Raw genomic sequence first — 144,179 nt, 5'->3', positions numbered from 1 at the left:
AGGATTTATCTAAAATTTTAAATTTAAAACCAATGGGAATTATCATACAGATATTATAATTTGTCTAAAAGTATTAGATCGAGCATGCAGAAATAGATAAAGCACTTCGAATTAAGAATAATGACTGTATGTTCAAATTATAAGAAAAAATCTTTGCCATTCAAAAATGTTTATTTACTTATTTGTTTGATTTTTAAAATTTCCTTTACTTGAATTAATAACTTTGTAAAAACATTCAAGTAATACTCAAAACCAAGAAAAATTATTTTCCTTGAATTATTATACTGATATAACTCACGTGCTTATTGAGCTCATCCATAATGAATACATGTTGAAAGTAGTTGAAATAAAATGACCGGTTAATATTAGAAGTAAATGGGTTGGAGGAGTACCTTTCACCTCTCTCTCTCTGTATTTTTTGTTTTATCACGTCTAGCTGCTGCACACTTAATTTGTCTCATTTCTGTTAAAATGCATGAAAAAGTAACTTTCTCCGTTCGTAAAAAATTCCATGATTCAGAAAAGTTAACGAGTTTGCACTTGTTTAATATTGTTGATATGTAGTAATTAAGATGGAAGATGACATGTCTGTCTAAATAGTACGTAGTCATAACCAATGGCTACACACGCTTAACTGCAGTTAACACTGTGGGGTCTATAGAAGGTCACCGAATAGACCAAAAAGAGAGAGAGAGAAGAAGAAGCTTAGTCTGAGAGTTAAGGGCAAAAGGAATGAGCGAGACTTGAACTTGATAGAGAGGAAGAGACGTGTGAGTGATGAGGCATTGATGAAGATGTATCTCAACTGTGACAGTGTATGTGTAGCAATTAGTAAATAAATGGCTCCCTCGCTAGCGCAAGCCTCTCTGATCACTCATCAGTGACAGTGATCACTGCACGTGGAAGTCAGTGCCATGCATGAGAGACCCCCCAAAACGTATAAATGCTTGCCCTCCTCCAAAATAGTACTTTGTCCTTAACATAAGAAAGCAGAAACTGTTGAACATCAAAGAGAGTGAGGAGGGTCGAGGCATGAGAGAGAGTGCCTCTTCGACACGTGTACGGTTTGATGAGGTGAATGGTACGGTTGCTAGCCGTTTTCAGGTGGAAAGGTTAGGCATGCACTGTGTACGTGTTGGAGGTTCAGAGCAGAGTGAGGACTCAGAATGCAGTAGTGAGTGAGTGAAGGAGTGGACTCATCTCATCTCTCTCTCTCTCTCCATTTCAGCTTCTTCTTCTTATTATTATTATTATTATAGCCTTTGCTCGAAAGGTCAGTTCAAATGTCTGCATCGCATCCTTCACATGCACTCACTCATTGTCTTGTCAAATCATTTGGAATCATTAAACATCATCATCTCATACTTTTAACTGGTTACCTCCTACCACCATTAACAATTACGGCCCCCTCTTCTGTCTTTCACTTTCCATTTTACCTTTCTTTCTTTCTTTCACTATTTGCTATTCACATCTATTTTATACCTCACCTCAATTAATTCGGCTTCTTCATTCAATTCGTCCTTAGTTTTTAGGTTTTAATGAATCCTACAATCTACCAAATTTGTTAAAACTCACTATATTTACGATAATATAAGTTTTCAATTCTTATTAATGTAAATAAAATGTGAAGATAGAATAACATGTATTTCATCATTATTTATATGTACATATATAATGTAATGATTATTTATAATCTAAAAAAAAATTACTTCAGTATGAAAAATACAAACATAAAAATTAATTGATATCATCTTCGCTGTGGTTTTGATTAAATTGATTTTTTTTTATATAAATTTCAATACGAAGGATTTGTAAATATGTTTTCAAACATTCTATCACATTTATGAATTTTTTAAAATACTACTTTTGTGAATCTCATTAAAGGCGGTCTATAACTATGATTGAGCCATTTTGTATGTTATATGCAATGAAACTCTAATTGTGTGGTTGTCTATAACTATAGGTGGATCCCTACATTATCAAGCTTTTTCATGTCTTATTTATGATTCATCAATTTTTTTCAAGCAAACTTATAATTTATGTTATAATAATTGTTAAATATGTATATATTTAAGAATAATATTAGATAATTATCAAATATATCTTGTACTTTTGAATCATGATTTTATTTAAAATAAACAATAAAATGAGTTTACATTATTTTACATGCATTTTTATCTTTTATTATATGTTCTATTGTTGTTGTTAGATATAAGAAGAATACGAGAAGAAAAAGATTAGTCAAAAGGGTCAAGCTTCGGGGACATTGAAGCAATTATCCCATGGATTCTTGATCAAGTGAGTTACTTTGGTCACTTGAGTAAGGCCTGATCAAGAACACTGGAAGATTGACATATGAGATTTGCTTAAGCAAACCATCTTGATTGCTTAAGCGAATAAAGGCTCAACAAGTCTAAACCAAATAATGAAAAGACATAAATGGACCAATAGAGGAATTATGACTCATCTCACATTTTAACAATATCTTTATAATAAAAAAAAAAGTCGAATATAAAGGACCTATGGTCTCCACACCCATCTTCTACATATCTTCACCAATTTTACTTTTCGATATGTTCATGAGTAGTTAAATTCACCCTTTATTTGGAACTAATGAAGCTCTGTACAACAAAATCTCACTACAAGAAATATCACATATATTGACATATAAAATGTGTCACTGAATATAGATACAATATATGTAAGGATAAATTTGTTTGGCACATACCAATACACAATTGTAATGTTAATTTTGGATGATATTCGACATATATATTCGGTGTTAATATATATATAACCTATGCCTATACTTTTTAAAAATTATGAGAATATATTTATCAACATGTAGTGTATGTATGTATGTATAAAGTAGTTTTTAGTGACAGTACATATTGATACTATAGGATGTGTTGCTACAAAGAAATTTTTTGTAATGTCCATATGTATTTTTTTTAATAGTTATTTCTTTTTACTTTTTAATGTTTTTTGTGAATTGATCACTCATAATCAGATTTCTTGGTATTGAATGTTATTGAGAATAACTTTTTGAAATCATGAAATGGAAGAGCAACCTAATAAAATTTATTACTAGGAATTGTGTAAGTTTTATTAGTCATCTTAATGCAAATCACTAAATTGAAATTTTAATTAAAGGATTTAGATTTCGTTGCCTAAGAAATTAGGATTAAAATATATTTTTTTGTCATTGGATTAATTAACAATAATCGATTAAAACTTAATTCAATTAATTGGTATATGTAAAAAAATAAGTGAAATTAAACTCCAACGTTTTTATTCATTAAAATTATTTGTAATTTTATTCAATTGAAAAACTCTAAAAACATTTCTTTATTGTTTTTCTTTGCATTGAAGATTTTACTTTAATTTTTTCACACCAAAATATTCTTTTTAAACCTGAAAAGGATAGAATTGAGTTTGAATTTGTATTGCACAAGACACTGTGAATACATTACTTGCAATTTTATCCATTTACTACTTGCAACAAAACAACTTATATGTTTACCAAAATTCTGATATGTTTGCCAAAACAAGTGTGGATACAACTCAAGATAAAAGTCTTTGTAAAAGTTTTCTAAATTACTTATACTCTGAAGCTAGAGTCAAAAGAATTTGTAGGTGAGTGTTCTTTTCAACTATGCAAAGTGAATTATTAATTTTTATGTACAATATGGCGAAAACCGTTAAAATAGGTGACTTATTCAAAAGAAAAGTGAATTGAATCTTTCTTGAAAAACTTTGTCCTATGGTTCTTTAAAAATGTTGTTTTCCAATACCCACAACTATCAAGGAGCCAAGTTATTGATCATCCTATGTAAAATAATAATTAAAGATCTATTCTTTGAATTATTTTAATAATGCAAATGCAATGATAATTTCAAAGCAATAGAATTTACAAAGGTTTAGAAAGGAAGACACCAAAATTTATATCGGTTCACTCTTAACCTTATTAGATAATTAACTACACCCACTATTCACCAACCCATAATTGACATTTTCACTAGAATCAACACCATTCTTGCAATCAATTTTATCACAAAACTTATAATCAAGATTTTTCTAAAACCTTATGGTGCAAAAGCATCACTGCAGGGGACTAACATATAAGTTAAGTAGACACCCCTAAACCTATCAATCATCTACCAATCCCACCATAAGATTGTAAATAAAAACAAAACTCAGCTTACAATTTAAAACCCTATTCATTTCAAATAAGAGCCTTCTGAGAAATCTTTTATAAAATATCACTTATATTGGATGTATCTAAACCCTAACAATTGAAATACACTACCCTCAACCAAAGAGTATATATTAGGAAAAATATCACTTTTTGGATGTATAAATTTTATATAAGATAAATTCTTCTACCTTTTCTTTTTAGAAAAACATGGAGTATTAGTTCGAAGGTAAACGAGGACTAGTTTGTTAATCACGAATTTGCTCCCTGATCTCTCGGACCTTGAAAATGAAAGTTATAAAATGCTTGACTTGTTTTCAAAGAGAATGAAAAATTCTATTTACAATATATAAAAAATAATAAAAAACCATATTATAATAACCAACTAAAATAATCATTTAGAAACTTCCAGACTTGTTTCATAATTGATATCAATCAATTAAATAAGAAGATATATTTTATTTGAAAGTCATATTAATCAATCGACTAAACTCAAACTGTAATCGATTATGTTGTTCTTCAAGAAAATAATTTGAGAACCCTCACTGACCTCAGTGACCTTAATGTCAACAATTTATTGCCTTAGAATCTCTATAGTGACCTTAATGTCAATAATTTATTGCCTTAGAGTCTCCCACATCTCACTGATGTCTTATTGTTCCTTTAGTACTAGGCTCCCTCAAAATTAGTCTTAAGAGATTATAGAACTAGAGTGCATAGAGAGTCAAGAGAGCAAAGGAAGTAACAATAATCATAGAAAATGTCACAATTAATGTACATATATAGAAACAAAATAAATACAATAGTAACAGCCACAACATTATCACCGTGTTTCTTTTTCATATATCAAATTCTTCATGTTGTATTTAGCAGAGAGCAAAAAAATAAAGTAAAAAAAAATAAAGTAAGAGAAAAATAAATTAAATAAGAATAGAGTTAAAATTGAAGTTTAGTAAAAAAGAAGTGAAAAGATAATTTTGATTAATTTATATTAAATTCAATGAAAAAAATCCAATATATTAAATATTTTAATATTATTATTATATTTATTGTTATTATAACAATGATTTATTTTATACTTTTAATTTATAATATATATATATATATATATATATATATATATATATATATTCACACACATAAATATAACCGATTATTTTCGTAAACATAATCGATTATTTAATTATATCATATCAATCATACATTAAAAAATATTATTTAAGTTTAAATTAGTAATAATAACGTACTTTGTTGAGTTTGTTTTCAATAATTAAATAATATAAAATATTTTTTATTTCAAAATCACCTAACAATATTAAATATTATTTGCCAACGAAAAAGTACATGTTATTTTTTATATACTATTTTCTTCACGTATAAGGTATTATATGTTTTTCATTACTTAAGTATACTTTAAAAAAAATTGAGATAGTAACATATATTTTATAGTAACATAATATTTACCATTAATTTTTTATATTTATATTATAAATATTATATATGTTGGTATATTGTTAAAAAAATTATAGATATAAATTATATATAATGATATATAATATATATTTTTAAATACTATTTAAAATTAACATAAAATTTTAGGTAATTATATATCAAATTAATTTATATCTATATATAATACATCTATAATAACACTCTTTATATATTATTACGTGTAAATTTTTTTATAGAGTATAGTTCTATTAAGTTGTAATTAATTTTAATTGACTTTGAACTTCTTTCAAAGTTTAAAATCATTAAACAATGTGCCCCCCTCCCCCCCCCCCCCCCCTCCCATTCCACATCTTTAAAAGTTGTGTAGGTGAATAATACATCAATATGCTATTATAAAACTTTAATTGTCTCTATTTCTGGATCAAAATATATAGTATTGTACATTAAGAAGTTGTCTATTTCAGCATTACTTTTTATTACAAAAAGAAGAAGAAGGCTTGGTTAGAATTATAAGCAACTACTTTCTACATTAATTCCAGCTAGAGCGGATTTACAAATTGTTCCGGCCACGGGGTCTAACGTTCTTGTCCTAGGTTGAGCTTCCCAAGCGAGTATTCAAGAGTGTAATTTGTCTGCCTAATTCTAGAGTTTTTAGTCTTATACTTTTTTGTTCATAAGCTTCATGGGTTTCATGAATGCGAAAATTTTTACGTCGATTTTTATTTAGAAATATTTGGTCATTAAAGATAGGATTCTATCCCTGATATCACATCAATATGTATGCAAGGAGAGGTGGTCAGATCGAATTCTGATTGAGAAAGTACCTATGTAAAAGGGTCGGATTGGATCGTGACTAACATGGTACACCTATGTCTCAGTCAAATCGAATTCTGACCGAAACGGTACACTTGCCTTCTAGCCTAAGCCTATAAAGCGAAAGGGCTCAACTGTACATGATATCGGATCAATGCCTATGCCGAAGGTCAAATCGGAATCTGATTGAGACGGTACACAAATTAAAACGGAAATTTTTAAATTAATTTTAGTTGCAACTATCTAAAAAGTGAGTAATGTTAGTTGATTTTACATTTACATTCACTACACCAAAATTAGTTTTTTTGGCAATTAATTTATTATTTAACAGCCATATAAATGATAATTATTTTTTTTACCAGCATTTAACTAATGACTGGTGTATCCAGTGTCGTTAATACTATTATCGACATTTATATAAAATGCTGGTAAAGATCTATTAAATTGTCGGAAAAACTTATTTTTTTAGTGACAATTCTAGTAGCCATTTTAAAGGCTATTAAAAGTTGTTTTTTTTCAATTGTCTCCTTTACTTTAAATAATTTATTCCTATAATTTCCTTTTCTAAATTCATAACTTATATATTTTTTTATCTCTACTCGATGTGAAATTTGTAAGATGAGAGTTATCTTTTATTTATATATTTTTTAATTTATTTTTTTAATTGTCTTGTCTCTTAAGAGATGTGAGATTTATAAGGTGAAAGTTGCTCTCTAATTGTTTTATAGCACTATTGAACTTGGTAACAATGGGTGATTTAATACCAATTTAGAATAGTGAATTAGGAGTCAACCCTGTAAAATGAACCTGTAAGGTGATAGTAATTACTCACTTATATACTATTTAATTATCTTATTTCTAATCGATGTGTGACTTAAGTTTTTTTTAATAAATAATTGTCGCTAATAGTAAACTTTAGTGTAATATAAATACATTTTTAATGGCTATTATATATTAGTCATTAATATTTTTATATATGGCGGCAATTAAATTATTACCATTAAATAATTGTCATTAATAACAAATTTTGTTGTAGTGATTAGAAGTGATCTAAAACATTAAAAGATTCGTTTTTAAAATGTTTTTTTTTACTAGTAGGTAGACATTTTAGTAATATTTTAAAAAAAATAATAATAAAAACATGCAAATCTTTTTTCACAATATTAATAGATACGAAATATCAATTAATTTTATTAATGAATAAAATCTATTAAAAAATTGATGAAATTTAGTAAAATCTCTTTTTTCTCAATTATGGATATTACACTTATACATATTAAACTTAAGAGTTAAGAGAAGAAGAAAAAATATTTGAGAGAAAATATTTACTTTGATGGAGATTAGTCTCTATTTTCAGTAGTTAATATTTTGTATTTATAAAAAAAATGAGTTAAGACCTCGTTCAGTTCTATTGTAAAACTGTTAGACTAACATATTAATATATAATATACATTTTTTTAATATACATAAACACACGCTTAATCCATCTATTATTATAATAAATTAAATGAAGATCCCAGTTCAAGTTTATTTTTAAAATTAATTGTAACAGATAATCATTATGAGTAATTAGTCAGTTTATTATTGCAACTATAGATTAGTTTAAAGAGTTTCATGTATATATACAAATATCTCTATCAAATTGTCTATTAATGCAAAAGTTTGTTGTAGGTGTCTATCAATAAGATTATGCTTTTCATGAGAGTTAAGAGATATTGTCTTCTGATTGAGTAAATGCCAAAAGTGTTTAGCTTAAAGGTTAAGCATTCGCAAAGTTTTGTTGGTAAATTAATTTTTTTTAGTCAATATTATTAATTACCAAAATTGATGCTATGATGTATGCATCTAATGGTGTCATGGTGATTACTTTTTTTTATCCATCTAATGGTGATTACTTTTTAAGTTTTAAGTGTTTCCTCTACAACTTTCAAAAAGAGGAAACAAATTAAAAGTAATATAAAAAATCATAATTAAAAATAAAAAAAATACAAGTAAACGCCCTTTAGCTCTCCATGGATAACTAGATAACCTTTCTTCTTTTTTTTTATTTAGGAAACTCTCCAAATATGACCTTGGTTAAATACAAAGTGAAAAAAAATAGAAAATAGCAAAAGCAAATTGGCCACTAGAGTTCAAGTTTACTTTGGAACAAAGTATAAGTACATGATGCTATTATTGTGGTTCCTTGTCAGCTCTGACTCACACGGTAGGTAGAAAACTCGAATGAATCCAAATATATTACCACTGTCAATAATTAATGGACGCATGCAAAAAATTATGTTATTGAGAAGACTAAATTACTAAATATACCTCTCAACTATCGGAAAAGATTAATATAACAAGGAATATGGAAAATATTTTAATTTAAATGCACTAATAATATAAAAAAGATTCTAACTAGTGCCACTTAATTAATTATAGATTGTCATATAAACTAAATGTATTTTTTTTTCTTTCATGAAAACTATTTAAAAAGTTATCTTAAGAATATTTATTGATTAATTAACTACGTATTTTTTTAACACTAACAATGAATTACGATTAAACTCGTGAAAAGAATTGTTGACGTAAAATTTGGTATTACTGCACAAATCTTTCTTGTAATGAATTGACTGGCTGGCTAGTGGCTACGCCCACAGTCCTCGTAATTAGAATAAACGCTGAGTGTTGACTAATTGGAACGAAACATTTTAAAAAGGAACAAGATCATTTAATTTAATCATATTAATTATTATTTTGTCATTTAATCACTTTAATTTTAATTTTAAATATATTTAATTAATTTTTTTGAATAATCAAAATATTAGTAAAAAGTATTTATCATAAAAAATAGAGACTAATCTTCTGTCCAAAAAAAGATAGAGACTAATCTCCATGATAAAATTATTTTTTACTTTCAGCCGAATAATATTTTGAATTTAAAAAAATGAAATTATTATTATGAAGAAATAATTGGTTTACGTATTATATGTCTCTTTTTATTATTTTTTTGGTATATAGTATATATATGTCTCTTTTTAAAGAAGCATCTACATTAATATTTTAATTATATTTAATATATTTTTAGTCTTAGAATTTTTTATTTTTATTCTTTGACTATATTTTATTTAGTTTTAACCCTTAAAATATTTTTCTGTAAATAAAAAATTGAATACTAGGGACCAAGAATATTAATGGAAAGAAAACTTTATAATTAAAAGCAAAAATTGGTAAAAGTTAATTCAATGATTAAAATTAATAAAAAAATTGTTCTAAGACTAAAAATGAATTAAAATTGATAAGAATCTAATGACTAAAACTATATTTAATCCTATTTTAATTTAAACTAAATTCTCTAGAAAGAATTTTTTTAACGGAAAGTTAAGATTAGGATAAGATACGATTTTATATAATGTCATAATCAATTACCAACTTCTTTTGAAATTTTTTAGTGGGATTATAAGTCACCTACTCTATCTTTAACACAAATTTACATGAAAAGATATAAAACACATTAAGTTGTAATTGGTAGAGGTACATACGAACATGAATAATCTGCGAACTTGAACTAAACCAAACCAATCAAGTGAGGTTAAATCAAATTTTTTTAGTGTTCGAGTTATATCCAACTCAGCTAATCAAACTTGACATTGTACGAGTCGAGTAACAATGTGAATTTTTTGACCTAACTTGATTCAGTCATATATATATATATATATATATATATATATATATATATATATATATATATATATAATAATAATAATAATAATAATAATAATAATAATAATAAGTTAGTATTTGAATGATCATTTGTTCAAGATAATTCTTTTTAACACTCTTGGTTAGTAACATATTTTGTATTAGCATTGTAACAATATAACATGTTTATTTTTAATTTTATTTGTATTAATGTTAGTTATTTGAATTGATAACAATATAATAAATCAACAAATTTATTTTAAAATTTAATTTATATCATTATTTATTTTATAAGTTGATAACATACATTTGTAATAAAATATCAAATAATCATCTATTATAAAATATTTAATTTTAAAAAATTTTAATTATATTTAACCTAATTAATTCAACTCATTTATAATGAGGTTGAATTGGCTTGAATTTCAAAAAAAAAAAAAAAACAAACACAAATTTAATTCAACCCAATCAATTATATTTTTATCAGGTCGGATAGCAAATTTATATAAATCTACTCCAACTTCACTGGCTTACAACTTTGATAACAAGTAGAAGGAAAAAAGACTTCACTAACTTTAGCTCCCTTTTGGATTCACTCATATATAGAGAGTTAGTTTTACACTACCGTACAGATCGCCTAATTTGAAGAAAACTTACAGGTTTTTTTGTAACACACAAAAGAAACACGGGGAGGATTACTCCAAAGCTTAAAATGATGTTATGAGTTGGTTTTTCAATCAATAAATTTTAATTTAAAATGAAAAAATCTATATAATAAAGAAAACATGACCGATAAAAAAAATAATGGATTTCAAACACTAGTACAAAAGAGAGGTGTACTACGTCGGATATTTTTAGCTTTTTATGTCAGAAAACATACCGACGTAAAAGTGGGAGACACAAATTTTACGTCAAACCTGCAAAATCGAAGTAAATTTACGTCGGACATTACGAAATCTGACGTAAAAAAATAGTAAAAAAAATATAAAAAAACATAAGAATGCATGCAGAACGGCCCGTTCTACAAGCAGAACAAGCCATTCTGCTTCGTAGAACAACCCAAAAGAAAACGCCCACTACCTATACAAATAGAACAACAAAAAAATCGAATAAAACAGATAGCCACAGTAGCAATGCGAAGTAGAAAAGTGCTAACGAAACCTTGATTCATACCTGAGGAGCAGCAACAATGTGCGAATGAGTAACAAAGAGTTCATCCCTCTGCAAAAGACAAAAAAACGATTCAGTAACAAAGGAGAGGGAGAGGGTTTACAGAGAAAAAAATGAAAAGTGATGAAGAGTAAATGCGCGCGATGTGCCTCGCGCTCTCTTATTCAAATTTGCGTCCTTTTTTACGTCGGACCTGGTAGGGTCCGACGTAAAAGTTCAAATCTACGTCGAACACAACATACCTTCGACATAGATTTGACTTTTTACGTCAGACCCTACCAGGTCCGACGTAAAAAAGTTCGTAAAAATTACAAAAATGTCACCGCATTTTTTTTACGTCAAATTTTCGTATTTTCGACGTAAAAGGGGTGATGTAATATGCTGATTTTCCACTAGTGAAACTAACATAAAAATATTAGAACAATAAAACGCGATTTAAATAATTAAGGGTAAATTAAATAATTTAATATAATAAATTCATAATATATATATATATATATATATATATATATATATATATATATATATATTAGGGTTTTTTTAAGCGATTTTATGAATTTTCAAATACTATCAATATAAAAAAATTTTGTACAATAAAAAATAAAAATGGTCATAAATATGGCTTTTAAATAAATTATTAAAAAATATATAAAAACTTATCATATATTTATAAAAGTAATTTTTTAAAATATTATTAATACATTTTAATTAAATCCTTCAGGAAAAAGGTATTCTAATTAGATTACAATTTTATTAAAAAAATTCATGCATATATGTACATAATAGATTAATTTATTTTAATTAAATTCCTTCATAAAAAAAGGTATTCTCATAGTATTATAATTATATTAAAAAAATGGCATGTACATATGTAATAATTAGTTTAATTTTAATTAATTTAGATTAATTTCAAAACAAAATCTGAAAAACAATGAAATTTAACTTTAAAAAATCATATATTTCATTTTATTCAGTTTTTCTTTTTCGGTTCAAATTTTACTATTTATATTAGGTTAAAACATGTTTTTGGATATATATACTCCTAATAAATGTTATTCATCTTTTGTCTAGCTGATTAATCACTAAGCATTTCCGGTTGTCATCAAATTATTAGCATGTTATCCAAAATTATAAATTATAGTTCAATTAGTTTGTTAAAATCAGTCTTAAAGATCGATGTTAAGTTTAAAAAGTTACAAAGTTATTTGAATTAAATAAATTAATTAATTAAAATCATTGATTTTTGTCATATTAAATAAACAATAAATCTTACAATAAAAGAGCTCCTAAGATCAGTATTTCAAAATATTTGCAATTTTGGTACTCAAGAGTCTTTAGAGAAATTATATTGTATTTCCGAAGTTCTTAAAATCGAACATTTTTTTAAACAAATTCAAAATCTAAACTATAAATATTTTATTTTAATACAATTAAGTAATAAGCTAAATGAAATACTTATAACTATTAATTGAAGTGATTATTCTCAAACATACTTTAAGTAGGGTCAGCAGAAAAAACGGATGAGTGAATTCTTGCTTTTCTCTCTCACTCCTCAAGTTTCCTATCTTTTTGTCCTTTCAACTTATTTCTAAGCTTCGTTGGTAATGATATATCTTATTAAATTAATTTAGCAGAAGAGTTTACTTTTCTGTGATGTAATAAACTAATAAGGTTTGAATATTCGTTAATAAAGATGCCAACATTTTTTACCTAGCTAATTAAATCTTGAACAGAATTATCTCTAAGAAAAAAAATTGTTACATGTAAGATACTAAAGATAATTTTCTTTCGCAAAGTTCCACAAAAGTAACTCCTCTCTTTAATTAATTGTCTTCTTTAATTTTTAAATTAGGAATGACATATCAATTAAATATTTTCCTCTCTTCAATTTGAATTCTTTTTTCCATCTTTTATTTTAAGCATTTTATTTTTTTTAGTTGTGTTTATTAATAATTAAGGTCTATAACCTCATTATGTCAAAACAAAAAAGCTCTATAACATCATGAACAAGTATTGGTCCATAATTTATATACTAGGTCATTACAGATTTGAAAGAAAAAAGAAGAAAAAAGAAAGAAAGAAGAAAGTATGTGATATTTGAAGAAAAATGAAATGAAATGCTATCCTCTGCACCCTTTTAGTAGAAGTAAGATATTTCACGATTTAAACTTTATGTTTTATTCTATTTTTTAGAATATATTATATGAAAATAAAGTCACATACGATCATATTCCATCCATTTTATTCCCTCATACGATACCTAATTATATTCTTTACAACTTTCCCAACACAAATCATTTCAAAATATTCAGTACAGTCTAGGACAAATAGAAGTGGTGTCCAAATTTGGCCCATTGAGGCTAAAACTTCACCAATGCGTGGCTTCCCAATAAAATAACCACTTCACAACCATCACATGTCTATATATATATATATGATGCTTATATGCCTTTTTTCATATCATTATTATATAATTCATGTATTGATCATCTTCAACATAAAGATTCTTTCTAATTCTTCATTAAAAACCAAGATTAATGTATTCATGTACATTCACACACGTTTATTCATACATGCACATAAAGCTGGCTAACAACTTTACGTTTCACTCACCGGTGAGAAAAAAAGGTAACTTGTATGTGCTGACTTTAATCATGCGAAATTCCTTGATGCGAAAGATCTATTCTTTCATGCTAACTGTAATTCACTGTAGTTAATGAGAGCATGATACAAAACTCTATTTATGAATTTGTGCTGGTTTAATTTGAAATATATGATTAATTATTACAGTGTAAACACATATTAAACTTTGAACTAATGTTTGAATAGATTCAACAATCATTTTGATTTGATTTTTTTTTTACTAGTTACCTAGTCCTTCTACATAGACGGTCTTTCGGAAGGAAAAATTAATAGGAGATTTGATTCACGTGGTTAGGCAAATGTTATTTGTAGTTTTAGGAGTTGAATTAATAATGGCATGCATGGAATTGGGATCCCTAAGAAAGAAACAGTGGTGTAAGCATATGATTTGGTTTGGATAGGGCAGAAATGGGGAAAAGTCAGAGGAGGTCATGTGTTGTGTGGGACCCATTTGGGTTGCACCTTAAACTGAAAGCCATCTCATATGATGTTTAGTGTTCTCCTGCTGTGGCCAATGGTTCTGATCGTGCTGCTGATTCTAATTGAGAAAAGTCCCAAAACAAAGGCCATGAATTGCAGATCTGCTAGCTTTCTAACATTATAACATCAAATGTGGTGAATCTAGGAAGGGAACCCATCAATCTAGAAATTCAAGTGGGGCCCACATAAATATATTGTGGTCATGTGATATGGAGAAAGAGGGCAGGACACCTGCAATCCCACCCAAGCAAGTGTTTATTGTGTTGTGGCCATTTATTGTAATCATGCCTTCGGTGCCCTAATTGGTGGAGGTCAAAGGCCTCGGAGATTTCTTGTAAATTTTATCTTCATTTTTAAAGTATTCTTCTGTTTGGTATCCACCCTGAAAGTTAAAAAAAGGGGTGGGAATAAGTAAGAAGAGAAGAGAAAAGAAGTAAATGAAAAATAAAGTATAATTATTTAATTGGAGGAAAGTAAAAGAGAATTGAAAGAAAGATTAAATTTTTTTATTGGTTTATATTGAAATAGATAAAAAAAAAAAAGTTAAAATAATGTTATAAATTTATTTACAAATCAATCCCTTAACACTAACAACACAAGGAGTATAATAAGAACAAAATGGTAACAACTCAACTTCTCTTCAAATCTACTCTTTAGGTGCTTAAAATATGTGGGACCCACTGTTCATTCCCTCTCTTCTATTTTTTTCTTATACACCAAACATAACTAATAAGTTAACTTCTGCTCTCTTCCTTGCTGGCCCCCCTGCCTCCTTCCTCCTCCCTCCCCCTTTCCTCTCAAATTCATTGCCCCAAACTAGTTGAATGGTGTATTTAGATGAACAATTTTACAAATTCAAGGAATTTTAAATTCTTGGTATTTGAAATATTTTGATTTCAATTTCTATCATTTTTAAAAATATTTTATTTGGAAAATTCAAATTTTTCAAATTTTAAATTGTTAAGTTGGATATGATAATTTGATTCCACCATGATAAAATTAATTTTAAAAATATATTTATATGTTAAGATTTTTAAATTAAATTTTATAAAAATAAATATTAGCTAATTTTTAAATATTTAATAATTTTAAAAATTAATATTAGATAATATTTAATAATTTTAAATATATTTTTGAATATTCAATAATTAAAAACATGAAGAGATAAGAGATAAGATCAAATATATAAGTGAAATAAGAAGAAAAAAATATGAGAAATTTCAAATTCTTACTCTTTTAGGAGAATTTAAAATTCTACTATTTCAAGGAATTTCACAAATGCTTGAATTTCAAATTTCTTATAAATTCCTCGTCTAAACAAGGTATTTCACCTCAAAAAATTTGAAAATTTTCAAATAAATGAATTACTTCATTTAAATTCCCCATCCAAACACACTATAAGAGAAATTTGTTCTGAAATGTATGCATTAATGGTGTAAAAGGTTTAAATTACAAATTTTGGTTGATTTTATAATTGTATTTTTTAAAAGTCATCTTAATAATAAATTTTTGATTGATTAATAATATAAAAATATGATTCATTAATTATATATATTTAAACTCATTTTTATTAATTTGATGAATTCATGATTAGAGACTTTATATTCACACATAATAAAAATGATTTATTTAATATGAAATTCGTATTTGATCCTCGTTGAATATAAAAACTTGTTGAACTTTGTAAGAATTGATGAATACTCATGAAAAAAAATAAATAATAAGATATATATATATATATATATATATTAAGTAAGAGATAAAAAGGAAAAGGAAATTTCAAGAATAATTAAAAAAATGGTTAAAAATTGAAAGTCGTATAATCTTATATATATGATTGTGTGATTAAAATTTATTCTATTCATCTTTCATTTTCTCAATATGTAAAATAATTCCTTTTTTATTTCCTCTCCATCACCTTTCATAGGTGGACTGTGATCTCCTGAAGTGCTGCAAGATCACTCAAGCTAATAATTACTTTACATTCGTCATGCACTTTTCACCATACCTTCTGCACTGTGCTAAGTAATTATATTATATAGGGCTAATTCAAGATACTTTGCCCCTTCTACGATATCTTTAATTAAATCCTTTATTCATGATTGTTGACCCCATCTTTCCATTCTCTAAAGGAAATATTTTAATTGAATAATAGGTTTACACAGGTTTCATTCAAGTTTTAAAACTCATTTATACCTCAGCTCAAAAACAATATGGTCATTTATTATGAATTATTAATTAGTTTTGTTATCATATTCTTCAGAGTTATTAAAATGAATATTTTTTTTTGTAAAATGGAAGATAGAAAATAAATAACTTTAATGTTTTGATATAATAATTGTTTTTCTTTATTTTTATATCTTACTTAATTGATGTTATCATTCCTCATTTGATTGCTGCTTTGTTCAACATCTTAATCGAGATTGGATTATATTCTCAAGGAAGGATTTTTTTCTCACTGATTTTCTAACTAAAATGGGTGCCTCTTAGAATTCATAGTGGGTTTATTAGTCAAACCCACATTCCAGATATTCTCCTTTATCTTTAAGCTAATGTACGTATAGAGAATTCATTTCTTGCGTGTTTAGTATGTTTCTTCTTTTTGATATATTTTATTTCTTTCCTTGTGTAAAAAGAAAAAAAAAATCATGTTTCTCACTATTGAGTGGTCCACTACTACTAAGTGTTACATTTATTCTTAAAAATACAGCAATATTGCTATGTTATTGAAAAAGACAAACAGAATATTGAAGAGAAATGGAGACTAGGCGAAAATTAATCGTTCAAGCATTTTCTTCATTAGAATTTAGAGACTTTTGCAATGTCAATAAAAAGCAAAGGAAATTTTCGAGATTGATCATTTAATATATAAAAATTTAAAAATTAACTAAAACGTAAATAAAATAGTTGTAGATAAGATAAAAATAAACATACTTTTAAAGAAAAAATCTTCACTTCAAGTATCCCCTATTAACGATATCAATAAATTAGACAAACAGGATTATTGGAGGTGGACCCAAAAACGGATTGGGGTTTGATTGCAAAATAAAAGGTCTTATGACTTTAGGTATATGAAAGCATTTTCCATGCGACCCCCCAATTGAGCTAGGTGGGTCCTGAGTGACTCGGCTATCACATTACTTAATTCTTTCAAAAACTCGAAAGATAATTATTAGCATTTGACATAGCCAGTGAGCATAAATAATATACTATAGCAGGTTCAAGTGCTTTGTTTAATGATTTTATCTCCTTTAGTAGCAGCAATTAGATATCTTTTTCTTCATAATTATGTTTAGAGGTTGTCTCAGTCTTGTACCTAGCTCTTAGACTGGTGTCAAGTACCCCGTTTCGGCCTTACCCTACCCTTATGGTGAAAAGTGAACACGCTTTACCCAAGAAGGAAAATTAATGAATATCGTTATAGTAAATTAATCACCCTTTAATTTCCATTTGTAGAACTCAACCAAAAGCTAATTAACATCATTTTTTTATGTTTAAGTATCTTATTCCGCTCACGTTTATATATCACTCGCAATCACACTCAAAGCTGTAACGCATTATTAATTAATTAAAGAATTGGACTCCAAACGAACCTTGAGCTATAATTAGTCACTTTCATTCAACCTAAGTTTAACATTAATTAATTTATGCTAATTTTGAATAATAGCTAGTTTGTTCCAGATTTGATGTTTGTTTATTTCTTGGGTCACTTTCAAGGGATCTTAGGTAAATTGGCTTGCTGCATAAACCAACCGCATAGGACACGAATCCAAGTAATTAAATTCAAGGTTGATAATTATCAAATTCGTACGTATTTGCAAAATCAATGAGTTGATGAGAAACATTTATTCTTTTTATATATATATATATATATATATATATATATATATATATATATATATATATATATATATAAAACAATTACCATTGATTAAGTCACAATTATTTTAATTCTCTTTTCTTCCATGAATTAAGGTCGTAGATTGATGGGTTGATTTTTAATTCAATCCAGAAAGACAAAGAATAAAGGAAAAAGAAGATTAAAGTTCACACCAAACATATATATACTACGAGCGACATACACCGAATCATCGATCGATAAGCTCATTGTAAATTATTCTTATGATTTTAAATTTTAATTATACTGGTAGTGTATTAACACATAAATATTATATGATTATCCCAAATGACAACTCAAAAACAAGATTTGTCATTTTCACGTACTTAACAACTTAAAGTTACAAAGCTACAAAGAATGTGTTGGATGCTATGGAAATCCTTTCCCTGCGAAGTGATAAAACAAACACAAATTTCTTGAATAAAGAAACTTGTAAATGAATTAAATTATTCCGATTAATCCAGGATATTCTCCAATAGGTTCAGGATTCAGCTTTTAGCCACTTCTTTTATAATCATTGGATCTTGTACTCGAGAATATTGTTAGGTCCAGAGTAGGCTTAATAGTTACTCACAGCTAAAATAAGAGATGAGTAAAAAAGAGACAAGGGAGAAAATAACCACAGTAAAAATATTATTTACTGAAAGGGAGGAAATTACAACACTTCTCTCTCTATAACTTACTCCTTTGAATTAGGAGACTACTACTACCGAGAACAGATCTCAAGGTGTATAAGAGAGGAAGAGAGAAGAGAAGAAGATTTGGGATGAAAATTATGGTTTTCAGCTTCCCTATTTATAGGAAAGTCCCAATGGCATTTTCGTAATTTCTCCTAAACTTTTAATATTATTTTATTATTATGTGGGACCCGCTTCTAATATAAAATTAGAAAACCACCGAAAGGTGGTGGCAGCTGTACGCAGCTGTACCTAACATTTCTCCCACTTGAAGATTATGATTAAGTTAATCATATCTTCACACCATTTCTTCTTTATTGATACTTCATGTTGCTTATGTTTCCAATAGGCCAAATAAGGATCGACACCATGTAAACTTGTCAGTGTTGACAGGCTTTGTCATTACGTCTGCTATGTTGTCTTTTGTATGGATCTTCTGCATATCCACTTTTCCTTCTTCTACTACTTCACGAACAAAGTGATATTGAATTCCTATGTGCTTTGTCCTGGAATGAAAGGCTGGATTCCTTGCAATGTGCAAGGCACTCTGACTGTCACAATACACAGTAATTTTCTCCTGCTTGTGCCCGAGTTCTTCCAATAACCTTTGAATCCAAATTGCTTCCTTGCATGCTTGCGTAGCTGCCATGTATTCAGCTTCTGTAGTAGATAGAGCTACAACAGTCTGTAACTTAGACAACCAGCTCACTGCTCCTCCAGCAAGTGTAAACACATAACCAGTAGTAGATTTTCGTTTATCCAGATCTCCTGCAAAATCTGAATCAACATAGCCTCTGACAACAAACTTCGATCCTTCAAAACATAATGCAACATCTGAGGTTCCTTTGATATATCTAAGGATCCTCTTTACAATACTCCAATGCTCTCTACCAGGATCTGCCATAAACCTACTGACCGCTCCCACTGCTTGTGCAATGTCTGGTCTCGTACAAATCATGGCATACATAAGGCTTCCCACCGCTGATGCATATGGCACTCGAGACATTTCCATCCTCTCTGCTTCATTGCTAGGACTCATACTTGAGGATAATTTGTAATTGACAGGAAGTGGGGTAGAAATTGGCTTACAGTCTTGCATGTTGAAGCGCCGCAAGACTTTCAGTAAATAATTCCTCTGAGAAAGCCAAATCTTCCTATCCTTTTTATCTCGGTGAATTTGCATCCCTAAAATCTTGTTTGCCGGTCCCAAGTCCTTCATATCAAACTCCCTAGCCAATTGTGCCTTCAATTCTTGGATCTGATCTTTGTTGGGGCCTACCACCAACATGTCATCCACATACAACAGCAAGATGATGAAATCATTGTCATCAAACCTATTGTAGTACGTACAATGGTCTGAACTCAGTCTGTTGTAACCAAGGCTAATAATGAAGGAATCAAATCTCTTATACCAACACCTTGGCGCCTGCTTTAAACCGTACAGAGATTTGGTCAACCTACAAACCAAGTTTTCTTTTCCTTGTTCTTTAAAGCCTTCTGGTTGGAGCATATATATTTCTTCTTGGAGTTCCCCATGAAGAAAAGCAGTCTTTACATCAAGTTGCTCAAGATGTAAATTAAATGCAGCACACATAGCCAGAACAACTCTGATTGTGGTTAATCGGACAACTGGCGAGAATATCTCGTTAAAATCAATGCCCGCTTTCTGAGCATATCCCTTAACCACCAATCTTGCACGATATCTCTCCACTTGATCATTGCCATCACGTTTGATCTTATAGATCCATTTGCAACCAATGGCTTTTCGATCTTTTGGAAGATCAACAAGTTCCCATGTTTTATTTCTATGAAAGGCCTCTATTTCTTCATGCATTGCTGCCATCCACTGAGAAACATCAGAACTCCTCAACGCCTCTTGAAAGGTTGATGGTTCTCCTTCTTCAGTTAAGAGACAGTACGCATCATGACTTGCCATAACATAGTCTGAATGCCAAGATGGTCTCCTTCTCTCACGTCTTATTTGTTGAACTTCTTCATCATTGGCTTCATCTGGTTCTTGTTCCTCATGCTCTTGTTCTGCTTCAGAGGTGTCATCCTTTTTAGACTTTCCTCCTATCTCCACTATACTAGTGTCTTTGATAGTGCTGTCATTCTCCTGCTCCTTTTGCAGTTCAGTTTCTGCAAAGACTACATCCCTGCTGACAACAACCTTGCGGGCAGTGGGATCCCACAAGCGATACCCCTTAACATTGTCAGCATAACCCAAGAATATACATTTCCTGGATTTTGGGTCCAGCTTTGTTCTTTCTTGGGAGTTGTACATCACGTACACAGGACAACCAAATACATGTAATGAAGAATAATTTGATGGTTTTCCACTCCACATCTCCATTGGTGTCTTCAAACCAATTGCTGTTGATGGTGAGCGATTGATCAAATAACAAGCAGTTTTGACTGCTTCTGCCCAGAAAGACTTGGCTAATCCTGCAGTTCTCAACATAGCTCTTGTCCTTTCTAGAAGAGTTCGATTCATCCGCTCTGCTACCCCATTCTGCTGAGGTGTATGAGCAACTGTAAATTGCCTCTTGATACCCTCTTGCTTGCAGAATGCCAGAAAATCACCATCTATATATTCTCCTCCATTATCTGTCCTCAAGCACTTAATCCTTTTTCCAGTATCAAGTTCTACTTGTGCTTTAAATTCCTTGAATACTGGGAACACATCTGACTTCTTTTTGATTGGGTACACCCACAATCTCCGGGAATAATCATCAATGAATGATACAAAATATTTTGCTCCTCCCATGGAAATTTCTGGTGATTCCCAGACATCAGAATGGATCAAGTCAAGTATGTGTTTGCTCCTTGTAGTTACTTTGGCAAATTGTAATCTATGTTGCTTGCTTGTCACACAGTGCTCACAAAATGGTAAGGTTACCATTTTAAGCCCTGACAAGAGATTACGTTCCGCAAGAATTCTCAGGCCTCGCTCTGACATATGTCCTAGTCTACGATGCCACATCATCGTTGCCTCTTCTTGACTTATTGCTGCAACTGATGCATCTGCTTCTTGCAACGTTTCTCCCAAGAGCAAGTATAGATTTGATGTGATCTTCTCAGCTTTCATCACCACCAAATTGCCTTTAACTACCTTCAAGATTCCACCTTCAACGTGGATCTTGCACTTGAGATCATCTAGTTGCCCAATGGACAATAGATTCTTTTTCAAGCCCTTCACATGTCGTACCCCTTGAATTGTACGAATAGTACCATCATACATTTTTAATTTGATAGTACCAACTCCAGCAATTTCCAAAGCATGATCATTTCCCATAAATACGGATCCTCCTGAGATTGATTCATAAGTACAAAACCAATCTCTATTTGGAGTCATGTGCCAGGTTGCACCTGAATCCAATATCCAACATTCATGGAGTTGTTTTTCGCCTCTAGAACTTATTGCTTCACTGTACAATATTTCTCCATCTTCTTGGGTACTAGCAACACAACCTTGAGAGGTTGACGCTTCAGAATTCTTCCCTCCTCCACTCTTCTTGTGCCAACAATCTTTCTTCATGTGCCCTCTCATGCCACAATTATAGCATTTGAGGTTCTTCCTTCCTCGAGATTTTGATCTACCATGATTTTGACTCCCACTGGAGCCACGTTCCATTGATCTTCCTCTCATCATCGTCAAAGCTTCTGCTTGCTTTGAACTTTCCAGTCTGTCTTCCTTATTCTTTCGCCTGGACTCTTCTTCAAGAATAGCTCCGGCAACATCCTCAAAGGATAGACGACCAACAACATTATTGTTTGTTATGTTGATGATGAGTTGATCATATGAATCTGGTAAACTCTGAAGTAGAAGCTCCGCACGTTCATTTTCCACTATGTTGAAATCAGCTGTTGAAAGCTGAGCAAATAGCGTATTCAGATTGTTGATGTGGTCCGTCACTGCTGTGGACTCACTCATTCGAAGAGTGTAGAGTTTCCTCTTTAAGAATATTCTGGTGTGAAGTGACTTGACCTCGTATAATTTTACGAGCGTGTCCCAAATCTCCTTTGCAGTTGTCTTCTCTGCTATGCTCGACAAAACTGAATCAGCCATTGCTAAGTGCAAATTGGCAACAGCATTGTCATCCATTTCTCTCCACTTTTCATCAGTAATATCTGATGGCCTGCCTTCAATTGCTTTAAGACAGTTGTCTTTTCTCAAAATTGCTCTTATCTTCAATTTCCACAGGGAAAAATTGTTCCCGTTGAACTTCTCTATCTCAAACTTTGCTGCCATAATTTCTTCTATTAAACCGACTTAAGTAACTTCCACTAGAATAGTACCGCCTACTGGAACAATGATAAAATCCAGTAACAAGAATAATTCTTTTCTGATGTGACTGATCAGACAATACTGCAGCCACAGAGCATACTAAGAATTTTCTCCGATACTATACCAATGTACACCACAGCGGAATAATAAACAACCTAGTGGCTCTGATACCACTGTTAGGTCCAGAGTAGGCTTAATAGGTACTCACAGCTAAAATAAGAGATGAGTAAAAAAGAGACAAGGGAGAAAATAACCACAGTAAAAATATTATTTACTGAAAGGGAGGAAATTACAACACTTCTCTCTCTATAACTTACTCCTTTGAATTAGGAGACTACTACTACCGAGAACAGATCTCAAGGTGTATAAGAGAGGAAGAGAGAAGAGAAGAAGATTTGGGATGAAAATTATGGTTTTCAGCTTCCCTATTTATAGGAAAGTCCCAATGGCATTTTCGTAATTTCTCCTAAACTTTTAATATTATTTTATTATTATGTGGGACCCGCTTCTAATATAAAATTAGAAAACCACCGAAAGGTGGTGGCAGCTGTACGCAGCTGTACCTAACAAATATTTCAACATGGTCATTAATCAGCATGTTTGCTTATTATACCAATAAGGGGAATTGATCATACATGTCACTTTAGGATTTTATTTTATATAATTTATTAACATTAAACTTAATATGTTATACTTTTAAAACAGAAAATAGGTTATCAATAGATCGTGTAAAATAATTTTCTATTGTTTTTCTAATATAAGAAAATGACTTATACTTATAGATATTTTATTCTTAAAAATATGATGACTCTAAGTAAGATAAAAAATTAGCTATTTTTATTCATAAATATTTAGTATATGTAAAATTTAAATAGTTGTATTTATAATTATTTATTGTTGATAAAACATAAAAAAAGTTGTAGTATCAAATTGTTGGTTTAAGTAATTCCTTAAGAAAAATCTTGAGTCTAATTCTTGTGAATGAAAAAAAATATATAATTAGAAATGAGATCTCACTAAAAGTGTTTAATTAAGTTTTTTTTAACAAAAATTAGTTATTAGCAAAGTTAATAGATATTTTACACTAATAATATGATTATAAAAATTTTCTAAAAAGTCGTTATATAATTCAAATAATAGACAAATAGATTATTCACGAGTTAATGTAAAATAAATATTTTACCTATAAAATTTTAACTTTTAGTGACAACTTTTAGCTATCACTATAAATCAATTTTCTTATAATATCAAATCACAAACAATCATTATTTATGATAAAATTGTTGACTTTTATAATAACTATTATAAGAATTATAGTAATAATAATTTCTTATTGATTAACAATATAAAACTATTTTATACTCGTAGTATATGACCATTAATTCATTTTCATAAAATATAAGAATATGGATAATTTATAAATTAAATTTATATTATTATAGCACTTTTTGAATAAATTTCACTAAAATTGCTTACAAGAAAATAAAATTAGTTTTTTTTATTGTTTAAAATTAGTTTATTTATAAATTGAAAAAATAGATAAAATAATGAGAGTTTTAACACATTAGTTTTTTTTAATAAATATTTGTAAATAAATTTATTCAAACATGGTCGCAATAATGTAAATTGTGAGCATGTGTAATGAAAGTTTGTCGTGTGTGTCAATGAGCAATAATATTTATGAAGACCGATGAAGAAATCGATGGCCAAGAATGGAAGTGGCGAAGGCAAAAAACGTTGTCCCATTTTGTGACGTTGGCATGTTGAATATTTAGGTCGATCATATATCACCAAATAAGTCAGAAACTCGCCGACCCTCCGTTGAAAAAATGTAACACTTAAAATGTCCTCCCAATAGACCCATAAGGAAGGTGTTGTGTTGTTGTGGGAAAAGGGATTCATAGCAAATGCTTCACATGAATTGACCTCGATAGTATTCCACCACCACATAGCAAATTTCATTGTGAAAATTTTGACCTCATACCCTCCACACAAAAACCTCACTCAGTATATATGGATTTCCCGTCGTTTCCCAATAACATGATATCTAATCACTATCTTACCCAACACGCACGCACAAAAAAGTCTCACATCCTTTTCATTATTTGTCAACTTAAACCTAGTTGTGTGACAGAAATATAGATGATTAAGTACAATTAGTGTTAATTGGAAGCTAAAAGGTTGTCCATAATTAGGGTAGGATAAAAAGACAAAAGAATTGTAATGGGCACCACCTGTGAGAGTCAGAGTCAAGGGTCAACTAGATGCTGTCATTGTTAACCATTCAAATGCACATATAGTCAGACAATCTACCTGTATTACCAATTCCCTTTGTCCCTTAACTTAGAGGAGAAAGTACTAGAAGGAAGATAATCAATCAATTGGTTTTGCGATATGACTTTCCTCAATTGCATGGAGTTGAGTTGGTACTCAAAAACGATCTTGAATTTCAGTCTACTTGATTAGGCAGTTGCCAGCTTACATGCCAAATCAAATCCATTTCCATTCAACAACGACAATGATAGCTCACTGTTTTCATGCTGCCTTGACTTGTACAGTTCCACCCCTCCAATGCTACACACCTACGAATTTCATCAATCACTTATTACCTATGCAATCATGTCTTGGACTTATATCATTCCCTAGCTTAACATGATTTCATTTTAACATCAATCGCATGAACCTTCGATTCAAATTAACTCAACTGTCCTTGTCACGTTTTCTTAACAAGTAATTCCTGAGGTTAATATATCTTATACTGCTAATCAAATATTTAACGCTCTTTGCAACAAGTGATGCGTTACATCATTTGCGAAAAAAGGTTCCATTGGCACAAACAGTGTTTCAGGTAAAGAAAAATGATAAAGTACGTTTGAAGGGACTACTCAATAGACAAAAAGGTTGAAGGGCCATCTCCTTTATGGGATGCCTGCGATGATTTTTCCCATGTTATCTCAAACACCTACATATCTAGATAATAGCCTAATGCTTTCAAAGTCATAGAGGGTAATTAATAATTTTGTCAGTCTATTCAACCCAGTTATTCATGAGGGAGAGTAACCACTGCCAAATTAAATTGCCAATGCCATACGCTATGGAAAAGCTTATAGTTCAAAGGAAAGCACATGAAAATGAAATGAATTAGGCAATGTCGAACCTAAGTTGGTTTAGGTTCTCATGTCGTACACTCAACCTTAAAATTAGAATTAGAGCGTGCAATGCATCGTTTCGTTTGTCACAGTCAGTGCAAAATTTTCCAAGACTTGACCATCCACCCCCTTCGCCCTTCACCTGTTTCCTGGTTGTTATCTATCTATCTATCTCCATCAAGTGGAAAATTAGGCTTCTAAATTCTAACAAATCACTAAAACGTTCGTGCAAGAAACTCGTTTACAACAATTCAACAATCATTGGTTCTTTGAAGATATCGCCACTGCGTCCAACATTACACATTAGTTCATACCGTTAGGATAATACTTATATCAACTGATAAATAAATTCAAATATTTTAAATTTAATAAAATTTCCCCATAAATATTTACTGTTCTTTGTTAGACCACATGCAACCACTGTATATGGATGGATACTCATTTCATAGAAATGGAATTAAACCAAATCAATTCTATATCTATTGATTTATTCACCCGGTAGCAAAAGAAATGAATTTATAAATAACCAGAAAAATGCTCAAATTATAAAAATTATAAATTTGAGGGGTTTTAATATAAAAATACTGTATTATATTATTCTTTTACTCTAAAAACATTTTTTTATGCAAAAATAAACAATGGATTACACGAGCTAAATCAAGCATCTTAATCTAATAATAATTGTAAAGTTTGTTTTGAATCATGAGAGTCGATCTAATGTTTTTAAGTTTGATTTTTATATATTAAAATATTATTTAATTAATAGAAATCATGTTCCACAAATATAATTAGACTTTAGTTGTTAATTTTGAGATAAAAAATATATATTCTTTAAAAAAAGTATACGAGATAGAACATAACATAACATGTAAAAGAAAACTTGATTTTATACATAATATAACTCTCTTTCAAAAAAAAAAAATTTAACTATCATTGGTTAAAGTGATCAGTTGATGAATAAAATATGTTAACTTGACATTTTTAGAATAATATATCGGTTGACACAAAGTACATGATAAAATCAGAGAACATTTATATATAAGACATGATAATTATAATTATATTATTATTATGTAAACATAATATAATTGGTAATACTATTCTTTTATACAGCACAGATAGTTTTATTATTTGGTATTAAATAAGTAATGTCTAATTTAGAGTCACATACGGGTATTTCTTTAAGAAAATAGGCACACAGTACTCTTATTTTTGTCCGTTATATGGTGTAAAATTAAAGAGGATGATAAATAAAAAAAAAAAGGGAGCTTAGTTATAAATAAAGAAGGATTTTCCCATAGAAAAGTGGAAATGATTTTGCATAATGTGGTGAATTAAAAAAGAATGTTGAGGAAAATAATGTAGGGATGGAAAAGCAAAAGCTGGTAAAAATTGAAACGTAGTGTGCAACCGTGTATTGAGTTTGCAGACACAGAGAGAAAGAGTGAAAAGACAAGTCAAATGTCAAATCGGGGGTCTTTGAAATCATAAGACCGTCAGTGGGTTGTGCTGTCAATCCATGGGATATTTTTCTTATAAATTTAAATTCATAAGAGAGGACTGAGGAGGCAAAACAACAGCATCCCATTTTTATAAAGCTTAACCAAGCGATAGTTATAGTTATAGTTATAGTTATATATAATTTGATAACAAAAACTAGGGAATAATAGCATCACTCATGTCACGTGCTCTGCTTCTTGTCTACCTTCACTAGTATAAAAACAAATATTATAATGAAAAGGAAGAATTAGTTAATAAACAGTTACAGTTAGATGTAAATGTGTGTCGGTATTAGGAACGATTCCCAATGCCTGAAACATCTCCGAACCGCTTAATTAAACCCGCCCCACACGCTTTCAACTTCCGCTTCATTATTATATTATAAACCACTTTTTATTTTTAACACATATAAATCAACTATATTTATTTCTAATTTACATTTGTATCTTAATTGCCTATAATACTTTACTACAAATAAGAGAAAAGAAAAAAAATCAATTTAAGTATTCACCAATTGGTTTAACTTAGATTTAGAGCAAAAAAAAATTTATAAAATTTATAAAATATTTAATTTAATCAAAATATATATATTATTAATTAACAAAGTGATAATATATTTAAAAATGACAAAAATATTAGAAAAGTATAAATTGTGAAGTCTAAAATATAAATGTAAAATTTAAAAATAAACTAAAAAATTAATCAAATTATCATATTAATTTATATTAAAAAATAAAAAAAATGCAATAATCATCTTAATTAAAACACTACAATGATTTTTCAAGAATCAATCTAATTATCATATTTATATAAATTTTTGTACTAGCAACTTTAAACCAATTCAACTGATATTCTACAAGTGTTTGATTAATCTAATTCAATAAATATCATAATTAAATAATACAAAGTAAAGGAAAAAAAAATATATATATAATAAAGTATTGTAAGAATTTGTTATATATAAAGAACTCAATTTCTTAAATTAAAGTATATTGTACTTTAATGAATTAACCTTTTTAAAATTACATATCTTCAACAATAATAATATATAAGTTGGTAAAATCTATATATATGATCATATTTAATTCGAATATTAATGTATTTTAAAAATATTTATTAAAAGAAGTCAATTTTTTAAAATAAATTTTTATATTTTAAAAATAATTTCTAACTCTTAACTAGAAAAATATGAAATTCATCTGAAAAAAATATTTATATAGTATAATAGAGGTAATGATCTCATTGGAAACACAGTAGATTATTATATCTTTGACACCTATAAACACACTAGTTAGTAATATGATTGTATTAACTATTAATTCTACTAGCATATAAAAATAACATCTGTTATAAATACATCATATATCAGTATAAAATATTATATTATTAATGTACACTTGTAAAATTTTATATAATGGTTATTTTTTTCATAAAATGAAAATTATACGGGGCCACTTTAATGCTTTGTAGTGTAAGCTCTATATTTATGATATTTTATTTTATTTTACTTTTAATTAATTTACCTTCATTTTGATTTCAACTGTATAATTTCATTTTTTTTTTTCTAAACAATTCAAGCTGATATCTAAAATTTATGGTTATGTTCGGCAGTAAAAACAATTTTAAGAATTTGTTTTTTTTACGTAGTAAAGTTGACGTTGAAAGAATTTACATTAATTTTTTTATTTTTAGTTTAAAATTAGAGTACAGACATATTGAAAATATAAATTAACTTTTTTTTTTATAAATCTTACAGCTTAAAATATTTTTTTTTATAAATAAATTAGAATGCACTAAAAATATTTTTTTTATAATGTCATTCATTACATTATTATTTAATTTTTTTTATATAATTCATACAACTATTATATGGTTATACTTAAAGTTTCCTTGTTACTAATAACCCACTCACTCACTTAATAGAACATAATACGTATATATTATGAAGTGTACCAAAAAGTTTGAATTTTATAGAAAAAATAATAATAATTCACCTAACTTTGCCTGAACTGTGAGTTAAAGTCTACACACAAACTTGCTTTAAGGGATTTTTACAGGCCACACCGATCCTTTTTTAGGACTTATGCTTCTTATATGCTCGGTCAATCAAACAAACTTAAACGGACTTGACCTAACGAATGACGAAATTCAAATGGGCTTAATTTTTAATGAATACGTTTTTCTGGTTTCAATTTTATTTTTTTTAAATAATATATAAATGAACATGTAAATTTTTTTATTAAAACTATTACGTTATCTATTTCATTATATAAAAAGAGATATACTCTTTAGTGACCGTTTTGGTAGTTTAGAGTTTATAAAAAAACTAAATTGCTTATATTTTTAAGTACCTAAAATTCACTAATTGCATAATAATTTCTTTCAATTGATTTTCTTTTTCATTTTGTTCCTCATAATGAGCAACTGCGGATCATCACTTTTCTAAATTGCTTTTAGATAATGAGACTCGACTCCACTAATTTTAGATAATAAGAAAGTTTTTATTTATTAAAATTTTAATAAATATTTTTTTTACTATCAATTAATTCAAAATAATTATTCATATAATTAATATAAAAATTAACAAATTTATAATTTATATACTTTTTTATCTATAAAGAAAAATTATAAAGATACGAGAAAAATTGAACTTAGGTCTTCTTTATTTTTATTTCCACTGTTTCCTCTTAATTACTTGACTAATCTTATTAGTCTTTATATATAGTAATTACAAAATTATATATGTTGGTTTGTAATTACATGATGATGTTAAAAAGTTATACACATTTGATACATATATTATTTATTTTAAGTCAACTATTATAAGCTTAAAATTAATTAATATAGGATTTGATTATTTTCCGGCGTAGAAAAATCACATTATTTATCATTTATAAATTTTAACAAACTTTTTATTCAAGGTTCTAACTTTCGAGTAGGTCACTTACCGATCTTGTTTTAAATCCATTTTTTAGACTCTACGATAAATCGAAGAAATCAAAACACTTTTGTTGACTACAAATAGAAAAGGTTAATCATATCAAGTTATTCTTTAGTTGTAAATCCACATTGGATTTACTTTTCTGTTGTTTGTGTGAGTACGTGTATAACTGTTTTTTTTTTTTCTTTTTTTTTCTTTTCTAATTTGTAGTGTCCTACATCATTTTTAGTTTTTTTTTTTCTTTCACAAATAATATAGACTTAAGCATGAATTCTCTTCAAAAAGAAAGAAAAGAAGGCTTAAGCATGAATGACATTTATTTATTTGAGCTAATGATAGGCTGAGACACACATGGGTGTTAGTTTACGTTATTTATAAATAATAATGGATAGGATACTTTACCAAAGAGAAAAATATATTATAAATCTTAATTATGTCGTGGCCCGAAAATCAAAATTATACAACTTGAATCCATATTATTTTCAATTGATTTCAACATAATTCTTTTTAATATTGCGAGCGCTTTACAATGATACACGAGAAGAATATTTTTATCATCAAGAACCAAAAGTTGCGAATAAAACAGAATAACAATGATGTTAATTTTTAATTATTTTAAAAATTGAAACCTATTATATAGTTTTCATATTTTTCTTATCGTAAGATACAAGACACCCAAAACCCTATGAAAGTGTTCACAAGTATTATGCGATGAGAAAAACATAATGCTAAGGAATTTTTTTAAAATTAAAATTATACCGATTTCGAAATAATTGAGTCTCGTCAATGGGAAATGCGACTTAATTTGTTGATACCAGTAACTATGAACAATTGAACATGCCGCCATTTTATGTGATAGCACAGTAAGCACACTACTAACTAATAACTCTTTTTTTTTTTTTTTTGAACTACTAGTATTATTATTCTATTTCAAGACAATCATGTTCGAATTTATAAATGAAATAATCACTCGTTTAAATAATTTGTTTAAATAAAAGCAATATATAAGCAAATATGAAAGAAATATATTTTTATTTTACACACTTCTTTATATAATCAAAAGATATAACTTTTTTTTAATCAGATGAACTTATTTTAAAAGTAAAATAGTATTGAATCAGAATTATGGAGGAATTATTTATATTCATGACTTTTGATTATTTTATGTCATTTTTTATTATATATTTTCTGTTTATCTTTTTCATTATATGGCTCATCTTATTTAATTTAATTTTTTTTCTTCTTCTCTGTTTTAATCTTTTTCTTAGTATATTTTATTAATAATTAGACGTGAATACTTTGTGAACCCATCTACTAATAGTGTGTGGATGTTTTTATTTGTTGGAAAATATAAATAGAAAGAGAAAAAATGCGGACAGGACGTACAAGAGCAACAGTGAAGAGAATAGGCCCCAAGGAGTTGTATTAATTAAATATTTATAGAGAGTTGAGTTGCTTATATGATTATGCATAGTATATAATCAAAGTCTAAGGTGTCGTATTTTTTTTATCCAGATATCGTTTTCAGTCCTTCTCCAACATGCTTCTACTTCCATCCCTCGCTAACACTATACTCTACTCTCTCAGTATATGTAGACCACGAAGCATACAAAAAGGAAAAAAAAAGTATTTTTAATTAATATTTTTCTCCTTTTTTAACCCCCGAGCCGCCCAGAATAGCCACCCAAATTGCAATCTTTCTTTCTCTCTCTTCCCAGGCACTCTATCTCTCACACCAAAAATATCTATGAAAAATATATTTGCAATCCCAAACCATAGAGCATCGAGCGAGCGAGCGAATCCCATAAAAACAAGCACAGTAGCATCATCATCATCATCAACAACAAAGGGATGAACATGAAGCAACCTCTTTCTTGGTGTTCTTGTTCTTGTTCTTCTCACTATTCCATCTCTCTCACTTTTCCCTTAAACACCCCCAAGAACCCTAGGACAGCACAGTAAATCTATCAGAACAGGTAAGAAACAGTAACAGTGGTAGCAGTAGCATCAGCATCAGCATCACCATCACCATGTCCCTTGAAGAGTCGCTAAGATCTCTATCGCTGGATTACCTGAACCTCCTCATCAACGGGCAGGCCTTCAGCGACGTCACTTTCAGCGTGGAGGGACGTCTGGTTCACGCGCACCGCTGCATACTGGCCGCGCGGAGCCTCTTCTTCAGGAAATTCTTCTGTGGGCCGGACCCACCCTCTGGCCTGGACCCCACCGGCCCAAGGATCAACTCGCGCTCCGGAGTCATACCCGTCAACTCCGTCGGCTACGAGGTCTTCCTCCTCATGCTCCAGTTTCTCTACAGTGGCCAGGTCTCTATCGTTCCCCAGAAGCACGAGGCCCGCCCCAATTGCGGCGAGCGTGGCTGCTGGCACACGCATTGCACCTCCGCCGTTGATCTCGCCCTCGACACCCTCGCTGCCGCTAGATACTTCGGCGTCGAACAGCTCGCATTGCTCACTCAGGTTTTCTTCTTTCCTATGTTTCATGCCTCTTCAGAATTCGTACCCCCTCTGCTCCAGTTTTTGGGAACTGGGAACTCCGAACAACCCCCCTTTTCTTCTTTTTTTTTTTTTTTTTTTTTTTTTTAATTCGGGGATGAGAATTTTGGGTCTGTTCGTTCTATTCTATGATCTTGTGTCACCGCTCTTGTCAGCGACTGAATAGCTGATTTCTTTTCTTTTCTTTTTCTCTCTCCCTCTCTCTTTCATTAATTTCACTCTTCTTAGTTCCTTCACTTTCACTTGTTTCTTCGATTCTAATTTCTATCCGCAAGTAATTGAACCTATATATTACTGTTCTTATTTATTATATATTTTAGTGCTGGACGTAGCTGATTTCATGTAGAGTTTTTCTCGAATTGCCGTTCTTCCAGCACTTCGACGCACACTCAGGAATTTCTAAATTTAGCTCTTGATATGCAGTCTTGTCTTGCACACAGTAAGCGCACGAAACTTTTCCCAAACATCCACTTTCCTCATTTGGGGTTTGGACTCGAAAAGAGAACAAACCTCCGCAAAAGAAAATTAAAAAAAGGGTCCTTTAATTCTCCTGCACAACCATCCCATCCCGTCCCATTTATTATTGCCTTACATGGAAGTGCTATCTATATATATATATATATAAAAACATGTTTTTCAATGCACGATATAGCAAACTCTCTTTCATGCTCTCACGCGTGCTTTGTGTGTTACTAGAAACAATTGGCGAGCATGGTAGAGAAGGCTTCGATCGAGGATGTAATGAAGGTGCTGTTGGCATCTCGGAAGCAAGACATGCAGCAACTATGGGCCACTTGTTCTCACCTGGTGGCAAAATCAGGTCTTCCTCCGGAGGTTCTCGCCAAGCACCTCCCCATAGACATCGTGGCAAAGATCGAAGAGCTTCGGCTGAAATCCTCCCTGGCGCGCCGCTCCTTAGTGCCGCACCACCACCACCACCACCATCACGCCGCTCTCGACCTCGAGGACCAGAAAATCCGCCGCATGAGGCGGGCCCTCGACTCCTCCGACGTTGAACTGGTGAAGCTCATGGTAATGGGAGAAGGCCTCAACCTGGACGAAGCACTGGCCTTACCCTACGCGGTTGAGAATTGCAGCAGGGAAGTGGTGAAGGCCTTGCTTGAACTCGGCGCAGCCGACGTGAACTACCCCTCCGGCCCCGCCGGGAAGACGCCGCTCCACATTGCGGCGGAGATGGTGTCGCCGGACATGGTGGCGGTGCTGCTGGACCACCACGCGGACCCCAATGTGAGAACCGTGGATGGGGTCACACCTTTGGACATCCTCAGAACCCTAACCTCGGATTTCCTCTTCAAGGGGGCTGTCCCGGGTTTGTCCCACATCGAGCCCAACAAGCTGAGGCTGTGCTTGGAGCTTGTTCAATCCGCGGCTCTTGTCATGTCGCGAGAAGAAGGCAATGCCAACAACAACAACAATGCTCCTTCTTCCGCGGCACCCATCTACCCTCCACCTATGAACGAGGACCACAACAGCAGTAGCAGCAGCGGCAACAACAACAACATTGGTAACCTCAACTTGGATTCAAGGTTGGTGTATCTCAACCTCGGCGCCACCGCTCCAATGAGTTCCAGGTTGGACAGTGGTGAGGACGAGAGAGAAGCCATGAACACAACCATGTACCACCACCACCACCATCACCACTCTCATGACTTCTAGTAACTTTTCATATACATTACTGATATATGATTTAAAGCTAAGCTAAGGTATTTGAAATGCTGCCACGGACGATGGAGAATTGTGGAGGGATGGATGGAGCATGAAAGAGTCTTCTTTGGTCACTTGAAATAGACTGGTATTCACTGCACTTGTGATTTTTATGTCTTGGATGGCTCTATGGTATTTTGTTGGTTGGGTTTTCCTCTTTTTAGTTTTTGGGTTTAGGCTTTTCAAATGGTCACCATTTGAAGTGCGGTTTCATGGGATAAGGGACAGGGAGAATCTAATAGCTTCCATTTTTTTTTTTCTTTTTTCTTTTTCTATTTTTCCTGTGAAATGAAACGAAAGGGTGCATGGAGGAGACGCAGGTCAATCTTTTCAAATCCTCCTTCACCTGTCAACTCCTTAATTTGTATTTACTGATCCGTAGCTAATATCACGGCCTATTTATTGTGATCGCTTTACAATTTCAGATTATCTTGCCCCACCTCGCACTTTCTCGTAACCCCTCAATTATTTCTTTACATTATGTTTTGCTTCTTCTTCCTGTGCTGTGGGGGTTATTCCCTTTTTCGAATTTATTTTCCAAAGTGTTTGAATTTCTCTTTCCTTCATATATTTTTCTAGTTAGTTAAGAGATGGATCATACAGGGCTGTCTCTTCTCTTCTGCTCCCACCTAATATATTATGTTTTTTTCCTTCTAGCATTTTGTAGTCCTTTGGAGCCATCCATTGGCTAGTGTTTTGGGGTTAATTATTCTAATAAAAATCATGTGGCTGTGGACAAATTGATTTGTTGTCTTGCATGAATGCAACAATGAGTGTGACCACACATGTCAAGTTAAAAAATTGGCACTATCACCTTCCATGTAATCCTCTTCTTGTCTCCCTTGCCTTTTTTAGGTCTCTTTAGACAAAACAAAAATAAATAACTTACAGCTAAAACCCTATTATATTACTAATCATTTCTTTAATTATTACTATATATATGTTCTGTCTAAATTCATCGGATGTTGGTTTCGGAAGATTCTTGCAGATTAGTCTATAATTTTCTGCTTCAATTGTATGTTATATATGCAGGGTCTTAACTGTATTTTACTTTAAAATCATTGTCCCAAATCAAACCTATTAACATTTGAAATTATAATGCCAACCGATCTCTAATATTAACGTGTTTTTTAAACTATAGTGATCTTACGGAATATATACATAAAGTTTATGTTTAGGCAAGATGTATCCACATTAGATGTATGTCTCGAGAGTACACCAAAAACAACCTTTTACGAATGACTAATTTTAGCACCCTAACAGTTAGATTTAAAAAATTTATACAATTCAAAAGTTATTTTATATTTTTTCGCACTACTTTATTAGCTTATTGTATATTAGTTTAAATATCCGTAAAAAAAAATTTGGATCAAATTATGGGTACATATAGATAGATAGTTTCATGCATATTTAAAAATCATTAAATGTTAGAAATTATTTGCACATATTATAAAATGTTCCTTTAGAAAGTTGTAAAAAAAACAATGATTTTTTTTTTTCAAAATAAGATGAACTAAATATGTATTTAATGAAATAACTTTATTAAACATTTATTTAATAAATGTTTATCCCACAAGCACGCATGTATAAGTTTACTAAAATAAAATAAAAATTGTTTCTATATCAAAAATATAATATCTAGATGTTTATACAAGTATTTTATGTCATAAGATATATTCAAAAATTCTAAATGAATTGTTTAAGAGCCTTCATTAGTTAAGTACTTACTTAATATGCTCTTATTACATTAAAGTTTAGATTTTATAAATCTACTCATAGAATTTATGCAAAGAATATAAAAGTCTTATTTAAGACCATAAACTTATGAAAATAAACTAAAACAAACTTATAAGACTCATAAGAAACTCTTCCAAGTAACTCCTATATTTAGGAATCTCTAAATTATATATGATTTCATGCATATATTCATTAAGATAATATCACATCATTTAATGATTAAATCAATAACATTCAATCTTATGAGGTGAGATGAGAAGTGAAAGGAAAAGAAATTACTACATAATCATATATAGATAATCAACACTAAATTTTGAATAAAATCAATCTTGACTATTAATTCTTATATAATTTAATTATACAAATAAGAATATTTCTTCTCATTTCTCACATGCCACTAATAAGACATTCGTGTCTAGTAAGATCCAATTATATTTGTTATATACCCGGACGTTCTTGAATGCCTAGTCTAAATTTGATTAGTGAGCAAGAATGCATCATATATGATTTATATTTTCCCATAAATTGTGATATTAACATGATTGTTTTTAAGTTTTAAATAAAAAGTTTTACTATGCACTTAGCATTAGATGGTAGGAATGATTTCAAAATATGCATCTCGCCAAGGAAATCGTGGGAAGAATATGAACAATTAAGAAATCAATTACATACTCATGCTGCAGTTTTTGGACTATCTCATGTTCTTCTCAAAGTCACTCACAGGAAATCCTCATGTTCTTCAAACATGATTGTTAGCTCCTGTGTCCTCCCTTGTTCCTGTTCTACTTCAGTTATATATATTTGAAACAAACACCCGCAAATTTGTAAGTTATTTTCTTCAATGTGAAATCCATACAGAAATATTAAAGGAAACAGGAATTATATTGTGTTTGCAAAAAAAAACACGCCAGTCGTTCATAACGTATATATCAGCATTTTTTTTTGGACAGCGTATATCTCAGCATGTTGTTACTTGTTTTGTTACCCTCCATTATGCATTTTGTAGCGATATTTATTTTTATGATACACTAAGTGTCTAGTTCACTTTGGTGATTATATTCATGGTATTTTATACGCACACTTGTTGATGCTTTGCTAATTGGAAAAGAATAATTCTAAATCTCCGTATAATATTTTTGTTCTAATCTCATTTATTATATATATATTTTTTTTTTATATTTCTAAGATATTAAATATATTTATTTCTTATATGACACAGTTTTATAAAATAGTAATTTATTTTTTTGGTAAGAATATATCATATAATAATATAAAATTAGTATCTCAGTATCTTGTGCCCTCCAATGTGTATTTTGTAGTGATATTCATTTCTACACTAATAGTGTCTAGTTCCAATTTGTGATTAAGTGCATAGTATCTTATGCACACTTGTTCATGCTTTAGTATCTGGACAAGAATAATTTTAATCTTCGTACTCCTAAACTTGTCTATCTATTAGATAAAAGTATCGTTTATTCTTTTTATACTTCTAATATATTATATACATTCATTTTTTATTTAATACATTCTTATAAAATAGTAAAAACAAAGTAGTAATAATATATTGTAGGAAAATGTAAAATTACTCATTAGAAAACTTGCATATTAAAGAATGTTTAACACATGTTTTCTAATAACCAAATTTCAATTTAATAAGATGGGCTTGTCTGGCGTAAACTTAATATAATAAGTAATGTCTGATCATCTGTACAACACAATTCTGGAATAACATTTATTATTTCTTTAATTTTTTGTAAAATATTTTTGAGATATGTATTATATATATATATATATATATATATATATATATATATATATATATATATATATATATATATAGAAAATTAAGAAACTTAATGAAAGATAAAAAATTATTTATATAATATAAAGTACCATATTTAGACTTATATGCTTGAATAACATAACCTTTTACTTATTCTGTAGATATGAAAAGTAAGGAAGTGACTAGTCGTTATGATACTGTGCTATGTCTGAGTTTTAGCAAGTCGTGATTCACTTGCAGAAGCCCAAATATTTTCCTGTGATATCCAAAAGGTAAAGAAATTAACTCCTTTGTCTAGTTGCCTTGTGGCGAGGGATAATTTGGAGAACTAACCTTTAATTTGCTGGTGAAGATGATGGAACTTATCAATGGTAGAAAGAAAGAGATTCTAATGTCGTTCCTCCTTCCAAAATGCCTGTCCTTTTCACTCTCTTTTTATTTTACAAACATATTGTGCATTGTTTCTATTCATTTTCTCTTGCACACAATATATATACTTGATTGGAAATTTGACCCTTATTCCTCCAAATTCAATATAGTCATGATTCTTTCCTATACACATTACAAATGTGTATTTTTAGTTGATGACTGGTGATATACGTACTTATCACAAAATACCATACAAATTATGGAAAATTAATATTGTTAATTAGTATATATTTTGAAGTTTAATTATTTAGTTTTCTTTTACTAATTGTGTTGGCTTTTCAATTTGAGCATCTTCAAAGAATGCTTACAATTGTTTCTGTTAAGTGCTGAAGCAGACAATGACAATCAATGACCTAAAATATATGTATCATAGATTGATATTTCTAGGTCTTTGCTTGATAAACACCTTGTCCTGGATGGTCACCGAAAGTAGTAACACAAGACGAAAGCATATAATCAATATCTTCTTATATACACAATTTTTTCTACGTTATTCTCCCTTCTTCCCCGGGGTGCCCTTTTATTCTCTGCAAAGCAAAACATGTGGTTTTCCCACTTCCACATATCTCTTTCAATAATTCTCCACAAAAAATATGCAACATTTTGATCAATGCTGATCTGTAAATGCAACACATGTCCTTGGTTCATAATTATCGTCGGTAATCTATATTATCGTGTTTGTGTTAGTTTGCCTTAAATTAGTGGTGTCCACTACTTTTCTTTTCCTCCAACAGGATATCTTGAAAATTATTTATTTAATGGGTTTGTCTGCCAGACATGTTAGAAAATGATCATGCATTTGTTATCACTAACAATATTTGTTAAAAGAAGTTATTACGTTTTGGTATTTCGATCTTGTTATTTATTTTTCTTTTTAATTTATGCATATCTACTGATTAAAAAAATATAAAAATCTCTTTCAAAATTAATGTAAAACTAACCGTGCTTATATGTAAGAAGGGTGAAAAAGTTTTTTTCTTCTTGATAAGTCAAAGAAATTGTATTTCATGAAATACAACTGCAGTTCGAAAACATATATACATATATAAAAGATCTAAGAAAATTAGGTTCTTGTTACTGTAAATTTGTATGGGATTATTTGACTTAGATAATGGAAGAGTCAGCCATCCAAAGTCGTTTGTCTCAAGACCATCTATCTCAGCAAATGCATGAAACCATATTCTGAATCATAAATTTCTATCAACCAAACGTTTCCATTTCCAAATTCCTTTACTTGAATCCTCATCAGTTCTACCATTGATTGCTTCTGGCCGTACCTATAATTGCTAGCTGAAAAAGTCTCTTAAATCACAGTTATCTTTTAAAAAGATTTTATTCCATTTATCTTAGTCTTCTCCTAATTAGTCTTCTTAATTACCTATTAAACCACCTAGATTTATATTTTCTAAGTTTCTGAAGTTTTTCTACCATAGTCCATAGAGACCCTTTACACATTATTTCCCTTCCTCCCCTCACAAAAAATTGATCCTAAAGTACATATTTCGAAGCAAGTAGCTGACATTATTTCCTTTCTAAAATATGTGGTATCAGACTTAACAAAATTAAGACATTTGTCTTATTTTACATATCACATGTAATTGTTTTCTTTCTTCTCTTTATCAAAATCAAACCTCCACAATATTCTTGCCAAAGGCTTACCACTTTGTTACAGCATTACTCTCCTTTTTTGATTTTTTGTTTCCTATTCATCTTCCTAACTCTTCAAGTATCTTTATTAATCAACATTCATTAATCTCAAGTACGTCAAGCAATTCACTCGAGCATGACTTCAACACTCAGTGAAAATTTCCTTTATCATCGCCAATTAATAAGTACTTCCTAATAAAGATGTTTATTTTATATTTCTTTTTCTTTTATTCTGTCTCTCTATCCGTGATTTACGTATATATTTCTTTATAAATTCCTTTTTTCTTTTATTCTGGTCACTTCAAGTGCCTAAGCATTTTCTTTCTCTCGTTATCAAGTGCTTCACACGGGCATCAAGATTATAGTTCCAGCAACGTTTTTGTTGGCTTTCCTTTATGAATTCATTGGGGAGGCAATACTGGCTCTTCGATATAAACAATGAAAAATCTAAGTACATTTTTTGCATAATTCAATTATGGCTTAAGCCTTAATGCCGTTTTTGAAAAACACCTTCAAAGCTCTTCTCTTGACGAGGGTAACATGGTATCCCTTCAAACTTCGAAAGTTTTTGTTGTTCTTAATAAATAAAAAAGTTTCGGAGAGAATATTTTGATGTATTTTTTATTTACAGAATGGAGAAATATATACATTAGTTCTCCCCCCTTACATCTCTTCATGACCATTGGAGAAATTAAACAATTTTGTTTGTTTGTTAATATCTCTCCTTGATCTTAGGAGATATGAATTAAAAACAAAAATATTGAACTATAAAATTCTTCGGATACCATAATAAATCTATCAACAGTTAAATTATATAATTTGAATAATATAAACACCCTCCTGTCAAGTTGGTATATAAATGTCACACATGCCTAATTTAATTAGAGATTCATTAAATAATCACTCCTTTAGTGAGTATATCAACTAAGGAAAAGACAATTGTTCCGGTTTCAAGCTACTCATTGATAAAATGCCTATTAATTTCAACATGCTTTACGATAACAAGATTATGAACAATTTCTAGAGTTGATATATGTATTGTCACAATACAAACCCATAGCCTATCTTGGTTCAAAACCCAAGTCTGATTATACATTCTTCTCCTATAACAATTCACACATTCTTAGTGTCATATTTCTAAATTCTACTTCAACACTTGATCTAGTTACTATTGATTATTTTTACTCCTCCAAGCTACAAGATTCCTCTCCTACAAAAGTGAATTCGTGCGAATATTCGTGTAGCCTTCTACCTTAAAATGAACATGGTTAGAGAACAAAATTCATTTACCTAGACTTCATTTCAAATACCTTAATATTCGTTTACAACATCCATGAAAGACTTACATGAATCATGCATAAATTGGCTCATAACATTCACTGCATATGTGATGTTCAACCATGTTTTTATTTTTGCCATCCAACTAAAGTAGAATATTATATATAAGGGGTACGTCAACCCTTTTACACATTACATAGTATTGAAATAAAACACAATTTAATCATCATTCAACATGAAATGTTATCAACAAACCCGTCAAGCATATCATAGGATTCGTAGATCATATCAAATGTTATCTCCTCATCCTAAATCGAGAGCAAGGCGCTTTGTTAGTTGGAAAATTCATAGTGTCAAACACATTAAATGTTATCTCCTCATTCAAAATTAAGAGTCTGAGTTCTCCCTTGCCAACATCAATGATAACTTTGACAATCAATACAAAAGGTTTTCCTAAGATGATAGGAATGTCAAAATATTCCACCATATCAATGATGACAATATCTATAGGGTAAATAAAATTGTCAACTTTAACAAGCATATTTTCAATTACACCATATGATTGCTTGATAGAACAGTCTCCAAGTTGGCTTCACCTTAACATTTCCAACTCTCTCCAACATAGAAAGAGGTATTCGATTGATGTTTTCCCCAAATATTCAGCCAATTCTTAATAGTGATGAGCATGCTGATACCATTAAGATCCTTAATTTTAATAGGCAAAATTTTCTAAATGATTGCATTACACCTTGCCACCAACTCAATCCATTTCCTCTTCTTTGCTAGGAGCTTTATTATGAATTTAACATATGTAGATATCTCTCCAAGGCCTTTAAGAATGGAAAGTTAATATGAAGTTGCTTAAAGATATCAAGGAAGTGGCCAAATGTTTCTCCTTATCCTTCTTTTTTGGATTCTTCAAAATAGAAAGCTCTATAGTGATAGGGACTTTGGCCTTCAACTTCTCTTTAGGCTAGCCCTCTAGTCCCCAGTCTTTTTCACTCCAACACCTTCCTCACCTTTACTCTCTTCATCTTTTTCTTATTTTTCTACCTGGTTCCTTGAATCTCGTCACCTTAACTTCCTTTTTCTTCTCACTCACACTCTCATACTCACCACCACTCCCAATAATGATTTCACTACAATTACCTTTAGGACTAGTTTGAATGTAAGTTGAAAAACCAATCTTGGTTTTCTCCATCAACTCTACTACTTGCTTAACCAACTATGCTAATCATGTCTCTAATTTTTTAAAGAGGCATTAGTCATCTTCTAATATTGAAGGTTGAGACTTGCACAAATTCAATGAGTGTCTTCCAACTTTGTTGTGAATTCATAGAGATTAGGCTTTTGTTTGAGAGGCCTATCACCATCTCCTTTTCCACCAAAGATGGGATGAGTCTAAAATTCACAATGGTTAAAGGTTTTATTGTGGAAATTTTTCCTTCCTTAGCCATAAATATTTTGTCTTCACATATAGTTCACCTTTTCCTCTTGTGTGATGGAAGATATTGGCATTGCTCCTCAACGTGATCACCCTCACAAATTGCATAGCTCAACAATTGGCAAAGTAACTAAACATAAATCTTCATCAACTATTCAGGAAGACTAGTCATTTGTACCATAAATGCCTCCACTTGAGCTAGAATTGCATCTTGAGAATTTAACTCCATTACTCCTTCGCATGAAGCTCTATCATGTTAAGCTTCAAAGTCACTAGATGTCATGTTTTCAATTTCATCTTCCAATGATTTATTCTTGATCACTTCTCCACTAGTTACAACATCAAGCATCACCTTTATTTGCCTTTGAAGCCATTGAGGAATATGTATAGTTGATAAACTTCATCAATTTTATGATTAGGGAACTTCATCAAAAAAGTATTGTATCTTTCCTAAGCTTCTTACATGTTGTTTGTCACTTTTCTGACAAGAGAGCTTAGTATATTAGTTATTTTTTTGGCTCATTTTTGTCTCTAGGAGGAAACTAGTTATGAACTTGCTTTCAATGTCTCTCCAAGTTGCAAGACTTTATGATGAAAGAGAAGTAAGTCACGTTAGTGCATTTTCTCTTAGGGAAAAACAAAAGACTCTCATGTAAAGACTCTTCATTGTAGACCACTCCTCTTGTACCACATAAATCATAGAATGTGGCTAGATGGTTGTGTGGGTCTTCATTATTCAAGCTAACAAATGCATGTTAGACAAAAAGAGTAACCAAAGTCAAGTTAACCTCGATTATGTGGTTTTCATTCCATGGTTTGACAATTTGGGAAAAGACTCGTAGACCATTATTATTGATGAGATTTTCTGAATTTCTTCTTGGTGGTGGCTCTTCTATCATCTCCTCTTCTTCTACACTTGAAGAGTGTTCTAAATGTATGGTTGAAGAACTTTCTTTTGATGTTTATAGTTATGCTAGTTGCTTTGCTCTTGTATTTTGACTATTAATTCACCTAACAATTGTCTTGATATTAGGAATTAAACATAGATCTTTAGACTCAATTTTGCTTCTTTATCAATGGTATTAAGCGTAAAAAAAAAGTAACTAGAACAAATTAACAAGTTAGCATTGGTGAGGTAGAAGAAATTAAAAAAAAAATGAAAAAGATAAAAAAAAATGTTTAAAATTCATAAATTAAAGATACTAAAAATTGCACAAGTATCAAGACACATGTCCCCGACAATAATGCCAAAAATTTGAAATTTTGGCATGTGTACCAAATTGCTCAAGTAAACAAGTAGCTAGTCAATAAAATAAGAGAATTTAAATTTTGGGAATTTTGTCAAAATCTAGTGTGCCTAGAAAAACTTGATCTAAATTTAATGGGATCAAGTTGTTGGGTTTAACTTCATTAGACATCCCTAACACACATTAACTATAACAATTCATATTCAATTAAGATTAAGTTAATTATCATCAACTTGCAAAGAACCTAAATCCCTTGATTCTACTATTAATCTCTTGAATTAGTGTAAGCAAAGTATTTACATTAATAAAACAAGTTCTAGCGATGACTAATCTTTTTTATCCTTTCCCTAGGCATAAAAATGATTGGTTTTCAAATTAGTATTTAAATTATAGAATCATGCAACTGATTGATCAAAGCACAAACATTAAATATTTTTATATAAAAAAGAACCATATAACAATCTTTATTGAATAGAAATAAAATGTAATTACATGAAATCAGTAATCTAATTATATCCCTATGGAGGAATAATTAGCTACTATAGCCATGGAAAAAGACGCAGCCGAAGGAAAAACAATGGAAGAAGAATCCCTATGCATCCAAGTTGCCACAACGTCTGATATATGTTTTCTTTATATACTCCAAATTGTTTGAAACAAGCTAGAACGAAAAATCTCTACTTAAAGCTGTGGATCAATACGGGTTCAAGTCCAAATGAAAACATAATGAAAATTTTGAGTTAGTTCTCACAAGAACCTATGCATAGGTGTGCAAATCACACGGCTTCAAAATTTAGAAAACTCGAAACTTGAACAGGTGTGCGATTTGCTCGCATAGGTATATACGAAGTTTTCAAGACTTCCAACAAGCTTCTTAACCTTTTTTTGCCTATTCAAGTCCTCCAAAGCTCTAAACTTTAACCCAAATGATCCTTAACACATCAAATCATTCTTGGGACATTTCCGTTGCTTGATTCGAGCTTCAACAAAGTTCTTACATAACACAAACAAACAACACAAAGAACAAGCATAAAAGGTATAATTAAACTATAAATTCTTAAATAAACCAAGTTTATATTGAAAACTTTGTTAGGATTATTTTGTCAGTAGTGAGTTATATATTTTGTTATTTGTATTGATTATTTACACACAATTTTATAATGATAAGATATTGTTCATTTTGACTTATATCCTAATGATTTCACTTTTAGACATCACTCAAAAGATCTCTAATTAATGAAGTATGTGTGTATTTTATAAATTATTATCTCTTCTATTGTTCTAACGATGTAAGATCTTAATTTTATCCCAACTATCCTACCCTAAATAAAAAAAAAAAAGACATAACTTCTCATTTAATAGAATATGCTATTATATTTTTGTTTGTTTGTTATGAGGTTATTGATTGCCATCGAATCTAACTAATGATATTTGTATTGTTGTTGTTTGTATGTATGTGTTATTATTTACCATCATATCCAACCAACGGTTAACTATTATTAAGGTTATTTTGTATAGGTTTGTTTGTTTGTTATATTTATGAAGAGGAAAGTTATATATATTGTTTTTTACAAGTTATTTGCACACAACTCCACAACAATAAAATATTATTCACTTTGAATTTACACCTTCATGATTTTGCTTTAATCACCACCCAAAAAGTCTCTAATCAATGAAATACACATGCTTTATAAATTCTTTTTTTTATTATTATATTAACAAGATGTTGAATCTTGTTTGTATCCGAAAAATCTCATTCAACGACATCTGTCATTATATATATATATATATATTATGGGATTATTGGTTGTACAATCAAATCCAACCAACAATATCTATAGTGTTGTTGTTAACATTATTGTTGTTTGTATACATGAGTTATTAGTTGTTCATTGAATTCGATCATTGGCTATGATATTATTAGAGTTATTTTGTCTATTATTTATACACAAGTCTACAATAATAAAATATTATCTGCTTCTTTTATGATTTTATTTTTATTATCATTAAAAAATCTTCTAACCAATAAAATACTATGTGTGTACTTTATATTTTTTTTTTCTTTTATTCTACTAATGTAAACCTTAAACACAAGGATAGCTCAACAACATAAGAAATATCACGTAATTGCTCCTCAACCACTACAAAATGTTAATATAGATGGCAATTATCAATCTCGGCAGCATCCCTTGAAGAATGAATTAAGAGTCAAAGTTTGTTAGAAACCAAATCTTAAATCAATCACCCACATCGCACACATCAATAGTCCCTATCAAACACATTTTCCTTTTCATCTCTTGCAAATTAGAATTTGAATAGCATATCTCCTGATTTCAATAGTGCAATGACTAATGACGAGATCAAATTTGGATGAAATAGTAATCATACTTAGAACTAAGAAAAAGTAACAGCTTAATATTTATTGCATACCTTCAAACACAACAGTCAAAGTTGGCTTTTGTCATAATTAATTTTTCCCGAATCATGTAAGAACAAAGAAAGCATCGAATGGTCTCAATAACAAGATTGATGGGAATTATAGGACTTTGAAGAAGAAAAAAAACACTAAAACAAGTCATAATTTAATTTAAATTATACAATAATATAATTAACTTAACTATGATATTAACACTGGACAATGCTCTCACTTGATGAAAGAGGCAGGCGCATGAAAGAATTGATTGGGTTGTGCAAAATTGTAAGAAGTTAGGCAATTGTTTAGATAAGATAGTTGATGTAATGTAAGAGGTGGGTGATGAAACAAAATTTGTTAGTATGTGAGTCTTGCGTGCTTTACAAGTTACTAGTTTGCAGGAAGACTGGATTCATCTCCCTTGACACGCCTGAAAAAGTCACAAGACAAGGAGACACGCGCACATGCCATTCAGATTCTAAGTCAGATTCAGATACTTACTTCTATTCTACTATCTATTTTCTATTTTCCATGCTTTTTTATACCAAAATTATAAATGTTTAATTTATTTACCAGCATTTCTTTTTTATCCACAAGATTTGGATTACTATTTTAAAGTAAAAGGTGCATTAAAATATAAGATATAATTATAATTGTTATTTATAATGTTATTAGTTTAGATTTTGGCTATAATAAATAAAACTATGGGTGAGAATGACCCAATTTGATTGCTTTAGAGTAATTTCTCCATCTAGAGTAATTTTTTTTATTTAAAAAAAGATGTTCGAGAATGGATAGATAAATAAAACAAATGTATGAGGACTAAACATTCTTCTCCTCCGCCAATGTCAGAACTCAGAAGCACTAAGTTGGGCTTTATACCACCCAGTCCACTTAACCTCTAACCCATAATATCATAAGTGGGCCACTTACTACCCAGTTATACAAATGTAGATACATTAGATAAGGTTTAATAAATTGAGATAAAGATAATTAGGTCCTATTTATTTATGAAAGTTAGTCTCAATTACGGTCACTAAAACTATAAGAGATACTCATGGTAATGCTTAAGAAAAGTAAGTAAGTTCAATTATTGTCAAACGAATTTTTAAAAAAAATTAAATGGAGAATGTGTAAAACAATAGGCAAGGAAATCTTACCACTCTTGCTATAAACTCAAATCAAAAGAAAAAAATTATTAGAATAAGTCCTAATCAAATATCCAAATATTTATTTCACAAAATATTGATTTGCAATAGAACTTGTCAAATTCGAGCTCGGATCTTGTTATTAGGTGACTTGACCTTTATCAATATTCCAATGACAAATGTTATATATGTCAAAACTTCTTTTTTTATATATATTTTATATACAAAAATATTTTTGAGTTAAAATATGTTTTAATTCTTTATAAACTCGACTTATTCAGTTATAGTTTTCCAAAATGAATTTATTGTTTTCAGTCTTTACAAATTTTAGAATTTTTAAAACAATTTCAATCATTATACTTAGTGACAATATAACATATATCTAAAGTGGTGTATCGTGATTCGTGACATATATAGACTATATAAACGTTGAATCCAACTAATCTAAAATGAACAACGCATCATTTTGTCTTTTACAATAGTATATATTAATATACGTAAAGTAATCAATAATTTTATTAATAACTAATATGTTTGAAAATATGATTTATCATTTTTAGTATGATCTTTTTTTCTAATCATGTTTATTCTTATTCTAATCAATTTGAAATCTTGAAAGATCTTAGCCCAATTCACAATATAATGATTGATATTATTTCATTTTTTAAAAAAAAATTATAGATAAAATATTTTAAATTTAATTCACTTCAATGAAGACAAATATGTAACAATAAAGGTATAGACAAATAGGTAACAAGAAAAAAAGTTATAGACAAATATATTTTAAATTTGGAGCATAATGGACTTGCCTTTGATGTAAAAGTCTCTTGCAAGGGAGTGATCAACTACATTTTCCTGAGTTTGGAATTAAAGTGAGTAGTTGCTTACAATCCACAAGAATAATACCAAATTCAGAAACATCAAACTTTTAGATAAAGACATAAAGTATTCCATCTACCACCAATTTACAATCCATTTCAAAGATGACATTTTTCAAATCCATTTCAATGATCCAATGAATGGCTTGCAATAAACCAATAGCTTCTCCTCCATGAACATGTAATACAGTATTTATCCGAGCAGTTTTTGGCCATAAAAGAATTTCCTCTCTCATCCCAAATGCACATTCCCAAAGCTGTGTCTTTGTTGTCAATTGAAAAAAGTTGCATCAATGTGCTACTATTATTTGGCTTAACATTGTGCTTTTGTCCGATCCTCCAGCACTACCAAATCTCTTTCATTTCTCCTTTTTCATAAACTCTAAATTGTTATCACCAATTTGGCTCTCGTAGCTATATTCTAGAGAAAGGATCAGAAAAGCTATGAGTAATATGCAATAAAGGTTAAATAATCTCCCGAAGTTGCAACTTTGTCTAGCAAGTTAATAGTTATACTCAAAGGATATGTAATAAAAGTATATTTGAATATAAGTTTATAAGTATTTTTAAGAATTTTTTATAATAAAAAAATACTCTTCATTTTCAATAATACTCTTAGTTAAACAGATTATAAATGTCTGTCAACACTTTTTCATGTTAATCTCACATAACACACATGTAGATGTACAAGGAACTCCTTTGCTCTTTAATTGAACTCGGGTTGTTAAATAATCTCTTAATAATAATTTACATCTTCAAACTTGACTCTAATCCCTTTTTGTAAAAGGAGAAAAATCTAAACCCAAACATAATTAAAGCGAATTCTTTACATAAATAATTGACATAAAAAGATACTACAAGTTCAAATTTAATTATCCTACCTATAACTACTCTGTTAAGTTAAGGATCTTGTACGTATTATACTACATAAATGTTAAAAACAAGAAGAAATTTGTAGGAACTGAATATGCAGACGTGTGCATTACATCTGCACTGTAAATGATGTTACATGGTGCTAATCCATTCCATATCAATTGATCCCTCCACCAATTAAATCCAAACATAATGGCTTCATTATTGACATATTCTGCCCACAGAAAATTTAATCCTAAAGACGAAGTAAAAGAATTCTTCCCAATCCATGTGAAGAATATATTCTTCACAAAAATTGATTGTCTATCTAAGTGGGTTTGATACGCAAATAAGTATAAAATGTTTGACAAAGTAAGCCTATATCACGTCTATTAGGCCTTTTTATGTGCCTTTATTCTTCTATAACTAGTTCTTCACTGCTTTTTCTTGTTCTATGGACTAAGTAAAGGATCCAAATTAAGAATCAGAAAAAAAGGGCTACTTTTATTTTGTTTCTTGATCTAATGGAGTGAAAAATCCGATTTGACTTTCAACATGTTTCTCTGCTCTCTCTCTCTTTTTTTTTTTTTTCTATTATGAATCCAACTATGAACCACAAAGATGAAGTGAAAACTAAAAAGTTACATGGAAAGCCTCCAAGGATTTCAAAACTTTATATAAACAATCTCTCCGCAGTCAAGTTCACAAATGACTGTGTGAACGGGTAGCCAACCGACCTTCAAAAGATAAATGTTTTTATATTAACAATAAATAAATAATGTATACACTAAAAAGTATAAAGGTTTTTATCAGATCACAGATAATGTATAGTATGTTAATTGGCTTTTATACTAAAAATAATACAAGTATCTAATTGGTTTGCGCTGGCAAAATATTTTTCAGCAACTGTATACGCCTACTGAATTCTCAAAAAAGAAAATGTGCTATAATCCAAAAGTTGAAGGTAGCTTCGAGAAAAGCTTACTCACAAGGTGCGTTTATATATAGTGTCACTTCATGAGGCATATATGCACATCCTTTGACAAGTATAAGATCACTATTACAGTATCATTCAATACAGACACATAAACCTTGATCCAGGTGCAATCAGGCACTACATTGACCTTCTCAAAGATATTTTACAACTCACCTTTTCATTCTCCAAAATGCAGAAGCCAGAAACTCAGGGAAACCAGCCTCCCCCAGGTTCCCCAACACATAGCACATCTCTCTAACAAATTCCAAAAACAACCTACTTAATTTTAAGATCTTACATAACTTACTTTTCATTGTCCTATGATTTCAGGTTACCCAACTGAGAATCCCCCCGCCAGAAGAAAGTTATTTTTTAGCTCAAAGAAGAAAGGAGAGAGGGGCTTCATTGAGGGATGGTAAGCATCTAGTGAATTGCATAGTGATTATTAATACACACATAATATGCTACTCATGTATGCTATCCTACACTAAAAAATATTGGAAAAAATTCAAATCCCACCTCAAATAAGCAAATATATATATATATAAATGGAAGATAATTCACATCTTTTAAGATTTTGTAAAGCTGAGTTCGGTCCAAAATTATATGATGATATCAAAACCTACTGTTATTTAGTAAGTTAATACATATGGAGAAAGGTTTCTATATGCACCACAAACTATATTGACTAGAATACTAGAGATTAGAAATGGCTTAGATCAGCTCAATCCAACCAGAGAGCTTCTAAACAAATTTATTTGCATAAACACTAATATTTATTTTTTCCTGTTGCAATTCTTATTGATGATGCAGCCTCTTTGCTCTGTGTTGCTGCTGGCTTTGTGAAGAATGCTGCTGAACTATATCTATTGGCTAGAGAGCTATATTGACGTATTAGAAACCACTGTTACAGTGTTACTGTTTCTTTCCTAGGTTGTTAGCATTTGACTTTAGTGGTTTTCACCTAGCATATGTTGTATTATTACTATCTTACCCTGTAATCATGTTGTAATATATACCTATCTATTTTACTGATAATCTATTCTCAATAAAAGTAGATTCCTTGGCTTTTCTTTTCTGTTTGGTATTTTCATAAATTTTCATTTGCAATTAACAACGAGCTCTATATTGTTTAATCTTAGGCATATATATTTCCTTCTTGGTATTCAAATTATGCCATTTGTTTGTGACCTGGTCAGTAGTTTTAGATTTTATCTAGAATGATGGAACAAAGTTTAATTCTTGCAATATGACGAAGATTGTTCAATAAAGAGTTGCTTCAAGATATAAGCACATGATCTTGAGTTAAACCCCTGGCCACACGAACTGAGGCAGGTATGCTTTCATGTGACATAAAGCAGGGCAAGCTGATTAGGGACTTAACACTCCCTGCCAACAACAAAATTAACAACATCAACCTCTCCATACAATTTTCGCAAACACAAATGTAACATGCTAGATAATGAACAACTAACTTCCTTGGATCTGTAGTAGTATAAAGGCAAATTAGAAATCCAATTTTGAACTCTAAAAGAAGAATAGCAGAAACTGTGATAATTTAACGGATCAATGAGAAAAGTAATGGGGGTCAGATGTTGGACGTTGATGAAAATTACAATTATTTTATACAACTCTCATCCAAGCATATAATTATACTGTAACTATAAGGATATAAAAAGACTTGAATTTCTCTATGAAATATTGTTAAAGGAGCCGTTAAAGTATAGAGTCGAAGAAAGAAGAGATCATGGAAAAATATTCAGGAATGAGAATAGTGTGAAGTAGAACCCAAATAACCAAGCACACAAGCAAATTCTGAAAATTCTTTAATTCAAGGAAAAGACTAATGACAAACAAGACATGGAGCCAATATTACTATATAAATAGCACAAACACTTCGAACTTAAAGATGGTTTAAAGTAGCATCTATTGTTTTTTAATTCACAAGGCCATTGTCTTGATTTCTTGTAAACAAAGACAACAGACTATGGAGCAAAGCCTGAGACCTCTGCACTCTACATTTTGCAATAAATACAATTCCTTTCCCAACCTTCACATTCATGAAAGGAGGTAACCAACAATGAGGGAATGCAAAGTAAGAAATGAGTACTGATCCACAACAACATAAAAATCAAAAGCCTGCTAAAACTAAACAAACAAGTATCTTATGAAAGAATAAAATATTTATTATTTACATAAGTTGTAACGACCTACCATAGTTAGCATACTCATAAAATTAATTTAAATGTAAAATTAGTTTTTATTTTAAATTTTAACTTAATTTTAAAATAATTAATATTTTTAATTAAAAAAAATCATGTTGATAAAACTAACGGTGTTTTAAATGTTAAAGTAATCTATTTTAACAACAAAAGTTAACAATATTTAAAAAGAACTAAAAATATATATTATATAAATTTAGAGGATTTAAAGTTAAAAAAAATAGAGAAACTAAAATCAAATAGAGTCCATTTTTAAAAGATTAAAAACATATTTGACCCATCATTTTATTTTAAAGTTAAAGTATTTTTTTAATCTTAATAGTTTTACTTATTTTACCTTTTAGTCTTTATAATTTAAAATAAACAATTTTAATTCTTGTATTTATCTTTATTAGTATGTTTAGTTCTCTAATTTTAAATATATTTTTTAATCTATATATTTACATTTTAAAGCTTTTTAGCATATGTCGTTATTTATTTTTATAATGTCATTTCTTTTGTTAACATTATAAAGATTTTTAAGTTTGTGAGAGAAAAAAAAAGTATCTTAATAATGAACAGACAGATGATAAAAGACAAGAGGACCCACGACGTTACAAAATTTTTAATCTAATTCATTTCAATTGTGAATGAGTACGGTTCCATTTTTTTAATTCCGAAATCAATTTTATAGTTGAGCCATTTTGTGTAACGCGACTTTAAGGTTGAAACTTGTAAATCCTCCTAATTTACGGCTTAGGCAACCTTATGCTCAGACAATCCAAACGAGCCCTTAATCACCAAAAGACTATAAAAACATTTATAACGTGAGACTCTCTTAAAATACTAGGTTAAAATTATAAGAATAAATATTTACATATTCAATGAAAACATTAAAAAAAATATATTAATATTTAAGTTACAGTGGCAAATATTTTTTATTATTACAGGATGAATTTTTTATATAATAATGTATTTAAATACAAATTATAGAGTAAGTGTTTTCATTACATGAGAAAGAAAACTTTATATAAATAAAAAAAATGTTTATATAATTATGGGACTTTTCATCTTCTTAAAAATTCTTATCTTATTTTCAAATACGTGTTCAATATAAATTATAGTTTAACGTGAATTCTCTATTGATGGGTCAAAAGAGCCCCTCACTTGGTGAGTTTTTTTTTCAATCGTTTATATATTATTGAAATAAAGATTAAACGTGTTTTTAATCTATAATTTTCTTTTGTTAATTTATGTTATTAGTTCCTAAACAAATTTTATTTAATTTTAGTTCTTCGAATTCTTTTTATGAACAAAAGGGTTTGATGTTTACGATTAAAATGTTGATAGGAAAAAAAAATTAAGAACTAAAAATGAAAATTAACAAAAATTACAAAATCAGTAAAAAAAAAATCTTCAAAGACTAAAAACATTTTTAAAAAAAAATTAAAGACTAAAAACACATAATTTTTAAAATAACATAAGATCGATATTTAATTATTCTTCTCTGTATCGTGGGTTTAAATTGAAAATATTATTCTTTTATAATGACATTTCTATTTAAAAATTGAATTATTTTAGTATTTTGTAAAAAAAAATATTATCAATATTATTATAAATACATTTAAATAAAACAAAAAATAATACAAAACAAAAATATAATAAAAAATCATGATCGCTCCGATACAGTTGTTAATAAATATTGTGTTGAAATATAAAAAAGAAAAATAAATAGCATGTTTCAACTTTGACGGGCTGGAAAACGCCGATTAATATTGATATTTCAAGTAAAAAGATGAGAGCCCGTTGTGTTGAATTGTCGTGTGCACTTTGAATTGTAGTAAATAGGAGTTAAATTTGGACAAGTTAGGTTTTATTTTTTTGAGTCTAACATGTTTTATAATCTTATAGCATAAATTTGTTCTAAGTATATTATGATGCTTTTTTATTATTATTATTATTACGTGTATATGAGCTAGCCTATTATAGAACCCTTTTTCCTTAACCATTATGTATGTTTACCTATCCTATTAATCTATTAAAGGATTTATTTTATATTAAGGTTTTAAATAGACCCACAGACCTAACTTTAAATAAGCTGATAAAGTTATCTGCTAAGATGTTATTAGTCCTATCTTTGAAAAGGCCAATATATTTATGACTTAACAAACCTGTAATACTAGAAATGATTATAATCGAAAAAAAAAAGTATTTTATAAATATTAAAAAAAACATAATATATATATATATAACATTATATGTTCGATAGTAATACTTTTATAAAAAGTAATATTAATTATAAATAGTGGAGTCCAATATTTATATTTTTTTAAAAAGTAATGTTATTTCTATATAATGAAATTCAGTAGTTTCTTTGAACATGGTTGAGGTTAGTCGGCGACCACTCAAGAAGATGCACCTATTACCGACAAATAAATTGTTAGTTCAAGTGAAATCCAACTTTATTTTTTTAAGAAAAGTTTTACATTTAAGTTTTGTAGGTTTAAAAATTGTAGTTTGAAAAAGAAACTCTAGTAAAAGTTATCAATCAAGTTGCTTAACAAAAATTACTCATCAAAGAAGTTGTTAAACCCTTTACATGATTAACAATAAAAACAAATAGCATCTATTAATAATGTCCTGCCAAACCGGATGCATTAATACCAGCTGCATGTTTTTTATTTTCAAAAGCTCTTGGGAAGGAAGTGATAAATAATCGTGCACAGCACACAACTAACAATGCCAAACAGGAGAACAATATATACAACACCAAACGGGAGAACAATATACAAGCACTTCAACATGACCTAGTAGTTAGAACATTTTCATATATTAATCCACTGAATAAGTTTCTCTTGGCATGGAAAACATGTAGTTGATGTCATATACCAAGTTTAAATCAACAAACAGAGAAACTAAAAGATGAGTCTGAGAAATACAAATACAATACCAGAGCCATTCTGTACAGATGTTGGCATTCATTATGTGACCAGACTAGGGAATACCTAACTAAGATACATATTCTCTTGCGGCCCATCTATCCTCGTACTTTCCAAATGAAAAGGTAGATGAAGGCATCCCAGTTAAGTGAAAGGGGTCAGGTTCAATGCCATAATCTGTGAGGGGTCTATTCTCCAGAATATCATCGTGACTTTTCACAAAATCTGGTATCTCAATCTCTCCTTTCTTGATATCATCCCAAAGGTACTGAAGCCGGCTAACATACTTGATCTTCCAATATAACCTAAACCAAGAACAAAGTTAAGAAACAGCACCAACAATAAAAAAGAATTAAATGCAGAAAATGATACATTGGATCAACCAACTACGAGTGTTTTGGTCAGTGAGCCTACGCATAATTAATCTCAAAAGAATTGATTTTGAAGTGAAATGTTTATGTTTGGATGTTTTTATTCTAAACTCAAGTTAGCACCAACAATCAAAAAAGAATTAAATGCAGGCAATGATTCACCAGGTCAACCAACATAGTATGTGTTTAGGTGAGCATTTGCAAAATGGATCTTAAACGGAATTGATTTTGTAAAATTGATTTCGAAGTGAACTGATTTATGTTTGTTTTTCATTCTAAACTCAAGTTAGTAGTAAAATCCAATATAAATGTATTATCCAACATTACGGCCACATAAAGATGCTTCAATTCAAACCTAATTTCAGACTCGGAATCAATCTCTCAATACAAGACTAAACATGAGAACATTCACCAAAAATTACGTTAGCTAATATTTCATCGTGATTTTCAAACAATCCATCTTGATGAAAATCATAGCTACTGCAAGTTGATTAAATGGTAGTACTAAGTAGAATGCTCTTCAATGCTCATTTCTGTCAAGAGTCAAAAGATGAATTACCCCCCACTCAAGAAAAACCGGCCAAGAGTGGCGATGACAAGCCGGGAACGAAGACCAGGATGGACGAAATACACAGTTTGAAGCCTGTCCTTGAAATCATCTGGAAGTTCTTCATAAATCCACCTTAAGATGGTTAAGCCAGGGGAATTATCCTCCTTCTGAACAGTGCTGTGCATGTAAACAATACAGAACGGCCCTTCCTGCAACTCACTGCAAATTTTGTGTAACACATACTTCTTCAGCCGCTCTGCACTCACAACAGTCGCTGCACACCATTTAAAAGCACTTCAGTCCCAAATCAATAGAATAAAAGCATAAGTTTGTTTGGATAAAAAAGTTTTTTCATCAGCTAAAATTAGTTGATGTACAAGTTAATTTGTAAAAACTCATTTCTATTTAACTTCTCCAAAATCTTATTTTTAGCTTGTACATAAGCTAGTTTCACTAGTTTATAAAGAAGATTATTTTGATTTTTCTCGCTTCTAAAAAAGTTTACCCATCAGACATTAATTCAAATTGCAAAACAGCTTCTCATAGAGACACGATACAGATTTTTATAACCAGGGCTTTAATTCTTAATTTTCATTCATTGTTTGAGACCTAGGGCTTTTAGTTCTTTCTTTTCCCTTTCAATATTAGGGTTAGTACATGACAGTGATTCAGAAGAAACCCTAAGAAGAGTTCATAACCTCATGAATGGTGAATAATTAGCGAATTAATTAGTTCATAACATCATGTACAGTGATTAATTAATGAATTAATTGAGGTGAAGGAGCAATGGGATTACCGGGAAAGTACTTGCCGACGATACGGAGAATGGGACTGGAGTTTTTGTCGGAGCCTTGGAAGCGGAGGAATTGCAAGAGATCGAGATCGGAGAAGTCCTCGTCGGGGGAAAGGTATTGGGAACAATCGTGCCAATTTTCTTCTTCTTGTTGTTGATCATGTTGTAGGAAGGGTCGTGCATCGACGCCGAGGTCGGAGGCCAACACCACCACCGAGAAATCCTCCGATGAATCACCCATCGCCGCCGTTAGTTGTGTTGCAATTGCTATGCTACGGATTTTGTCTCTGCTACCTCAATTTATATTTATTATTCCATACTGTATTATTATGAGATTCAATTTCCAATTAATTTTTAATACACTCCACTTAATTAAAAAAAAAATCACCATAATAAGAGGGAAATGTTCATTTTAGATAAATTTTAAAAAAATCAACTTATTTTTATTTTAAATTTTATTTATGAGAAAAGATTAACAAAAAAAATATGGTTTTTTTTTCTATTTATATAAATGAACATAACATTTTTAAGTCAAATTAAGAGTCATATTAAATTCATCGTTCATCTTCAATTTTTGTCTACCTAAATGATATTAATTAGTGTAAATAAATAAATAGTACGATAATGAATGAACAGTTTAATATAAAAATAGTTTAAGGGCATTTCGTATTTAAATGAAAGCTAATAGTTGATTTCAAACTTTATTTTTTTTCCCAATAGTCTTCTATTTAAAATTGTGCCATCATAATCTCGTCATATTGTTTTTTAATTCTTTTCTGGTGAATATATATTTTTAATTTAGAATATAATTAAAAAAATAGATAAATAATAAATGAAATAATGAATAATTTAAAATGGAAATAATTTAAATTGAAATTCCATAATAAATTAATTAGTATTTTAAATGAAAATTTTATTATTTTCATAAATAAATAAATATTTCATATTTAATATGATGTTTTATTATATTTAGTTTCTGAAGAATTTTTTTTATTAATCAAATTTCCATATCATAAATATATAGAGAGAGGAGCGGGGGGTAAGGAAGGAGAAGAGAGGAGAAGAGAAGAAGAAATTCACATTAATTAATATTATTTATGATTATGTAAAATATTATGCAAAATCAAATACACATTCAGTTAAACTAGAAACTGATGATCATAAAATAATTATTAATATATATATATATATATAAATACTTTAATATTAAAGCAAATGATTTTTTATGAACATAATTATTTAATATATTAGTGATTACTAAATCAACATAATCTATTATTATATAATTAATTTAAATAATTTATATAATAAATTTTTAATTTAAATTTATATATTAATTTATACAATTTAAAGGGTCGATAATGTAATTGTTCCGTTATTATTATATTTACTACAAATTTTTTTAGATACCTCTTTAAAATATGATATAAATTTTATTAAAATTTATAAATATAAAATATATATAAATTGATTTTTTTTAAAAAAAAATAATAAAAACTAAATGATGCTATTTAATTAATAATTTACCAGTTCAATCTTTTGATCTAGTAGATCAGTATCTAACTGTTTTGATTACCCATGATATTTACTTACCCTCGAGGCCTTAAGTTGTTTTCATTTTCTAAATTCTAAAGAATGAGTGGTCCTACCAACAAATTGGGCTGGTCAGGCCTGGTGCAGAAAATTGATTAGCTTGAGAGAGGTCTTTGACTCTTCTAATGTAATGTTTCACTATGAGATGAAGATTTTTAATCAGAATTGTCAACCCAATACCAAAAGATTTTAAGCCTAGAACATGAGAGTGGGTTGCTGCCTATTGCCTAACATCATCCTATATTGAGATTTTTTACCAAACATATTTTAATGAACCTTATTTCATGCATCGTCAGAAGTTTTAACAGACAAAAAAAAAAAAAAGATAAGTGGATGTTCTGACGATACCATGCCCCACACAAAAAGCACAACCATCCAAGACTTGCCATACTTGATAAAGATAAAAATAAAGAGGGGACGTAAAGTGGATGAACACGAAACCCTTAAAACTTAAAAGCATATAATGGGAGGAACTCGAGCAAGTGGCCCTTTTCTCTTGTTTGCATACACTACTCACTAGCCACTGAAATCAATTTGGAAGTTTATGGAACAGAGGCACTAAATCTTCTTGCATTTGTTCTAGTTTATGGTTTTAAAAATCATACAAACTCTACAGTATTGAACTCGGTATGCATCCTAAAAATATTAAGAAAAGTATTAATTTCAAACATTCTTATGTTTTTAATTTCTAAACTTTTTTGTCAATTTTTTATATTTGGTTTCTGAATAATTTTTTTTACTAATTTTATTTCCTTATTTTTATTTTTAGTTCTTAAATTATTTTTCAAATTAGTATTTTAGTTTTTAACTAAAAAAATTATTCATAAAAAAAACTTCAATAACTAAAACTAAATATAAAAAAAAAAAGTGTTTAGATATTAAAAAAATTTGACAAAAAGTATAGAAACTTAAAAATATATTTAATCTTAAATAAATATATAAAATGTTCGTAATAATTTATAATTAAACAAAATATTATAAGTAAAAGGTCATGCATTTACATGATTTTTTTTCTAATCCGAAGTATTAGGTGACAATTGGAGATTAATCTCTCAAACTTAAGGTATTAAACTCTATTTAAAAGATTTTATATTTCTCCTGAATGCCCTTTTATATATATACATATCTAAAGATAAAACCCCAACACATATTTAATAAATATCGTTAAGAATATCATGTACATGAATTGTTGAATGTAATAGTATTAAATTAAATTACACTAGCATTAACAAAACATTTTTTTTCTAAATAAACACGACAACGTCCGTATGCGGTATACCAAAAAACAGTTACATCTGGATTAATAAGTAAGCCTTCACTAATCTCATCTACATTAATTCTAGTTCTTAACAATCAAATATATCTCCTCAGATAAGAACAAGAAAAACTGTATAATTAATTACGATGTTGACGGTGAACCAATTACCATATGGCATCTGTAACTGTAGGGTATGGACCGTATGGTGGCCACTGGACATGATTCAATTTTCTTTTTTTCCACAATCAAAGAAAAAAAAACTGATCCACTTTGGATTGTCGCTGACGAGGAGTGGCTAATGGCCACACGAGCTTTACCATTACCAAAGCGCCAAAACCAATGTTCTATGGTGTTCCTTAGCTTCTGCATGTGAATTGTTGCAATGTTTCTTTTTCTTCCCTTCCTCTACTCCACGGTAAGCATGAAAAATAATTGCTCCTTCATGTGATTATTGCAATTCCATTTTGTACCTTCCCTGTTCATGTAACTGTGCAAAGTTGACAACTTTTTTTCTTGCTGTGTGTTATTTAGTGCGACCCAGATGGTGTTTTGAGTATTTGTTTGGAGATTCAATAGCAATATTGGCGATTTATATGATACTACTTATCAATTATGGATACTTTGCTCAAAACACCTAACAAGCTTGAGTTTTTGCACCCACTTCACGGTTACTCGGAAAAATTGAGCAATTTAGGTTCTTCTAGGTTGCAAAATCAGGAGCTTAGGTTTGGTTCAAAGAAGCCACATGTGAGGTGGGGTACATGTGGTAATTTGAGGGCTAGTAGTAGTGCCCTATTGGAGCTTGTTCCTGAATTTAAGAAGGAGAATCTGGATTTTGAGCTTCCTTTGTATGATTCCTCAAAGGGGGCAGTGGTGGATCTTGCAGTTGTGGGAGGGGGTCCCGCTGGGCTTGCAGTTGCACAGCAGGTTTCTGAGGCAGGGCTTTCTGTTTGTGCCATTGATCCAAACCCCAGATTGATTTGGCCCAACAATTATGGTGTTTGGGTGGATGAGTTTGAGGCCATGGATTTGCTTGATTGCCTTGACACCACTTGGTCTGGCGCCGTTGTCTTCATCGACGACAAGACCAAGAAGCATCTTGACAGGCCTTATGGCAGGGTCAATAGGAAGCTGCTGAAGTCCAAGATGCTGCAGAAATGCATATCAAATGGTGTGAAGTTTCACCAAGCTAAAGTTATCAAGGTTATTCATGAGGATGCCAAATCCTTGCTCATTTGTAATGATGGTGTAACTGTTCAGGCTACTGTGGTTCTAGATGCAACTGGATTTTCAAGGTGCCTTGTTCAGTATGATAAACCGTATAATCCAGGTTACCAAGTTGCTTATGGGATTTTGGCTGAGGTTGATGAACACCCTTTTGATGTAGATAAAATGCTTTTTATGGACTGGAGAGATTCTCATCTGGACAATGACATGGAGCTGAAGCAGAGAAATGGTAACATCCCCACCTTTCTGTATGCAATGCCCTTTTCATCCACCAAGATATTTCTTGAAGAAACTTCTCTTGTAGCACGCCCTGGTTTACGAATGGATGATATACAGGAAAGAATGGTTGCTAGGTTGAAACATTTGGGTATTAGAGTGAAAAGCATTGAAGAAGATGAGCACTGTGTGATTCCAATGGGTGGCCCTCTCCCAGTTCTCCCCCAAAGAGTCGTTGGCATTGGTGGCACCGCTGGGATGGTGCATCCTTCAACTGGCTATATGGTGGCAAGGACCCTGGCTGCAGCTCCTATTGTTGCTAATTCTATTGTTCAGTGCCTTGGTTCTGATAGAGGCCTTTCAGGAGCTGAAATATCTGCACAAGTGTGGAAAGATTTATGGCCTATTGAAAGGAGACGACAAAGGGAGTTCTTCTGTTTTGGTATGGACATCTTACTCAAGCTTGATTTACCAGGCACAAGGAGATTTTTTGATGCGTTTTTTGATCTGGAACCCCATTACTGGCATGGATTCTTGTCATCAAGACTGTTTCTTCCTGAGCTCTTATTTTTTGGATTGTCTCTATTTTCTTATGCTTCTAATACATCTAGGTTAGAGATTATGGCAAAGGGAACTCTTCCTTTGGTAAACATGATCAACAACTTGGTAAAAGATACAGAATAAGATTACTTCCTTCTAATTTGTTGTATGCTACCTATGGTTTGTGCTTGCACATGTAGTTTCCTACACATTATAGATTTCCGATAACGTATAATTGTGTATATCTATTTTTTCTTTGCTCACCGTAATTCCCTTGGGGTCAAAATGTTCCCAAACTTATACTTGCTATGGATAAGAGGGAAAGAACTCGCTAGTCATTTGTTGTTTAATGTTTATCTTGTTAAGGAATTTCACTCTTGCATTATTTAGAGAATGCTTGGTCGAAATCTAGTATTAACTGGATGATGAGGTTTCTTCACTTCAGCACGACTAAGTTACCTTACACATCGCTTGAAATCTTATATTGACTAGTGATACTGTCACAGTATAGTATATAAGTGAAAAATAATTTTCATTTTACGAGTTGTAAAATTTAGTTAAATTTTACATTGATTTTTTTAAGATGATATCAAAGGTTACAAGTTTTATGCTTGAGTTATAACTTATATCCACTTTCTTATATGGCTTGTAAATTGTCATTTTTCTTCCTATATCTAAATATTGATATTTTCATGAGCTATAACCGTGATCAATGAAATGTTCCTTGGGATTATTGTGATTCATTTTAATCAACCTATAGTGGTCCATGCTTTCAAAAGTTGATCCTGCCAATCCATGATCTTTCTCTCAAATTAGTCTATTCAGTTTGATGTCCAAGTCTGGGGTTTTGAAGGAAATAGTGGTATACACCTCATTCATGAAATTTAGTCTTCTACTTCAAGATGTGGACATTTCTCACCTTTGCCGTTGACCCCCGTTCAGCGGTCTGTCATACAATAAGTCAATAACATATGTTACTTAGATGGCGCAGAGCTTGATATGTATCAGTGCATGAAGCTTCTAAGTTCAACTAGCACCGGATACGAGAGAAATATGAACTAGTACTAGGCACTAGTACTGTAACAAGCCAGTCGTGGATAATCCAAGAGAATTGGAAATGGATATTGTGCTGTTGGGAAAAACTAAAAACAAAGGTTAAACATTTAAAGTGAAATTACCTCTAACATAGTTTTTAGTCGGAAGGGAATGAAATAAAAGTTTTTGGTTTGGTTATTTTTTAGGAGGAGGATAAAACTCTTTCTCATCAAATTATAGTCTTTAATATCGGGGGATTTTGAGTGAAGGAAGAAGGTGAGAGTTTTAAAATATTTTTAATATATTATCTAAAATATCTTTGCTTTCATTTTTAAATTCAAAATCATAAAGATATAGAAGTGAATTAGTTTTTAAAATCAATTCTTTTTTCCTTTGAATTAAACAAGAAAAGAACTACCTTTCTTTTCTTCTATTAAAATCTTTTTTCTCTCTTTTTTTCAACCAAACAAAATTTATAATCCCTCTATTTCCTTCCATTTCCCTCTACATTAAAATGATTATGTGATAACATGAATTAAAATGATCAAAAGGATAAAATACTATGTATGAGTAGAATTGTTACAAAATAATAATAAAGATATTTTCATTTTTTTTTTCAAGATATGCTTTGTATACAAAAACTTGAGAAGATTCCTCTCAACAAATTTTAAAACATTATTACGTTTCAAAATAATTACAATATTCTACTGTTGTTGGCATATTAGAATATTCAAGATAGTGAAGAAAAAATAATAATAAAATATATATAATTTAATCAAATTATACAAATAAGGAATTTTCTTAAATAAGAGAGCAAAGAAAGAACACCAACAACTTCATATGTTTTAAATAAATAATTTTTGCAAGAATTGTGATGTTCAATAAAAAAGTGTGCTTTAAATATTTAGAAGAGTAAAAGATTATATCATTAGAGAATTTGCAAGTAAAAAATACTTTTTGAAGAGGGTAAAGAAGAAGTGTCAACAATGTCATGTGATCAAGATAAAAAATTTTCACGAGAATTATCGCAAAAAATAAATATAAGTGGTGAAAAGATAGAAGGGAAAAAAATAAGCAATCTCAAATACACTTTTATAGTGTGTTTGGATGAGAAATTTTACAAATTCAAGGAATTTTAAATTCTTGGTATTTGAATTACTTTGATTTCAATTTCTATCATTCTTGAAATATTTTGTTTGGATGAGTCAATTCAAATTTTTTAAATTTTAAATTGTTAGGTTGAATATCATAATTTTATTCCATCATAATAAAAATTGATTTTAAAAATATATTTATATGTTAAGATTTTTAAATTAAATTTTATAAAAATAAATATTAATCCATTTTTAAATATTTAATAATTTTAAAATTTAATATTAGATAATATTTAATAATTTTAAAAATTAATATTAGATAATGTTTAACAATTTTAAAAATATTTTTGAATATCCAATAATTAAAAGAATGAAGAGATAAGATAAAATATATAGGTGAAATAAGAAAAACAAATATGAGGAATTTCAAATTCTCCCATTTTTGGGAGAATTTGAAATTCTACTATTTTAAAGAATTTCACAAATGTTTGGATTTTAAATTCTTTGTAAATTCCTCATCCAAACAAAGCATTTCACCTCAAGGAATTTAAAATTCCTCAAATAAATGAATTACCCTATATAAATTCCTCATCCAAACTCACCATTAGGGATTTCACGTCCTTGTTCATCTTGTCTTTGGGTGCTAGAAGGTTCTCAAACTGTGACTTGTCAACTTCCTCCAAAGGCTTGGTTTAATATGATGTGATTCTAGGGAATTTTGAACTCAAATAATACTTTTTTAAATTTTTTTAACCTAAATAATAACTGTGTAAATTTATTTTTCTAACTAGCACCGTTTACTGTTCATGATCAGAACAGATTGTTCTGATTTCAAAACGGACCATTCCAGATTAAGAAATAACACATGACGAATGAATCAGAACGGACCGTTCCGGATTCAAAATTAACACATAAAAAGTGGAACCAGAACAAGCTATTCTGAATCCGGAACGGGCCTTTCTGGCATATAAATAAAAAAAAATTTGTTCAATTTTCACTTATCAAATACCAAAACTTAGAAACTAACATCAAATAATTAAATTTATTGAATATTAACATTATAAATATAAATAACTAAATTTATTAAAATTTAATACAACAATAAAGATCAATGGTGGCGGAAACTGATTATGTTGTTCTCTAATGTCCATCTCTGTAAATCTCCTAACGGGTCATGCGAGCAAAGGATATGAACTTTCTAGAACTTGCCACAATCATACCACATTTCATTTAGCCTTACTGTAAATCTCCCAACAGGTCATGCGAGCAAGAGATATGAACTTTTTGGAACTTGCCGCAATTATACTACATTTCATTTATCCTTACTGTAAGTCTCCCAGCGGGTCAAACTTCTCTCGGATGTTACGTTTCTTCCAACTTTGTGGCCAAATCCAAAACTCAAGAGAACTTTAAGGGTCGGCTAAAGTCTAATAGGATTAGAACAGACATGGACATTAGAAAACAACATAATCGTGTAAAAAATTGTTCCTATTGTCACACCACTGATCACACTAGGAAGACATATCCAAATATTGGTCATGAATTCAGTTTCTGCCACCATTGATCTTTATTGTCGTAATAAATTTTAATAAATTTATTTAGTTATATTTATAATATTAATATTCAATAAATTTAATCACTTGTGGTAGTCTTTGAGTTTTAGTATTTGATAAGTGAAAATCGAAAGAAAAAAAATGGTCTAGGCCAGAATGGCCCGTTTCGGATTCAGAATGACCCGTTTTAGTTTCACTTTTTATATGTTAATTTTGAATTTGGAACGGGCCGTTCTGATCCATTCGCCATGTGTTATTTTTTAATCTGGAACGGCTCATTCTGAAATTAGAACAACATGTTCTGAACGTGAACAGTAAATAGTGTTAGTTGGAAAAATAAATTTACGGTTACTATTTGGGTAAAGAAAATTTAAATAATATTATTTGAGTAAAAAAATTCGCTTCTAAGAGATGGGGGGTATACTGTGATGTGAGTCTATTAGGATTATCAAAAATGAATAAATTAAAAAAAAGATGTAGAAAATTGATATATAAGTTATTATGCTAGCATGACAAATTTTAGTATAGTGATGTGAGTCTACAAATGAATTAGTCAAATTAGCAAATTTTACGAGATAAGATGACGATGTCCCTTCATTAAAAAATAAATAAATAAATCTCTTTAAAATGTTGTTAACAAATGATTTCTTTTTTAATTTATAATTTTTTTAATTTCAAAATATAATATTTAATGTTTCAATATTATAAAATATAAATAGCAGGCTGCCGGCATGTAACATTAATTATTAAGGAAACCAGCGTATGATTAATGAAAGAATTGTTTTTGCTGTTCGATGTGAGCTTTGATTCACGGGTTGCTGAAAAAATTAACAGAAATGAAAATATTTTAAGCGGAAAAAAGAAAAATGATACCGATATGCCATGTGGCTTAGTTGACGGTGATAAAAACATTTTATGTAATATAATTGATTGATAATAAGTACTATCATATTTATTTACTCTGCATATCGTATACTGATAGGCATGAGTTTGGTCTTCGAAGAATTGATATTGGCACACGTGTTGTGCATAGGAGAGAACTCACACACTCTCGTGTGGATGATTCAGATGTGATAGGAACAAAACATGATGAAGAAAAGATCCGGATGATGATTATGGCAAAAGTCTCTCTGTTATTCCCATCGCGGGGATGAGAAGCTTGGGAAAGACTACACTTGCAAAGTTTGTGTTCAACAACAAGAGGATAGATGGGTGTTTTTTTATTAAAGATGTGAGTGTGTGTTTCTCATGACTTTGATATTAACAGATTGATTATCAAAATCATCAATTCTATTAATGATTCAGCTTCTGTTGAAATCTTTCCTCTCCAACAAAAATTAAACATGTTGGATCTGGAGTAATTGCAAAATCAATTAAAAAACAAGTTTATTGGTTAAAAATTCTTACTTGTCTTAGATAACGTGTGAAATGAAGATCGTGTTAAATAAGTTGAGTTGAAATATTTAATTAGAGTAGGTGTTGCAGGAAGTAAAATTCTAATGACTACACGTAGTCAAATAATTATTTCTGTGGTGGACATTGTTCCCTCTCACATTTTAAAAGGTCTTTTATTAAAGGATTCATTGTCTCTATTTGTCAAATGGGCATTTAAAGGAGGAGAAGAGGAAAAATATCCCCATTTGGTAAATATTGGGGGAGAAATTGTGAAAAGATGTGGAGGAATTTCATTGACTGTAAGAACATTAGGGAGTTTACTATTTTTAAAATTTAGAGCAAATGCATGGGAAAACGTGAGAGATAATGAAATTTGGAATATACTATAGAAAAAATGTGACATTTTACCTGCACTTAAATTAAGTTACGATCTCATGTTATCCTACTTGAGACAATGCTTTGCATTGTTTTCCCTTTACCCAAAGGATTATGGTTGCAATACTTCTAAGGTAACTTCACTTTGGTGGGCACTTAGACTCCTTGCTTCACCATATAAGAATATGACACTAGAAGATGTTGCCAATCAGTATTTGTATGAACTACAGTCAAAATCTTTTCTTCAAAATTTTGTTGACATTGGTAGTGTTTATACATTTAAAACACATGATTTGGTGCATGATCTTGCTCTTTTTGTAGCAAAAGATGAGTGTCTATTTATCAATTCACACATTCAAAATATTCTTGAGAATGTTTGACATCTGTCTTTTGTTGAAAAAAATTTACTTAACAGTTCATTCACCACAAAGTCAATAGTTGTGAGAATCATCTTGTTTCCAAATGCTACAACAAGAGCCATCAATGAAGCTTTACTAAATACTTTTCTGTCAAAGTTCAAATACTTGTGAGTTTTGGATTTAAGTTATTTAGCATGTGAGACTTTGTCTCGTTCCATTGGTAAGTTGAAACACTTGAGATATTTCAACATTATGGAAAATTACAATATTAAGAAACTCCCCAGTTCTATTTGCAAGCTCCAACATTTGCAAGTGTTGAAACTTGATGGATGCACGAAATTAGAAGCATTGCCAAAAGGATTAAGAAAATTGATCAGTCTTCAACAATCGGAGATAACCACAAAGAAATTTGTTTTGCCTGAAATTGAGATTGCCAACTTGAGTTCACTTACATATTTGTCTATTTATTCAAGTAAAAATTTGGAGATCGTTTTCGATGGGGTGAAATTCCCCACTCTTAAACTATTAATTGTTGCTTATTGTTCAAGTCTTAAGTCTTTGCCAATGGATGTTAAAACTTTTCCTGAATTAGAAACTCTAGTTGTTAAAGATTGTTGTAATTTGGACTTGGAACTATGGAAGGACCAAAATGAAGAACAAAACCCCAAGTTGAAGTTAAAATTTGTTCGATTTTGGGATTTACCACAATTGATAGTCTTGCCTCAATGACTTCAAGAAACTGCTAGCTCATTACAATACTGGAGTATTTTAAATTGCAACAACCTTGAAATGCTTCCAGATTTGTTGTCAACTCTAACTAATCTGAAAACATTTGGTATAGAAGATTGTCCAAAGCTTCTATCTTTCCCAAATAGCATTCATCACCTTAGCACACTTGAAATTTTGGTAATTGGAGGTTGTCCTGAATTATGTAGAAAATGCCAACCCCATGTATGTTGGACACTTTTGGCCAAAAATATCACATATCAAATAAGTTTTGATTTTGAAGAACCAGAAGAATGGGAGGAAGAGGAAGAGGAAGATGAAGATGAAGAAGAATGCTTTAATGAAATAGATAAGCATTGAAGCCATGTTTTTTTTTTCTATTTCTATTATGTAGAAAGTTTTTCATTATGATTCTCTTAATATGTTTTGAACTCTTCATGAGTATAACGATTCACATCAAATTGAATTTGGATCATTTGTTTAGTGTATGTAAGCCTCTTTCTTATTATATCTCTTTTATCTTCCAAATTGTCTTTTTGTGAAAATAAATTTGAGTTTCTAGATATGGAATTTCAATTTACAACCTCCATGATATTTGTGTAATACTATAATAGTTGTTTAGATTTTAAAACTCAGAACTATGGTGAGTGTTCCTTCTTCATCTATATTGATATCTAAATAGTGATTTGATCGTATATTTAATAAGAGTTAATCACTTTTATTGTCAGTGTAAAGTTTTTTACACGGGCAACCAATCAGATATGTTAATAGTGTCTTTTTTATTTTAATTTAATTAAATGAGTAAATGACATGACACTATTAATAGATCTGATTGGTTGTCAATGTAAAAAAACTTTACACTAGCAATGTATAAGTGACTCATTTAATAAATTAGATTGGAGATAGAATTTAAAATAAATTTTTGAGTTTTATCCCTTGAATAAGAAGCTTAATAAAACATATGATTAAATAGAGATGATTATCATAAACAATTTGTTGGTGTTATTTTTCATGAATCTGAATAGCAAATTTTAATTAACTCAAGTCTATAATATTATTAAAACTAGATTTTGACCTAAAAGCGTTGGATGGGTTTATTAATATTATATATGGTATAATAATGAAGTATTATAATTATTTAAAAATATTACATTAAGTTATAAAAATAAATATTTATAAAATACTTGTTGAAATTATACATAAAACCGTATATTTGTCCAAATCATATTAATTATATAAATTATTTGTATATGATATAATATTGAGGATATTGGAAATATTTAAAAATAAATATTATATTAATGTTATAAATAATTTTTGTTGAAATTATATATAAAAAATTAACATATATTTGTCAAAATTATATTAAATATAGAAATTATTTCGAAACTAATAATTTACAAAATTTTAATTTATAAGTTAAAATATTTATAAATTATATGTAGAAAATGTATATTTGTCAAAATTTAGGAGACAAACAATTATATGATACCGAAACACTAACTAAATTATTTATTTTTATACTATGAAATATAAAGTAATTGATCTTTGATAAAATGAAGATTCCACAACTATTTAGAAAGCTAAAAAAAATAATTTTCTAAGAATACAATTTTGTATAAAAATAATAATATATCACATAAAGGTTTTTTTTTTCATTTTGTATCTATAAGTGAATTTTATGGACCACTACTAATTCAATAAATTAACAACTTCAACTAAATTAAATTTTCAACTTTTAAATAGCATTTTAATCCTCGACTAAATTATCAACTAATAAGCAGAACCAAGATTATGACAAGATTATTTTGTGGTTAAGGGTGTGCATAGTTTAATTTTTTAAAAAATCACATCGTACCATTTTATTAAACTAAATTGATTTATAAATTATTTAAATCACATCAATAAACTAATTTTGAATAAAAATACTTTTATAAATAATTTAGAATAATTTCAAAATCAAATCCATTCAAATTGATTTTAGGAACATAACCAATTTTAAATATTTAAAAAAAAATACTTTTTCCATTAAATTGTGAACAAAGTCCTAATTAATTCACTTTTTATAGACAAATTAAAAAAAATTACTAATTAGACATTTAACTCGAAACTAATTAAGTAGACAAATATAACATAAAGATAAAAAAAAAATTGCTTCTTTTATTAAAAAAATTACACAAACAAACCTGCATAAGTCAATTCAAATGCATATGAAAAGATATAACTTTCATGTAAAAAATTAACTATGAAATATGATTTGATAACTATAACTACTTCAGTAGACTTAAGATGATCAAAAGGTAAAAAAATAAAAAAATAAATACAATGATTGTAAGCAATACTAAAACATTTTATGTAATACTATAAATCATTAAATCATAAGATTTGAGAGACATAAACAAATTATTTTGATTTAATTTTATTTTATTATTTAAAAAATGGTACACCTGAAACTAATTATCAATACAATTCAATTTTTAAAATTCATTTTATGTAAACAATGCTGATTGATTTTTTTCAAATTTATTATGACTTTTTTAAATAGTGTAATTTCAAATATAAATCCGTTCGATTTTTTCACACCCTACTTGCGGCTGTTGTTACATAGTTTGACATCTGATTTGAGAGCGGCACAGTTATGATCTTTTAAACATATCATGTTCAGCATGTAAACAAAAGAAGATGGTAAAGATTAGAAACGAAATGCATATAGACAACGCGAATGCAACTCTTAGTGGCCAGGTGTTTTATTTTACCTTTATTACTCCTCTTCTGCAAAAAAACATCAATCCTTGACATGCGCACACATTCATAATGCTACCATGCTATGGCCAAACATTCTCGCAAGATTCACTCGTCTCATAGAAGTTCACATAATTGATAATAGTAACTTCAGTTCTACTGAAATCAGATTTTAGGCTAAAGAAGTAGAATACTAATCTCTAGGTTCAGGAAAGCTCTCGGCTGCGCTTAGCAGCAGCAACAACAGCATTCATTAGTGTTCCACGGAACCCACCTTTTTCCAACTCATGAATGCCCGTAATTGTTGTCCCTCCCGGAGAAGTAACGTCATCCTTCAGCTGTCCCGGGTGCTTCCCACTCAGGCTCACCATTGATGCTGCTCCCAATACCTGGAACACACAATTCAAGCAAACAAATGTAGGTATGTTAAGCTAGGAATGCACAAGTTTTGACCCTTCAACATATTTTTTAGCAACATGCTTTCATATTCAAGCAACAGTAATTGCATTAACTGTAACCTTATTTTTTGGTCTTTTTGAATTGCTAGTATGTGCTTATATACAGGCACTGTGTTGGTTAAACTAAAACCAGTAAAAATTTGTGGCCAAGTTTAACAATGGATCATCATCATAATTTGGATGCACTAGTGTAGTAGATGACTTTTCTATGAACTGGATGCTTTTGATTAATTGGACTTAATTCTTGCTCAACCTGTCCAGTAAACACTGCAACATAGAAGAAACTTGGTATACTTGAATCAAAAGTTTGATTTGTTGTTAGAGACCTTTATCTATTGCATAGACTGAATTACATTACACAGTAAAGCTAATAATAACATTATAAAAATTTAATCCAAATTACATTACACTGCAACTCAACCAATCTTCTACTTAGTTATGAAAGCCAGAGTTCTTATCTTGGCAAACTAGAAATACCATGCCATAGAAATTGAAATACATTTTTACTATTCTAAAATTTAAAATAGATTAATTGCAACATATTTGACACGTGAAATATACTTTTGTTTATTATATCCGACTTCATGACAATATAAGGCAATGCAAGAGCAAGCATTAGATAAATTATAAACATTTGGAGAAATAGAACATGAATTTCCCTTATTAAATGGTCGAAGGATAGTATTTCACTTCACTTACAGTTTGGGAAGCCAAACTTAATGAAAGATCGCGTGGTAGACCAGCTGCTACTCCTCCATCAGCCAAAGCCTCTATTGCTAGATAAACGTAAGCAGGACCACTGCCACTGAACAATTTAGGAAAAATAAAACAAGCTTTAGTAAATACATCAAATTTTAGTGAATACAAGTAAATGTTATAGAGATATATAGGCTGTTAGATGTATAGCCATCGCACAACTGAGAACACAAGCTACACCAATACAAAATCTGAAAAATAGGGACAAGGCTCATAAATTAGTTGAACAGAGATAGAATCAATTTACAATGCTAATTGGGATTGAAAGTACAAGCATTATATAAAGGAGAATGAGAGAGGTATGGAGCTGGGGTAGAAGCCTGAGTTCTGAGTTCAATTCCCATGTACACACAAAACAAAAAAATAAAATAAAAAGCACAATAAATAACCAATAGAATATTCAGAGCCCAGACACTCTTCGATTGTTCTTCCAAATGCAAATAACTTAGAATTGAATGCCAATAGCAGACCTAGATTTAAACCCCTCCTTTTCTTCTAACCATGTACTAGTATAATCACTTAACTCCCAAGAAAATTTATGTTTATCAAAGATGAATGAAATTTCTTGTTGATTTCTCGGATATTGTCCAAATATTATTCTGTGATTTTAGAAGATGGGATCCACATACCTCAGACCAGTTATTCCATCAAAATACTTTTCATCAGCTTTCCATATTTTGCCAATTGCCCCAAATAATTTAGCTATTACAGTTCCATCTTCTTCTGTTGCAGCTGCTCCCAAGCTCATGACTGTCATAGTTTCATTTTAGTTATCTATTCATTCAAGTCTAGAATTCTCAACAATGCAAAGTAATACAGAAAGAAATGTAATAAATAAGGAACATCCATGGTTTTATAGAATAAAAACATACAAGGCACAGAATTTACCATAATATGAAAGAGAAGGCATTCTTGACCTTGTAATTTAGGAAGAAGGCCCTCTTCATAATTGAGATTATTTACCCGTGCAATTCATGCCTCCAAATCAAAAAAAGAAAATAAAAAAATGCTGAGACTACAAGATCAAACTGTAACAAGTGTACATATCAGAGAATACTTTTGGGAGCCTGTCAACCCCACTCTTCATAAAAGGGAAGAACAAAACCACTACGACAGACTATTATAATAAATCATGTCTAACTTCCATCACATGAAAGAGCCTCATTCATCTAACACAAATATCAGTCATAATAATAATCATCTTCCTCTCATAGTTACCAACAAAGATGCATAATAATACAATATATAACAACCATCCAATATAAATATTAAAGGCCAGTCATGTTCTAAATGTAGTTGTCTTCTATATACACAAAACACCTAAAACAGGACCTTGGCATCACAAAAATAAGGCTTTTAACAGACAATTCTGACACCAAAAGAGTGTTCAAAATGTTCCACCAAGTATGAATTGGACAGCCGGCTGAAACGGTCACAAAAAAGAAGGAAAAATCTTATATGTTTGCAGACATTAAATGATTTTTGCAGTAAGAAGCTTAAATACCAGATTAACAACAAACAAGTTAATTCCACCAGAACTTTCAAGTTGCCCATCAGAATTGACTTTTCTATCAAAAATTTTGAACACAAAGCAATAACTGAGGAACAAAATACAATATGCTTTTAAAAGTAAAAGAAAAATAATAATACCTGATGCTGCCTCACCAACAGCAGCGGGTGTATTAGGCATCACTCTTATAAATCTGTCGTTCCCAGCCCATTCCTACATTTTATGAAACAACCATTTTCCTTAAAATTATGCAACTAACTATGTCTGCAAGGCTAAAAAAGAGTGAAAAGCATCTTGCACACCTTGTGTGAAATATATCGGCTTGGTTTGAGAAAATATTTTTCCATTTTCTATTGTCATTTTTAATTAAAAAAAAAACACCTTATTTTTATTTTTGTTTCTTGTTTTCAAAACCTTTTCCAGAAACAATGAAAACAACTTTTATAATGAGTTTAACTGTAATGCAGCGAGTCTAAAATGTTTTACAATATCATTTCATCAAAAATCATCTGTAGATAACTCTTAAAATATTTATTATAAAAGTCAACGAACTTAAATTCTTTTAAAATTCTGTACTTGTTTCCTTTTTGTTTACATTAATTCACATACAAACTTAAGCCATAAACATTTTTTCAAGCTAAACCAAAAAAATGTTCTATTCCTACTCAAATTATAATCCAACAGCACAAGTAGACATAGCAAAACAGGAAGAAAAAAATTACTACTTTCGGTAACCTGAAGATCTTTCAACTTGACACCAGCAGCGACCGAAACCAAAAGCTTGTTCTTCGTCAGCAGCGGCGTCAATTTCGTGACCACATCTTTCACTGCAACAACACAGCACGTAAGTGAAAACGCAAGTCGAGTATGAACAAAGTGAGATCGAAATCGAAACCGCGGCAAAAATAAGTACCTAATTGAGGTTTGACCGATAAAACGACGACGTTGCTTTCGCGAACGACCTGCGAGTGCGAGGAAAAGGAAATGAAAACGGCGTCGCGTAAGTTAGTTTCAGCGATAAAAGAAAAAGGGAGGGAATAGTAATACGTCGTCGTTTGAAGAGAGAACGGTGACGCCGAAGGATTCGAAGGCGGCGCGGCGCGCGGGGTTGGAGTGAACGGCGGTGCGAATACGAGAAGGCGGCAAGATGCCGGAACGGACGGCGCCTCTGGCAATGGACTCGGCCATTTTTCCGGCGCCGATGAAGCCGAGAGTGTAGCTATCGGCGGAAATCGGAACGATTTCCATTTTTGGTTCTGTGGCCGAGAAATCGATATCGATCTCAAACTCAATTCGCGAGTGTTGCAGGTTTAGTTTGTTAGGGAAGCAGGGAAAGCAGTGAGGCAGTGATGCAGATTAGTTCGACCACCCTTTCACTTCCACTTGTGTTGTTTCACTTGCATACTCAACTTCACGTCACGTGAAAAAATATATAAATTCTTATTATAAGTTATAACAACCTTTTTATTTGTAAAAAAAATATTTAGAATAAATATCTTTAAATAAAAAATGAAAAAATATATTGCAATACCGTATATTTTAAGGTAATTTAATTAATTATATAATTAAATTGTATGATTAGTTTTGTAAAGTATTATTAGTGACGTGAGAATAAGAAATTTTTGAGAATTAAATTGTTCGAGTCAATTTGAGTTAAAGTTTATTGAGATAGTTAAAATGAGAATATAAAAGTTTTTTTAAGACGTGAATCTTATGAGTTTATATTTTAAGATAAATTAGAGAAGGTCTACAAAACTCGAGAAAACTCTTTTCAATTTTCTTATCTTCATTCATCTTTTGTTCTTCCTACACCTAATTCAAGAGGATTATTGGTGATTCCAAGCTTATGAAACCAAGAACACCAAGTCAGAGGTTGTATGGTTTCTTCTTTCTCTTCTCTTTTTCTCGATTCAAATTGACAAGAGGTAAGAGAAGCTTGGTATTTTTTTTGTTGATTTTGATGATTTTCTAGTTGTTGGTTGTCTTGAAGTCATTTTTGTCCGATGAAATTGATGGAAATGATGAATTGAATCCGTTATAAAAGAGTACCCTTGAATGGTGTTCTTGGGTTGCTTGGTCGAATCTAATGTTAGGATGGTTGCATGTGTTGTTTAAGGTTGTTTTGGTGTTGTTTATATGGTATGTATCATATATATTAGATTGGATGTTGGGTCTTTGCTGCATTTCAGTAGATTAGGCGATTAAGTTTTTGCATAAGTGCAAAAACAAATATCTTGTTGGACACGTCTTCATGGTGTTAGGTGTGGTTTGAAGTTAGAAGTTTTCATTCTTGACATGGGGCACAAGTTTGATGGTATCAAGCATGATGAGAGCGAATTGTCTTTGATTTTGTCACATTCGAATGAGTTTGAATGGCATCAGGTGTGAGAAGAGAAAATCATATCTATCTAGATTGATGTCAAATGCCAATGGAGTGGTGTTGGGCATGAATCAAGTAGAAGCCTTCTACCTAATTGGGGTCGAAGATGAACTTTTATTACACTAGACGCAAGAGAGTGGGAGACTCTTTGCCTCAGTCGTACCAAGCACACGGAGTTTGACATTGGACGTGAGCGGGATAGGAACCCCCTATCTCTTGGTGTTGGGTGCCTAAGGGATGGCATCGAGCACGAGTTGCATAATTTTAATGTGATGTTTAAGTTTTTCTGTGATTGAAAAATTATGACTAAGTTGTATGATGAAGATGATATGATGATAGTTCTTTATGTTTGAAGTTGATGTACTATATAATGATGTTTATGTTGTTAAGTTGTAAAGTTATATGATGTTATAATTGATCAAGTTGCCAAGTTGTTAGACAAGTGGTATACATATGTGTCTTTATTATGATACATAAAAATTAGAGGAAAATAATAGATGTTTTAGAAATTAAAATATCTCATTGTGTATATAAGTTATGGTATTCCAATAACTCAATTGAGATCCTTTAGTAAGTAAATTGGCTACTAAAATGGTAATTATTTTAAGTTATCTCCTCTAAGTTTTGTGTGGAATCCATATGTGGACAAAGCCAAAGCATATATATATAAAGCAATCATCTGAACAAAGTACAAGGTCAAAAACTTAGTTCCTAATTGAATATTAGAAGGACATAATATTTGAAAAGTAGTTAATAAACTAATCCTATAGAAATTTTTACTATGACAATAATACTTTCATGACTTGAGTGGTGAAACCTGATAAATCAAATTTAAATAACTTTTTTTAAGAATTTTTTTATAGTAATATTCAATCATAAAACTTATTTTTAATATAAAAAATTGTTGTATTTAATCATAATTTTATTAAAAGTATATAAAAAATTAGCAATATTTAATTTAGACTTTTTTATTTAAAAGATTTCTAATAATATTAAAAAATTCAAACTTTAATGAATGCTTTTATAAAATGATTTTTTTGAGACTTTTAATATAATCTATATATATCATTCAACAATTTCCGTCACCCTTGGACAATCTTACATAAATCTTTTGATTTTTTTTTTATTCGTCCCTGGAGTATCCACCGCTGACAGCAGTGACTAATTTCCTCGCTACTTTGGAGGCACCTCAAAGGGTGGGATAACTGACCCCAAGATTTAACGCGGCTGCATACACAAGGCAGGATTCGAACCCTGACCTTGCTTAAGCGTGGATCAACCCCTACCGCTAAATCATACGCTTAGGGTTAAATCTTTAGATTTAATGAGACTTTTGTTTTTTTTTTTATTTCTCTTACTTTTTTCTTTCTGTCTCATCATTCGTCTTTCATCTCTTAGGCCTCACTCTCCTTCTCTCTTTTTTTCTCTTTCCTCTTCTATTTTTCTTTCATCTCTCCCACTTCTCTACTTTTTTTTTCCTATTTTTTTATAGCTAATATTGATGTAAAACTTATTAATATTTTTTTCTATCTGTTTGAATTATAAAAATTTAAAATTATATTTAAATTAATAAATATTATCTATTATTAAATTTTTAAACTACTAAATATTTAAATCTTGACTAATATTTATTATTTACAAAGTATAATATTGAAATTTTAAACATATATTAAAAATAATTTTTATATACAGTAAAAATTAAATTATCTTATTTAAATTAAAAAATATGAAATTATCCAATCTAAATATTGTTTTAGATATAAACAAATTGTTGATATAAATAATATTAAATTCAATCTTTTTAAATAAAATTTTATGTCTAAGTTTTATATATGAAAAAAAATCGTAATTAAAAGATGGGACTCCATTGCATTTCCTCAGTTAAATTTTTTACGAAAATTAGTTATTGAGAAATACTTTTTCATTAAAAAAAATGTTTTACATTGCTACGTAAGTAATGTGTTGCCAAGTTGGTTTTTTTTTTTTTTTTTTTTTTTTTTTTTAGGGAACGTGTTGCCAAGTTAATTGTACATGAATCAACACCAAAAAAAAGTTAATTGTACATGAATAAATCTTTTGGGTCGGATACATACTCGGAAAGGAATTAATTTCGGTTACAGTTACTGCGTGTTTGGTACAAAGGAAAAAAATAAGTGAAAAATAAAGCAGAAAGAAAAAAAGATAAAAATAAATAAGTAAATAAATAATTGATTATTTAATTGAAAAGGAATATATGAAAAATAAATAATAAATATAAATATAAATAAATAAAAGAATAAAACCTACCACATTTTAATTTTTTATCCTCTCCATATCCAAAAAACTTCACTTATCCATTATTTTATTTTCACTATCTTCACCTTATTTATTTACCATCTCTTTCTTTACCGTATTTTTTTTTGAGAATTGCTTCATCGGTTGAAGAAAAGTTCCGAATCAGCGTTTGAATGTATAAAATATTTATAATTTTTAATAAATTTATTATAAAATAATTATTTAATTTAATATTTTATAATTTAAATTATTATTTTAAATTTTCGAAATATGTTTCGGAACGTAGAATTTTTCTTTCTTGTTTTTGTTTTTTAATCAAACAAGACATTATGGGAGAATTCTTGCGCGTCATACAAATGAGAATTTTGATTCGATATCTCACCTCCCCCTTTGACTTGTCTAAATCATCCTCATTCAGTGAAATCGATATCGAAATTGGTTTTGTATTGTGTGTACTACTTTCATCACACAACGGAAGCGATGACATCATTGAGATGTGAGTGAAGGTTGGCCTTTTCTTTTGTCATTTTTCGAGGCAGATCTTAACATATATATCTATTCACTATCATTCCCAGGAAATTGTATAGCCAAGATCAAAGAGAGATGGCACAGCTATTTGTGAAGCAAGCAAAGCAATACGCAGCTGCAAGACCAACTTATCCTCCCCAACTCTTTCAATTCATCGCTTCTAAGACTCCCTCTCACAACCTCGTTTGGGATGTTGGCACCGGGAGCGGCCAAGCTGCTAAATCTGTAGACCTACTTTCTTCTCCTTCTCTATCTTAATTTTTTTTTTCTTTTAGTTTTTCACTTTCCCTATCAGTTAAGTCATCAATTCTAGAATTTAATTTAGCATAAACTTCTTACTGTGTCATCCCTTCATAATTGTTTTTGCGCTTTAACCAAAATTAAGTTGTAATTTCAGTTAGCTGCGATATACGAGAATGTGATAGCCACAGATGCTAGTGAGAAACAGCTTGAATTTGCAGCCAAGATCCCTAACGTGCGATACCAACACACCCCATCAATCATGTCTATGACCGAGCTTGAACAAATGGTGTCACCTCAAGGAACCATAGACCTTGTGACCATAGCCCAATCCTTGCACTGGTTTGACCTACCAACCTTCTACCAACAAGTCAAGTGGGTTCTCAAGAAGCCTCATGGAGTCATTGCTGCTTGGTGTTACTATTTGCCACGAGTTAGTGATGCAGTAGACACTGTCCTTGATCAATTTTATTCCACTGAAGTAAGCCCTTATTGGGACCCAGCACGTAAATTGGTTGATAACATTTATAGAACCATTGATTTCCCATTTAAGCCTGTGGAGGGAACAGATCACACAGGACCCTTTGAGTTTGTGACAGAGACTGTGATGGATTTGGATGATTTCTTGACTTACATAAAATCATGGTCAGCATATCAGACGGCAAAGGAGAAAGGAGTGGAGCTTCTTGGGGAGGATGTGCTTCAAAAATTTAAGCTTGCTTGGGGTGAAGATGGTCAAAAGGTTGCAAAGTTTCCGATTTATTTGAGAATTGGAAGAGCATGGGATGCCTAAGAATATGCAAATGGTTGCTTTTACTTGGTGGGAAATGTGACAAGTGGCATCTTTTATCCATTGATCGAATAATTTAGCTTGTTATTTGAATTTTGAGGAAGTCAAAAACATAAATTGATCCTTCACAGCAGTCTAAAAACATAAAAGGAGTTGAGCCTTCTTTTGTTTTTGCTAATGTGGTAAGTTGTCATGAATAAATTTTGTTGTATGTTTCACTGTACCAAGTAAATTTTGATAGAAAAGCACTAGTAGTACATTATTTGATATTCTTATTTTATATTTTCTTATTATTAGGTTAAATTCCACTGAACTCACAGAGCATACTTATTAGGATTTCTCTTAATATTTTTTTTAAAGAAGTTAAATAGTACATTGTTAAAAGATGGAAAAAGCTTAAACGATGAAGATAGGGACAAAAGTCGCAATAGAAGCTAAATGAAATCTCTGCAATAGATCTGAACTCATTATTAGAATATTAAACAGCCACCTTATTTAATAGCAGGACTGCAGGAGTTAAGTTAGCTAGGTAATTCATCGTGTATTTTTTTATATGGAAATCGTATTCTTTTTCCTAATAACAAATAAAGACCAAATAATCATAATTCATCAAATTCTAAATTCAGCAAATGGTTCCAAATACATCACACAAGATTCGATATATACATTATGTGGAAAACCCAGAATATTACTTGAGTGTAAGGAAAAAGTGATTTTGTCGACAAAAAATTATATATTATATTAAAAATAAATTAGACGTGTCTAAATACATTATTTTTAAAAATGTACAACAAAAAATAAATTGGTATATTGAAACGAAGAACAATATTAAAATCAATAAAAATTAGTATTATAGTATATTAAAAATTAAATCAAATTTTATAAAAAAGAATTACATACATTTATCTTATTTACATAAAATAATACATTAGTTAATTAAATCATGCACTTAAAAACATTTAATTATCTTAATTAAAAACATATTTTTTGTCTTAATATTTTCCATTTAGTTAGTCATATCAATACTAAACTATCTAGAGCTAATTGTGTGGAAAAAATAAAAAATAAAGAAAACGTCAAGAATGTAAACTTTACAATTTTTCTTTTTACAAATAATAAAATGAGATGAAGACATTACATAGACTTAAACCGTGTTTATTTTTTAACATGTTTATCTGGGGTTAAACTAAAACCATTGATTAGCCAAGCAAATTAATTAATAATTAGCTATGATATCAACAATCAAGAGATCTTATTCAATTAATTGTAAAACTCTTTTGATACTAACTTCAATTCTGACGTATGAACTAAAATATTACCGGTGATGTTTTATTACTAGTAACTAGTAACTAGTAAGGGCTTTTAGTCTTCAACAATAAAATTAAATGTACACTTACGCACAAGGGAGACTTTGTTTGGAACGTGGGAGAGAGAGAGATCTGATTTAGGTGAGGGAGATCTGAAATATTAACATTTTTAATATATGGCAGAAAATTGGGGCGACGAGAAATATAGAAATTATTGGGTGAGAGTGAGACCGAGGGAGATCGGAGATCTGAATTATGAATCACACAAGTCACAAAATTGAGGGTTAAGACTTAAGAGCAAAAAAGAGATGGCAGAGCTATTTGTGAAGCAAGCAAAGCAATATGCAGATGCAAAACCAACTTATCCTCCACAACTCTTTCAATACGTTTCTTCAAAGACTCCCTCTCACAACCTCGCTTGGGACGTTGCTACCGGAAGTGGCCAAGCTGCCAAATCAGTATATTTTATTTTCTTTCTTCTCCTTCTCTACCACTTTTCCTATATCTAAAATGTTGCATTAAATATCAAAATTACACTAATAATTCTTTGTCAATTTCCGCAATCAAGCATATAAGTAGAAAAAGATTAATATAGTGTAGGTATTTCTAACAATTAATGGTTAGTATATAAGTAGAAAAAAATAGAGTGTGTATACAATTTCACAAAATATTGAAGGTTACGTTAACCAAAATTAGTTTGTAATTTCAGTTAGCCAAGTTGTACAAGAATGTGATAGCCACAGATGCCAGTGAGAAACAACTTGAATTTGCAACCAAGCTCCCAAACGTGAGATACCAACACACCCCATCAACCATGTCCATGACCGAGCTTGAACAAATGGTGGCACCTCGAGGAACCATAGACCTTGTGACCATTGCCCAAGCCTTACACTGGTTTGACCTACCAACCCTCTACCAACAAGTCAAGTGGGTTCTCAAGAAGCCTCATGGAGTCATTGCTGCTTGGTGTTACTATCTGCCACGAGTTAATAGTGATGTAGACACTATACTTGATCAATTATATTCCATTAGTGCAAGCCCTTATTGGGACTCAGCATGTACATTGTTTGATGATAAGTATAGAAGCATTGATTTTCCATTTGAGCTTGTGGATGGGGCAGATCACACAGGACCCTTTGAGTTTGTAACAGAGACTGTGATGGATTTGGATGATTTCTTGACTTATATAAAATCATGGTCAGCGTATCAGACGGCAAAGGAGAAAGGAGTGGAGCTTCTTGGGGATGATGTTGTTCAAAAGCTTAAACTTGCTTGGGGTGAAGGTGATAAAAAGATGGTCAAATTTCCGGTTTATTTGAGAATTGGAAGAGTAGGGAATGTCTGAAAATATGTAAATTAAATGATATGTTAGTTTTTTGTCAGAAGTGGAACAAGAAACTTCTTTTATGCATTAATTAAATAATTTAGCTTCTTTGGTACTATTTGAATCATTGTATTCATTGATACAATATTAACTGCAGGGCTCTGCAGTTATTTTTCAACTGCAGAAAATGCGGATCCTTAATATTAAGGTTGTAAATTGATGTGGTTATTAAAAAGTAGATGAAATAATAATATTACGATAACAATTGTAGATGCTAACTGTTAAGTAAAACTTTGGGTTATAGTATCTTCTAAGGATGGGTGAAAAGGAGAACTTAAAATCTACAAGGAAAATCAATCCTGATGCATCCTAAAAGAGTTGAGCTCCTATATATGCATTTTGCTTGTGTTATTAATGTTTTGATTTGGTGTTAACAAATTATGTTTTGATTGATATTTTTTATAAATACTTAAAAATAAAAAATACGGAAAGAAAAATAAGTGGTCTTCTTCGGTAAGTTATCAACTTATGCACAATTTTTATAGAAATTCTTTCTCTAAGTTCTTTGAAAGTTGAGGTATATAAAATAATTTTAGTTTATAAAAAAAAGTAATTCGTTTTTCTAAAGTATTGTATTACAGGTTTAGAATTTTTTTTTTGAAACGGGTCATTTTAATATAAATCCAACTTAATTAAGTAGAAGTATAACAATATAAATAGATAAATATTACAAACATGTCCTTGAACACTCTCTTAATAGTTTAAATTTATTATAAATCATTAAAATTGATAAATTTTACATGTTATTTAATGAATAATAGTTATTATAATAAGTTTTAAGAGGATTTTAGGGAGAATAATGATAATATCCTTCATACTTTCTGATAAAATTGAAGTTTAACTATGATAATCTATGCAGTAAAAAATAAAAAATAAATAAAAAGGTCGATACGGGTATTTCTCAATGCAAGATTCTATTTATAATTAAAATAACATAACAGTCTTAAGCTTTGTCATTCTTTACGATACTGGAATTAATTCAAAGTTTAAAATTTATTTTTTCACCAATCATTTCAACAGTTTTTTTTTTTTTTTCCTTTTGTGTTTGTTTAGTGCATTCAAATACCAATTTCTAAAAGCAAAACAAGTAGTACCATATTAACAAAATAATTTTATACACTAATATTGATATGAAAGCTTCATAATATTAGTACTTCCATTTAAATTATTGTAGTTTACCCATAATCACGATAATCAATTAATATAGGTTTGTTTTAATTGAATTAAAGATCTTGAATTCGAATTTTAAATATATAGTTATTTTAAATAATTGAAGGAGAAATTTTTATCTATCATAGTCTTACGCAGTTTAAATATAATTTAAAATGACTGTAACATTAATTATTTTTTTAATTTATCTTTATACAAATTATTTAATACCACCATAATTAAAAGTATTATATTTATTTAGACAATAAAATTGTATGAAATAATAATATATTTATTGTTATATTTAATATGTGTATCTTGAAGGATAGTAATTATGAGAAGGAGAAATTAATTATTAATTAATATTATAATTGTCATTTGTTTTGTAGCTGTACAATGGCTGCAAAATTACAAAAGGCCCAAACGTATAAATACTAAAGAGCTCTATTGAGGCACTTTTAAACTCTGTAACTGTTAATGGACGCTAAGATGGGAAGCCTCTTCGAATCCATCGGAAACTTCTTCGGCGGCGGTGAGCAGATCCCGTGGTGCGACCGCGACGTCATCGCTGTAATCTACCTTTCCTTTCTTCTATCAATCTCAAATCCAACATTTCCTTCTTTCTTTTATTTTTATTTTTATTTTTATTTTTCGTGTCTGTATTTTAAAACTACTTTTCGCATCAGAAATTCGAATATGTTGGGATTGATGATTTTTTCTGAATCCGTTCCTGATAGGGGACTCCAACACTGTTGCGCCTTGAGTCGATTCGCGGCTCTTTTTTGTGCTAATTTGTTTAACGTTAATATCTTATTCGATGCATTGAATCGATATTTTGTCCTAGACATCTCCTTAAATTGATCTTGGATATTTGTTTTTTGGATTATTTAACTTTTCAGTAATCGTAGATTCCGCTCTGATCCCTAACTAAAATCATGGTGAAAAATTGAAAAAGTTGAAGCAACTATATGTTGCTTTAGCCTAAGTATTTGATTTGGTCGAATTGAAAGTTAATTCAAACGCACACTTAGATTTTAAAATAAAATTGCAAAATGAGTAGAAGTGGAGAAAATTCTGTTGGTAATTCTCTGGTTGATCAGTTATGGGATCGCAAATACACTGTTTGACTTGTTATCATTGATTTCCTCTACTGTTATTTGCTTTCCTTCCTTCAGTCTTAACTATTTTGCATGTTTTGAAGGGCTGTGAAAGGGAAGTTGCAGAGGCTGCTAATGGTGACTCTGAGGAGCGGAAGAATGAGAGTATAATGAGGTTGTCATGGGCACTTGTTCATTCAAGGCAAAAGGAAGATATTCAACGTGGCATAGCCATGCTTGAAAGTACTGTAACTTACAGATTTATTTTCAGTTTAATTATGTTTTTTGTAGTATGCCGTTGTGATCTGCTTTTTGTAAAAATATAGTTCATATTTTTGGCACTAGCCTCTATTCTCTGTTTTTCGGATGCTTTGAAAACCAGTTTCATGTTTTAAGATTCTATTCCAACAATTCTGTATAGGTGCAGCGGTTTAAAAGACATCTCATTACTTTCATCCGATTCATTTTTTTATTGATTAAGCTTAATCATCTTTAAATATTCATCTGAATGCCCTATCACCTTTTTATCCCTGGGGTTTTATGATGAGTCATGACATCTCAAAACTATAATGTATAATTAAGGTACTAGTCTTGGGCACTAGCCATGATTTCTCAGTTCATTATGGCAAAATTAATGAAATGCCACTCAGAGCATAAGATGTCCCATTTGTTCATTGTGAGTTGTCTGATTATTCTGCCAGCCTGATGGACAATTAGAAATTCACCAAAATAGCATATGCAATGCACTCTGAAATTGCCAATGGGGTCATTATGGCATTGTAGTTTTCTGTGATTATCTTGCAAACTTAATGTAAGATGCTGAATTTACTAAACTAGCATTTGCAAGGCACCTATTTAACCATGGCCTTCAAGATCACTCAAATTTCCTACAGCTATTTATGTTCACTTATAAATCACTGAAAATATTGTTCTGTTCTTTAATCTGCCTTGAACAATGCAATTCAGATTTCTTCTATTAAAGGACAGCACATTTAGCCCTTTATGTTTTCTTTTATTTTTATTTTTTTAAAAAAAAAAAGATATCCTGAGCTGCTTATGCTACTGAGTTCTGGCAATTGCCACAGCCTCTTCCCTTCTTTCTATCACTTTCCTTATATAGTGTTACACAGAGATGTTTGATGGTAAGTATTATGACCTTTATATGTATGGCTAACCTTTTACGTCCTTAATTGTGATGTGCAGCTTCTTTGGGCAATGATAAAAGTCCTTTGCATCAAAGAGAGAAGCTTTATCTTCTGGCTGTTGGTTACTATAGAAGTAATGACTATGCAAGGAGCCGGCAGCTTGTGGAGCAATGTTTGGAGGTTTGTCTTTCTCACTTATAGATAATAGACAGAAACTGGGCTGTTTGCTAGTTTCTTTTTTTTCTTTCCTGTTTTCACTTTTTAATTACAAAATTGCCACCCTGTTTTCAATTTGTTTCATGTTTTCAAATATTTGTATAGTAAATACCGAAAACATTTTTTTTTCTTGTTTTATTCGTTTCCCGTATAAATCTTTAAACAGAAGTTGATAGTTTTGTAATTAAAAAGTGAAAACAGAAAATGAAAACCCAAGTAAACAGACCCTAATTTTCTTACTTTTTCCACTGCTGGATTGTCATTTCAAGTAATGCCCCATGTTATCAACAAGCCACTATAGAACTTGTCATAGTTAACAACTGATAGATAGTAATTTCGTTCGCTGCATAACTTAGATAATGGATCTTCGTATTAGTCTTGTGGGAGCCTGGGAATATTAAGACCCATTGTTATCCTTATGATTATGAGGATGTCAAGACTCAAGTGCCCACAGACCACAATTTTGATTCTATGCTGGAAGATTTATTATTTTTTTTTTCCTCAACAACAGCTGAATTTCTTTCATTTAGCTGGTACTGAATCTATCTATAACTTTCGTTTTTGTTCCATTATTTGGAAGTTTCCACCATATTGGAAGGCTGCTTTTTTCTTATTAATATGTTATTATTTGCAAATTAGTGGGTTTTGCAAGTCTGGTAGTCATCATCAGATTTAATTTTGATCCAGTTCCACTGTTAATGTACATAATATTTTTGTATAAAATCCTAGTTATTTCAATGATGTGGCACTTTCTTGAATATTGGCAGCTAGAGAAGTTTTACACTAACAATGGGCCAAACTTTAACCCTGTCGTAATCATATTAAAATTCGGTCATCATGGCCTAACATGAATGATTCTCTTTCAGCATTTTTCCTTTTTTATTCCTCTTAATTTTATGCGTGCGGGCCTCTTTTTCTTGCAGATTGCTCCTGATTGGAGGCAGGCACTATCCCTCAAGAAAATAGTTGAAGACCGGATTGCTAAAGGTACAACTCGTTTCTTGAGCTTTTGTTCCATCACTATAGCATTAACTAAGGAACTGCAAATGTTTGTTGTATCAATGCAGATGGTGTAATAGGAATTGGCATCACTGCAACAGCTGTGGGACTTATAGTTGGTGGCATTGCTACCGCATTGGCCCGGAGGAATTGAGAATCTATAACGATTGTTTCCTCAGAAATAATCTCAACCGCTCATGAGCGTAGCCTCTTTTTTTTTTTTTTTTTTTCTTCTGGAAACATGTTACAGTCAATGAGAACGTTGACAACTACTGTTTTTGACCTTTTCTTCTTTGTTAAAGGGAGCATTTTTACTGAATAGATGATTTCCAAGGCAATTTTTTTTTTTTTTTTTTAACTCTGGGTGGGTTACACATGCCCCATTGAATAGATCTGGCATTTATTGATAATAAAAAAAATCTATAAATGGGGAACCTTGCATAAAATGGCTCACGTTTGATATTAAGTACGTCTTGTTTTTGACAAGTCACTTAGAAGTCAAATCCTTATTCCTTGAAGCAAATACTTCTTGCTCTTATGTGAATCTGAACATTTGGATTCGAATAAAGGTAAAATCGTGGATCTTGGATACAGATCGTGAATTCTTGTTTATATAGATAAAAGATAATAAATGAAAAGACAAAATCCTCAACTTTATGCTAATTAACAAGATTTGGGCTTTCATTTAGTATGTTTCACTTTCAAGTATTGTCTCTATGCCAACAATGTGCAGCTACATTGCCTACGATTTTTGACTAATGATCTGCAAATGAAATTGGTTCATATAAAAGCTAATTTATTAGGTCAAATTTATAATGCGTTGATGCAAATATCGTGAAGAGAAATGTTACGATAAAATATAGCTGTCAATATTGGCAGGCATCGGCATCAGAATTTCATGGTACGCTACCCTGTCGGTGGGCTTAACTGCATAAGAAAATGCAACATGTACACATTTTCTTCACAAATAATGCACAACCAGCTAACGGGATGGATAAGGCATGTTTAATAAGAACCACTAGAACAAATTATAACTAACGTGAGTTAACATTTATAAAATTAATTTTGAATAAAAATTTGGGCCTATTTTTTACAATTAAAAAATAATAACTCCAATATAAAAAAAATTCAGTAATCATTGTTTAGAGATTAAAAAAAAACTTTTACATTTATTTATAATAATAAAAGCCACTTTAAAAAATACAGTTGATTTTTTTAGGATGCTATTTAAAATTATTTTTTTTAGGTTTAAATATTTTTTTTCTCAAATTTAAGATAAAATTATTTTTAGTTTTTCAAATTCAAAACTACTATTCTTAGTTCAATAATTTTTAGAAATCTTATTTTAGTCTCTCATATCACTAATAATCCATCTGAAAGTAACAGATTGAAACAATTATATACTATTAACCAAATTTAATATAGTATTTTTACTAACAAAGATATCAATAAGTAAATTTTATGTAACAATATTTAAAAAAAATTAACAAAATTTAAGTATAAAAATTATAATTAAATTTTTTGAAATTGCAAGAACTAAAAGAACCAATTTTAAATTTGAGAAACAAACATAAATTTACATTAAATTTGATAAACTAAATATATTTAAGTCTCTTTTTTTTTTTATTAAAATGAACTATAACAGGTCCTTTATAGAATTATAATTACAATTGATTTTAAAGTAAATCCGATTTATATTTTAATATTTTTTTCTTAAAATAAATTATTAATAAAACTCAATTCCTTGATTCAATACAAAAGCTACGTAAAATTGTTTCAACTCAATCATTTTAAACTACACCAATTTCTCAAAATGAATAATTACTTAAAAAACGTTAGTATTTTTATGTGATACTAGAAGATTTAACGCGTATCCAAACACTATTACAGAAGCAGCCCCCTCAACAAGGTGCATGGTACGGTCAATGCAAAAGAAAATGTTAACGGATTTTTTCAACACAGGTTGTTGTTCTTCAAGGGTTTATAAAGTTCAGAGCATTAGGATTGATCATCTGGATTAGTGCAATCATAAACTTAATATGATACAATGTTGAGTACTACGACTTTAACCAGCAAAACACAAAAGAGAGCACAAGAAACTATGTAATCTATCACCAAACGCATCGATATGTGACATGCATCTGGGTGATTTCACCACTATAGGTAACTTTAACTACTTGCCCCTTCTCAAGTCCATAATATCGTGCAATTGCATCTGTCTGTAGCATGCGGGGAAGCTGAAAACAACAGAACTTAATATAAGAATACTTGTCTTGGAATATTAACATTAATGATTAAATTTAAGATTCATGCATACAAGTTATTATATGTTCTGGAGTCCATAATCACGCAATTGCATCTATCTGTGGCACGTGGTGATGGTGAAGCTAGAAACAACTCTTAAAATTTATAAAGCAGAGTCTCACACGAACAGCAGATACTATAACACAACTAAATAAAATATTGGACACCGAAATACCCCGCACACACACACATATATATATATATATATATATATATATATATATATATATATATATATATATATATATATATATATGTACACAAATAAAAATGAGTTAACTCTATAACCAACTCTTTTCTGGGTAAATTTAGAGTAATCCCTTTAAACTCATTTAAACTCTTATAAACTCTTGACTCTTGAGTCAAGAAACGAATTAGCAAGTTTGAAATCAATCCTTTTTAAATATGTTGACAAAATTTGCAGTCAATTATCACACGGTAAAACATTAGTAATGAAATTCAACGTGAAATCAATTGTTCTGCTGATACCAACAGAAATTATTTCCTTATGAGTAACTTCAAATGTGACTTCCTTTTACCTTCTTTAGACTCAATCTTAAGAGCGCATTCTTAAAGTGTTAATTGTAGATGCACAATAGAAAAATTATTGAATTAATAACTTAAATAGAAGGGACAGCGTGATCCATCACCAGATAATAAACAATTCAAAAGACTTAATTTGTGCCTGAGATAGGCTTTTTCCAAGTTACATCAACTGACCTGCTTTTCTTCGATATTGTACTTCTTCAGGAGATTTTTTTTCTGCCGATCAGTCAGCACCTGATGCTTTGGCTTCAACACATGCTTTGTAATATTAACAAGCAAGTCCGTGATCTGAACAGGAGGGAAAAAAGGTTTCCATGAGTTGTATGGCATGAAACTGGTAACTTTTGTCAGCACAGATAAGATAATCAGTCAACAAGTTCCATATTAGAGGAAAAATAAAATTATAGACACTTGATTCATGTTGTAGTTATTATTATTATATAAAGAAAATAATGAAGTTGTTGGAAGTTAGGGTCTACAAGTACTTAATAGATCATCACAGAAGCAAATTTGGATACAAAGTGAAACATTCAGAATGAGATGCTATAGTTACTTAACATTTGAAAGCATCACGTAACTTGATGTTACCTTGATAAAAAATTGCAGGTCAAAGTTTTCTTTCTTGATAAGCTACCAGTTTATACATGACAGAGTATCAGTTCAAGATTGATTAATAGGGATCTCAAAGTACATATATATCCATACTTATGATTTAAGCGATCATTACAGTTCAAATAAGAGAGTTTTCTATTACTTGAAGAAATTTTTAAATTCGAAGATTGTATTGCTACTTATGCAATAATGCAATATAATGATTGGATCTCTCCTAATAATGAACTATCAAATGAAACCCTCAGGAACATTCCATGCTTCTAATCTGCATTCAATCAGCCATGTATTTCTAACCTGTACTCCAATATACTAACCAATCTTTAAGCATTTGCTAACTTCAAAGAGCATGAGGAATCATTTCCACTTTTTTGTTCTTTCCCTTCCCCCAAGGAAACAATTCCCCACTACATCCTTATTCTTCACCAATTAAATTGTACTCGCTATTTTTATAAGTTGCATCTTCATGCAACTATAGGTGCATACTCTAGATGAACTCCTATTCAAGAAGCATGAAAACAACGCGGGATTCAGAAATGTCACAACAAGGACATAGAAATGCACAAAATTTTAAAAAGAAGAGATGTGACAAAAACATGGCAACATATAAAATTAGTATAAAATTTAGAAAGAATCAATGTTTTGAAAGTTAGCATCAGTAAGTAAAATACTATCATTTATCTAATTATTATAGTATACAATATTTCCATTTGTATTAGCAAAAAAATTCAAAATAAAAAATAAAAAAGTAAATGAAAAACAAAATGATGAATGCGAATATTCAGTTTTCAAAGTGTCCGCATGTATTGATAGCCAGGCATAACTGAGAACAAGCCATGGTTAACAGTTGATGAAATACCTCTTGAAACCATGATATAAGTCAAGAAGCAGTGAGAAACTGATAGAATCATACAAATCAAGAAGAAATGAATGAAAACCGAGAGAGAATCAAAGAAACCTCCTGTTGTGAAAAACCATTAACTGAACTACTGAACTGCGGAGATTCTGCAACACGCTTATAGTTAGGACTTGGGAATCAAACTCAAAATCCTAACTACTTAGCTACAATTACAAAACCGGTCAACGACCGCAACTTCAGCTGCAATGTCAAGGCTTTAGGGGTATCTGCAATCACAATTGTGGCTGCATTGCTCGCAATCTTTTGCAACATCAAGGAACAAGGAACGCAACAAAACCACTATCGCTACCACAATTTATATCCATATCTAGAACTTAGACTGATATCCAAGCATATAAAGTAATCTCCCATGCTAAAGATTTTACAAAACAGTCCACGACTGCAATGTCAATGCTTTCGAGGTATCTGCAACCGCAGTTGCAGCTACATTGGCCGCATTTATCTACAATATTTTGCAATATCAAGGAATGCCACAAAATCGGAACTTAAAACCATATCTAGAGCAGTTAGACTGATAGCTAAGCACAACGGAACTGAATATTAGTATTACTCATACACCATTAAAAACATCAGACACAGATAGATGTTCAACATGGTTACAACTTACAACAACTAGTACCAGACCAATCCTCTTAGAAATCCAACATGCAATTCCATTGTGATCCAACAAAGAATTAGAAGAAGAAAAAAAAAACAGCAAATTAAACAAAAACAATCTCTAGTATAGTGATCACAGGTGTGAGTGAAACACGAACCTGGAAAATTTCAACCTTGAAGGAGAATGAATTGACCGCTTTCAAGGCCTGGCTAGTGATATTATTCTGCACTATCAAAATCAACCCAGTCAAAGTCTCCCTATTTACAATCTGCCCCGAAATGTTCCTCACGTCAGAGACCTTGACAACCCCTGTCCCACAGAAAATGACCAAAACCTGCAATCATAAAACAGAGATGGAGAATCATGAAGTAGTCCCATATGGGTTCGAATAAAAATGGGATTTTTACTTAAAATTTAGGGAAAGAAAGTGACCCTTTTGGAGGGGTTGGAGGCGTGAGGGAGGGAGAGGCGGAGACGGTCGGTGTCGGGGGAAGGGCCGTAGATGTTGCGGAATTCGGAGAGAGAAAGGTCGATATCTTGAGGGGAGACAGAGTAGCCTCTGTCTCTGAGCATTTCGAGAGTGGTTTTGCGAGATAAGTAGTATCTGTGACTCTCCACTGTGCCATCGTCGATGAACTTGCTCAAACACCCTTTCACTTGTTCTTGTTCTTCTGCTTCTTCCATTCTCTCCTCCATGTCAGTGGCTGCCACCTGCTGCGCTTCGGCCTCTGCCTCCGTTGAGTTTCGGGTGACAAAATGTCGCTTCCACCAATTTATCTATTTTGCATAGGTTTTTTATTTATTTAATGTTAAAGTAAAATTCTATCAAGATTCGAAATGTATTAGCGTGATTAAAATGGATTGGGTATGTTGGCCCAATCCATTTCTCACTAATCCACTTTAGGCTTTTCCTATTTACACTTCATACGTAAGTATTTTTATTTTGGTTTTTTTTATTATCAAATATACTCTTGTAAATTCTATTTTTACATTTCATTTTTATTATATTTTAAATGCTATTTTTTATATTTTTAATGTCTTTTATTCTTCTTTTTACATAATTATTTTTTATTTTGTATTATATTTTACATTCCATATTTTTTTAATTCTTAAAATCTTAATTTGAAATCTTGTTTTCGTCTCCATATTCATTTTTATTTAAATTATAATTATTTAATGTTATAATTATTTATTATTTTGGTATAAAAAAATTTTTAGGAGACTTCAATGGTTATTTAGATCTAGAACATTTAAAAGTGTAATTTGTTATTGTATAATATTTTTTCATGCCCTTATATGATGTTTTATAATTTTTAGGTTTATTGCAATTCCAAAGATATCAAGTTTAAATCCCAAGATCTTTATTCTTGATGAACTAAAGTATTAAATGGTCTTTGTGAATGATAACCCCATCACACCTTGATTCTTTGTGCTGTTATCTTAAGCATTAAATGACATTTATGAATGATATATTGATAGTTTAGATCTGTCATTTAGGTCTCACTCATACGAAATCAACCATAACTCTATAAGTCGACTTTATTTAATGAATTGAAACAAAGTGCATTAGTTAAAGTTATTCAATAAAGATATTAATATAATTTCTAAGAGTATCATATTTCGATGTTGATATTGGGAGAGTACAATTATAAATGACAATAAGATACTTTCAATTGATAAAGATGATGTTTTAATGAAGCATTACAAATGATATTCCACAAACTCTTCTAAATTATTATATTATTTTATTCATTTTCATGTCAACAAAAATAAAAAGTTAAATTCAAGTTAATTATTTACTCAAAAGACATGAGTCTTACTTTTATGCATAAATGTTATCTGTCTTTATGTCTCATTTAATAAGCACAATTTACTTTACATGTCAAAAAAATGTTAAATGCATGTTAAAATGAGACAACCTACCAGATTTCCCCCCTTTTTTTTAAATTTTTTTTGTAAAACATATTCCCTTTCGTGATAAAGTTTTGCTTTATTAATTAATTAAAAATTAGCTTTATTATATAATATAAAATATTTAATAAAATAGTGATAACAATATTAATTTTTTGAAATCATGTTTAGTATTAGAGTACATATTAACTAATTACATATTAAATAAGTGTAAATAATTATGTTATTTTTTTATGATTCTCTTATTTATCATGTCTAAATAAATTATTATTTAAAATTAAGTTAATAAAATTATTTTTAAATAAATATTACATATAAATAAAATAAAATAATCATTTTTTAATTGTAAAGTAAGTTTACCTGTTAACGTATCAATAATCAAGACAATTTCAAATTTTTAACTCACTTATTTTATGTAGATTGAAGACAGATTAACTCATTTTATTACTTATAAAATATGAGACAAAATTGAGTTAACTCATCATTTTAACACAACATATTGATATTATTATGTAAAAATAAATTATACAATAATATAATTATAAATTTTGAATTAAGGTGTTTTTATAATGTATATTTCAAAATAAATAATACTATTATAACTATAATATTATATTATATAAAATATTTTGCGTCAATTTAAATCATTTAAAATTACTCTCTACCATAATTAATTAACTGAAATGTCAAAATCCTACTCACCCCCTCCAAAGTGTATGAAAACTAGTGCAATGCACAAATTTCACATGATAAATATTTTTTTATATAGTTATAATTTATTAAAAATTAAATATATAAATTATATTATAAGTAAATTTTGTAATAAATAAATATTTCTGAACATATAAATTATATTTTAGATTTATAGTGAAAAAGTTATATTATAATACAAATTTATTTTAAATTATTGATATTTTTGGAAAAAAAGATGAAATTCAATATAAAACTAGGAATAATAACAAAAATATGAGAGGTTGAAAGTAAAATCCTTAAAAATACTTTTGATAATTACTTTATTTTTTAAATGTTATTTACTGATATTTTTATCATTTAATGAAAACTTAGTTAAAAAATAAAGAATTTTTTTATTAAGGATATATATAAAGAGAATTTAAATATTTAAATATTTATGTGGTCAAAACTATATTTACCAAAAAAAAATAAATTAAAGCTATCCCAACATATACATATATATATATATATATATATATATATATATATATATATATATATATATTAATTTTTAACACTCAATAACTTATAATCTATATTAAATTTTAACAATCAAACTATTAAATTAAAAATTCTTAATAAATAAATTAAATTCATAATTTTTTACAAAATTTTAAAATTATATAATATTTTATTATATATTTTTAAATTAACATATAATATTTTTTTTATGATTACATCTTAATTTGAATTTATATAATAAATATTAAATAATTTTTATAAAAAATTATATATTTAAGTTATTCATTAAAAACTTTTTAATAAGAAGTGTATTCGTATGAATATAGTGGAGTTGACTTTCTATAAGTAATTAGATCATAACAAATAACAATTGGTTCAACTATTCCCTACTATTTGTAAATACAAATTTGGAAATATATTTTAAAACAGTAATAAACTTATTAAAGTAAAAGATAATTTGAAAAATTATATGTAAAAAAATTTTAAAGATTAAAAAATCAAGGGATCATGTATAATTTCAAAAAATCTAAAAAAAAAAGTTAGATTTAATCTTAATTCCTAACTAGTAAAAATAAAATGATATAATCAATTATATCATCTGACAATGTTAGATGTTAACTTACTCTAATAATATAAATGAAATTAATTATAATATAATTTATATATTTAAAATATTTATTTGTCATAAATTTGAATTATATAAAAGTAAATATAGAACATTTAGATTAAAATATTAGTTATATAGAAAATACTAAATATTATTAAATACTTATTTTTAAAAGAATTTTAAATATTTAATAAATATTGCGTATTTACATACATTCTTCTAAGTACAGTATTTCTTTGTGTTATTCCGTATCAACTTAAACCCTAATTCATATGCGCATACAACAATTTTGAATGATAAACCGATCTACAAAATTTTCTTGAAGTTGGAAACTGTTTCACATTCACTTGGAGAAGGGAGAGACTGTTTGAGTTACCGGCTGTTACGCTTTGGTAGTTGGGAAGTACTTGGGCGGGTGAGTTTAGTAGTAAGAGAACGACGAGTGAGCATAACAAAATCACCTTCAAGTAACTAGTTCCGACAACATGCGACAGTAAATGGTTGTCATTCACATCTTGTGTTTCGTAAAAACACGCTTCCTTTAAATTGCTCTGCACCTTTTGGGGACCACCGCTTCATAACTTATGGGCCGGGTCCATAGGCCCAAACCCAACAAGTAATACTCATGGGTTTTTCTATTATCAAACTCTTTCTGAAAATCGCCTAACGTTTTATGCAGTGTGTATGTATGTTATAAATTTATTGAATTTATTTTCTAACTTTTTTTATTCATGGTCGATATTTTTTTTACTTTAAGGGGAGAAGACAAAACTAAAAAGATAAAGATTGTCTTTTCCGTAGTTATGTAATATTTTTTTTGCTATGCTGCCTCTTGATTAAGGTACATTATAGTGAATTGTATATGAACGTGGGGTAATCTTTGATGCAGAATTCGAACATTCAATGGTTGACAGCTACTTTCGTCTTTTCTATTCTATCACAGTTTTTGCTTTTATAATCATTGTCTTGCACACAAATTTTAAAAATATAGTGTAATTTAAAGCATGAAAAGCATAAACTTGCCAGTGACTTGGGATGAAGAAGCTCAGGTTGTTATTTTGGTATCTTGCTCTTATTCATAAGGATACAAGTAGACGAATTCAGTAATACATAAATTTCATCTCACAGATTTGTTAACATTTGAAAATAGAGACCTGAATTAAACTTTTTAAATTATATGACCAAAAATCTTAATTTTAAATTTAAAAGAAAAAATTATCTCATATTTTTTAGGTAACAAAAATATATTTATATTTTAAAGTTTGTACCTGTAAATGTGTATATATTTTTATGTGGGAATTTTGGTGTTAGATTCAATTTTAATTTTTTAACGACTTGTATTAGATTACTTCCATCGATAAACAGAGCTTAATTTTAAAAACACATTATCATAAAATGCTTATAAATTCCAACATGCCTCTTTCATAATTAGAAAACTCAGGAATCTTTTCTTCCGTAGACTTTTTACCAAAAGTTGGTGTTTTTCTTTTATAATGGCATACGTACGCCAGTACATTTTCTTTTCTCAGCAGGAAAACATACATTGCTTTTAAATCAATCACACATGCGGTGACCCTATATTATTTTTCACCAACATTTATCAATCATACATATATGAACGATGACGAACATTGATTTAAAGTAACATCAATAAAATGGTCTCATGTGTGTGAATATTATAGTGTTATAATGTTTAATTATTACTTCAACAAATAGAACAATTAAGATATTCATATAAGCAAATGATCCGGTTTAACCCATCGTGGCATGCAGTAAATTATTTTCTGAAATTCATCAAACACAGTGGCAGACACAAATAATGGCGTGAACGTGAAGACTGTACAATTGCAGCAAGATGGGTCAGTCTTACGAAACTGACCCTTTGATGAAAACAATCTATTTTAGCTGAAACTGACAAGAGCACAAACACGGAAACACAACGCCAAAACCAGTAACACCCGCATATTGCAACTTCTGTTCGTATTTGTATATGCTAAAAATCATGATGCACAAGTTGTTCAACCAATGCCTTGTAGTTTGTTCTATGGGTTTCACTGTTGAAAACAGTGACCGCCCAGCTTCATTGATAAGTGCATATTATGCCGCAAAAAAACACGCTATACAGCTTCATAGCTCAGCCACTGGAAATTAGAAAAAATTAAACACACGTACACATAACCTTGTCAGTTTTATTTTCTGCTGTTCAGAGAGGTAATGAACACTAATAAAGCAAAATAAAAAAAATCTGACATAAACAAATAACAATTAAAAGTACTAACTAAAAACAAAGGACGAAACTGAAATGTGCTTTCGTGGTAGTTGTCCAAAATTTATCATGACAAATTCTACCCCAATCAACAAAAACAAGGCCAACCTTATCAGGTGTTGTGGTTGGTCGATAATCATGTTCTTCAAGCGTGTAGTCAGAAATTTGATCAACATGCTTCATAAGATCACATTCTTTTCGGAGAAGCCAATTCCTTAAATGAATCTCAGTAACTAGCTGACTCAGAAGAATTTGTCATTCAGAGAACATAAATGAATCTCAGTAACTGACCAAGAGGAATTAAGACTAATTTTGATGAATCATGAGCAGCAACCTGGGCATCTAATCAAGCCATTCTCATTGCAATGAGGGCACCTACTCAATCCTCCTTCTCCATTCTGAAACACTTTCCTGCTACCATTGCAATTGGGACATGGCACAAACCTGGCATCACCACAGTTGTCACAAACAAAGCCAGGATCCTGAGTGGGGAACCCTTCCAAAAGCCTTGCCAATTCCCCAGACTCATTCAGATGTTTCATTTCCTCAGCATTTCCCACATACTTTCCTCTGATAAACACCTGTGGCAAGGTAAAACCCTTGCCACCAAGCGCATCTTGCAACTCCTTCCTATAGGATGAGTCCATTGAGATGTCCCTCTCATCAACCGCAACTCTGAATCCCCTCAGTATCATCCTCACTGAACAACAATCCTCATAGGTCTTTCGGATCCCTCTCAAGCTAGTACAATAGAGCACTATTCTGTCTTCAGTGCCAGGCAAACGGCACAAACTATTGTTACCAAATGTAAAAGAAGAAGGAAATCTCAAAGGGCTAGACCCCATTGATCTAACATCTCTAGATAGAGTGTTCCTACCTAGTTGCCTTGATGATAATGCTCTCCTGTAACTCCAAGCCACACTTGGATCCAACTTGGCAAGCAAAGCTTCCTCAGACAAGTGCTGCCAAAGTGGCTTCTTGGTTGATGTTGATTCTGTGGAAGAAGAGTTTTCCTTTTGCATTCGCGAAGTTTTCAGTGATTCAAAGGAATCAAGGAGCTTCTTCTTTGCAGAGCCATCAAAGGCTGTGTACCTGCATGAACTTGGTTTGTCTAGAATGGAAGTGAGAGGAGGCTTGGTAGTGTGGAGGGAATGTTGTTGTTGTTGTTGTTGTTCTTCATCTTCTTCATCCAAGCCATCCATGAGTTCCCAAGTGTTGATGACCGAGTCTGGGGACAGTGACTGTTCTGGCTCACCTTGGTTTGAGGTTTTGGTGAGGTAGGGTTGGTCCTTGAGGTGGGGTTGGTCCTTGTGGCTCAAGATGGGGTCTTTTTGGTCAATGAGGAGAAGTGAGCCATAGGTGGTAGAGGTGAGTGAGACAAGGTGGTGTGTGTCACCCTTTTTGATGGGAGGGTGGTGCACAAGAGGCATTGGGAGAGAAAGTGCTCTTCTTCTAACTGGTGGTGAAGAATTAAAATTGTGTGAAGCAGAAGAAGAGGAGAAAGAAGAAGTAAGAGAAGCAGAAGGAGAAGGATCCTCTTGGTTACTGTTGGCCACTATGGTGATGGTTCTTGAGGCTGAGCAACCCATGATTTCACACTCAACAATGGGTGTGTGCTTCTTGTCTCAAAAAATGACACTTTCTTTTTTCCTCTTCTAGCCTAATGCCTTCTCACTCCAATCTTTTTGGCTCTGTGAAAGTCAAGAACTTTGTGATATAATGATTGTCCTTTGAGAGAGAGAGAGAGAGAGAGAGAGAGAGAGAGAGAGAGGGATTGGAGGCTTAGATGCAAAGGATGGTTGAACTGAGAGGTGGTAGAACGGTGCTTTCAAGTGGGTTAGAGGGGGGAAGTTGATGAAAATCAATGCTATGTGCAATTGGGAGGACCATTTTTTAAATTACTCATGATAATCGATAAGGGACCATTTGTTTTCTGGAGGACAATAAAGTGGTAAAAAAGGGTCACTGAGTAAGCATTGGAAGATTCCTGTGCAATTTTTTAGGGTATGCAATTTCGTAACAACGTACTTAAGTTACCCTCCTTTTAAGTATTGCAACCTGTTTTAACATGTAAAAACAGAGTATTTGACTTTTCCAGAAAGAGACAACGTGGTTAAATGGGATCTGCCAACCTCTTGTTTTAAAATGTTAAATTAAATCTAGCAACATTTTTTTGCCAAATTCAAATTTTAATATCGCGCATCGTTATTTGCAATCTACATCGCATTTAAATTACTTCGAATTGTTGCCAGAAAGAGAGAAACCGACATTGAATGGAACTTGAATCATTGGATTTTACCATATATTTTGACTCGTTATTAAAACAGATGGTTAATGCTCGTTAAGGTTGTACATATCTTAGTAAAAAAGAAAGTGAAAGTAATAAATGTGATGTGATGTAATATATATATATAAAAGAAAAATGTATAAAATAGTTTAAATAAAACTGTGCGTGAAAAAAATGATATACTTTTTTGTTTCTTGGCATACTTTGTTTATTTGAATACATAAATATTAGTAAAATTATCGTCAACTCCCATGTTAAGTGTTGCATTTTTCTTTACTTAATGTCATACACAAGTCATTTTTAACTGAAAAAAATAAGATATCCCTTCATCGGTGGGTAAGTCCAGAAGCTGTTTATGATATTCATTAGCATTGATTTTCCTTTAGGTGGAGAGGTTGACTTGGACCTATCCAACTTCTGTTCAAAACAAAGAGAAAAGCATATTGATTTAAAGCCGATAGTGCAGGCAGTTAGCAACTTCACCTTTAAAGCCAATATATGTTCGTTCACCACCGAAAGTTTGGCCCATCTCAAAGTTATGAAGAAGGGTTTTCATAATCCCATTTTTCCTATTAATTCTCTTGCCCTTGAAGTTAATTTTCATAAATTTAAATTTTAAAACTTAGATTTGAAATACTACTATTTTGAAAATGAATGTGTGAAGTATTTATTTTTGGTGAAATTTTATTTCTTAATTACATTTTTTTATGCACAATACTGAAAATGAGTGTGTGAAGTATCCACCTTTAATAAAATTTTCTCTCTTAATTACATTTTTTTTTTTATATACAACAATGAAGTTTTGATACCTTACTTAAAGTAACCAAAAATATTTTGTTGGTGCATTTAAATTTTTCTAATCCAATTTGAAGTTATTTTTTTAACTTAATTTATTTAAAAAATACATTATAAAATATAATTCAGTTTTAATTTTATATTTTTAAATTATATAATATTAGAATTGCTCATATATTGTTTTTGTTAGGTGGCGTTTGGATATAAATAAATAATTCTAATAATGTTCGTGTCGAATATGGACTACAATAAACATGTTTGACGAGGATGGCATGACGAGTGTCTTAACATTTTTGTTTCATATCCCTTTATTGTGATCTCTTGTTAGATAAGGGGATGCATCACGTAAAAGAGAAGAAGGGAGATGCAACAATGACGGTGGTTTTCAGTACCCACAAGGGGAGAAAATAGTTGAATGATGATTGATATTATCAATTCGAAGATGCATATCACCTCATATTACAGCAGCATAGCAAAATTAAAATATAAAAGTACAAAATGAAAGTGGAAGGAAATGATGAGATATGAAATAGTATTCAATAATGTGGACTATAGTTGCAGAAAAAAATGTATTCGCAGAAATTAAAAATAAGAAAGAGAAAAACTACAGGTTTATCTTCATTTTTACCTCGTTGAGTCCTGGCAACAAGTTAAGAGATACTAGCTATATTTGATGATAAATTAAATGAGATAAATAAAGTGAAGATAAGATTATAACGTGAGCCACATGTCAAAACTAACTGTCATGGTCCTTCTAGTTACACTTCCCATCCAATTAACAGTGAATGATGCAATTTGCATGTCGGTTTAAGTCAAATCATTATTGTAATCATCAACCAGTAACATCTTCCAACATCATGCCATATTAAGCTAGCAGTTCACAAATGATTGTTAACCTTATGACACTATGTAGTTTTGCATATAAATAAATACATTGAATAACAACAACAACCTTGAAAATCAGAAGTTAAAATTGTAATAAAGCATGCATCAATGATTATAACTTCATGCTAGGATCTTTAAAGTAAATGCTTTTGTGCTAATGACAAAAGGTTAGTAAGAAATGATGGAAACAAAATGGAAAATTTGAAGGAAACTGACATCATTTCAACCCTCAAAATAGATTGAAGCAGACATTTCATAATTGAGAAGGACCACAAGGCAGCCAACCCGGACAGGGGACACCAAGACCACATGCCACAGCTCCATTGTTCCTATGCGGCTCTGAGCTGCTAAAGTAGCTTTCTCATCTACTTTGTTCCTTTACTCATAACCATTTTCAAATTTCAAAAGAAAGGATAAATTTTACAACCTTTGTATGATCTAGAAAATGTTCTGTGTGTTATTTACCCCGGCTTTGTCTCTAATGAGAATATAAAATTGGAATGGCCATTGAAGTTTTCAGACCACTAGTTAAGTTTTAAAACACAAAATAGAGGACAGAGAAAATATCTTCACGTGTGCTTGTAATTGATGAATAATTTCCTTAGATATTTTAAGAATAGTCTTCAGATTTGTAAATAAAAATTCTACCTTCCTAAGGGGGTGTTCTGCCAACAAAATTTGGACCTATCTTGGGCAATTAGCAATTCAGTAAATATTCTCTTCAACATTCCTATTGCATAACTAAATCCATTGGACATTCAGGCTATGCCATGGTACTGATTCACCTGAACAGACATAGCAGAGTTCTTTCATAGAATTCCAACCAATCTGGTAGAGCTTTAACTTTGACAAACCGTTGATGTTTAATGAGCCAAACTGATAGACCTATTAATTTTGACAGCCCTTAAAGTTCTGTTTGGATAGTAAAAAAAACTCAAGATTATCAAAATCACTATAATTTCACATATGCTACCAAAAATTAAGTTTGGTACAGTTGTTGATACAGAGTCTTCAAAGTGAAAAGGGATCTTAATTGCTACATGCTGTCAGAATAAAAGATAGGATTGTTACAATACATAATAGCAAAATACTGAAAGACTCCAAAATACATATTTTAGGAGAGCTTATCTTAAGAAAAAGTGAATAAATCACTGAAATTTCTAATGGTTCAACCAATGCAGCACTAATTAATTTTATCTGAATAATTTCAATCCAACATTCTTATTAAACCATTTTAATAGGAAAAAGGGTACTAAATATATCTACTTCCAGTTCAAGTCTTTTAAGATCCCTTGAACACATACCAAAATTTTACATTGCGTACCCATAAAACATTCAAAAGTGATTTGGGTGAAATGTACCAAGCTCTGGTTTTGTGCAAGGCATGGACAACACATGCCAATCCCAGTAGGAGTAGCAAGCTACTGCCAAGGGCCCTCTCCTTAAAAAAATAAATGTAATATCATGTGAATCAATGACTCATATAATGTATTTAACCAATAAGAACACATACTACACTTGATTTTAATCAAAAGGCCGAGAAGGGTATGCTTTGTAATTGTGTTGATGATTATCTTTTATAGTTGGATTTTGCTGCTTCTCCATTGTGAGACTTATCAAGAGAAATGCACAATATTAACAATTACCAACTTATTTAGGAGTTTAGGATTACACGTGTTGGAACCTGAAAGCTTGTCTTCAGCTTATAAAGACAATGGACCACAAAACTCTTCTATCCTTCTCTTCAAAAATGAAATCATCTGGCCGCGTGTAGGAACCAAAAAGAGTGTTATAAAAACTTACTGACCCAGAGGAACAGTAGATGAAAAACACTCAGGAAACAATGCAGATTATAAATTGCGAATTGCGCTGTGACAGTGCAACAATTGAAGTTAATATGACAGCAGAAAAGAAGACAAGGGTGTGTGATAATACTAACCAACTTCACAATTAATTTTATGTATTATGCAATGGCTGCTTTATTGCACTTTGTTTTATGATCACCAATAATGCTTATATTCACTTTGTATAAATTTTAAAAGCTGGCTGTTGCATCTTATCCTATCCCCTTTTAATCATTGACATATTAGGTGATTAAATCAACATAATTGCAGCCATCGTAGTGCCAAATAAATAAAATTCTTTCAAGTGATTAGTTTCGACCTTGTTTGCTGTAGTTACACTATCGCTTGTTGGGTATGCCAAAACTAGTAGCTGCAGGTAGACCAACCTAATAACTTACACTACCAACATTAAGCAGAATAGTATAAACAATTAAGAAAGTACAAAGATGATTGAATTCGAAAGAACCAATTCACCAGCAGTATTCATCTACCAGTACACGCTAGACATCAAATTGAGGAGTTATGAAACTGATATCATAGCTAAAAAATGTTGGGTTCCGTTTTAATTTTAATTTTTTTTTATAACTATTACAACTTAAATCTTTTTTTATTCAGGCCAGAATCCGTGAGGCTGCTGTAACTAACACTCGTGGCAAAATTTTACCATTTACATTTCAAATTTCATCTTTAATATAGGAAATTTGGCTAAACGAACATTTTGGAGCACTTTTAGAAACTATTTACCAAAATGGGGCTGTTTTGAAACATATTACACTTTTGAGGTTATTTTCTACGGTGTCGCTATGGCCCATAGCGACACCAGTGACACGTGGCATTTTTGGGTATGATTATAAGCCATGAACGCCATATTAGTAGAGTCGCTGTAGCTGGTGGAGTCTCAAACAAAGTCGCTATAGGCTATAGCGACTCAATACGGCTAAAACTGAAGTCGCTATAACCTATAACAACACATTTATATAAATAATATAAAAAATATATTAATATAAATTTAAAAATATAAAAAAATTATGTGAAGAAAAAACGAATAAAAATAACGTAATATAAGAAAAATAAAAAATAAATTGTTAAAAAATAATAGTTAAACTATAAATTAATAACTGAAAAAAATAACAGTGAGGCGCTATGACCCATAGCGATACTGAGACGCTATGGCCCATAGCGCCGCTTTTAAAATAATATATATTATTTTATAAATATAAAATTTTATAAATAATTGATAAAAAATTTCGGATAAAAGCGAAAAAAAAGAATTGAAATAAGAAAAAATATAATTTTTAAAAATTTAGTAATATAATGTGAAAATATTTTAAAAACGAAAAAAAAAAACCTGGGGCGCTATGGCCCATAGCGCTAGTTTTAAAAATATAAGTATTATTTTATAAATATAAAATTTGCTTAAAAATTTATAAAAAAATTTCGGATAAAAACGAAAAAAAGAATTGAAATAAGAAAAAATATAATTTTTAAAAATTTAGTAATTTTTATTATTCTCGTTTTTTTTTTCTTTACAGAGTGTCGCTATGAGCTACATTATTTTTCTTAGTCCATCAACTGTGGTGGTTCAGCCCATAGCGACACTCATGTGGCTCATCCCAGCCCAACCAAGACCAAAAAAAAAAAGGCCACGTGTCATAGCGACACCCAAGAAAACAGCCCCAAAGGTGTAATATGTTTCAAAACAATCCCATTTTAATAATTTGTTTGTAAAAGTGCACCAAATTGGTTGTTTAGCCAGGAAATTTTGTAAAGTTATGAATCCATATGGCAGCAACAAGTTGGACAAATTCCTGTAGATCATGATAACCACCTTGTCAAAAGCTGCAACTGTTACTAACACATAATTAGAGCTGCACATTGCGAAACATAGAAAAAGACAATTGTATTGTGTGTGTGTTTTTTTTTAACTAAACTTGGAAAAACGAAATATTAGTCTATTTGAATGGTATCTGTTGTAATGGTAGTTAAACCCGTGAAAAATAGTTTCAAGCCAGACCAAACACTATAATAAAATTAATCTTTCAAATTTAAAATAAATTTATTTTTAATCTTTCAAATTTAAAATAAATTTATTTTTAGTTTCTTAAATTTAAAATTAATTTTTTAATCTTGTAATTTAAAGAAGTTTTATTTTAATCTTTATACTTCAATTTTATTAAGGAATTAGTCAAATATTATTGCATAAAATCTATTTACTAATTTTTCTGTTAATAAAAATATCATATCAAATCCAATTAATAATACACAATTATCTCAATCGACCATTATCAAATATGTTATTGGTGATCTGAAAGACTAAATTTTTTTAAAAAAAATTATAGAAATAAAAACATCAATTTATCATAAATTTTAAGGGAAAAATGCAAATTTATCATAAATTTAAGAAATTAAAAGTATATTTAAACCTAAAATTAATCTCTAGTTGATGCAAATTAATCTAAGATATTTTACCCAGCAAGACGGACATACATAGATTGTGGATATTTTGTAAAAATTAGTAAGAACAAAAACCTTCTTTTATATAAAACTGTTCCGGCCACGGAGTGCACTAGGGTTTTTTCTGTCTAGGTCAAGCCTCAAAGCCAGAGCATTCAAAGGTGTAATCTGTCATCTTAACTCTAGGATTTTAGGTTTTATATTTTCTTGTTTGCGAGCCTCATGGTCCCCGAGAATGAGGGAATTTCCTTAACCGTTTTCATAGAGAACATTTGATTATTAGAAGTAAGATTTCTATCTTTAATTCTCGGATCAACGTGAAAAGTGAGGCTTGTTCGGATACTGGTCGATACCATCCAGGCCGAGCCCATATTGCTCGATACCAACCAGGCTGAGTCCATCCTGACTAGGCCGAGTCCATCCACCGACTAGGCCGAGTCCATCCTGGCCGATACCAACCAGGCCGAGTCCATCCACCGACTAGGCCGAGTCCATCCTGGCCGATACCAACCAGGCTGAGTCCATCCTGGCCGATACCAACCAGGCTGAGTCCATCCTGGCCGATACCAACCAGGTCGAGTCCATCCACCAACCCGGTCGAGTTCACCAGCGTGACCGATATGGGATCGGGCTTTTACCGAGATCACCATCGTTGGGGGGGTATCAGGTTAAATTCTGATTGCTCCTACGCATGGGCCAGAACCAGGTCGGCCGTATTCCGACTCCTCCCTTGACCGTATCGGAAACATATCGAGACGGTACACTTGCCTTCCAGCCTTGAGCATTATAGGCGAAAGGGCTTGGCTAGTCGGTTGTTTTCCGATGCCTCCGTTGAACGTATCGGAACCATACCGAGACAGTATACTTGCCTTCCAGTCCTGAGCATTATAGGCGAAAGGGCTTGGCTAGTCGGCTGTTTTCCGACTCCTCCCTTGATCATATCGTGAATGACGAGTTGGTGGATCCTCCCGAGGATGATTGAGCTTTACTTTAGAATGTTGTGTTTTTCTTTATGTCTTCGTGTTTTTGCTAATTGTTGTCAAGAACTATTGTGATCTTCTTTTTCGAGTCCTATATGAACTTTGCGCGTTGCTCTTGATATTAGTTGAACTACTTTATGTGTGTGTGGAGTAATTGCCGAGATGTTGATTATTGTAAAATCATGATGAAGATTCTAAGTTAAAATTTTTTCCAAGTAATCATCCAAATGCCGACTCAAATTTTAAGTGTAAAATTTCCCAAGTAAAATGAAATTTTGACTAGCGAATCGTCCAAGTACCGATTCAGGTTTTTAATGGAAAATTTTCCAAGTTAAAATGAAATTTGGGCAAAACCAGTCTCCCAAATTCTGACTCGTATAACGAGTGAAAAATTTTCTAAGTTAAAATGAAATTTTGGCAAAACCAGTCTCCCAAATTCCGACTGGTATAACGAGTGGAAAATTTTCTAAGTTAAAATGAAATTTTTGGCAAAACCAGTCTCCCAAATTCCGACTCGTGTAACGAGTGGAAAATTTTCTAAGTTAAAATGAAATTTTGAAAAGCCAATCTCCCAAATTCCGACTCGTATAACGAGTGGAAAAGTTTCTAGGTTAAAATGAAATTTTGAAAAGCCAATCTCCCAAATTCCGACTCGTATAACGAGTGGAAAATTTTCTAAGTTAAAATGAAATTTTGGCAAAACCAGTCTCTCAAATTCTGACTTGTTAACGAGTGGAAAATTTTCTAAGTTAAAATGAAATTTTGAAAAGTCAATCTCCCAAATTCCGACTCGTATAACGAGTGGAAAATTTTCTAAGTTAAAATGAAATTTTGGCAAAACCAGTCTCCCAAATTTCGACTGGTATAACGAGTGAAAAATTTTCTAAGTTAAAATGAAATTTTGAAAAGCCAATCTCCCAAATTCCGACTGGTATAACGAGTGGAAAATTTTCTAAGTTAAAATGAAATTTTGGCAAAACCAGTCTCCCAAATTCTGACTGGTATAACGAGTGGAAAATTTTCTAAGTTAAAATGAAATTTTGGCAAAACCAGTCTCCCAAATTCTGACTGGTATAACAGTGAGAAAATTAAGCTGTGATTGCGAAAGCTCTGACTCAGAGATGTAAGTGCAATATTTTGTTAAAATCAATAACCAAGATAGGAGATAAAGGAGATTAACCCAGCTTGAAAATCAATCGTATGCATAAGTCCTTCAAAATCCCGACTCACCTTAAGGAGAAAATGACCAGGTTAAAGATTCCCTTTCGGATACTGAGTCGTTCGGATATCGATTTCAAGAGTTTGATGGGGGTGAGCCAGCCTTTTTGATTTATACTCGTTCAGTCGGATTTTTACCGATCAATCACGAGTTTGGTCTTCGAGTTATTTATACTCGCCCAGTCGAATTTTTACCGATCAATCACGAGTTTGGTCTTCGAGTTATTTATACTCGCCCAGTCGGATTTTTACCGATCAATCACGAGTTTGGTCTTCCAGTTATTTATACTCACCCAGTCAGATTTTTACCGATCAATCACGAGTTTGGTCTTCGAGTTATTTATACTCGCCCAGTCGGATTTTTACCGATTAATCACGAGTTTGGTCTTCGAGTTATTTATACTCGCCCAGTCGAATTTTTACCGATCAATCACGAGTTTGGTCTTCGAGTTATTTATACTCGCCCAGTCGAATTTTTACCGATCAATCACGAGTTTGGTGCCTTTAAAACAACACACCTATCGATCATGGAAAGATAAAAGAGATGGTATTTAATAAAATGAGAATTATTGGTTAGTCTTTCACATTTTTATAAGGAATAAAAATCTCTTGGGACGACCACAGCTTCTCGGCTTTCAGCTGCCCTTTTGTTGATTTGTCCTTCCTCCGTCTTGATGTGACTTAGGGCCAGAGCATTCAAAGGTGTAATCTGTCGTCTTAACTCTAGGGATTTAGGTTTTATATTTTCTTGTTTGCGGGCCTCATGGGCCCCGAGAATGAGGGGATTTCCTTAACCGTTTTCATAGAGAACATTTGATTATTAGAAGTAAGATTTCTATCCTTAATTCTCGGATCAACGTGAAAAGTGAGGCTTGTTCGGATACTGGCCGATACCATCCAGGCCGAGTCCATACTGGCCGATACCAACCAGGCTGAGTCCATCCTGGCTGATACCAACCAGCCCGAGTCCATCCACCGACTAGGCCGAGTCCATCCTGACCGATACCAACCAGGCTGAGTCCATCCTGGCCGATACCAACCAGGCCGAGTCCATCCACCAACCCGGTCGAGTTCACCAGCGTGACCGATATGGGATCGGGCTTTTACCGAGATCACCATCGTTGGAGGGGGTATCAGGTTAAATTCTGATTGCTCCTACGCATGGGCCAGAACCAAGTCGGCCGTATTCCAACTCCTCCCTTGACCGTATCGGAAACATACCGAGACGGTACAAAAACTAAAAAGAAAAATTTAGAGTATGGACATTTTGTAAAAATTAGTAAGAAAAAAAATATTTTATATAAAACTACAAAGAAAATTTTGGTACCTAATAATAATTTACAAAGATAGTTATAATTATAATTTGGATTGGTGAAAAAAGATGGAATAAAATTAAATAGATTAAAATGAAATGGAATCGAATAAATGGTAATGAAAGAAACTTCCATTATATTATTTGAATTTGTTGTGATGAAGCAAAATTCCCATCCCATTTTGTTCTCCCAAATTGAGGGAAAGGAAAAAATGAAGGTAAACAATGAAATAGGATCCACTGGTTTGCATTATATTCCATCTTCATTTAATCGATCCAAACAATTAAACAAAATGTATCCCTATCAAGTACCAACAATAAAAAGAAAAAAGTCAGCAGGAAAAAAAAGTAATGAAAAAAGATTTATACTACTAATATTCAAGAAGCTGCTAGAATAAAGGGTGGGGACTGATACAAAATAAAAGTGTAGAGAATAGAAGAAAAGAAAGAACCTTTTTTATAGGCAACAAGTACACAATTAGAGTAAAATCACCATAAAAGAAAGAAATATAACAACCATAAATGAAAGAAACATAACATAACTGAAAAGTTGAACTTTTTTTCATACCCCCACACTCCCCCATTTTGAATATGTTTTGGTTACTTTTCCAATTAAATTCAAAGTTTTAACCAATCAATGGACCTGATTAGCTCTCCTTGGGAGGGTATGTTCCGGGGCTGTAGAGGATCTGTCTCAGACACTTAATGGCTGGGAGTGGTCACATGGTTGTGTGACAGACCTATACCATACTTGTACATATTTTGCACATTAATTATTCAAAAACTGAGTGAGCTAGTGTTATAGCAAAATATTGTTGTAATCATTCTATACATTAGTAACAAGAGTTATTCCAAACGAAGGTATGCTGATGAAGGAATTCACACTCCCTGCCAAGTGCTAACAATAAAAAAAAAAAAAAAAAAACAAATTCAGCAGGATGAACCTCTTCATGCATTTTGTTGACAAGCACATGGTAAAGGTAAGGTGGGTTAAACCTTTCCAAAGATGCAAAAAAAGAGTAATGAGAAAGATTTATGCTACAAAATATTCAAAAAGCAAGAATACTGGCTGTGTTTGGACCAACCTGTAAAGTTGAACCTCCTTTTACTCCCCCACACACCCATTATTTAAAATACCTTTACCACATTGATTAGTTTCAATATCAGCATAAAAAATATCCATATAAGAACTTTATTCTCATTTTTAATACGATTTGGTTATTTCTCTAAATCAATCAATGCAAACCAATTTTTACAATTGCACCATGGAATTTTTCATTCGATGATACAAATCAAAGATTTGGACAGGAAACCATGAAAATAAGAAAAACAAGTTGCTTCCATTTTTCAAGTATAAATCTTTAAAATATGAAAGGAAACGAAAAATGTTAAAATAAGATGTCATTTTATCATTATTATATAAAAAGATGGAAAATAATGTTTCCTCATACTCGCTCTTGCTAGATTAAATGAATAATTTGCATCTTTTCATCTATAAAATTAAGGCAAGATTGGAAATCCAATGCTACTCTAAGAGCAAAATTAGAAAAACTATGATATTTTCAATCTAAAGAGAATGTATGACATTAAACCGTCAATCAAAAACTAAAATTAGTTCGTGCATGTCTCATCATCACATCATTCATGCAATTTAAGTATGCTGCAAGGAAATATAAGGCTCGACTTTTTACATGATAATTTAGAAGACCTGTTATGCTCCTAAATAAGAAGTACAAAGCCAATCAAGGAAAAGATTATTAAAGGGCATTCAGAATATTTGCATCTCTAAATTCTTTCTCCATTTTCTTTGAGTAGTGCAATGTGGAAACCAAGTAACCAAGAAAAACAATTCCAAAATTCAATTTCAAACAAATGTTGTCAAGTTTTGGAGGGATATAGTAAAACAGAAGAAAAAATTACACTTGAAAAATGTTCAACCAATTTCTGAACCTCGCACCAATTGCCTCTTGACAATTTGTGTACCATAACAATCACTCTCATCATGTGACAAAAGCCACAATAGGTTACTAATACTGACATTGACACTAGGATAACAAAAGTCCCACATCGAACGAGTTTAGGCTAAGACATAAGTTTATATTACGAGGTCTGCAGAGTATGGCCACGACCTTACTTGAACAGGATCTGTTCTATAGGCTCGTACCTCTGTATCCTTGAGTTCTAAGGAGACAGGAACCTAAGTCTGGTGGATGAACCATGACCGTGGGACCAGAGCGTGATTAACGGCTTAATGAGCCCCTCTTCCGAGGGGCCTCAGCTAGTGCTGTAGAGGATCGTTCTTGGACAGTTACCGTCTAAGATGGTCTCACGGTTGTCTGACAGACCCAAATCTTTTTACCAATTTCTACATTTTTTTACATTCATTATTGAAAAACAGACCCAATGCTATAGCAAAATATTGTTGTAATCAGTCAAAACATTTTCAAACACGAAAAAAATATAGAAAAAGAAAAGGAATATTTGGTGGCTGTGTTTATTTGATGGCTCTCGAAAACAATTCAAAAAAGGATGATCCATAAACCATAACATAAAGGTACATGCACAGAACTAACCCTTCAACAAGAACTCCAAAAGCCTATGGTTCATAGCTATATATATATATATGAGAATGTGAGGTAAGGGGAAGTTGCCACGTGGTAATGGCAGAATTTCATACTCTTGAAGATCATATGGTCGTCCATCCGGTGGTAGGCTTATTATCACAGCCCAAAACCCTATATTTGGGCTTTCATCGGAAAGCTATTGAACAAGGCCAATGTGATGAAAAAAAGCCCATGAAATTCACACCCACGTCTTTCAACTTTGCACCTCCTACATCCTACGTCCTACTTTTATTTATTTTGATAAAATACACATGATGGAAAGTATTTTATATTATATATACTAATGTAAAAAAAATATTCCGTACCTTTGTGTATTTTCTTTAACAAAAATAAATAAAATGAATTATAAAGAGAATTGAAATTAAATATGAGGGAAATGTTAACAATTAGAGACTGTGAATGGATTTAGATAATTATTTAGAGAACGTGAGAAATTTGAAAAGAAAATTACTAAAAAGTTGAGAAGAAAGAGAATAAAAAAGTTATGAAAAATAACAAATGTTTTGGAAGTTACAAGAGCGTAATAGTCAAAAAAGAAGGGTACACCAAAAAAGTCACAAGTCTTTATTAATAATAGTTTTATATTTAATAAAACTAGGTTACGTTGTGTAGTTTTTTCATTTATTTGTGCATAACGTTTTTTATTGAATAATTTAATGAATTTATATTAGTGAGTTAACTCATTAAATAAAATGTTAATCAATTTATTTAATTTTGGTGTTTCATTTTTATTATTTAATTAACAATAAATTTATCAATTTTTTAATAAGAAAATATTATATTAATAGATATGAAGCACAAATCATACCATAAATACATATATAAAAAAAACTGACAGTTTTTCTACCTGTTACTACCCTCAAATGCAAAAGCAAAAAATTCTACCAGTTAAAATCCTAAAATATAGTTGGATATGCAAGAAAATTTATCCGATTAATTTACATTGTATAAACTTATACTAAGTTTAGATTAAACCCTTACTCTCAAGTTTATTAGTTGAAACTCCTTACTCTCAAGTTTATTAGTTGAAACTCATCAAATTTAGCGCTTAATAGTTGTGTAAGTATCCTCCAAAATCCTACATCGGGTAGTTTTGAAGAAGGGAAGTGATAGACTATAACTATAAATAAGGAGTGATAGTTTGGATCTACTCACCACAACAACACTAGCCTTTGGGTGTATTGGGGACTTGGATAATTGAGTGTCATGAGAGGGTTTGCAATTTTTCCGTGCAAAAATTGTGTGAGGATTATATGAGTATAATTTAGCTAAAATTAGGAAACAAATTAAAACAAATTAGTTATAAATAAGGAACTAAATATATGCCAATCAGATATTATAATAAATCAGAATATATTATCATATTTTAACACACCAGATAAAGAACCTTGGTGAAAATATTTGCAATTTGATAACGTGATGGAACATGAAGCACTCGAACCTAACTGCGAACAACCTTTTCTCGAACAAAATGTATATCAATTTCAATATGCTTAGTGCGTTGATGCTAAACCGGATTTCCAGCAAGGTATATGGCACTAACATTATCACAATATACCAATGTAGCCTTTTGAATTGGACAATGAAGCTCCAAAAGTAAGTTTCTCAACCAACATGACTTAGAAACCACATTGGCAACCCCTCGATATTCCGCCTCTGCACTAGATCGTGATAAGGTAGGCTGTCGTTTGGCGGACCAAGAGATTAAGTTATCTCCTAGAAAAACACAATAACCAGACATAGATCGTCGTGTATCTGGGCACCCACCCCAATCAGCATCTGTATAAGAAAGAAGGGTGGATGTAGAAGATGGATATAGATGAAGACCAAAATTCATAGTACCTTGAAGGTAACGCAAAATGCATTTGAGAGGGTGCATGTGCTCCTCCCTTGGGTCATGCATGAATAAACATACTTGTTGCATGACATATGTAATGTCGGTCTTGTGAATGTAAAGGTATCTAAAACTTAGGTTCTTTTCTTTTAGAATATATTTTTTCTCTCTTCTTGCAAAGGCCCTCGTTGCCACCTCCGGTCGCCGCTGCCGGCTGCTGCCTCCGGTCGTCGCACCGTCGACCGTTGCCTTAGGTTGCTACCTCCAACCGCAATCTCCAGTCGTCGTGCCGCCGGTTGCCGCGCCACCGACCGCCACCTCGAGTCGTCGCACCGCTGCCTCCGGTTGTCGCACTGTCGACCGCGACCTCCGGTCGTTGCGTCGCCGACCGCCGCCTCTGGTCGCTGCCTCCGACAGCCACTCCAGTGACCAGTTAATATATGTGTTCACAAAATCGCTTAAAGGGCCATGATACCGTGGTCCTTTGTTTGAGGGGAGGATTATTGGAATGCAAGCAAAGTCCCATATCGTTCAAACAAGAAGATGAACATAGGTTTATACAGAGTATAATTTGGCTAAAATTGAAAAACAAATTAGCTATAAATAAAGAACTAAATATATGCCTAACAAATATTATAATAAATCAGAATATATTATCATATATTCTAACAGAAACAAACTGAGAATTTTGAAAGAAATTGCCTTCATTTCAACCCTCACAATAGATTGAAACAGACATTTCAATGATTTCATAATTGATAAGGATCACAAACAAGACAGCCAGGCCACAATTTCATTGTTCCTATGCTTGTCTCAGCTGCTAAAGTATCTGCCTCATCTATTGTTATTTTACTGATAACCCTTTCCAAATTTCAAAAGAAAGGGAAAATGTTACAATTTTTGTATGTCATAGAAAAAAGTTTCCAATTAATGAAGTCCTGCAAATTGATACAAAGGCAGACCACTGGTTAAGCTTAAAAAAACAAAAGGAGGAAACAGAAAGTATCTTGAAGAGTGCTTATATTAGATGAATTATTTTCACATATTCTGTAAACTGGTACAGTTGTTGGAACAATTTTTAGTTTAACATGTTAGACTAAATGGCAAGATTACAATACATAACTGCAGAATATTGAAAGGGAATGAATCTCCTACTGCCAAATACACATGAAAACTAAAACTCAAATGTCATTAATAGAAAAAAAATGTTCAAAACAATGGTACCATTTTGAGTTGAAGTCTTACAGCAGCAGTTTATATCTCAAAAATTAGAATAATAAAAATATTAAAATATAAAAACATCAAAATAATACATTAACTATAACACATTGAAATTACTTTGGAATATAACATTGTAACTAATTCGGCAAGACTACCTAAATCCCTACTATAGACATATAACAAAAAATTCAGTGAACATAAAACATTAAAACTGACTTGGGTGGGATGTGCCAAGCCCCTGCTGAAGTGTAAGACAAGGACGACACATGAGGAACCGGTAGCAAGCTACTGGAAAGGATCCTCACCCTAAAAAAATAAATTTAATATCATGTGAGTCAATGACTCACGTATCAGATATTAAACTGATAAGAACAGATACTACACTTGATCTTAGCCAAAAGGCCGAGAAAGGTATGATTTGTAATGATGCAGATGATAATCTTTTATTGTTGGCTTTTGCAAATGTGTGCTTGGTGTTTATCTGGTGTGGGACATAATAAAGATGAGACAAATATAGCTGATTTACTAACTTATTTAGGAGTCTAAGACTACACTTGTTGGAATCTGAGACTCTGAGAGCTTGCCTTCAACTTAGTATTAAATGCACTCATTAATCCAAAGGAACAGTAAATAAGAGGCACCTTTGAAAACAATACAGATCATGCATGGCTTGTCGTTGGCTATGGCTATGGCTATGAGAATGCATCAATGGAAGTTAGTATTACAACAGTGAGAAGTTAAACTATCTTATAACTTATTGAATATGCCAAAACTAGTAGCTGCAGGTAGACGTAAAACTTAACCGACCAGCATTATGCAGAATGGTATAAACCACTAACAAAGCATAAACATGATTGAATCAGAAAGAACCAATTCACCATTTGTATCTGTACAAGGTAGACATCAAATTGAGAAGTTACGGAATAGGTATTATAACTGAAATATGTAGGTTGATTTTTTTCCTTATGATTGAAATTTAAATCTACGATTTTGTTGACATTCATTTCTTATGATAGATCCTGTGAGGCTATAACTATAACTCGTGGCAGAGTTTTACCATTTATATCTCAAATTTCATCTTTAATCTTGAAAAATTATGAACCCCATATAACAGACCTCGATACAAAAGCTGCAATACTTACTTACTAACTCTTACTTAGAGTTCCACGTTGGGAAAAGTTATAAAATGACAAATGTTTTTATTACTAAACTCAGAATATTTGAGTAGTATATGTTCAATAGGTTAGTACTCAGAATATTTAAGACACATTGTATAAATTAGTAAGAAAAATATTCTGATGTTATTTATATAAAACTGCAAAGGAATTCTAAAAAATCAATCAACCTACTACGGACCAACGCACAATAATTAAGTAATGAAATGGGTATCAAATTATCCATTCATGAACCTGCTGTTGCTCTACAAGGCATGCTAACGAGGGGGAAAAAGCCTTTAACCAAGAAGGATGGTGAGTGGTGAGTTTCCTTCTTGGAAACAGTCAAAAGAAACCGTTCAACAAAATGTGCTTTCTTTCGCTTGGGTTTTGACCAGAGAAGACCAGGGGGAGTTGCCACGACCAAAGGGTAACGACAATACTGAAGAAAACACCTTAGAAGCAACAATCTAGATATTGAGTATCGCATGCATTAGCTTTAGTCAGGCCAATTTTGTCAGAGAATGATCGATGCCTACACGAGTTAAAAAACATGTCAGAAGTGAGTGAATATAGTCCCACATCGAAAGTGCAAAAGAAATTACAAGCATTTATATAAGTGGACACCAGATATCTGGTCACGACCTTACTTGAACAGGATCTGTTCTATAGGCTCGTACCTCTGTATCCTTGAGATCAAAGGAGACAGGAACCTAAGTCTGGTGAATGAACCATGACCGTGAGATCAGAGCGTGATTAACGGCATGATGAGTTCCTCTTTGGAGGGGCGTCATCTATTTCTGTAGAGGATCGTTCTTGGACAGTGACTGTCTGAGATGGTCTCACGGTTGTCTGACAGACCCAAAATCCTTTTTTTTTTTTTCCATCGTTCCACATTTAGAACAGAATCCAAAACGAAATTAAAAAAACGTGAGTACAGTGATGTGAATGAATGGGACTTATTACGTCATCAAAGTGGATTGGCACTTACCACATTTACATACAAGATCCCTATGGAAGCTTGTTTGTGTTTTATGGTGAATACTTGAGATAGTTGAGAGAAGAATGAGCTTCCAGAGAAAAGTAGTTAAGCGAGAGTTTGACCTTAATAAGAATTTTGAGGTTTGGGGAGATGATACGTTCCAGGGTAAAATGGAATTTAAAATTGTTCAATAGGAAACGTGGCATGATTTGTCAGTCAAGCTTCAAGGTGCCCTTGTGTTATAAGGTACAAGTCATTTACTTCAGGATCCAACCCTAAAGTTAACTCCAAAAATGCCCTTATTTGTTTTTTGATTTTTCTTTTAAAAAATAATCACTTTATTTTAAAAACTTAAAATTATAATATAAATCTGAAATAAATAAGCAAAGATTAAATTATCCATTAAGTCTTTATATTTTGCTTGAATATGTTTTTAACTTTAGAAAATTTTATTTATGACTCCCCAAATTTAAAGTTACTTTTTTAGTCATGGTAAATTCACAAAAAACTCCTTTTTATTCTTCAAGACCATTTGCTACATTAACGACATAGAGACAAATTACGTGAACCGTGAAGTATATGGTTTAGGGTGAACCGTGAAGTATATGCTAGATTTGATGGGTAACTTCACTAACAAGAACATGTGAATTTTGAGAAACTCAGAAATAAGTAAATTTTATATGATAATTGGGTTAGAATTGAACGACTTTTTTCCAATTATATGGACTAAAATGTAATACTAGGCTCTATGAATCTTCACAGCACAACACTTTTACCGTTATTTAATAACTTGTATGACCCAATATTATAGCAGGAGGATAACAACAATTGCTTCAACAAACTTGCAAGAAGCATGAATTTTGCAAACACTTCAAATTTCCACCCTCGAAGCTCCAAAGATAGGATAACAAAGCTCTCAAATTCTCAACACACTAACACCACGATAATCCGATTTATTAAGGTTAAATATTTATAAATAAAAAACCCTAAATTATAAAGGCCCAGTTCTGAGTGCATTGTCTAGATCAGCAATGAGATCATTGACATCCTTAAATATTTATAAATAAAAAACCCTAAATTATAAAGGCCCAGTTCTGAGTGCATTGTCTAGATCAGCAATGAGATCATTGACATCCTCAATTCCGACAGATATACGCACAAGATCTTCAGTTAAACCTCTGGCCTCACGAACTGTGGTAGGTATGCTTGCATGTGACATAAAGCAAGGCAAGCTGATTAAGGACTTCACACTCCCTGCCAAAAACAAAATTAACAAGCTCAACGTCTCCATACAATTTTTCACAAGCACACATCAAAAGGCCTATTTAGACAAATGTTAAAACTTAATACAATTTGTATTGTCAATAAAGAACTCATATTCAGAAGAACTTATCAAGTATAATTGTTATTCTATTAATAACAGTTGACAACTTTTTTACTAGAGCATTGCATTTGCATGGAAGAATTATTACCAAAGCTGACGGTTATGCTGAAGTATTTGGTAGTTTCAACAATATGCCTTGAAAGTGCCAGTGAACCTGTCAAGAAGCTAAGCACAGATCCAGCACCCTTTGCCTGCAAAGAGACCATATGAATATATCATCATCAATAGTGGCAACGTACGAGCAACAATCTTATATTTCAATTTATATCATACCTGAGAATAGTGTAAATCACGACCAGGATGACTGGGTAAACCAGCATAATTCACTTTCTTCACTCGAGGATGGGACGCAAGGAACTCAGCAATCTTTTGTGCATTATCCTGCGCAAGATTTTCATTCAAATTGACAATTATAAAAAAGCAAATGGTCACCATAAAAGATACAGACGTCCCAATTAGATCTGAAACCCAAAAATAAAATATCACATATTCTGCACAAATCAGATTTTGGGACCATTAAAAATTTACATCCAGTCTCCAAAACAATTTAACCTTCTGGACAATAGGAACAAAACTTTCTTAGATCTATAGTTTTAAGACAAATTATCCAATTTTGAACTCTGAAAGCAGAATCAGGGAAACTAAGATAATTTAACAGATAAATGAGAGAAGTAAGGGGTCAAAGAGGATGCAAGACGTTGGACAGTTGATCAAAATTATGCTTAGTCCATGCATGTCTTCATTATAAAACTATCCAAGCATATAATTAATTATATTGTAAGTATATTGAAGGGTTGACTTTCAATACGAAATATTGTTAAATGCAACAATGGATCTAGAATAGGCTTTGATACCAAGTTAGAAGAGAAAAAACTGTATACCAATTGTGTTTTGTACATTCACTAATCTCCCTTTTTACAAGGAAAATATTATGCCTAAAAAGGAAATATGGAAATTGTTAAGAAATGTGAATTAAGAATCTAATTCAACTTTACAAAATCGACTTATAAAGTAATAATTACTCTCCACTTATATATGCTATCATGATCATACCATTAGTTGATGTATGATCTCCAATAGAAATAATAGTAAAAGGGAAACCAAATTCTCATGATACTCACATATTTTGGACCTCCAAAAAATATCTTTGATATTTAGTATTTACAACACTAATCATTAAAAATTATTTAACTATTGTCAAAAATAATGTTGAGACAAACAATACATGGCCCCAATAATATTATATAGATAGCAGAAGCACTTCACACTTAAAAGATGGTTTTAAGTAGCACCTGTTGCTTTTCAACTCGCAGGGCCATTGTCTTGATTCCTCGCAAACAAAGCCAACAGTCAAATGGAGCTAAACCTGAACCCTCTGCATTTTGCAAGAAATACAATTCCTTTCCCAACCTTAACATTGACAAAAGAAAGTAACCATCCGGGAGGGAATGCAAAGTGAGTACTGAGTACTGATCCACAGTAATTTAAAAGAATAAATATAAAAATAAAGACTCCATTAGGAGTAAAATTGCAAGTAGTTTAAGAAAGAATAATATCTTTAACTCAACTATAGCTTAAATAAAGCTTATAAAAGACTTAAAAAGGAATGAAAGAAATAGTGATGAGTATCATTAAATAATTTTGAGAGAGCTCAAGCACATAGAATTTAACAAAGCAAAGGGATTACTTCCTTCTCCCTTTGATTTGCAATAAGGATTTCTCTAATTAAAAAATTCAAATCATAATATAACCTTTGAGTTAAAATCAAGTTAATGGAATTTTTCACAAAATATCTTACAAAAACAATTTATTCAAACAATTCAAATATGCATCAGTCAATCTTGTAGAAGGGCTTATCAAAATTTACGGATTCATTTAATATATTAACAGACAAAAGCATCTATTCATAAAATATAAATAAAAAGATGCTGTTCAATTAAATTGAAATCACAGCATCACTGTAAATGAAATATTGACTGACAAGTTCAAATGACAACAACAACAACAAATTCATATTTTTAATATCTGAAAAATTGGGAAAAAACATTAAAACAGCAACTACCTTTCACTCTTCACAGCAAGCACACCAGCCATAATGTCACTATGACCAGCAATAAATTTTGTAGCTGAGTGCATGACAATATCTGAAGCAAAATGGTTCTAGTCAGAGTATACTTTGGGTAGAATTAGGCATGTTTAGATGTTCTTAATAATTTCCTCTATACATTAAAATATAGTAGAGATAAAATGGTGTATACATTGCAGTGAAAATATTTCATCATACCCTTCACAAATATTTCTACTCAAATGAAAATGGTGTATACATTGCAGTGAAAATATAATGCTAAGCAACCAATCAAAATGATATGTAATTTCCCATTTGTATAATTTGATATGAGACTTAAATGCACAAAAATCAGTACCAATGATGAAGTATATTGCATTTTTTGTCACTGAGGAATTGGAAATGATTCTCAATATTTCACCCCTCAAAATCTACCTTCAATTTTTCACTGTTAGCAAGCAAGTTTTAGTTTTAAAAGTAAGTAAATCTATTTATATACTCGTTAGCTTACAAAAACTTATACCTGCTCCAAGTTCCAGTGGCCGGGACAATACAGGTGACATTATACTATTGTCAACTAACACAAGAGCACCATGTGAATGAGCCATCTCTGCTATTTTCTGGACATGAATTGAGAAAGGAGGAAAAAAATTATATTATTGAGAGTAGAACTGTTTAACAATATTTCATATCAAAAGTTAATATCATAGATTATAAGATGAGGATTTGAATTTTGAGATATGTTCTGTATTAGATATCGGAAAATAACTAAGTGACAATACAATGACAAGGTAGTAAAGTAAATAGTAATTCAGGAATGAAAATTCCTATAAACTTATGATGAACATATGTCTAATAAAACTGAAATTGGAAGTGATTGTCAAGGGAGAAAAATTGATTTATAATTAATAAGTAAAAAAATACATTCATCCCCTTCATTAGAGTCAGAAAATTACTATTTGCAAGTCTGCTAGTTTCACCATTACAGTGACATCTTATCTAGGTAGAAAAAAAAATTATGGAAAAAATACTTATTGCTGGTAGTCATAATTAGAAATACAACATGATAGAAATTAAAGTCGGGGTATGATTTAGGGATTACTCATAATTGTAAGTTTGTAACGCTCCAAAGTCCAAACATAAAGGAAAAAAAATCATGTTTCCTGAAGTAACAATATATCATTTTCTTTTCATATTTTCAAATGAAAAAGTGGCGGAGGGGGGATCATTGTGAGATGCTTCATTATTGAATGCATAAATTCCAAAGCATTTCCTGAATACTAAGACATAAATATCCCTTGCACAAGGCATTTCAAATTTAGATACCAATGACAGAAATTCCCTCAGTTTCTTGGGCATGACACAGTGAGGAAAAGATGATGGACAACAACCATAGAAAAACTTGACCAATAACATTAACACTCTGAAAGACAAAGCTACAAAATACAACACCTTACTCGAATATCAGAAATTTGTAGTCGAGGATTGGTTGGACTCTCAAGCCACACAAGCTTAGTCCTGGGTCCAATGGAAGATGCAACCTCATTTAGATAACTTGTATTTACCCTTCTGCACAAACAAGAATTGAAGTCTGATCAGTCAGTTGATCACTAATAGATTTAATCTCCACAGAACCAACAAAGTTGGCTGATTTGTTTGTATAATTAACTACTCATTATATAGTAAATAAATATACACAACTAACAAATCAGACTAACTTCACCACAACTCCAGTCCTTGGAATTACTTGAGACAGCAACCTATCTGAGCCACCATATATATCATCTCCGGCAACAATTTCCTCACCTATATGAACATTGTCAGGAGTAAATAACAAGAAACTATCATGTTTTATCTAAAAGAAAAAAGAAAGGCTATCCTGTCAGATTACATTGCTTGCAGCCCCACAGATTGAGTAACTTTTCTCTGTTCTAGTTTTGTTATGAATCCCACAGGAACAATCAAGGGAAAATTTTAAGAGTAATGAGACTACACTGACATAAGCTCCATAATAGCTAAAAAATAATGTTACAGTATGCCACATTGTGCACTGGTTTCATACTTCTGTAGTAAAATTATAATCTAACCACAAGTATTTAATAAAAATAACCTTAGACCTCATAGGTACTTAGTAAGTCTAAACTGAAATAACTAATAATGAAGAAGGATAATATTTTATCACACTGAAGAAAGAAAAAGTACCAGTTCCAACAAGATGAGCAACAGCAGTCAAAGCAGCCATTCCACTGGTGAAGCACAGGGCTCTATCTGCTTTATCAAGTTTTGCCAGTAAACTGAGAACATAAAATGTACAAATTAAAAGAGGATGTACAAAGAAGCATAATATTATATGAAACATCTACAGTTGCAGTACAAAACACAAACTAACAGGTCACATCATGATCAAACCTTTCTAAAGCATCTCGGGTAGGATTTCCACTTCTAGTATAGTCATATGGACCATTTTCTACCGCAGAAGGCTGCATGAAAAAGAGTATAAGACATAGAGAAATTAACAAAGAAAGATATTCAACAGGGATGCTAAATAACGAAACACTCGTGAGTTCATCACACACTGATCCAAGATACCAAGGTAATGCAAATGAAAAATCCGGCTATGGGGACTTCTACCACATAATAATATACAAAATCAAAGCTTCACCTGCTTAAAAGTGGCCGTTTGGTAGAGTGGGGGACTAATTGCTCCAAAAGGATCAAACTTATTCTCGAAATTCATCACAATTGTTGAAATACTAGGCTCCCCTAAATCCTCTTCTGCAAACAGAAAGAATTAGCATTACACACAGAACATAAACCCTATATATCTGGTGTCAGCCAAGGAAACACAGCACATACCATTTAAGCACCCAGATACATCATTCACCAAAGATGATGAAGATGATGACTCCACATTCATCTCTCTATTATCAACCAAGCAATTCAGCTTGAACCCCTCAACACACAACACTCTCTTAGCACTCAAATTCTCTGACTTGTTAAACCCCAGGCACTCCCACCTGGTTGCAGCAGTTGTGCTCTAAAAAGTAAAAACACACGATGCCAAGGAGAGAATGAGAAGCATTATACAAATGAAAACAGGTTATCATGATTAGGTGAAAAATATGATTTTGAAGCATGTTTTGAACTCCTGAAGCAAAAGGGGTCCTGAAATCAAGCTTCCCAACATCATGGAGGGAGAGTTCACACTTCTCATACCTACAAGATTGCATTTTTTTTTTTAATTTATGTTGCTTTTGCATTTTACCCCTTTTTTGTTTCGAATTGTAGAAAAAGTGTATTTTCTTGTACTCTCTGGGCAACGAAATGCATTGCTAATAATATACAGCAAATGGAGAGCATAAAAAAAGGAAGAGGTAAAGGGTTTTTACCTGAGCGTAACGATCAAGGACGAGGGAGTGAAGGAAAGGCTTGAGAGAAATTAAAGAAGAAAACATTATTGAAATTGATGTGTTTGGAACTGTGCTATGCTTGTGTTAGTGTTCGATTGCTCAACTTCAATGCTCTCTTTGCATTTGGTCGCCATTTCGGCGTGGGGGACTTCTAAGAATTTATATTTTTTTTTGGTGAAAAAAATCATTTGTTGCTATGAAAATCGATGGATGTTGATTGGTTGTCCATTAAGGGTGCCAACAGAATCTTGTAAGGGCGGGTAATAGTAAACTCATTCTTGTTTTGTGGGATAAAAATTAGTTTTATACCTATTCCATATCTGTACATATATTTATTAAGCGGGTATCGATAAATTTCTTGAATATCCAAGAATATTCATGGATATTTATAGATATTTATAATTTTTTTTAAGAAATTAAAAAAATTATATTAGAAATGATTTTAAGTTTATATTTAATGTCATTGAAATATTAAAAATAAAAATTTAATGTTAATTTTGAACTTGTATTTAACGTTAATTTTGTTGAAATAATAATAAAAATGTAAGATAATCAATAACTTAAAATACATCAATCTCACAAGTGAAAGTCTCATATCAGAAAGTTACAATAATTCAATCTCATAATTCTAAACGAAAGTAAACAACTTAAAATACATAAATCTTATTGTGATAACTAATGTGTGGGTTGTGCGGCTATGGAAAGAAAATAAGATGAGAGAGTGTAGTTTTAGGATTATGTGGTACAAGGATAATTAGGATATTTAAAAAATATTATTAAACAGGTACCCCAGGTATGGATATCATCATACCCACCCCCGCCCCCGCCCCGTTTATAAATGGGTAAAAATTTATCCATTTCCATTATTCACGGGTACCCAATTAGCCTATCCATTTATTATTCGTAGCGGATTTTACTCATAAATACTCGCGGGTTCGGGTATTTTTGTCATCCCTATTATCCATATCTATAGTATATATTATTATTATTACGAATGTTTTTTTTTTTTTACTGTGTGTTTGGTAAAATTATTAAATAAATATAAGAAAGCTTATGAACTACTCTTATAAAATATGAACTAGTTAATTAAAGGGTAATTATATTTTAAATTTTTTAATTTATTTTTAAGATTTAATTTAGTTTCATTACTTTAAAATGTTTTCCCACCTTAAGCAAGGTCAGGGGTTCGAATCCTGCCTTATGTATGCAGCTGCGTTAAATTTTGGGGCCAGCTATCCCACCCTTTGAGGTGCCTCCAACGTAGCGAGGAGATTAGTCACTGCTGTCGGCGGTGGATACTCCAGGAACGAACCTAAAAAAAAATGTTTAATTTGATTCTTTAATTTTTTTAAAAATGTTCATTGTTATCTTTTCGTCTAAATTTGATACTAACATTAAAAATAGTGGGATCAAATCGAACATTTTAAATAATTCAATGTGATCATCTAATTTTCAAATGATATTTCATGATACTCTTCCATTTTATTTTATTTTTAGGCAAAGAAAAAATATATCAAAAAGGAGTACAAAGGGGTACTCTAACCCATAATATAAAAAATTAACTTCAAAAATCTTAGACATAGATATATGAAACTAACAAAAATACAAACTACCAAGTGAATACAATCAAGTGCTTGGACATCTGTTGCTAGACATTAGTAACTCTCGAAACCAAGTAGTGAGCTCAATGACAGTAGCATCTCAAACGATAGATTATGACAGCATCGAATACCATCAACAGATTGATCTTCAAACGACAATTATAAGAAACAGTAGTCAACACTTAGAAAGTAAGACAGGAAGAACCATATCAGGAGAAATATAAGCAAGAAAATGGGTTATTAGACCAAAGAGCAAAAAGGTATTGAAAAGCTAAATTTTTAGCCGTTAACCAATTCCAAGATCTCAACTTAATTAAATCCACCACATCCTCAAGATCCATAATTTTTTGAGAGAAAAATGCCTCATTCCTTGCAAGCCAAATTGACCATAATGTTACCAACCAAATAGAAGACCATCGCACCCGATTAACAACATTACAATTTGGGACTCCCACAAATTGCTCGAAATTAGCCAAACTAGTATTATTCTGAACAGAGGAGAATCCAAACCATTGAAGACAAGACATCCATATTTTAAAAGCATAGAAATATTCAAAAAAGAGATGGGATGAGGTTTCCTCACATAGACCACACCAAACACAAGATGCTACATTAGAAGGTAGAACCTTTCATTTAATTAGGTTCTGTTTTGTTGGAATTCTGTCTAGAATAACCCTCCATCCTAAACCTTGGGAGTATCAAATTGGACCACAAATATCTATACATAGGAAAATTGGCATATATAGACTGGTTTATTATAACTTGATAGGTAGATTTGACAGAATAAGATCCTCCTGAATCATGTTTCCACCTCCAACCATCAAATTTTTCTTCAAATAACTTTACGCTTTGTAATTCCAAATACGAGAGTTGCAATTGATCTTCCTCCCACTGAAAGAGATCCCTTCTCCAACACCAAATTAAAATTTGGATGGAAAAATAAAATATTTTTTTTAAATCTAACCAAATTAAATTATTTAAAAATGAGGAGGGTTCAAACGACACCGGTATAACTTTTATTAAGTGTTACACCGCTCAATAACTTTATATTAAATGTGAATTTTGTAAATCCAACCGTTAGATTGAAAATTCATATCACTTAATATGTGTATCAAATTTTGTTAAAATTGAACAACAAGTTGAGAGTAATCAAAGTGTTAATATTTTAATATATTTTGAAATAAATATATTACGTCAATTTTGTTTTATAAGAATGAAGTATTAAATCATATTGGATTAATATAAAATTTTGTATATATGATCTAAGAGTAAAATCCTTTCAATCTAACAGTTAGATTTACAAAATTCACATTTAATATAAAGTTATTGAGCAGTGTAACATTTAGTAAAAGTTACACCGGTATCGTTTGAACCCAACTCTTTAAAAACAGTCAGACTAAATTGAATTTTAAAAATAATTAGATAGATCAATAGTATTTTAACCTTGATTAAATGAAAAGTAGTTGATAAGATTATTTAATAAGTATAAAATAAACAATTTTTTAAAGAGATAAATAAGCATTTGTAAACTAATACTTTAGCATATGTAATGCACATGTTAAATATTTATTATATATAATTAAAATTTATAATAAATTATATACAAATAAATATTATATTTGAATATATAAATCATATTTAAAATTATATAAATAGATACTTTTAAACATATAAATTACATTTTAGATTTATAATAAATAATTTATATTGTAGTATAATATTATTTTTATTTATTAATAATTTATTTTATAAATATTAAAAATTATTTAATAAATAAAAAATATATTAGATAAAAAATTTAAAAAATATCCTAAAAATCCTTTAATCCTAAAAACATTATTGTACAAAATAAAAGTAAAAATCCGTGTATAGAAATTGATTAAAAACAAATTATCGATTCACCTTATCCTTTCCTTTTAAGTTTGTTGATCTTGAAAGTGGGATTTACCTTTTACAATCTTCCAAATTATATGATTAGTATATATATTTGTAGGAGCGAACAAAATGAACCGATAAAAACTACAATAAACCAAAATACAGTTCGCCTAGAGTAAATTGAATGAAATTAATTCAAGTTAACTAAATTGAACTTTTTTTTCTTTATCAAACTAAACTGCACTGCATTAAACTCTAATATAAACTGAACTAGATTGCTATGTGCATTTTGCTGAACTGTTTTTGTACCTTGAATTGAACCGAACAATTTTAAAGTGTTTTCGTACTACACACAACTATTTTTGAACTTTACTAAACTATTTTTTTCTTCATTTGCATGCTCATCGTCAATTTGTCACTTGTTTCTTGGTGGGGTTTCAGTTTTATTGTGTACAAGTAGTTGCAACTAAAATAAGCATAAGAATCAGAAACTATTTCACGCTCAAAGTCTTTATGCAGCAACTCAGGCTTTTCTAATTGACCAAGTTCTCAAACAAAGGTGAGATATATATTATTTTAAACATTTATTTCTAGAGCTACTTCTCCATTGTTTATATAAAAATTTGTACAACTTATATGATATATTGAAATATTAATCGAATGGTAATTCAAGTAATTGGATATCAAATAGGGGATGCGATTCCTATCATGCCAGAACTGTCCATTTGATAGAGTTCAAGATGTTCATGGGCCTCTTGACAGCTTGGCCCATTATGACAATAAGGCTCCCAAGGAATGGAAGGTCTATACACGTAGGAAGAAGAGAGGTGCATAATAGACATTGTAATACAAAGGCCGGGTGGTTAGAGGAGAGAGAGAATGAGATCTTTTCGGTTATTTAGTAGCACGAGTTAGAGAGAGGGGGGTATGCTGTAATCATTTGCTTTTGTGTGGGAATAGAGAAAACCTTGTGGGTTACTCTATTAGGAGCGTTGCTCTGGGACAGGAGAAGATCACACTTCTGCTGTATTTCTTTTTCTGATATTAATACAATTCAGTCTCGTATTCCTTTCAATTGAGTGTTATTGTCTTCTTTGAATTTGGGTTCCTAACAATTTGGTCCGACCTGCCGGATAAATTCTCTTGAACGGTGAATGCCACCCAAGAGAAGAGGAGGAAAAGGAGAATCGGTGACAATGGAGGCGCGATTGGGAAATGTAGAGGGTGAGCTGGGTTGGGTAGTGACGGCGATAGAAGAAATCCGCAAACAAGCTACACAACATTAGTCGACGATGGAGTTATTACAAAAACAATCAGAACAACAAACCAAAATGATGGAGATGATGTCTCGAAACCTTGAGAAGATTCACTTCCATGAAGAAGGTGAAGGTTCAGTTGGTCAACAGTAGGGGTCAGGAGGTCGACTGAGGATACTTGAAGTGGAAGCAATGGAGTAGTTCCGTCAATCAGTGAAAAAGATTGAACTGCCTATGTTCAATGGAGAAGACCCAGCAGGGTGGATCACGAGGGCGGAGATATACTTTCGAGTTCAAGAAACTAGTGAGGTGGTGAAGGTTAGTTTAGCCCAGCTATGTATGGAGGGAGGAACCATACATTTTTTCAATGCACTGTTGAACGACCAAGGAGACCTGTCATGGGAGGATTTGAAACAGGAGTTACTGGATCGTTATGGAGGATTGGGAGAAGGAAGTGTGTTTGAACAATTCACTGCTATACATCAGAATGGAAGCGTTGATGAGTATATCCAGAAATTCGAATCACTGGTAGCTCAAATACCTAAATTACATGACGAGCAGTATTTTGCGTACTTCATTCATGGTTTACAGGATGAGATAAGGTCACGTTTGAGGAGTATGCATGTGGCAAATCCTTTGACAAGGGGATGAATGATGAATACGGCAAGAGCTGTCGAGATGGAGTTGGCGAATCGTAGAAATAGATGGCAAGGAAGAAATGACACACGTGGAGGAGGAGGATCCCATTTGGGTTATAGAACCCAAACAAGCGTTTCGGGTCGGGTTGGTCCACGGAATGTTGGTGCAGGGGGAGATACCAATGGGCCAGGCCCAAACTCACGTTTAGAAGGAGGGGGTAGAAATAAAATTGGGCAAAGAGATAGAGGTACTAAACACCTAGCGTACCAGGACTTGCTAGACAGGAGACAACAGGGGCTATGCTACAAATGTGGTGGGCCTTATGGCCCATTACACCAATGTCCATTAAAGCAGTTGAGACTCATTTTGGTGGATGACGAATTGTAAGTCGAGTGCGAAAAGGATGAAGAGAAAGTCGAACAGCAAAAAGAAGAAGACAAATCAGAATCTGAAGGCGAATGTAGATCTATATGGTTGCACGGACTGGAAAAGGAAAGGAATCAATCGTTGAACACAATGAAGTTGCGCGATCAGGTGCAAGGAATACCGCTATTCGTCTTGGTGGATAGTGGGGGCCACCCACAATTTTATTTCGAAGAAATTAGTGGAGGCAATGGGCTGGTCGTGGGAACCTACCAAGAGTATGAATATTTTGATGGGGGATAGTCATAAATCAGAAACTTCAGGAGTATGCCGTGGTTTGAGGGTGGAAACAATTGCTGGGGAATTTACTGTGGATGCATTTCTATTTGAATTAGGGGATATTGACATGATTCTGGGCATGTCTTGGTTGGTCTCTTTAGGTGAAATGGTTGTGGATTGGAATAAGCATAGGATGAAAATTGTGACTCCACAGGGAACCAAGGTACTAGAGGGTGCGGTGAGGGGAGAACCGTTGTTGGCGTCCTTGAGTGAAACAATTCCACAAGATGAGCAAATAGGAGGTGCAGAGCTGAGTCAAGAGCAACATGAGACATTGAATGAGGTTTTAAAAGGGTTTGGAGATGTTTTTGTAGAACCAAAGGGCTTGCCCTCAATACGAGCTAAGGAGCATGCCATCATTCTCAAAGCTGGTCAGGAACCAATTAATGTCAGACCATATCGTTATCCTTACCACCAGAAAAATGAAATTGAACAACAAGTGAAAGAATTGTTGACTAATGGGCATACCAGACACAGCTAGAGTGAATATTCCAGTCTTGTGATTTTGGTCAAAAAGAAGAACAATCAATGGCGTATGTGTGTAGATTATAGGGCACTTAACAAAGCCACCATTCCGGATAAATTCCCAATACCCGTAATTGAAGAGCTTCTGGATGAATTGCATGGAGCCAGTTTTTTCTCTAAGCTGGATTTGAAATCGGGATATCATTAAGTTTGCATGAGGAGAGACGATATTGCCAAAACAACATTTAGGACTCATGAGGGCCATTATGAATACCTCGTGATGCCCTTCGGGCTCATGAACGCACCCTCCATTTTTCAAGCTCTAATGAATGAAGTATTTCGTGAGAAGTTACGAAGAGGAGTGCTGGTTTTTTTTTACGACATCCTTGTCTACAGTAAAGGCTGGGAAGAACATCTGAATCAATTAGGGGCGGTGCTGGGAATTTTGAAACAACACCAGCTTTTTGCGAATAAAGAAAAATGTAGCTTTGGCCAAAGCAAAATTGAATATCTGGGTCACATTATCTCAGCTCAAGGAGTGTTCGTAGACCCTGCTAAAGTCAGGACTGTGTTGGAATGGCATGTACCGAGAAATATGAGAGGAGTAAGTGGATTTCTCGGTCTCACGGGGTACTATCGAAAATTCATAAGGGATTATGGGAAGGTAGCAAGATCTCTCACTGATTTAACAAAAAAAGACGGGTTCGGATGGAATGAGCAAGCGCAAAGAGCTTTTGAGGAATTAAAGAAGAAGGTCACCACTGTGCCTATTCTGGTGCTGCCTAATTTTGAGAAAGAGTTTGAATTAGAATGCGATGCGTCGGGAATGGGGATAGGAGCAATTCTAATGCAAGAACGCATACCTGTGGCCTATTTCAGCAAGGCACTGGAGGAGAAAAATCTAGCAAAGTCTGCTTATGAAAAGGAGCTCATGGCTGTGGCATTGGCAATTCAGCACTGGCGTCCATACCTCCTTGGGAGGAAATTCAAGGTGTATTCTGATCAAAAGAGTCTTAGGCAGCTAATGCAACAAAGGGTGACTACGAGAAGCCAACAAAACTGGTTAGCAAAGTTACTTGGTTACAATTTTGATATAATGTATAAACCAAAGGTGGAAAACAAGGGAGCTGATGCTCTTTCTCGTAGTATGGGAGAAGTGGAATTAAGGGCAATGTCATTTCAACCCATTTGGTTGGATTACAAAGAGCTAATAGATGAAACTCATGCAGATGATAAATGGAAAAAGGTTATTGATGATTTGAAGCATGGAAGGGAGACATATCCTGACTTTACATATGACCATGGCGTATTACTGTTCAAAGGCAGAGTGGTGATTTCAAGAAAATCTGTGTGGATTCCTCAAATGCTAAAGGAATTTCATGAAACGCCAGTAGGAGGACACTCGGGTTTCTATAGGACCTATAGAAGGATGGCAACAAATTTATATTGGCAAGGGATGAAAGAAGATATTTGTAAATTTGTACAAGGATGTGATGTGTGTCAGAGACAAAAATACTTGACTACTGCTCCGGGAGGTTTGCTGCAACCTTTGCCAGTGCCAAATCAGATGTGGAAGATGTTACCCTTGACTACATCACAGGATTACCCCGATCCAAGGGGTACGAAGCTATATTGGTAGTAGTGGACAGGTTGTCTAAGTATAGTCACTTTATTCCCTCAAACATCCATACACAGCTAGGACTATAGTGGAAGTGTTTGTGAAGGAAGTTGTCAGGTTGCATGGAATTCCCAATTCGGTGATCAGTGATAGGGACCCCCTGTTTATGAGTTTATTCTGGAAAGAATTTTTTAGGGTCCAAGGTACCACCCTAAGGATGAGTACGGCGTACCATCCCCAGTCGAATGGACAAACGGAAGTCGTCAACCGTTGCTTAGAAACCTACTTACGGTGTTTTATCACTGATCAGCCCAAGGAATGGAGTCAATGGTTGCCTTGGGCAGAGTATTGGTACAATACGACGTTTCACGTATCCACAGGAACTACTCTGTTTGAGGCAGTATATGGACATCCACCACCTATGATAATAAAGAGTGTGCCAGGGGAAGTAAGAGTAGAAGCTGTCCTAAGAGAATTACAAGACCGTGATGAAGCTTTGAGGCAATTGAAAGTACATTTGGTTAGAGCACAGGAGTGGATGAAGAAGCAGACCGATAAACACCGAATTGAGAGGAGTTTTAAACAAGGTGACATGGTTTTTCTTAAGCTGAAGCAGCACAGACAACACTCTGTGGTTGCAAGAATAAGTCCTAAGTTGAGTGCTAGATATTATGGACCTTTTGAAGTAATTGAAAGGATTGGGGAAGTGGCTTATCGTCTGAAATTACCTCCAGAATCTAAAATACATCCACTATTTCATGTGTCCTTATTGAAGAAGGCTATTGGGAATTATAAGGCTGAGAGTGGGCTCCCAATGGGATTAGAAGATGATCGTGCAGAACTAATGCAACCAGAATTGGTGCTGGCTTCTCACAGTTTAATGAAGGGAGAAGACAAAATGAATCAATGGCTGGTGCAGTGGAAAGGGAAGACAGCTGAGGAAGCTACATGGGAAGATGAGATAGCTATTCGTAGTCAGTTTCCTGAGCTCAGTCTCGAGGACAAGACTGTTCTTCAAGAAGGGGGTATTGATAGAGTCCAAGATGTTCATGGGCCTCTTGACAGCTTGGCCCATTATGACAATAAGGCTCCCAAATGGAAGGTCTATACACGTAGGAAGAAGAGAGGTGTAGAATAGACATTGGAATACAAAGACCGGGTGGTTAGAGGAGAGAGAGAATGAGATCTTTTCGGTTATTTAGTAGCACGAGTTAGAGAGAGGGGGGTATGCTGTAATCATTTGCTTTTGTGTGGGAATAGAGAAAACCTTGTGGGTTACTCTATTAGGAGTGTTGCTCTGGGACAGGAGAAGATCACACTTCTGCTATATTTCTTTTTCTGATATTAATACAATTCAGTCTCGTATTCCTTTCCATTGAGTGTTATTGTCTTCTTTGAATTTGGGTTCCTAACACCATTCAATTCAAAGCAAGAAAAAGAGAGGGAGCACAACCAAAAGATGAATTCACCGGTTCTTCCACATTAAATTTCTGCAGCCATTTCAGTTTGCTTCTCAGTTTCAACAATGTCATTCTAGATAAGGAAAAATGGTAATCATTTTAGTAAAAGATATACCATACCAGTGCAAAGAAAACTAACAGATACTGCAGAATTCATAGGGCTACAACTCTGGAACTAGATTTGCAGTTTTATAAAGTCATCCAAATTCACTTCTTTGCTTGCAAGGAATTCTTTTCTTCAACTGCAACATAAGAAAAATAAGATATGGCCATTTGCAAATTCAATTTTCTGCTATTCCAAGTAGCGTAGATGGAAACATCACTTGAAGAATAAATTACAATAGGTTACAAAGAGCTTTTTACACAGCTGGAGATAGAAAACAAGATACTAACATATATTGTCCCAAGTAAACATAGGATCAAATAATAACATATCAATTCTCAAATTAAATTCAAAACAATTTGATTCAAAATGAAACAGATCGTGTGACTCTCATTTTTTCTTCTCAATTTTCCTAACACAGTTTAGCAGTGCACTGAACTGTTAAAAACTGTTATTTTCACAGTTCATATTCTATGTAAAATAGTTTAATTTTTTAAGTTAATTCAGTGTAGTTATATAACAATTCAGTTTTTTTTCCCACCCCTACATATATGCGAAGTGTTAAAGTGCTAATTCTTTATATTTCTATGCATATATGTTGATGTTTTTGTTTCATATTCTTAGGTTAACGTCATGCTTCCTACCTTTTTGTAAGGGGGGATAATTACTTTCTCCTTCTAGTAATGAATCGAAATAATGCTAGTGATAATGTTTTTGTAAATTGATAGAAAATTAATCAACAGATAGTTTTCAGCTCATCCTTGGACGATACATGATAGTCATTTCTATATCCATTAAATGTTATACATGCGTGTGTAAGGAAGATTAAAGGTTTATGTAAGTTTTTAGCTTCTCAACTAATATTGTGGCTCATACTTTAGTTAGGAATTCAATCTTATTCGGTTTTGAGAATATATGTTATGCAATGTGTCTTTGTATAAAAAATTCTATCATAATGAAAAGTATTTAATCTTGTGATTGTTGAAAGAAAAAGAAAAAATTATAATTAATTGAATTATTGATATTCATGTGACTGTTTGATAAATATTAAATCATATGATATATATATAATTTTGTATTCACTCGTTATTTTTTTTTTAAAAATATTATTAAAATAACTTCTCAATTTTTTAGAGTTTCACAGCTTGATTTATCCAAAACATGTCACGTTGCCTCTTATCGAATGACAAAAGATTCGAATAAAAAACCTACAAAGATGATAAATATTCTCTTTAAGTTTGTATGTAGTGGAATTCATGAGTCTCTCATTTACAACTATCTTGAAATCTAATTGTTTATAATTTTTGTTTATAACTTTGCTTCATTATTGTTTAATTACGTACAACAATGATAGATATTCCTCCTAAGTTCACATGTAATGGAACTCATGAATCTCTTATTTATAACTATCTTGAAATCTAGTTGTTTATAATTTTTATTTATAACTTTTCTTCGTTATGGCTTAATTGCTTATCAAACTTCTTTTACTGCATTTCAATTAGAAATAACACAACATGGCTTCGATCAATCACACAACTAGTAAAAAAGCTCTTTAGTGGGAACCAGACATCCATATCAAGAAACGTAAGATAAAACAAACCATAATATTTGATGAAATTAAAAAAAAATTAATACAAAAAGTATATATATATGTTTTAATTCATTTAGTATTTATCTTTTCCTCTTTATGCAAAACTTCTCTTATATTATAAATTCAAATATCTTTATTGAATAATATATTTTTTAAGAGTTATTCTTGTATGAACACATTCTTAACAGTTATTATTAAATGAAAAGAGTTTTAGGAGTTATTCCCGTTCTTATTAAATCCCATGTCTTATTCCTAATATTCTATATTAACAATCTAATTTTTAATCTTTTAAATGCAGTTTTTAATTTTAATTTCAAATGTAATTTGATTTAATAACTATTAAAGAAAATTCTTTCTTAACTATCTCAAACCGCTATCATTTTATCACTTTTATTTTTATGTACTTTTAATTGCTTACATTTTCGATTAATCATTTTTCATTTTTATATACTTTTAACTGCTTACATTTTTCGATTTATCATTTTCATTTTTAATTTTAATAATTTTAAAATAATAATAATCAAAAACAACAATATATCATAATATAAATTATTTATTATAAGATAAAATCACTCCTTTATGCCCAAAAATAAATAAATAAATAAAAATCACTCTTTTTTTTTTTATCATTATCAACAACACAATAACAAATTTATTTGGTTGTAGGCAATTAAGATGAGTATCGTCCAGAACAGGAAAATTTAGTTAATTTGCAAGTTTGTTGAGATGAATAGAAGCACATGGGACATAAATAGGCAATAATCAGACCTACCCAAGAGTGTGGTTACCAGAACGCAGAACCCCAATGGCTCTTCCTTGAAAGTGGAAACCAAACACACCCCATCATGGCAATGGCACTCGAAGCTGCACTTTGGATCGCAAAGATGGCGTGGATGGCTCTCAGTGGCTGGATTTCTTCTTGTTTGACCGTTGCTGACGAATTTGCCTCTTCTCTCCGCTCTGGCGAAATTGGCCCTTTTCATGTGGGTTGATCCAATCATGTATCTTTTTTCCAATATGGGTACTGGCTATGCATCAAGTTTTGTTATTTTTTATTGCCCTTGAAACTAGCCTTCATCAGATTTACTGGGTATGTGTCAAAATCTCCTTTTTAAGTCTAGCTTGTGTGTTTTGAGCTGGAGTGGAGTGGGTGGTCCTGGCTTCTGCTTTAGGGTTAGAGGGAGAGGATGTGTTTGCTGTGTGAGATTGGATTTCATTGAATTCAGGAACTGAGAGGTTGTTTGCTGTAGCTTCTTGATTGCTTTGTACCATACTTTGTTTAGGGATTGTAGATGAGTTTGAATGCTAACACAAATGATTGGTTCACGTCTCTGTTCTTATTTGATAAGGTGATCGTAGAGTTGTATCAGTTAAATTGGCTATTTAGATTCATCCATAGTTACTAATAGAACGGTGATTTTCTTAGTTTTTCTTCATTTTTATGCCAGGTCTGCATATGAGAGCCTTAAAGAATTTTTTTCTTTTCTTTTCTGAACCAACAATCAATTTAGGACATTTTGGATAAATTTCTCTATAAACACTTTCAAGAAATAAAAATTAGGAGAAAAATTAAAATTAATTTCTCTATAAATTAAACTTGTTTTTCTATAAGTTAAAAATAACATTTTGAAGAAACAAATAGAAGAGAGCTTTTACAAATTAATCTCTGCATATACTAGTTTTAATTTAAAAAAAATTATTTCATATTTTCTTCATATTTTCTTCCTTACAAAGTGTTTTTAAAAAAATTTATTGAAACATACCCTTATTCCATCAAGTGTTACTCTCTCCCCTATTTAGTTCATAAATTAATAGAGTAATATAAGTAATCCCCTTCAACTCTTCAAGTATTTCATATTAATCAGTTTAGTTTCTAGATTGGTATATTTTATTATTTTATTAACGTTCTTTCTTTTGGAGGGAGGGGAATAAAAGGATCCAATCAATGAGTTTGTAACCTTTGCAAAGTCCCTAACGCTACCCTATCTTAACCCCAAGCGGTATATGCTGCAAATTCTTGTCCAATTAGATCATAAGATGAACATTGTGGTGTGCTAGCTGCATTAATTTAGACCGTAAGCTATCATAAAAAGCTCATGGAAATTATGTTGAGCTTTGACTCTTTAAGGCTGATTGGTATGGAGGTTAACTCACAGTATGTATAAGGAAAAACCCAGGGTGAGTAAATTGGTATAGAGCAGATGAAAAAATTGGTATGGAGTTGTTTCAACTTAAATAATAATCTCGAGTTCAAATCCCGGATATGTAACTATTAAATTTTTTGGAAGAAGAGTTTTGTTGTCTATAATAGTCCTATCAGATTCAAACATAATTGCTTTTTGAAAAAGATAAATGTGGTCTATATAAAAATAAATAAATAAAGGGTGCTACTTTTGATTGTATGCGAGGTTATGTGCTATAATGAAATGCTGATACTTTTTAAAGTTACTTGATGCTTAGAAACTCACATGCTTATAATTGTCCTTCAATATATTTTAATGCTACACTCATTTTCTGGCCATATGGCAAAAATAGTTGTTTACTGGTTGTGGAGTTGTTTTTGGCTTAGTCTTTATATACCCTCTTCTGTCATTGAGCTGGAACTTGGTTATATATCATCAATTTTGTCGTCATATATTGCATGAGGTGTGTGCTGAACACGCTCAGTTTGACACTCTTTTTTTAACTCTAGAAGTGAAATTTTAGGTTAGCTGATTAAATAGCTAGGGCCCATTCTTCATTTGTGGGTTCAATGTAGGATTTCATCGATTAATGGAAAAGAATATATAGAAGAGTACGTTGACCAAATTTTCCATGTTGCATTTAACTATGGCAGGAATGAAATATTGGTATAGTAGGTATAGTTAGTTAATAGAACTTGAATTTGCTAAATCAAACTCGTTAAAATTTTATAGTTAATGGATGAAAGACTAGGAAATTAAGATGACATTTTAAGTTCTATGCTTTTGCTCCTTAAGGAGTTGGATTATGTTTGGCTAGCATTTGTTGTGATATTTTTTTTTTATTATTGTTGTCATGTTTGATTAAATATTTAATCAGCGAAAAGGCTGAACAGTCTCTCAAACTGTAGTTGTTGCTTTGATCATATCGTCTACGTAGTTATATTTATTCAAAAATTATCATCAAACTAACAGGATCTATAGGTTGGTTTTGGTTTATTCTCTAATCTCTACTGTGTTTAGATTTAGCTTCAAAAACTCACTAATTTAAGAAACCTATAGTGTGTAAGAATTATTTTAATCACTAGGTGAGTTTAAGTATATATAAATCATAAAATAGAAACAACAGTGCATTGAAATGATTCATTGCAAAAATAACGGGATCCGTTTATAAATTTGAGTAGAATTTTTATGAAAAAAAATTGAAGAATCAGCGTCCAAGTGATAAAAAGTAGAGCGATTGATTGAAGAATAATTCACTTATGTAAAGCTGGAGAGGATGAAAAAGGAGCAAATTTAAGTTGTGTTTGTGCATTTGCCTTCATTGTTTTTCTGATTGTCACTTCCTCTTGGGTTTGGTAGTTCACTGCCCTTGGATTAAATATTCATTTGCAATTCATATTATGTAGTACTTTTGTAGTTATGAATAGTGTATGTTAAAACTAGTTATGAAAAAAATTGTGTATCAATATATTGTATGTTAGGATTTGATACTGAAAAAATCGTGTTGTTTCTGTTCACTTTATTTTCCATTATTTTGCTCGTAAATTGATTATACTCATAAGATGTTGAATGTAGGCAATGAAGTTGCAGTCAATTGACAGTATTAACCTGCTTGAGATAAACTCATGATTGCCGAGCAATCTACCCATTTTCAATTTTTCTTTTTAATTTTCAATAGAAAAGAGTTGAATATTAAAATAAAAAATCTGGAAATCTAGTATCCAATTAAATTTGAAATTTAATTTGTGAACGTATTTGGGGGGGGAGGGGGGGGGGGGGGGGAGAACAAGAACAAGATAAAGGAAAAAAAAAAAAAAAAAAAGAGAGTTCACGAGACAACGATTGCAGGCGAAAAGTGAGAGAAATCAGAAGAGCATGTAGTGGGGAGAGTAAGTTGTAGATTCACTGTCTTATTAGTCATGAAACGAGACCTTGCTTTATGTTTCTAGGTATTGTTTAATTTCCACAAGAGCATTTCTAAGAGGCTACCATTTTTTGAATCGATGATATTGGCAGGAATCTTGTTTCTGCCTTTTGAGCGTTTGAAACAAGTTCTAATTATATTTCAGCAATATATCTCCTAGAATTAAAATATTGTTGCCCAAATCTAAATAACGATGACTCTGAAAACAGGATTTAACGACGATTAGAAATCTTTGTAAGTTTAAACAATTAGATTAAACCGATGATCCAAACTAAATTAATTAAGTCCAATTATTTTCCTTGATCAGATTAGATTCATTCTAAACCAATTAAATCTAATCTTAATTAATTCAAATCACAAATTTAAATTTCAGATAATTTTGAGAACCAAATTTATTATTATTATATAATATTATGATCTTGTAATAAATATATATAATATTATGATTCTAATAGTAATACATAACAAAATTATTATAATGCATGAACACTACTTACATTTGTAATTTAGGCGATTTAATCATATTTGAAGAACTACTTTAATAAACATTGGAATAACTTTATTTCAAACATAAGACTATTTTATTATTTTAATTTCATACTTTTTACATTATTTTTTTACTTACGGTTGAATGTTATTCACACTTTTTAATAATAGGTTTTCATTTAAATTTTGAGATAAATTAATAAATTTTTGTTTTAAAAAAATATCAACCATTTTTTTTTCAAAAAAACTAATTAATCCTAACCAAATCAACCCATTGTTAATCGATTTGATTTGGTTTAGATAGCAAATTTTGTTTTGATAAATCCAATTCAGTTCAAACCGATTAAAATTGATGGCTCCATCAACACCCTACATTTTAAATTTTAATGCCTTAAAAGGCCAATTTACTAAAATACTAGAGGGCCAATATTCAACATTTGGGAAAACTGTTATAGCAGGTGACGTCTTTCTCGCCCCTCGATGATCCATCCTCTAAAATGTCCTTGTTAAATATTAAGGGTCTCCTGGGACTAAATATATATATAAAAATAATAATAATAATAATAATAATAATAATAATAATAATAATAATAATAATAAATCCCACTAGTTTTGTCGAAGAGTCAACTAAGTTAAGTACACTGTTTTCTAATTTTCCTAAACAATTTTATGCAGCCAAATCACAGGAAAATCAACAAAACACCATAGTATAATTCTAGTATCAACACAATGTAAAACAAGCATAGTACAAAAAGCCAAATACACAAGGGAAAAAAAGATTATTATTTATTTGCACCGAGTCTTTCCCTTCCATGCAAGCATTTCAACTTTCATTTCCCATCACCAAGAATGAGGTGAGTGCACTTTCTACGCACCAATATGTTCATCCAACAGTTAAAATTTCAAAATCTCTAGTTTTATGTACAACCTTTTAAGCATTTTGTTCAACCTGCAGACAAAATAAACAAAATAACAGATTACAGGCTAAAATGGATATATTTGTCACTACGTATGCATATATCAAAAGATTAAAAACCATGCTTGATTCAATCGCAAATTTTGCACATTTGGTAGTTCCCGCATAACCTGATCCTTAAAAATAGAGGTAAAGAACTCACCTGAAAGTTTGATGACTAAAGGGTATCAACTATTCACTCCCGAAGTCTTCATAACTCAAGCCTTCTGATATGGAGTCCAGCCTATTATTGTCTATTTTAAAACCAAGAAAACAATGGTATTAGCATTGAGGCACAAAATAACAAATTACAGGTGAGTTGAGATTGTTTCTCACCTTGCTCTCCTCTGTCAAGGAAGTTCTCATTATCCGCAGCTAGGAAGGGTGACCTAGAATAGGTCTCCAGTATATCTGTCAAATAAAAAGCTAAACTATTAGTGCTAATGAAATATCCGCAGCTAGGACGATACACTGTGTATATAGCATGAAAATCGGCTTCAAACTTGGAAAAATCAACATGAAACAAAAATTGACTGGCATTTTACTCATCATTATCAGCAAAGATTCGCTTTCACTGACAAGTAATAGTACACAATGCATGCAGATGTACACAGGGACCCACACAAACATGAGAGAGGACATACCAGAACTCTGAGAAAAATCAGCAGTCAGATCTGAAAGGCTAAAATTTCTGGGAATCTGCCCCAAAAATCCAAATGAAGAAGTATCTGGATCTAGGACTGCCTCATTCAGAGAATGTGAGTTGGATTCAACATTAGTGAATGATGTAACTGAAGCACCACCAATAGTCGGGCGTGCTTCCAGAACATTTCCATCAGTACCAAATATGTAAGGAGAACAACCAGAATATCCAGGTTCAGATTTGATCATACCACCATTGATTCCTTGCATCAGACCCATGTTTGAACTTTGAGCAGAAAGCATGCTCGGAGGGCCATTAATCCTATTTCCATGAGCAGACATATCAACTGCAGCATGCATACTTGAATGGAGTGATGACCCGCCATTATTAAACACATTAGATAATCTGGAATCAACAGGATGTTGCATATTTTCTGGCTTCAAACTTGTTTGGGTTCGGTCTGCAGTGTAGCATGCTGGATTTTCAGGTACTGCAACATAAAGTAACATTAAAAACGGTCAGAATCAAACATTCAATAACATGTGTGGAATAAAAAAGTAGGTTACTCTACCTCTTTCATCTGTGTATTTCCTCAATCACTATATAACAGTAAAATCTGTGCTTTGAATATTTAGAATGACTGAAGTTAAAAAAATAATAATAATAATAAAAAAGCAGAAAGTCATAAAATTATTTTATGTTAGTCTCTCCTATTTCAAGAAACTCATTTTCTTCTATAATAAGTCAGACAGGTTTCTTTTCAGTGATGCCCAACCATTTTGCATTCTAAAATATTGCAACCAAATAACAAGGCAATTAAAACAAAATATGCGTTTACATACTTCAATCTTCTTCACACCATGTATAAGATAATCCCACTTTTTTTTTATGCTATATGTTAGGAATCAAGAATTGTAAAGAGAAAGAAAGGAGAGATTCTATTGAATAGGATGGAAAGAACACAAAATAGTTGAGATAACTCTCCTCCCAAGGTTCCCCTTCACAAAGGATTTCTCCTTTTACAAGCTAACCTCAATTTACAAATGAAAAGATATGAAATCCTCCCTTCTACCAAGTAACCTATTTATAGATATGACGGGGCTGGCTCATGATATCCT

At 31.1% G+C, this 144,179-nt stretch overlaps 12 protein-coding genes, 4 non-coding genes and 1 pseudogene across 18 annotated transcripts in view; 9 read left to right on the top strand and 8 right to left on the bottom strand.

Annotated features, from left to right (window-relative positions):
- Positions 1-32,468: 32,468 nt before the first annotated feature.
- Positions 32,469-35,554, top strand: LOC109815645 (BTB/POZ domain and ankyrin repeat-containing protein COCH). The gene is made up of 2 exons (XM_020380407.3): positions 32,469-33,364; positions 34,097-35,554. Exons 1-2 carry the CDS (start codon positions 32,918-32,920, stop codon positions 35,075-35,077), a joined length of 1,428 nt encoding a protein of 475 aa, XP_020235996.2. The 5' UTR covers positions 32,469-32,917; the 3' UTR covers positions 35,078-35,554.
- A 20,415-nt stretch (positions 35,555-55,969) lies between these two features.
- On the bottom strand, positions 55,970-58,105 carry LOC109815631 (SEC14 cytosolic factor family protein / phosphoglyceride transfer family protein). Its single transcript, XM_020380392.3, has 3 exons — positions 57,815-58,105; positions 57,028-57,292; positions 55,970-56,402 (listed from the first exon to the last, which is right to left on the bottom strand). The coding sequence occupies exons 1-3, from the start codon at positions 58,050-58,052 to the stop codon at positions 56,168-56,170; spliced, it is 738 nt and encodes a 245-aa protein (XP_020235981.1). The 5' UTR covers positions 58,053-58,105; the 3' UTR covers positions 55,970-56,167.
- A 2,792-nt stretch (positions 58,106-60,897) lies between these two features.
- On the top strand, positions 60,898-62,908 carry LYC (lycopene cyclase). The gene is made up of 2 exons (XM_020380406.3): positions 60,898-61,077; positions 61,194-62,908. Exon 2 carries the CDS (start codon positions 61,275-61,277, stop codon positions 62,787-62,789), a length of 1,515 nt encoding a protein of 504 aa, XP_020235995.1. The 5' UTR covers positions 60,898-61,077; positions 61,194-61,274; the 3' UTR covers positions 62,790-62,908.
- A 4,348-nt stretch (positions 62,909-67,256) lies between these two features.
- LOC145958728 (putative disease resistance protein RGA1) lies at positions 67,257-69,610 on the top strand (annotated as a pseudogene).
- Positions 69,611-71,892: 2,282 nt separating this feature from the next.
- Positions 71,893-76,061, bottom strand: P5CR (pyrroline-5- carboxylate (P5C) reductase). Its single transcript, XM_020380380.3, has 7 exons — positions 75,696-76,061; positions 75,562-75,610; positions 75,384-75,475; positions 74,789-74,861; positions 73,768-73,888; positions 73,082-73,187; positions 71,893-72,313 (listed from the first exon to the last, which is right to left on the bottom strand). Exons 1-7 carry the CDS (start codon positions 75,894-75,896, stop codon positions 72,131-72,133), a joined length of 825 nt encoding a protein of 274 aa, XP_020235969.2. The 5' UTR covers positions 75,897-76,061; the 3' UTR covers positions 71,893-72,130.
- Positions 76,062-79,877: 3,816 nt separating this feature from the next.
- Positions 79,878-81,127, top strand: LOC109815633 (S-adenosyl-L-methionine-dependent methyltransferases superfamily protein). Its single transcript, XM_020380393.3, has 2 exons — positions 79,878-80,055; positions 80,228-81,127. The coding sequence occupies exons 1-2, from the start codon at positions 79,906-79,908 to the stop codon at positions 80,861-80,863; spliced, it is 786 nt and encodes a 261-aa protein (XP_020235982.2). The 5' UTR covers positions 79,878-79,905; the 3' UTR covers positions 80,864-81,127.
- A 143-nt stretch (positions 81,128-81,270) lies between these two features.
- On the top strand, positions 81,271-83,748 carry LOC109815648 (uncharacterized). The gene is made up of 2 exons (XM_020380413.3): positions 81,271-82,625; positions 82,877-83,748. Exons 1-2 carry the CDS (start codon positions 82,476-82,478, stop codon positions 83,510-83,512), a joined length of 786 nt encoding a protein of 261 aa, XP_020236002.1. The 5' UTR covers positions 81,271-82,475; the 3' UTR covers positions 83,513-83,748.
- Positions 83,749-85,117: 1,369 nt separating this feature from the next.
- BIGYIN (Tetratricopeptide repeat (TPR)-like superfamily protein) lies at positions 85,118-88,478 on the top strand. The gene is made up of 5 exons (XM_020380401.3): positions 85,118-85,270; positions 85,902-86,040; positions 87,001-87,122; positions 88,082-88,145; positions 88,226-88,478. The coding sequence occupies exons 1-5, from the start codon at positions 85,178-85,180 to the stop codon at positions 88,309-88,311; spliced, it is 504 nt and encodes a 167-aa protein (XP_020235990.1). The 5' UTR covers positions 85,118-85,177; the 3' UTR covers positions 88,312-88,478.
- Positions 88,479-90,083: 1,605 nt separating this feature from the next.
- NRPE5 (Eukaryotic rpb5 RNA polymerase subunit family protein) lies at positions 90,084-93,918 on the bottom strand. The gene is made up of 4 exons (XM_020380398.2): positions 93,566-93,918; positions 93,291-93,467; positions 91,182-91,295; positions 90,084-90,394 (listed from the first exon to the last, which is right to left on the bottom strand). The coding sequence occupies exons 1-4, from the start codon at positions 93,827-93,829 to the stop codon at positions 90,269-90,271; spliced, it is 681 nt and encodes a 226-aa protein (XP_020235987.1). The 5' UTR covers positions 93,830-93,918; the 3' UTR covers positions 90,084-90,268.
- Positions 93,919-98,613: 4,695 nt separating this feature from the next.
- On the bottom strand, positions 98,614-101,025 carry LOC109815634 (Glutaredoxin family protein). The gene is made up of 2 exons (XM_083077254.1): positions 99,220-101,025; positions 98,614-98,986 (listed from the first exon to the last, which is right to left on the bottom strand). The coding sequence occupies exon 1, from the start codon at positions 100,698-100,700 to the stop codon at positions 99,432-99,434; it is 1,269 nt and encodes a 422-aa protein (XP_082933380.1). The 5' UTR covers positions 100,701-101,025; the 3' UTR covers positions 98,614-98,986; positions 99,220-99,431.
- A 3,403-nt stretch (positions 101,026-104,428) lies between these two features.
- LOC114917009 (U2 spliceosomal RNA) lies at positions 104,429-104,627 on the bottom strand. Its single transcript, XR_003805724.2, has one exon. It is a non-coding gene; the product is annotated as a U2 spliceosomal RNA (small nuclear RNA).
- An 8,383-nt stretch (positions 104,628-113,010) lies between these two features.
- Positions 113,011-113,232, top strand: LOC114917005 (small nucleolar RNA U3). Its single transcript, XR_003805720.1, has one exon. It is a non-coding gene; the product is annotated as a small nucleolar RNA U3 (small nucleolar RNA).
- Positions 113,233-116,785: 3,553 nt separating this feature from the next.
- On the bottom strand, positions 116,786-116,980 carry LOC114917004 (U2 spliceosomal RNA). The gene has a single exon (XR_003805719.1). It is a non-coding gene; the product is annotated as a U2 spliceosomal RNA (small nuclear RNA).
- A 1,379-nt stretch (positions 116,981-118,359) lies between these two features.
- Positions 118,360-118,581, top strand: LOC114917007 (small nucleolar RNA U3). The gene has a single exon (XR_003805722.1). It is a non-coding gene; the product is annotated as a small nucleolar RNA U3 (small nucleolar RNA).
- Positions 118,582-119,533: 952 nt separating this feature from the next.
- Positions 119,534-125,717, bottom strand: CBL (cystathionine beta-lyase). Its single transcript, XM_083077253.1, has 13 exons — positions 125,540-125,717; positions 125,007-125,187; positions 124,813-124,925; positions 124,560-124,630; positions 124,353-124,444; positions 123,869-123,956; positions 123,608-123,719; positions 122,674-122,770; positions 122,148-122,229; positions 121,378-121,495; positions 120,359-120,466; positions 120,174-120,276; positions 119,534-119,955 (listed from the first exon to the last, which is right to left on the bottom strand). The coding sequence occupies exons 1-13, from the start codon at positions 125,603-125,605 to the stop codon at positions 119,780-119,782; spliced, it is 1,407 nt and encodes a 468-aa protein (XP_082933379.1). The 5' UTR covers positions 125,606-125,717; the 3' UTR covers positions 119,534-119,779.
- Positions 125,718-137,566: 11,849 nt separating this feature from the next.
- On the top strand, positions 137,567-138,196 carry LOC109815641 (uncharacterized). The gene has a single exon (XM_020380403.3). The coding sequence runs from the start codon at positions 137,716-137,718 to the stop codon at positions 137,860-137,862; it is 147 nt and encodes a 48-aa protein (XP_020235992.1). The 5' UTR covers positions 137,567-137,715; the 3' UTR covers positions 137,863-138,196.
- A 3,839-nt stretch (positions 138,197-142,035) lies between these two features.
- The window catches only part of LOC109815626 (histidine-tRNA ligase), a 7,903-nt gene continuing 5,759 nt past the window's right edge, over positions 142,036-144,179 (bottom strand). For all 3 annotated transcript variants that reach the window (XM_020380386.3, XM_020380387.3, XM_083077252.1), the window contains exons 5-8: positions 143,063-143,551; positions 142,755-142,829; positions 142,582-142,672; positions 142,036-142,412 (exon numbers count right to left, since the gene is read on the bottom strand). In XM_020380386.3, coding sequence (XP_020235975.1) covers positions 142,611-142,672; positions 142,755-142,829; positions 143,063-143,551 — 626 coding nt within the window. In that variant the 3' untranslated portion in view covers positions 142,036-142,412; positions 142,582-142,610. The remainder of the gene's footprint in view (positions 142,413-142,581; positions 142,673-142,754; positions 142,830-143,062; positions 143,552-144,179) is intronic.

The sequence above is a fragment of the Cajanus cajan genome, chromosome 6 (genome assembly GCF_000230855.2).
Source record: "Cajanus cajan strain Asha chromosome 6, NIPB_CcT2T_4, whole genome shotgun sequence".
NCBI classification, from domain to species: domain Eukaryota; kingdom Viridiplantae; phylum Streptophyta; class Magnoliopsida; order Fabales; family Fabaceae; genus Cajanus; species Cajanus cajan.
The sequence above is the reverse complement of the archived record's forward strand: the minus strand, read 5'-3'. Positions and strand labels throughout refer to the sequence as shown.

What these genes read in the sequence shown, in the direction of transcription:
- LOC109815645 (XM_020380407.3), top strand. Translation starts at nt 32,918, where the DNA reads ATGTCCCTTGAAGAGTCGCTAAGATCTCTATCGCTGGATTACCTGAAC. An exon ending in AGCTCGCATTGCTCACTCAG is followed by an intron (nt 33,365 to 34,096) that starts GTTTTCTTCTTT and finishes GTGTGTTACTAG; the next exon opens with AAACAATTGGCGAGCATGGT.
- LOC109815631 (XM_020380392.3), bottom strand. Translation starts at nt 58,052, where the DNA reads ATGGGTGATTCATCGGAGGATTTCTCGGTGGTGGTGTTGGCCTCCGAC. An exon ending in CGTCGGCAAGTACTTTCCCG is followed by an intron (nt 57,293 to 57,814) that starts GTAATCCCATTG and finishes AATGGTGTGCAG; the next exon opens with CGACTGTTGTGAGTGCAGAG. An exon ending in CGGTTTTTCTTGAGTGGGGG is followed by an intron (nt 56,403 to 57,027) that starts GTAATTCATCTT and finishes TTCTTGGTTTAG; the next exon opens with GTTATATTGGAAGATCAAGT.
- LYC (XM_020380406.3), top strand. Translation starts at nt 61,275, where the DNA reads ATGGATACTTTGCTCAAAACACCTAACAAGCTTGAGTTTTTGCACCCA.
- P5CR (XM_020380380.3), bottom strand. Translation starts at nt 75,896, where the DNA reads ATGGAAATCGTTCCGATTTCCGCCGATAGCTACACTCTCGGCTTCATC. An exon ending in TCAAGTTGAAAGATCTTCAG is followed by an intron (nt 74,862 to 75,383) that starts GTTACCGAAAGT and finishes CATAAAATGTAG; the next exon opens with GAATGGGCTGGGAACGACAG. An exon ending in TAAGTTTGGCTTCCCAAACT is followed by an intron (nt 72,314 to 73,081) that starts GTAAGTGAAGTG and finishes TGTGTGTTCCAG; the next exon opens with GTATTGGGAGCAGCATCAAT.
- LOC109815633 (XM_020380393.3), top strand. Translation starts at nt 79,906, where the DNA reads ATGGCACAGCTATTTGTGAAGCAAGCAAAGCAATACGCAGCTGCAAGA. An exon ending in GCGGCCAAGCTGCTAAATCT is followed by an intron (nt 80,056 to 80,227) that starts GTAGACCTACTT and finishes TTGTAATTTCAG; the next exon opens with TTAGCTGCGATATACGAGAA.
- LOC109815648 (XM_020380413.3), top strand. Translation starts at nt 82,476, where the DNA reads ATGGCAGAGCTATTTGTGAAGCAAGCAAAGCAATATGCAGATGCAAAA. An exon ending in GTGGCCAAGCTGCCAAATCA is followed by an intron (nt 82,626 to 82,876) that starts GTATATTTTATT and finishes TTGTAATTTCAG; the next exon opens with TTAGCCAAGTTGTACAAGAA.
- BIGYIN (XM_020380401.3), top strand. Translation starts at nt 85,178, where the DNA reads ATGGACGCTAAGATGGGAAGCCTCTTCGAATCCATCGGAAACTTCTTC. An exon ending in GCGACCGCGACGTCATCGCT is followed by an intron (nt 85,271 to 85,901) that starts GTAATCTACCTT and finishes CATGTTTTGAAG; the next exon opens with GGCTGTGAAAGGGAAGTTGC. An exon ending in TGAAGACCGGATTGCTAAAG is followed by an intron (nt 88,146 to 88,225) that starts GTACAACTCGTT and finishes GTATCAATGCAG; the next exon opens with ATGGTGTAATAGGAATTGGC.
- NRPE5 (XM_020380398.2), bottom strand. Translation starts at nt 93,829, where the DNA reads ATGGAGGAGAGAATGGAAGAAGCAGAAGAACAAGAACAAGTGAAAGGG. An exon ending in TCAAGGTTGAAATTTTCCAG is followed by an intron (nt 91,296 to 93,290) that starts GTTCGTGTTTCA and finishes CCTCCTGTTCAG; the next exon opens with ATCACGGACTTGCTTGTTAA. An exon ending in ACAATATCGAAGAAAAGCAG is followed by an intron (nt 90,395 to 91,181) that starts GTCAGTTGATGT and finishes TGTTGTTTTCAG; the next exon opens with CTTCCCCGCATGCTACAGAC.
- LOC109815634 (XM_083077254.1), bottom strand. Translation starts at nt 100,700, where the DNA reads ATGGGTTGCTCAGCCTCAAGAACCATCACCATAGTGGCCAACAGTAAC.
- CBL (XM_083077253.1), bottom strand. Translation starts at nt 125,605, where the DNA reads ATGTTTTCTTCTTTAATTTCTCTCAAGCCTTTCCTTCACTCCCTCGTC. An exon ending in TCCTTGATCGTTACGCTCAG is followed by an intron (nt 125,188 to 125,539) that starts GTAAAAACCCTT and finishes TTTACTTTTTAG; the next exon opens with AGCACAACTGCTGCAACCAG. An exon ending in TGCTCATCTTGTTGGAACTG is followed by an intron (nt 123,957 to 124,352) that starts GTACTTTTTCTT and finishes ATGTTCATATAG; the next exon opens with GTGAGGAAATTGTTGCCGGA.
- LOC109815641 (XM_020380403.3), top strand. Translation starts at nt 137,716, where the DNA reads ATGGCAATGGCACTCGAAGCTGCACTTTGGATCGCAAAGATGGCGTGG.